The 144179-nt window shown below is 41.7% G+C and overlaps 1 protein-coding gene across 1 annotated transcript; it reads right to left on the minus strand.

Moving 5' to 3' along the window:
- Positions 1-1705: 1705 nt before the first annotated feature.
- On the minus strand, positions 1706-121352 carry DIAPH3 (diaphanous related formin 3). The gene is made up of 29 exons (XM_081948702.1): positions 121161-121352; positions 114506-114538; positions 110607-110783; positions 108738-108842; positions 107291-107421; positions 103528-103602; positions 103368-103437; positions 102583-102719; positions 100862-100967; positions 98061-98171; positions 97680-97798; positions 97168-97284; positions 94697-94815; positions 93265-93329; positions 91939-92043; positions 88153-88449; positions 86968-87082; positions 83876-83968; positions 81910-82004; positions 80716-80817; positions 77240-77479; positions 73268-73397; positions 69792-69917; positions 63569-63732; positions 62665-62800; positions 58467-58562; positions 57744-57803; positions 19110-19161; positions 1706-1948 (listed from the first exon to the last, which is right to left on the minus strand). Exons 1-29 carry the CDS (start codon positions 121266-121268, stop codon positions 1852-1854), a joined length of 3381 nt encoding a protein of 1126 aa, XP_081804828.1. The 5' UTR covers positions 121269-121352; the 3' UTR covers positions 1706-1851.
- Positions 121353-144179: the final 22827 nt, after the last annotated feature.

The raw sequence follows: 144179 nt of genomic DNA on the forward strand, positions 1-144179 counted from the left end.
ATTCAAAGGATTCAAGTTTTCCATGAACTCAAAATGAAATGCCCATTTTAATTAAAGCAAATTAACAGATTTCGTTTAAAATGGTGGCTTATGAAAATGACATGGTTAAACAAATGCTGTGCAATATGCTTATTTTTACCTGAATTGTGGTAAAGAAAAATGAATGCTTCTGGACGTTTCCAGAACATTCATTTTTTTCCTTCTGACCGTGATGATTTAGTAGATTCTTGGGAATTCTGAACAAAATAGGCCAGAAAGGATCGGTTTTACACATATCTAAGCAATGAAGTACGATATTCACAAAGAGGCTTATTCAAAAGTCTCTTGTTTTTAAACAAATAAGAAATATAGTAATGAGTGAGCATGGCAGATAAATACATTTAAATAAAATGGGTTCGGCATTATTTTATTTGTTTAGAAATAAATAGGGCAAAGAAAAAAGCTTAATAGTGCCTCCAGTACAATATTTTGAAGATTACTCTTTCATTCACCAAACAGTAGTGTCACCAAATAACTTACAACACAGTGCACACTTTTACAATATGATTACATGTCTATAGAGTTGAGCAATGAACAAATAAGTTAGAAAGTATAAGCGTTAGCACTTAGACTTATATACCGCTTCACAGTCCTCTCTAAGCAGTTTACTGTCAGCCTATTGCCCCAACAATCTCATTTTACCGATCTTGAAAGGATGAGTCAACCTTGAGCTGGTCAGGATGGGACAGGGTCAGCCTGGAATACCGCATTCTAATCACCACAAATTATTTCAATAATAATTCATAATGCAAATGTTTGTGGATAAATCCAACAAAACTTTTCACAGAGCAAAAAGAATGTGTCTTTTCCTGAATCCAAAAATGGTAAAATTTAAGTTTGGCTACGTGAAAATAACTAATAAAATTGCTTTGGCTTTTAGATTTGTGCTGTGAGCAAGTCCGTTTTACGCTTCGGTTTGAATAGCAGCTATAGGTTGAATATAAATTTCATATTTATTATAGAAATAATACATTTTATATATGCGTATAATCTATAGTCCATGCAGCCACCCACCAAACACTCCAAAACATTTATAATTTTATAATAAGATATATATATATTGTATTGCACATTCCAGAGAGCGAGTAACAAAACTGTAAACATATATAGCTTGATTTGCATTTTTTTTAACATTCCACCAATAGTTTATGTGAAAAGACATGTCAGTTGTTAAAGGTGACCCATAGAAAAAAAAGTCAGTTTTCATTGTTTTAATTGCCTCCCAACCAGTTGCAAAATATTAAGCCCATATATTATAGTAATACAATTTTAATTCGGACCCAAAGTATTTATGAATATGCACTTCAAAATGCAATGACAAATATGCAGCAGCATGCAAAATGTATATATACACAGTATATATATATTTGTGTGCTTTAAAATATGTTAAACATTATTTGTGATAGCAATTAAAAAGATTTTTAAATATATATTTTACCAAGTGGCGTGCCATGTCAGAAAAAGCAGTGGAGATTGGGAGTTTTAAATAAGGACTATTTCTCCCTCAATGTTAGGAATATGCTAATAGCTACTTGCAGGTATTTATGATGTGAAGCATCGTTCTGAGCTGGTGCAATCTTATGAATAATGTAACCACGTATTTTCTTGAATGTCTAAATGAGTCCAGAATTTTATGCAATGGGTTAAAACGGTCACAGGGCTCGTAATCTCGCGAGCAAAGCTTCCACCTCAGGAATCACCTCTTCTTTAGTGCCGCCAAGTTCTACTCCTTCCTTTCTGCTAGATCCTCCACATGGGCCTTTCTTTTTTCCAACTGAGCTTCTCTTTTCTACCGATGAATTAGCTTCGTTTTCACAATGAAAGTCCTTGCTCGTGGGGATCTTTACCGAAGTTTGGTTCATATTGTGGTGGGGATGCAATCTGTCTCCTGTTGGTGCTTTCTGGTTGTCTGTATGAGAAGAAAACAAACCAATATTTTTGCTGTACATTTACAGTGAGTTGCATAATACAGATTGGCCCATTTACAATATTGGTAGAGCTTATCTTTACTCCCAATCCTGCCCCGTCATCAACTCTTTCTGGAGGGGAGAAAGGGACGTCCCACCTTCTGTTAAGCCCCACTGCAACCGCAGAGTTCTCTGCATGATTTTTGAAGTATACTTAATCCTGATATATTATCTTGGCTGCTCCTGTTTAATCAGGGCCTACAATGCTTCAGTTAGTTGCAGGTTTACCTCAGCCATTCATCGGTCACTTTGCAAAGATGGATGACGCCTTCAACGAGCCAATGATTATCAGGCACTCTAAGAGTGTCAATGGCTGATTTTACCAGCAGTGCTAAAATAACATGATGTTTGAGATCTTTGCTTAGCCTAGAGAAGGTCGCTTGTTTACATTCTACAGAAACCCTAGAGAAACCATGGCATTTTGGGGGGCTTCATGTAGTTTTCCTCAGCTCTTTTTTATTTCTTCCTACCATCTTTTTTTTTTTTTGCTTCCTTCCTTCCATTTTTCTTTCTCTTCCTTCTTTCTATTTTCCTTTCTCCTCCTTCCTTCCGTCTTTCTTTCCTTCCCTTCCTTCCTTTCATCTTTCTTTTACTTCCTTCTATTTTTCTTTCTCTTCCTTCCTTCCATCCATCTTTCTTTCCTCTCCTTCCTTCCATCTTTCTCTTCCCTTCTATTTTTCTTTCTCTTTCTTTCCATCTTTCCCTTCCTTCCTTCCTTCCATCTTTCTTTCCCTTCCTTCCATCTTTCTTTCTCTTCCTTCCTTCCATCTTTCTTTCTCCTCCTTCCCTTCCGTCTTTCTTTCCTTTCCTTCCTTCCTTTCATCTTTCTTTCACTTCCTTCCATCTTTCTTTCTCCTCCTTCTATTTTTCTTTCTCTTCCTTTCTTCCATCTTTCTCTTCCTTCTATTTTTCTTTCTCTTTCCTTCCATCTTTCCCTTTCTTCCTTCCTTCCATCTTTCTTTCCCTTCCTTCCATCTTTCTTTCTCTTCCTTCCTTCCATCTTTCTTTCTCCTCCTTCCCTTCCGTCTTTCTTTCCTTTCCTTCCTTCCTTTCATCTTTCTTTCTCCTCCTTCTATTTTTCTTTCTCTTCCTTCCTTCCATCTTTCTCTTCCTTCTATTTTTCTTTCTCTTTCCTTCCATCTTTCCCTTTCTTCCTTCCTTCCATCTTTCTTTCCCTTCCTTCCATCTTTCTTTCACTTCCTTCTATTTTTCTTTCTCTTCCTTCCTTCCCTCCATCTTTCTTTTTCTTCCTTCCTTCCATCTTTCTTTCCCTTCCTTCCATCTTTCTTTCACTTCCTTCTATTTTTCTTTCTCTTCCTTCCTTCCCTCCATCTTCCTTTTTCTTCCTTCCTTCCATCTTTCTTTCTCCTCCTTCCCTTCCGTCTTTCTTTCCTTTCCTTCCTTCCTTTCATCTTTCTTTCACTTCCTTCCATCTTTCTTTCTCCTCCTTCTATTTTTCTTTCTCTTCCTTCCTTCCATCTTTCTCTTCCTTCTATTTTTCTTTCTCTTTCCTTCCATCTTTCCCTTTCTTCCTTCCTTCCATCTTTCTTTCCCTTCCTTCCATCTTTCTTTCCCTTCCTTCCATCTTTCTTTCTCTTCCTTCTATTTTTCTTTCTCTTCCTTCCTTCCCTCCATCTTTCTTTTTCTTCCTTCCTTCCATCTTTCTTTCTCTTTCTTCCTTCCGTCTTTCTTTCATTTCCTTCCTTCCTGTATGTGTGTACAAATTCATAAAAAAGGTTTCACGTATGCTTTCCTGGGGAAGAACAATAGGAGGGCACAGCAATGGGAAAATTGTCTGGTGGGAAAACATGGTAGCTGGCAGCCGGGCAGGAATCATTTGCAAGATGTTACCAACTTGTCTCAGTTCAGACACGTTTTTCCCCCCCTTTTCAAACGATCTTAAAATTAAGCCAGACTGAGCATTGGATAGGACCAGCTTAAAATTTTATTGATTGATTTGCATCCTGACTTTATTATTTTAAACAAATACCTCAAGGCAGCCAACATATTCAACACACCTTCCTCCTCCTATTTTCCTCACAAGAACCACCCTGTGAGGTGAGCCTGAGAGAGAGGGACTGGCCCAAAGTCACCCAGTTGGGCTTTCACGACCAAAACTTAAGGACATGCGTTGAGGTAGAAGAATATAGTTCTGACAGGAATCAAAAGGAAGGATGGATTTCTATATCCCTCGATTCATGAACATGGGTAGGATATATAGATTCTGCTTATGCTGAGGTAAGCATAATTCATTCAAAGAATTTATAATAATTCCTGAGCTATGGCATTGAAGGAGCTTCAACATTTTTCCAGAAGTATTCTAGAGCAGGGGTGTCAATCCTAAGGCCTGTGGGCCAGATCCTGCCGGCGGGCTGCCTAGATCTGGTACGTGGAGCTGCCCTGGAAACAGTGAAGAACCAGTCCGTGGTGCCTCTGTCAAAAACAAACAGAGCTCTTGAGGGCCACGGGCAGCCCTCCCAAGCTTTGCATTGGCAGAGGGTTATAGGAGGCCGTCACAGCTGAAAACGGAGCTCTTGAGAGCCGCGGACAATCCTCCCGAGCTCCATGTTCACTGGCAGAGCGCTCGAGCCACCACAGGCGCCCCTGAAGCAAGTGATGTCAAGCTGGCCACGCCCACACCAGCCACATCCACACACCCCCCAAGGTCAAACACAACCCTGATGCGGCCCCTTAATGAAATCGAGTTTGACCCCCACGTTCTAGGGATACAAACAATTCTTCTCACATTGCTCTCCAATAAAAAACAAACAAACACCCGCTACGTATTTACTATACTAAAAGTACAGCAGCTCATGCTGGATTTGGCTGCAGCAACAGTTCTACGGCAAAGCAGAAGTCCGAACGTACATTTCCGTAACCCAAGCAGCGCATTGTTAAGTTGACCCACGGCACGGTTGTCTTGAGGAAAATTTGGGGGAAATGCATCAAGCTCCGAAAGCAGGATAAATGGAAAATAAGGAGGAGGTGGTCTTCCAGCAGGAGAAATGGAGAAACTTGTAGAAGACTGCTGATCCGGCTGGCATCAACTGCCCTCATAGGACCAACTATTGGGATTTGATGTTTGTTTTATCTGGCATTCTAGAAGACGAGCGAAGCTTATTTTAGCTCTTCGTGTGGAGCCAACAGTCATTTTAATGGATTTGACAAGTGTACAAATCAGGACACTGATTTCACAATTTCCCAGGAACAACAATGGAAAGAGGCCATTTATGTATGCATAAGTTCAATCTAGACTGATGTTTCTCTGTGTCATGTGTGCGCACATAATGGTTATCTTTTTTGAGAGCTGAATGCAATGAAATTTCATTTTAAAGTATGTTGTCACATTTAAAGTGACAATAAAGATTCTGTTCTATCCTATCCTATCTTTCATTCAATATTCCAGTATTCTCTTCTCTTCTCTATTCCGTTATGTTCTATTCTTCATTCCAATACATTCTATTCTATTCTATTCTATTCTTCATTCCAATACTCTCTATCCTATCCTAAAATAAGTTTACAGTCATGACAATGAGTCAATTAACAGGACTTTCCAGTCTATAGACAAAATAAATTGAAAACCCAAATAAAGTTATTTTGCAACTGAAGCTACAACAAATAGGGTATTTTTTTTTTTCTCTTATAAACATCACCATCATTTTAATGACCCCATAACACCTTGTGGGGTGGAATCTGGGCAACTGAATGGAGATGAGTGTTTATTGGCCGGATGCCCTTCCTGTTGCCAATGCGGAGTTTTGTTCAGCAGATAAATTCTCATTGTGCCCACAGAAAAATATCTGCCTCTACCTAGGATCGAACTCACAGCCTCCTGTTTGTGAGGCGAGAGCTCCACCTCTAGGCCACTGCACCACTCATTATTTTTCTTATCAACATGTCTCCATGTCCATAAATAAGTGTGATCATTTCCATAAACAGCAAAAGCCCCTTTTTCATATATAATTCAGTCTCCTGCTAGTGAAAAAAAAAAGGTAATCCTTGACTTACAACAGTTCGTTTAGTGAACGTTTGAAGTCACAACGGCACTGAAAATAAGTGACTCACGACTGTTTTTTCACACTTAACACCGCTGCAGCATCCCCACAGTCATGTGACCCAAATTCGGCCGCTTAGCAACCGCCTCATATTTATGACGGTTGCAGTGTTCTGAAATCATGTCATCCACATGATCATGTGACAAGCAAAGCCAACAAGGAAGCCGGATTCACTTAACAATGTGATGCTACTACTTTAACAACTGCAGTGATTCGCTAAACCACCATGGCGAGAAAGGCCGTAAAAATGCAGCAAAATTCACTGAGCGACTATCTCGTTTAGCAAAAACTCCCAAAAAACTGGGCTCAATTTTGGCCGTAAGTCAAGGATCTATGAGAGAATCTTACCGCTTATGGCAGGGGTGTCAAAACTCAAGGCCCGGGGGCTGGATCTGGCCCACGGTGCCTCTAACAGCGGAAACAGAGCTCCGTTGCAGCTGAAAACGGAGGTTGGGAGCCCGTTTTCGCTGGCAGAATGCTCGGGCCACCACAGGCACCCCCGATACAAGTGACGTCGAGCTGGCCACACCCATCCTCTCCCTGCCCACCACGGTCACCCAGAGGCGGCCCTCAATGAAATCGATGTTGACACCCCCGGCTTATAGGATCCGACTGAAGTTTAGTTCGGCCCTGTGTTCCAAAATTCCTGTGCTTGAGAGTCCTAGAAATGTCATTGCTTAAACCCCTTGTTTGTTCCCAGAACGCGCTCGACGGGGAGTTTAAAAAAATGAATTGCAGATTGTTTTTTTTTAAAAAATGAAAGCGAGAGACCTTAGACAATAACTCCGTCAAACTTCAAATGCACTCCGTTGCGATCTCCCTTTTTAACGAACCCCGAGAGAGATTGCAAACTTTTTTTAATTTTTTGCAGAAAGGAATATTCAATATTCATATAACCTTGAACGAGGATTGAAAATGGCTTCAACAAACTTGACATGACATTTAAAAGGGATTTTTTTCCCCCTTTCTTTTTCTTTTTTTTTTTCTTTTTGGGTTATACGCTGAAAGATGTTCCATCATCCCAATTGTAATGACTTTGGAGCCCAGGCAGTCACTCATGACAGTGTGTTTTATGTGACTGGTGAAAATCCCTACCGAAAACAGCTTGTACATTAAAAGGCTCCTGCGGAAGATATTTACTGCACTGTCAGTCCCTGACCAGGGGCTCACAATGATGGATGAGTTTTTTTACGCCCGTTTCTTGGGCAATCTCGACAAATTCTAGGAAGCATCATCACCTCTCGGCTGTTAGGGAGAAGAAGAAAAAACAGCCTTCTAGAGCTTCCTTTATCCAGGGAGCTGTTGATGCTTAAAAATCTAATAACCCAGGGAGCAATTTTCATTTAGTTGCATTTCCGTTTGATAAAATAGCGTCAACGTGTCGCCAAGGTGAAACCCTCCACCCGCAATGGTTAGATGATGCGGCTTTGGGGGAAGGTCTATAAATAGGTAAATCTGTTTTGCGAGGGAGTGTGCAGCGCGCGGGGGGTTCCCTTTGAGAGAGAAAAGAATAATTAAGTTAGCCTCAAAAAGAAGAATAGGTATATGAGAGGCAAACGGCAATTCAAGATCTTCGTAAAGGCTCTGGATATTTTTTGGAGGGAAGGAAACGATTTTCCTGCCATGCAAGATTTTAACAGGAGACATTTTAAACCTGATACGTACCCGTTTCCCCCAAAATAAGACCTATCCCGAAAATAAGATCTAGCATGTTTGATGTCTGCGCCTAATATAAGCTCTATCCCCAAAATAAGCCCTATTTAAGAGCCTGTGCTCCTGGCCGGCTGCCCATTTTTTCTGGTTGCTCTCGGTGATGCAGCCACGAGGCGAGGCAGAGGGGTGGTGGAGCTGCCCTGCACTGGCTTACCTCAGGGCCCCTGCAACCAGGCCATCCACGCCCCGACACCTGCCTCGCGGTGGCCTCATCAGCAACCATGTGCAGGAGTCCACGTGCCCATTGTCCCACTTCTTCTGCTTGCTTGTGGCCGTACGGAGCAGGATGTCAAGCAGTGTGTTGGTGCCACGCCACAGGGCAGGTGTCAGGGCGTGGAGGGCCTGGCTGTGAGGGCCCTGAGGTAAGCCGGTGTGAGGTGAATTGGGCAGCTCGAATCCCCCTCCCTGCCTCTTGGCGGCAGCACTGGCACTGTGTAGCCTCCTGCCCTGCTGTGAGTAAACCGAAAAAGTAGGCCTTCTGTAAATGGGGAAAAAATATAACACCCCCCAAAAAAATAAGCCCTGGTGCTTATTTGGGGGCCCAAAGGAAAATAAGATCTGGTCTTATTTTGGGGGAACCACAGGTGGAAGGGTAAAAAAAAATATGTAATGTTGTAATTTATGGGATAGGTTACTCTGTGCATTTTTTGTCTGTGTTTATTAAAAGAATATACAAATATGGATTTCTAGGTAGCCCTTGCTTAAAAACCATTGGGACTGCAATCTTGGACATCGACTGAAGTCGTTGTTAAATGAGACATCGCCCGATGGCTTTGCTCAATGACTGCAATCTCAGCACACCCAGTTGCAGTCAATAAACAGTCTCGAGTGGATGAAGGGTGGATGCCTCAGGCGGGTAAACTTGCTAGAAGAAAGGGCTTGTAGAAAGCTTTCTACAAATCTAAAATACATATCCGACATTGTGTATTTGGAAGTTGCAGCATTTGATGCGAGCGTTGAACTTTGCGCTGATAGCAGAGCAAACTCAAATTCTAGCTAGACTAAATTTAATTTCCCTAGAATGCGGTTAAACATAATTGCAGGTTGTGGATGTCTATTATATAGGGTAGCAATTTAGGCATTTGCAGTACTAGTTGTACTCCAAAATGAATTCTTTTGAAAGTTTGCCTCTTTAGAAGCAGATGAATTAAGATCTGCATCATTTTATCAATGCACACATTTCTGATGACCTAGTATCTTTTTAAGATAGAAATAACAAGCACTCTGTTCACTTTCTCTACTGTTCTTAAACTATCAAAGCAGCCTTCAAATTGTACTATAATTGTTGTTTTAAAAATCAGAAGTAATAACATGTCTCTGTATCTATCTATCTATCTATCTATCTATCTATCTATCTACCTACCTACCTATCTATCTTTTATCATCTTTAAACAAACAGTAAACAGTAACAGAGGTGGAAAGGACCTTGGAGGTCATCTAGTCCAACCCCTTGCTCATGCAGAAGACTTGTACTAGGGATTCAAACTGCCGAACTACCGACTTTTCTGATTGACAAGATCAGTGTCTTAGTCACTGAGCCACCTAGCTCTATTGCAATTTATGTATGTATGTATGTATGTATGTATGTATGTACGTACGTACGTACGTGTCTGTCTGTCTATCTATCATCTATCTATCTATCTATCTATCTATCTATCTATCTATCTATCTATCTATCATCTATCTATCTATCTATCTATCTATCTATCTATCTATCTATCTTCCTATACTGAGATGGTGTGTACATTTTCTCCTATAATTCCTAAATATAATACAATAATGGGAGAAAATATTTCTAGTTACTTAGCTTCTCCACATATATCTAGAGGTAAAAATGAAAACTAAATAGCACTGGCTTGAAATGAGAATCCCATTCTCATTTGCAAATGATGAAGTCCGACTTTAAAATTTGACAAACATCGTTGAGAACTTTTAGTTCAGCACTTCTGTACAGATAAAAGTTTTTTATAAAAAAAATAATTTTATTTTTTCTAGCCTTAACCCTGCTGTTTTATTGGTAGAAATAGTGTTTGAAAAGGTTTTCTATACGGCTCAGAATGGATTCACCTTGTTTTTTTTTTCCTGATTTGGATATAATTAATCATGTCAAGAAGAGAGCGTTAAATGTTATGAAGAAGACACTAGACATTTTTCTTGCGGTATATGTACAAGGAAGGAGATAAATGTTATAGTTTCCTATTTCCTTTAGCGAAATAGCTATTTGTCGAGTCATATATTATATTTTGTTTGCTTGCTTGCTTTTTCTGCAACAATATTCACCATTTGGTTAAGAAAAGTGAAGGAGTTTTTCCAAAAGCAGAGATGCCCTTGTCCTTCTCAGAAATGGAAGTATCTGAGGTCCTTCTATAATAGAAAAAGCAACAAATGATCATTCCTAAAAACGATTTTTAAATAATGTCAAATGCATAGCATGCCCATTAGGATCCAAGTTTAAGCCTCTCTATAGAGTCACTTAAATGAAATGTGCGGTGTAGAAACTAAATAAATAAGTATGGTAGAATATAACAATAGCATGTAGATTTATATACCGCTTCACGGTGCTTTGCCGCTCACTCTAAGTGGTTTACAGAGTCTGCACATTGCCCCAACAATCTGGGTCCTCATTTTATCCACCTCGGAAGAATGGAAGGCTCGGTGAACCTTGAGCCGGTCAGGATTGAACTGCTGGCAGTCCGCAGAATTAGCCTCCAATCCTGCATTCTAACCACTGTCGTGACTTTAATGCCAGCCAAGTTCAATTTTAGGAGGCTACTCAACTTTCTTTTTGCTTTTTTACAATGTGTTGTAAAAAGCTGGGTCCGCAGAAACGAGACGGGGATCTCTCCTGCCTTGGTGCTGCTTGCACTGTCTTCCATCAGAGGACAACAGAAGATGCTTCCATCTGGGGGAACAAGGACATTAACACCATCCCAACCTCTGCATAGCAAACTAATCCACAGGGCCAGTGTCCGGGAACAGGGAAACCACTGTTTTTCTATTAAAGTTGCGGCAGTGACTTGATTGTGTCTTGTTGGTGCCAAGTTTAGTGCCTGCTTATTAGGGAGAAGTTGTTGATTAAGGAGAAGAAGCTTGAATGGTTCACCACAAGACCCTTCCTTATAAAACACCCAACTATCTTCAAGCTGTTGAGCACAGAACGGACTGGAAAAATAGCAATAACAGCAGCAGACTTATATGCCTGTTGTGGCCCGCCAGTGGAGCTGGCAGCAGATTCAGACAACGAGGAAGTTGGGGAGGAACATGGACCACTCCTGGAGTCTGGGGAAGGCTCTGATGAGGGCTCTGTGTCGAAGGCCGAGAGGGGGCCAGAGCCATATGCCAGTTATCAACTGCCTTCAGAGTCAGACATCAGTGAGGCAGATTAACAGCTGGAGCCTGTTCCCAGTGTGTGCATGTGCAGAATTGCCAAACGAAGGGAACAGCGAAAGAACAGGGGTCGACTTGGGAGTAAGGCTACGGGTGGATGATGAATGGCTACTCCCAGAGGAAATAAAAGAGGAGCGAAAGGGGAGTGGAGTTTGCAGGAGACAATTAGTTTCCTTAATGGATTCGTGACTCTCGGAGACACATTGCCAGGTTTTGCAGATATCAGCCTGGCAGCTCTCCAAGCCAGATAAGGTCTGTGACTGTAAATCCTCCTTTGAAAGAATGAATGCTGAATGTCATATGAATGAGTAGAACTCACAGCAAATTAATAAAAGGGGTTTTTGTCAGGAGAAGGAGTCTGCTTCATGCTCTCGGGAAGGCTCAGTAAGGAGAATGCCATTCCATAGCACTTTCTTGGTAGTTTACAAGGTCAGCATAATTTGCATATTGCATTGCCCCCAACAATTTGGCTCCACATTTTACTGACCTCGAAAGGAGACCTTGGAACAGGGGTGTCAAACTCAAGGTCCGTGGGCCAAATGCAGCCCGCAATGTGGTTAGATCTGGCATGCGGGGTTGCCCTGGAAACAGTGATGGACCAGCCCCTGGTGGTGCCTCAGCCCACCCCAGGCTAGCCGGGCGCTGATCTACAACTTGGTGGCAGCCATCCGGACTGGAATGCAGTCAGCCTTTAGATCTGGGGGACCGCTTTGGAGCCAGCGTGGATTCACCCCCACCTTGCCCCCCTGGATGTGCACTGGAAACAATGGATCCCCCAGCCCTGCTTGGGCCACCAGAGGTGTCCTCCCCACAATGTGAGCAACATCAAACTGGCCACACGCACCCCAACCACGCACTCCCAGTTGGTTGCGACCACCTGGCCACGCCCCCCCACCGAGGTCAAACACAACCCTGATGCGGCCCTCCATGAAATCGAGTTTGACACCCCTGCCTTGGAAGGATGGAAGGCTGAGTCAACCTTAGTCCTTGTCAGGATCAAACTCCAGGCTGGAGACAGAGCTTGCCTGCAATACTGCATTCTAACCACTGTGCTACCAGGGAATCCGTATGCAATAAAACTATTTTTTTCTATAAATGCTCTAAGCTGGACTCCTTTAATTAGGCAGGTCTGTTTGGGGAGCCAGGATACACTGTTCTTTTAGGAGAAGTAAAACTTTTAAGATGAAGATGTGTTTTCGAAGTGGGCCGATGTCCTCTGAAGACTAGAGAGCCAGGAGTCAATTCTGTTTGAATGGATAATCATACATTCATTGATTGGTCACGTTATTGACTCACCTGTCAGTTCCTCTCCGTATCCCAACCACTTAGTGCTACCATTTGCAGCTATGTTCCAAGTTTCTCAATACATTTTTAATGAGAAACTATACAATCCCAGTTCGCCTATAGTATTGCAGCCCTCCAGTGTTCACAAATACTGGGAAAGAATTCATACGCTTGTCATATCCCAGGAAAAGTCTGTCTGACATTTCCTTCCTCTACTTTCTTCTTTAAGTAGAGAGGAAGAGAAACAAAGACAGTAGAGAAAGGAAGCGTAAGCCAGTCACACTAACAAGATAGGATTTTCAGCAGTCAGTTCTGCATAAGAAAACTACTGTGTTTTTCTGAAAATAAGACACGGTCTTATTATTTTTTGACACCCCCTCCTCGAAATAAGCGCTGGGCCTTATTTTTGGGGAGGTCTTATTATTTTTGAGGTGCAGGAGGTGGCGAGCGTGGTGAACTCATGACTGCTTGCAATATTTTCAGGGAGGGCTTATTTTAGCACATGGGCTCAAAAGCCCGATTGGGGAGGGCTTATTTTAGGGAAAACAGGGTATGTTTACTGAAGTTTCATCTTTTATAGAACTATCATCTGGTCATTCTGGAGAAAAATGTAGGAGCCAGCCAAGTATGTTATAAAAAAACGACCAAACAAACTTTCAATAGCTTTCAGGGCGTATCGGTAAAGATATATGTGGGCTTGAACAGAATGAAGTTTAGTGCAGTTGTAAATAAGATTGTAATGTTAACAGTTGCGTGAAAACTTAATATTGGGGCTGTAAGCCTGATGTCAAGTCAGCGCAAGCAACCTTGAAATGTTAGCACAAACCCTTTCCCCTAACACAACATTCCTTCTACATTGTTCACCCATCACCCTTCACCTAAGCTAAGCAAATATGACAGAGGAGGTCACATTGTCAAAGCATTTCAAGGAAGAAGCTTTGCAAACTGTTGACAGAGAGAAGGCAAGCAAAGTAGTAGGAACAGAGAACACAGAAAGGTGAGATATGATGCCAGTGGAAATCAAGATATAAAATCAGCTTCCGAAATAAGAAACAGACCACAAAACGGAAGGACACCTAGGAGGGGCGCAGCAACAAAAACGAAGATATAAGAGCAAAAGTCGCATTGAATACTGCATCCAGTTTTGATCACACCACTATCAAAAAGATGTTAGATATTGAGACTTTAGAAGGAGTGCAGAGAAGAGCAGCCAATTAGGGAAAGGGGTGGTATTAACTTACTTTCCCTACCGGTTCACAAATGTGAGTGTGCACTCTCTTGCACCCCGTTGGCGCATGCACTCAGGCTTCCGTGAATGCACTTTGGCTTTAAGAAGGGCCTAAATGGGATGTCATAGAGCTGGGGCAAGTGGTCCGAACTGGTAGAAAAACACTACTGATTAGAGAACTGGAGACTAAAACATATGAAGTTTCATCAGGAACTGGGCATGGCTAGTCTACTGAAGAGAAGGACTAGGGATGACATGGTAGCAATCTTCCAATATTTGAGGGTCTGCCACAGAGAGGAGGGGATCAAGCTACTTTCCAAAGCACCTGAAGGCCAGAGAAGGAATAATGGATGGAAACTGATCAAGGAGAGATTCAACCTAGAAATAAGGAGACATTTTCTGACAGTGAGAACAATCAACCAATGGAAGTTGCCTTTGGAAGTTGTGGGAGCTTCATCATTGGAAGCTTTCAAGAAGAGACTGGACTGCAATCTGTCAGAAATGGTGTAGGCTCTCCTGCTCGGATGGGGGGGGGGGGTTGGACTGTATGACCTACAAGGTCCCTTCCAACTTTGTTAATCGGTAAATCTGCTCTTGATAATGTGAAGATACATTTGCTCATAGTCTCTGGTTAATAGAAATGTCAACCCTGGGATTACAGAATGCAAAATGTATTCCGTTTGAACTATTTATTCTGCATTTGCATAACTACGCTAAAAAGTTATTCCTAATATAGACATCATATTGTCCTCCAGATCACAGCTTCTGCTTTCTAATTATTAACATTACTACATTCTGAAAATTCCAAGTCCTGCTGAAAATTAGCCGTGAATCATAGATCCATTCCAACATCGCTCCACCTAATATTCCTGTCAGGCCTGTAGTTATGTTCTTTTTAGGATCTTTGGCCTGCCACACTTTTTAATAATTTCCTATGCTGTTTCATTAGTGTAGTAGTTGGGAGGGGGGAATAGAAAGGAGTAGGATTGTGGAATGTATTGTTGACATTCTTTTATAGAAGCCAAGGTCATCTTTTGTCTCCACACCTCGACACCTGACCGGAAGCAGAGGGGTGTAGATGCCAGCGTGGAAGATGATGATTGGAACATGTGATGGATTTGTGGGTGTGGAGATAGATCATGAACTTTCAACTGGGTGGAATCCCAGGATGTAAATCAGTGTAGGAATTTTCCATAGACGTGCTAACTTGCCTGTAGAATAAATTGGACCTTTAAGGATAACTTTGCCTTGGACAATGATTTAATTCTGCATGGTATTTAGAACGCTAACAATTCCACAGGAATAAATTAGACAACTGTTTGGGATTATTTCATATAAGAATAGAGGTAGTCCTCAAGTTACAACAGTTCATTTAGTGATCATTTGAAGTTACAACAGCACTGAAAGGTTTTTGACAGCTGCAGCATTCTCATCAAAATTCAGACGCTTGGCAGCTGACTCGTGTTTATAACGGTGGCAGTGTCCCAGGGGGTCATATGTTCACCTTTTGAGACCTTCTGACAAGCGAGGGAGGCCAGGTTCCCTTAACAACCATGTTGCTAACTTAACAGTGCAGTGATTTGCTTAAAGTTGGCAAGAAAGTTTGTAGAATATTGGGACAAAACTCATTCAACAAATGCCTCACTTAGCGACACAAATTTGTGATTGTAAGTCAAGTGCACTTATAATACACTCAAACCCACTCTTTAGATTGGACGTTTTAAAATCTGTCACATTCCGTTTTAAAGTTTGATAAGGTAGACCATAACCTACTGCTAGATAAAGTAGAAGAATGTGGGTTAGACAGCATCACCACCAGATGGATTCGTAACTGGCTGACCAACCGCACTCAACGGGTAGTCCTCAATGGAACTGCATCTTCATGGAGGGAAGTATGCAGTGGAGTACCTCAAGGCTCTGTTTTGGGCCCAGTACTCTTCAACATCTTCATCAATGATTTGGATGAGGGAATAAATGGGGAACTCTTCAAATTTGCAGATGACACCAAGCTGGCAGGAATAGCCAACACTCCAGAAGATAGGCTTAAGATACAGAAGAATCTTGACAAACTTGAACATTGGGCACTATCTAATAAAATGAAATTCAATGGTGAAAAGAGTAAGGTTCTATATTTAGGCAACAAAAACGGAATGCACAGGTACAGTATAGGAGGTACCTTGCTCAACAGTAGTAACTGTGAAAGGGATCTTGGAGTCCTAGTGGACAACCATTTAAATATGAGCCAGCAGTGTGCAGCAGCTGCCAAAAAAGCCAACACAGTTCTAGACTGCATAAATAGAGGGATAGAATCAAGATCACGTGAAGGGTTAATACCACTTTTATAAGGCCTTGGTAAGGCCACACTTGGAATACTGCATTAGTTTTGGTCACCACGATGTAGAAAAGATGTGGAGACTCTAGAAAGAGTACAGAGAAGAGCAACAAAGATGATTAGGGGACTGGAGACTAAAACATATGAAGAATGGTTGCAGGAACTGGGTATGTCTAGTTTAATAGAAAGAAGGACTAGGGGAGACATGATAGCAGTGTTCCAATATCTCAAGGGTTGCCACAAAGAAGAGGGAGTCAAACTATTTTCCAAGGCACCTGAGGGTAGAACAAGAAGCAATGGGTGGAAACTAATCAAGGAGAGAAGCAACTTAGAACTGAGGAGAAATTTCCTGACAGTTAGAACAATTAATCAGGGGAACAGCTTGCCTCCAAAAGTTATGAATGCCCCAACACTGGAAGTCTTTAAGAAGATGTTGGATAGCCATTTGTCTGAAACGGTATAGGGTTTCCTGCCTAGGCAGGGGGTTGGACTAGAAGACCTCCAAGGTCCCTTCCAACTCTACTATTGTATTGTATTGTATTGTATTGTATTGTATTGTTTCAAGGAAAGACTGAATTAATAGGGTCGTAATGAACTATTTGTCAGTTATGGCCATTTCTCACCAACTCAAGACTTGGAAAAGACATTTTTAGACCTGTTAGAATTGTTCGCGTCTATATCAGATGGACCTATTGGTTTAGTCTTGCGCCCCAAACTTTATATAGCAGGGGTGTCAAACTCAATTTCATTGAGAGTCACATCAGGGTTGTGTTTGACCTCGAGGGTGGGTGGGTGGCTAGATTGGGCGTGGCCAGCTGGATGTCACTTGTGTTGGGGGCACCTGTGGTGGCCCGGGCAGGGTTAGAGGGATATATTGTCTCCAGCATCCAGTCTTGTCCACCAGAGGAGCCTCACCATCCCTCTCAGACCATGTGGAGACTCCTGGACTCCAAGCACCCAGCGTGGTCCTCCCGAGCTCCATTTTTGCGAGCAGAGGCACCGTGGGCCCATCCTTCGCTCTTTCCTGGGTGACCCTGCAGGCCAGACCTAAGTACCCCATAATAATAATAATAATAATAATAATAATAATAATAATAATAATAATAATAATAATAATAATAATAATAATAACAACAACAACAACAACAACAACAACAACAACAACAACAACAACAACAACTTTTATTTCTAGACCGCACCCTTTCCTAGGCAGGACTCGGGGCGGTGTACAGTCATGTTAAAACCATATACAAATACATAGACATGAACATAGACATAGACATAGACGTGGACGTAGACGGAGGAGGTAAAAAATATACTGTACAATTCTTAGTTAAAATACAAATATTAAAATACCCTTAAAAATTCCCCAATAAAATGTTTGCCAGGAGGTGGAAGATGGAACTGTCAATCAGCTAAGCCAGCTAGTCGGAATAGATGAGTCTTGAGCTTCTGTCGGAAGGAGCGGAGGTCATTGGTAATTCTAATATCGGGAGGGAGGTCATTCCAGAGGGTTGGGCCCATCACAGATCCATGGACCGGATCTGCCTGTGGGCCTTGAGTTTGGCACCCCTGTGTTCTGACCATGGCTTCCCAAGAGCATGAAGCAAACTCCTTGTCACGGCGGAAAAACCTTTTTGTTAATTGACTGTGAATTCTGCTCATTCACATCCAGCAAAGTCTTTCAAGGGAGGATTTATGGTCATAGACCTTCTCTGGCTTGGAGAGCTGACAGGCCGATATCTGCAGAACGTGGCAAGGAATCTCAGAGAGTCACCAACCAATGAGCAAACTAATTGTCTCCTGCAAAGTCCACTCCCCTTTCACTTCCTCTGGGAGGGGCCCTTCATCGTCTGGCCCTACTCCCAAGTAGACTCTTGTTCCATAGCTGTTCCCTTCATCTGGCAACTCTGCACATGTGCACACTGGGAAGAGGCTCCAGCTGTTCTTCTGCCCCACTGATGTCTGACTCTTAAGGCAGCTGATAACTGTCAGACGGCCATGGCCCCCTCGCTGCCTCTGACACAGAGCCTCATCAGAGCCTTCCCCAGACTCCAGGAGTTGCCCATGTTCCTCCCCAACCTCCTCATTCTCCAAATCTGCTGCCAGCTCTGCTAGCCGCTGGTGGGCCACAATACCCTAGTATATAGCTAATGGACTAAAGCTGACCATAATATTTTTTCTGATTAATTCTCAATTCAGATGGTTAATACTGAAATGCAAGTGGGGGGGGTTGCTATAATGAGGAATCTCGAACCGTCGTGCTTGCTTTTTTACTCGTTAGGTGACATTTTAATAAAGTTCAAGGTTGTTCGTCCCTTAAAATTAACAACAAGAATTTGACAACACGGAAGTACCCCTTCTTTGAAAGAAAACTGCTGTTTAAACTTGGGCCAGCAATTAAAAAGACATGCATTAGCACACTTCACTTTCCATTTCTATTTATTTAAAAAAATCATTTCTAAATGTGCAACACTTGGTAACTTGGTAACAAGAGGTAACTTTAAAAACAAAACCATTTAAAAACGAAGCTGTATTTTAAATGACACGCGAGACCTTGAATGTTAAATAAAGGTGATCTTCCATTTGCGATTAAAGCATACTTCTGTTTTTAATTGCCTTTAAGCTAATTGGCTTCTTCCTGTGTAGATTTTTTTAAAAAATGCCCCTTTTTAGCAACTTTAATTGCTTTTAAGGGACCCCCTCAGGAAATAATGTCAGGGAAAAAAATGTACAAAGGCGGGTTTGTTTAGAGAAATATTCACCTTAAAAAAGAGAAGAAGGGGAAGGAATCGCATTTATATTTATATAACCATTTGGCTGATTGCATTCCAAATATAAGATGGCTATTACTTGAATAGTATTAGGGGAGAAAATTGAGCGTAATTTTAAAAGAAGTCAGTCGGCGTTTGCTGTGAAAAGATAAAAGAACGGTGATTCGGGACGACAGTGACATGTTCTGTTCTGTCAGAACTCTGTTGGGTTTTTAGATGAAAACAGACGTACGTGAAAGCTACTATTACGATAGAGAGGGTGACTCTCTGTGGCGTTAACTGGATTTCCCCACGGCACGTTCATTCATATTTATAATATATTTATAATACCTCTGCACAGCTGATGCAATCACTCCAGGCCCCGCCATTATTCCAAACCAATCTATAACAGCAAAAAAGAGCGGAGTTGACAGGAGTTAATGCCGGTTTTATGTCGCTTACAATGGCTTTCTGATCTACTAAACGGCTATGAAAATGGATGCGCGGTTTGAAGTGCTTTTAATACGTTCCCATATAGACCAAAGGCTATAGTGGCGCTCCGCTAATCTCCCTCTACGGTAAATTGAATTTGACCGAGTTCCTTTTGTTTTCTGGGTTTTTAATGTAAACAGCTCGGCTGGCTTGTGTGTATGTTAAAATGAAAGTGCAACGTGCTAATTGGAACGGCGGCTGAGAGACTACTCACAGGAGGTAGGATACTTTAAAACAAAGATAGACCTTTAGATCTGCAACCCCTGCTCAATAGAAAAAGGCAATTACTGGTGCACATCCTGAATCAAAACTTATCATAACAGGGGGGAAAGGGGGGAACCCCTAACTAGAAATGCACCGTGCTACATTGGGAGTCCCAGGGAAAACCATCCCTCGTGTGTTCACTTGGGCAACCTAGAACCGTGATGGTGAACCTGTGGCAGGCGGAGCCATTTCTGAGGGCACACAAGACGTTGCCCTGTCAGCTCCTGCACGCATTGGCCAGCTGATTTTTGGCCTTGATTCCTGGCCGTTTTTCACTGAAGCCTGGGTAGAGTGAAAAACGGCCCAATGGGGCCCACCAGAGGTTTGAGAACGAACTTCTGGGTTGCCCGTTGGGCCCCTTTTCTCCGTCTGGAGGCTTCAGGAGGCAGAGGGCAAAAAACAGCCCAACGTGCCTGCTGAAAGTCCAGAGGCTTCAGTGAGGCCTTCGTACATGTGTGGGGGGCATGCGCACGCATGCGTAGGGGGAGGGCATTTCATTATGGGCGTGGGCACGCACGTGTGTGACCCCCCCATGCCCCCCCCCGCTTTTGGCACACCTCAACAAAAAGGTTAGCTATCACCAACCTAGAACTAAGGAGAAATTTCCTGACAGTGAGAACAATTAATCAGTGGAACGACTTGCCACCAGAAATTGTGAATGCTCCAACACTGGACGTTTTTAAGAAGAGGTTGGATAACCATTGGTCTGAAACGATGTGGGGCTTCCTGCCTGAGCAGGGGGTTGGACTAGAAGACCTCCAAGTTCTCTTCCAACTCTGTTATTCTGTTCTGTTGTATTCTGTTCTATTCTATTCTATTGGATTTAGTGAAGAGTGACTACAATTTACTGAAGAGAATATCACAGAACTTCCTTAACAAGTCCTAGGGAACATTAACTCCATGTCTAAATGATACTTTCCTAAAAAATTACCTTAAAATGGATGTGATTATAAATATCAACATGCTCAAGGAACCTTTATTCTGATCATTTGGTTAACTTCCCATATTTAAATGAAACCGTTTTAGGTACCATTTAATGCTATTCCAAAACTGAGCCTTCAAGACAACAAGTAAGTCCTCGATTTACAATAGGTTAATGGCTGTTTAAACTTACAAGGGCACTGGAAAAGGGGACATATAATATCCCAAAGGTGCTTTTTTCAAAAGGCAACTGGATTTTCTTTGTTTTTCCTTCATCTTCTTGGATGAGAAGACAAATGTCTTCAAGGAAAAAGAAAGAAAAATCCAGTTTCCGTTTGAAAAAGCACATTTGGGACAACCATGAACTGGATGACCGAGAGTCTCCACAGATACATGACTTATTATAGCCTTTTCACACTTACGACCATTTCAGCATCCCTGTGGTCACATGATCAAAATTCAGATGCTTGGCAACTGGTTCATATTTATGACGCTTCTGGGCCACGTGATCAACTTTTGCGACCTTCTGACTAGCGAAATCAGTGGAGAAGCAAGATTCACTCAACAACCGTGTTCCTAACTCAAGAGCTGCAGTGATCCACTTAACAACTGTGGCAAGAAAGGTTGTAAAATGGGACAAAACTCACTTAACAAATGTTTCACTCAGCAACGCAAATTCAGTTTAGCCTTGCCTCCAAGTGAAAGATTTCACCTTTATTGCTGCAATTTTCATCTCTCTTTTTTTTTTTCTTTTAAGTCAGGTCTACCTAAACCCAGTGTTTCAACGTCTTCTGGTTTACACCTGCATCTAACTACACCTCTGAATGGTGCGGGGGAGTTAAACGAAGGCTAGAGGCAATGTGTGTGAGTGGAGGGAGGATATATACTGGTTTTTATCGGAGCATAAGATGCACCAGAGTATAAGACACACTGTGATTTTGGAGAGGTAAAGTTAAAAAAAAGGTTTTGCACTCTGCAGGCCTCCCAAACCCTCTGCACACCTCTTTTTTTTTTTAAACGGGGCATGCAGAGAATTTGAGAGGCCTGCAAAGTGCTCCTGGGGGCTTGGGGGTGGGGGACAAAAACGAGCAAAAAATGGGCCAATTATTGCAAAAACAGGCTAGTTTTTTGCCAAAATTAGGGCATGCATAGCCTTTAGGAAGCTTGTAGAGTGCTTCTGAAGGCTGGGGGGGGGGGGGTGAGCAAAAAACAGCCTGGTGAAGGGGGCGGGGTTTTAGGAGGCCAAAAATGCTGTATTTGCCCAGATTTTCACCCTTTTGGGTGGGGTGGGGAGAAAGGTGTGTCTTATACTCTGAAAAATACGGTAATACCTTCCCCAACTAGATGTCTAGGAGCATGTCAGACTACAATTCCCAGCAGCAGCAGCCGCCAGCACTGGGATGATGAGACTTGTGGAACAATATGCCCGGAGGGTACCAGATTGCAGAAAGCTGATTTAGGAAGCGTAAAAATTAGTCAAGAGATCTCAGTTTGGAGATACTCCAGCTCCCTTTGGGCATTTTCTAGCGGATGTAACTGCAATCATTCTGCTTCTGAGCCAGGAATCCGGTACTTTTGTTTATTTTTATTAAGGCGCTTTGGGGGGGAAGATGACTGCTCTGCCACTCGGTTAGAAGAATCAAGGAAAGGGTAGAGGTGGGAAACTTCTTTAGACTTCGGGCCATCTCAATTTGTTAGAAAAAGAAAGTTGCTCCTGGATGGCACTTATTACATGTGGATGGGTAGAGGACTTCAGATCCTCTTCTCTGTTTGCATGAAGAGTGTAGGAAGTGGCAGAGCTTCTTTTGGAATTAGCTCAAATCTCAGCAGGGATGATCTATTCCGAAAAAAACCCCAGAAAAGTAAAGAAAACATGAAGGGAATCATAGAACTGCAGAAGACAGGAAGGCTTATATGTATTGATCTCATCGACTTCCCTGTTGCTCAACGTCTTCTGTTTATAACATACATCTAACACGACACTGTGAATTTGCTCTTCACAGCTGGATGGATTTTTTTTTTCTTTTCCATTTTGAGGTTTTCCCGGCTGATTTCTATTTATTACTCTTTGTAGGCAGATCTACACCCTGCCAACAAAAGGCTATGCTTTTTCCCAGTTGCAATGGATGACTGTGAAGGTTGGACCATAAGAATGGCTGCGCGCCAAAGAATGGAGGCCTTTGAACTACGGTGCTGGAGAAGACTCCTGCGAGTCCCTTGGACTGCAAGGCGATCCAACTGGTCAGTCCTAGAGGAGATCAACCCTGATTGCTCTTTAGAAGGCCAGATCCTGAAGAGGAAACTCTTTGGCCACCTAGTGAGAAGGAAGGACTCCCTGGAGAAGAGCTTCATGCTGAGAACGATTGAGGGCAAAAGAAGAAGAAAGGGACGGCAGAGAAGGAGGTGGTTGGATGGAGTAACTGAAGCAGTCGGCGTGAGCTTAAATGAACTCCAGGAGGATGTTAGAGGACAGGAAGGCCTGGAGGAACATTGTCCATGAGGCTATGGTGGGTCGGACACGACTTCGCAACTACTTTCTCTCCTGTCAATCCAGAGTCCTCCTTTGATTCTAGAGGTCTCTGACTATTGCAGCAGCAATGAACTTTGCTTGCTGGAATCAAGAGGGAGAAAGGCAACACAAAACGAGGCTCGTCTCCCCTCTTGCGCTTGTATTTTCTATTGTTCTCTAACCAACAACGCTTTAACTACTTTAATTGGTTTTACCATGAGTCAGAAAATTCTGAAGTTGGGCGAAGGCACAGAGCTTTCTTCCTTTTGTGCCTTTCTGAAAATGGGCTGTTTAAAGTTTCCTGACCTTTTGAAGCATTGGAAAGGAAGAGAAAGCATGGTGTAGACATACAACTCCGAGATTGTTCAAAGATGGGGGGTTTTTTTTCCGCCTCCCCTCTCCCCCGCCAATTGAAGATTCATGAGGAAATCAGTCCGGGGTTCCAAAATGTCTCCAAAATGCTTTCTTAGTAAAAGAAGAAGAGTTGAGAACGTGTCCCAAAGACACTTTTTGAGGAGGAAACTGGACTTTCTTGTTGTTGTTTTTCGTGTGAAGACATTTCACTTCTCATCCAAGAAGCTTCTTCAGCTCTGACTGGAAGGTGGGGAATGGAAGGATTTATACTCCTTGCAAACAGCTGGTCATTTGCATCCTTTTTGAGGGTCATTGAAGTACTTGGAGGTTTATCTGTGTCCTCAGGGTCCCCTGAGTGGTACAAATGGTTCCTGTAGTCTACAATTTTTTCCTCTGGAAATCCATTCCTACTACCACACCATTCCAAGGGTCTTCGTCCCAAATTGTACAACTAAACATCTGTAGAGATCCTCAGTCATCCAGGTCATGGTTGTTCCAAAGGTGCTTTTTTCAGGAGGCAACTGGATTTTCTTGTTTTTTTTTTCTTTGAAGACATTTTGCTTCTCATCCAAGAAGCTTTTTCGGCTATGCCAGGATGGCGAGCAATGGAAGGATTTATATTCCTCGCAGACAGATGGTCATTTGCATCCTTTGAGAGGGTCATTGAAGCACTTGAAAGTTTACCTGTGTCCTTAGGGTGACCTGAGCGGTGCTCCTAGTAGGAGTTTTTTTTTTCTTCTTCAAAGAAAAAAAGAAAAAAGTCCAGTAGCCTTTTCAAAAAGCACCTTTGGGACAACCCTGATCTGGACGACTTGAGAATCTCTACAGTCTTTTAACTGAGAATGTGGGTTACATTAAACTTACGGGCCGATCGTCTATGGAGATTCTCAAGTCATCCAGGTCACGGTTGTCCCAAAGGTGCTTTTTGAAAAGGCAACTGCACTTTGAAGATGTTTCGCTGCTCATCCAAGAAGCTTCTTCAGATCTGACTGAACTGTTCAAAGGTGCTCAGACCAAGACAGAAAGGTCAAATCTATCAAAGGGAAGCAGTTTCTTATAGAGTGAAATAGAGAAATGTCAAGATGTACTTAAAGGTTTGTAGCAACAGAAGATAAACTATTTAATAATGTGAGTTGTTCTTTTTTCTAATTCTAACGCAGCGAACTTACAGAGGCAGGGACATTCTCAGGAAGTGCACAAGCTAATTTTAAAGACAATCAAGGGCTTCAAAATGCTACAACAGACCGCCTAACAGCCAAGCTTCCTTTGTTCAAAACTTAAATTTTCAAGGAGTTGCAAGTTCTAGAGCTCCATCTTTCCAGGATCCTAGCCGTTGTTCACTTCCTTCTTCTTTTGACTACCGTGGTTTTCTAAGTCAGAGGTTTTGTAATTTAAAGAGTTTCTTCTGGATAAACTGGTGGAGAGGTGCTGGAGTCTTCTAACAAAATGAAATTCAAGCGGGGTGGGGGAGTAAGGCTCTACATTTAGGCAAGAAAAACCAAATGCACAAGGTACAGTATAGGTGGTACCTTGCTCAATAGTAGTAACTGTGAGAGGGATTTTGGAGTCCTAGTGGACAACCATTTAAATAGGAGCCAGCCAGGTGCAGCAGCTGCTCAAAAAGCCAACACAGTTCTAGGCTACATAAACAGAGGGATAGAATCAAGATCATGTGAAGTGTTAATACCACTTTATAATGCCTTGGTAAGGCCAGACTTGGAATACGTCATCCAGTTTTGGTCGCCACGATGTAGAAAAGATGTGGAGACTCTAGAAAGAGGGCAGAGAAGAGCAACAAAGAGGATTAGGGGACTGGAGGCTAAAACATATGAAGAACGGTTGCAGGAACTAGGTATGTCTACTTTAATGAAAAGAAGGACTAGCGGAGACATGATAGCAGTCTTCCAATATCTCAGGGGCGGCCACAAAGAAGAGGGAGTCAAGCTATTCTCCAAAGCACCTGAAAGCAGGACAAGAAGCAATGGGTGGAAACTAATCAAGGAGAAGCAACTTAGAGAAATTTCCTGACAGAACAATTAATCAGTGGAACAAAAGTTGCCTCCAGAAGTTGTGAATGCTCCTACACTGGAAGTTTTTAAGAAGAAATTGAACAACTATTTGCCTGAAGTGATGTAGGGTTTCCTGTCTAGGCAGGGGGTTGGACTAGAAGACCTCCAAGGTCCCTTCCAACTCTGTTATTCTAGTCTATTCTTTTTTGATTTTGCTCTGCATTTGGCTGATTACTGACCAACATGTGAGACCACCATGGAATAAATCTTGCTACAAAGCTCAAAGTCTACCAAGCAGTAGTGCCAACTACCCTGATGAGCTGCCTCCGCAGAGCTCTGAGGATCCGGTGGCAGGACAAGGGGCCAGACTCAGAGGTCCTCCCCAGAGCAGGCCTGTCATCAGTTCACATCCTGCTGATGAAAGCCCAGACCCGCTCGGCAGGCCATCTTGAAAGGATGCCAGACCACCGCATCCCCCTACAGCTCCTCTATAGTGAGCTGTCTCAAGGAAAGTGATTCACGGGGGACAAAGGAAGTGATACAAAGACACGTTGAAAGCCTCCTTCAAGTCCCTGGATATCGACAGCACTTCCTGGGAAACCCTGGCACGAGATCGATCAACATGGCGATAGCCTCGGACCAAACTTCAAAAGAAAATTAGTCATTTATTAGGAGCATTTATTTTTGGCCAGACCTTTTCGCAGTCAGATCTTAGCCTTATTTGAATTATGGTTGAACTTTACCCCTGTTCCTTCCCTCCCCTCAGTTTGTGTCATAAATCACATTTCCCAATGAGGTGCACCCCTCCCAAGCCTGCTGCAGTAATCTGAGATCCGACTCTAGCTGAAAGTATGTGTGGAATGCGCTCCCCCACCCCGTTCCTCACCGTGCCAACTTTAGGAGTTGACATAAAAGCATTTTGTTTGAAAGCTTGGTGCATTCCCTAAAAATATTAAGGGAATGGGTTACCACCCCCCACATAAATGTTATGGATTATCTTTGCAGTGGTTTTATTTTGCTTAGTTTATTTTTTTAATTAGAGAGATAACATCCTGGTGCATCATTTTGGAAAGACCATTTCCCAGATTTATTAGGATTGTACTTTCTCAGTCTCAAAGTCACCCTTTATTTTGCCGGTTCCCACTTAATTTGTTGTTGTTGTTATTAGTTGCGAAGTCGTGGCCAACCCATCACGATCCCATGGGCAACATTCCTCCAGGCCTTCCTGTCCTCTACCATCCTCTGAAGTCCATTTAAGTTCAAGCTGACTGCTTCAGTGACTCCATCCAGCCACCTCCTTCTCTGTTGTCCCCTTCTTCTTTTGCCCTCAATCTTTCCCAGCATTAGGTTCTTCTCCAGTCAGTTCTTCCTTCTCACTAGGTGGCCAAAGAGTTTCCTCTTCAGGATCTGGCTTTCTAAAGAGCAATCAGGGTTGATCTCCTCTAGGACTGACCGGTTGGATCGCCTTGCAGTCCAAGGGACTCACAGGAGTCTTCTCCAGCACCAGAGTTCAAAGGCCTCAATTCTTTGGCGCTCAGCCTTTCTTATTTTCCACTTCTTTCTTATTTATTTATTTCTTATTCCCCACTTAATAGAAGTAATTTATTCTCTCAATATTCCCACTCCATTGCTGAGATGATATTGTGCAGTAAAGTTTCACTGGCCGAGAACAGACTAAATGCAGAATCTAAAATGCAGCATTCTACGTAAGTGCTGTTAAATTGTACAGAATAAAGGTGATTTTAGAGTTATTTCAAGAAAGACCAAATCACTTGGCTTCACGGAGGGAGCAACTATGAGAGGCCAGGAGCGGCATGAACCATGGTAATGGACTAGATCTATATTTTCTCCTTTCCTCACATAAACAAATATCCTCAAATCCAACATTTGCAAAAACAAACCATAGACAAGTCAATAACACTTCACCCCTCCTCCCCCCCCCCCCAATTTCTCAGTGGAAGAAATAATCTAAATTTCCATGGTCACTTCAATTAATGAACATTCATTGAGTTACTTCAATAAAACATTTGCTTGTTTATGCCTATGAATCTGAGTGTAAGTGAAGAAATTACTTGATTTCCCTGAATGATTCTTTGAATCTACAATTAATCTTGGTAATTTAAAGAAAATGCAAACTGCCCAAGATTCAAATAATTCTGGAGAGATATGTAAATATAAAAGCAAAATACCACTCATGCATCATCACAAATTTTCCAGAACCGTAAAGCCTACAAACTTGAAATTTGGCACGTATGTTCCTCTTGGCTTCTAGGTACCATCAGATCATTAGTATTTCTTATATTATTATTAACACGCTCTGATGCTAATGAATTATATGTTCTACTCCCCCTCCCCAACTGAAAAGAACTCTCTTACAACTGCCACTTGGGCGTGGGTATGGGGCAAGCCTGAGGGAGAGAAGAGGATAGGAGAGGATCAATGGGACCAGCCTGAGGGAGAGAAGGGGGTTAGGAGAGGAGAGGCTTCTGTGGGACCAGTCTGAGGGAGAGAAGGGGATTAGGAGAGGAGAAGCCTCTGTGAAGCAAGCCTGAGGGAGACAAGGGGAGAGGAGAGGATCAATGGGGCCAGCCTGAGGGACAGAAGGGGATAGGAGAGGATCAATGGGACCAGCCTGAGGGAGAGAAGGACGTTAGGAGAGGAGAAGCCTCTGTGAGGCAAGTCTGAGGGAGAGAAGAGGAGAGATTTCTGTGGGGCAAGTCTGAAGAAGAGAAAAGCGGTCGATCATAACTACTCATTAATTTTCAAGCTGTAAGTGTCGATTTATCAAGCCCGAACACATAGTTTCGTAGTGGATCATAGGTATCCAGCTAGTGAATATATATAGCTTTGACATATAGTCAAGACTGTGGTTTTCCCAGTTGCAATGGACGGCTGTGAAAGGCTGAGCACCAAATAATTGATACCTTTGAACTTTGGTGCTGGAGAAGACTCCTGTGAGTCCCTTGGACTGCAAGGCGATCCAACCAATCAGTCCTAGAGCCTCATGCTGGGAAAGATTGAGGGCAAAAGAAGAAAGGGACGACAGAGAATGAGGTGGCTGGATGGAGTCACTGAAGCAGTCGGCGTGAGCTTAAATGGACTCCAGAGGATGGTAGAGGACAGGAAGACCTGGAGGAATATTGTCCATGGGGTCGCGATGGGTTGGACACAACTTTGCAACTAAAAACAACAACGTAAATGAAATAAATAAAACGACACGTTGACTGGTGGCAAGAAGAATTACGGCTGAGAAAAACCCCAGAAGAACCTCTTTCATAAGCAACTTTAAAGTTTGTCTTAGTAATCCGAAGGGGGAAGATTTTTGTTCTCCTCCAGAGTTAAATATACAAACTCTGGAAACTGATTGTCAGGTTGAGTCCAAGTGAGGTGCGTAACATGGAACTCTTCCCCCATGAGATTCCAAGGCGCCTGACCTTTCTCCTTGGTGTCAGTTTAAATAACTCAGGACATCATTCAGACATCCGTGCCAATTCATTCAAATCGCCAGGAACAAGTGGCAATAAACTCTCATTTCCATCTTCCAAATGTGAATTCAAGTTCCCTGACAAAAATGACTTCACGTTCCTATTTTTGAGATGCACCTCATAACGTATTAATAGAGAATGACAAACCCAAAGAGTAGAATTTTTAAATGTATTCATGTTGCAGTTAAATGCACGTTTCCTGTCACTATGCATTTCGTTTGCCGGAGAAGCGTGTGGCAAACTGCAATGGATGGGTTATGCAGCTGTCCGACAAAAAAATATCTAAAATTTAAATTGAATTGAGTCTTAACCTTGAATTAAAATGAATATGTAATGACTTAAAATAAAGATATGAAGACTGACCAAAGTAATATCAGGCTGAGAACATTAAAACCTTTATTATTTGATTTAGGAGGACATTTATTAAAATAAGATCTGGAATTGATGGGTGAAATGTGGTAGATAGGCAGTTTGCATTGAAAGGGCCAGTGCCAACGCCTTCTCCTGTAATTTGTCTTTTTATAATTAGTCACAGACAAACGAACAGATAGGTAAATAGGTAGGGAGGGAGGTACGTAGGTAGGTAGGTAGGTAGGTAGGTAGGTAGGTAGGTAGGTAGGTAGGGAGATAGATAGATAGATAGATAGATAGATAGATAGATAGATAGATAGATAGATAGATAGATAGAGAGAGATTTTCCATATAAGCAATCAAATTCATACCCAAGCTTTCCCTGCTTTAGTTTCTACTACCTAGTTTGAAGATCAGGGTGTTTGAATGAGAAAGCAGACTATTTATTCAAGCAAAATGTAGGGGGAGTGCAGGGGTGGGTTCCAGCAGCCACCAGTGCTGGTTTGCTCATGGGCGCACATGGCGCACTTAATGCAAGCTGTGCCCACATGCACACAGTACAATAAAAATTGTTCTGTGCATGTGCAGAAGCCGCCAGGAGAACCCGTTCGGGGGCGTGGCAGGCCTCGGTCGCTGCCAGTTCCAGCGACCCAGGCTGCCAAACCACTACAGGTTCGGCCGAACCGGCTCAAACCAGTAGGAACCCACCACTGAAAGAATGGCAGAACCTGGAGGCGGAGTTTAAAGAGGGCTCAGCCTAGAATCTCTACGTAGCCACCAATGTACTAAGACCTACGCCTTTTGAATTCTGTTGAAACTTAACTAACTCCAACCAGGTTCTGGCTGTTAATTGAAAATATAACTGTACATAAAAATGAGTACCGTGCTTCCCCGAAAATAAGACAGGGTCTTATTTTCTTTTGACCCCTGAAATAAGTGCTTGGCCTTATTTTCGGGGAGGTCTTATTTTTGAGATGCAGGAGGCAGCAAGCGTGGTCACCTCATGGCTGCTGCTGTGTTGTAATATTTTCGGGGAAGGCTTATTTTAGTGCATGCGCTCAAAAGCCCGATTAGGCTTATTATCCGGGGAGGTCTTATTTTCAGGGAAACAGGGTAACAATAAATCAGTTAAACTGGATCCTAGGCGTGGACCTGGCCTTTTGTATCTGACATCGAGCTCACAGAAATCATTCTAAACAGTGGTCCAAAGGTGCATCATTAAAAAAAAAACAATGCAAAAAGGATGTAATTTGAATACTTTAGTCAAGTTACTAAACATACAATAAAATGCCTGTGGTATAAAGACCACTGCAATTAACAGTTGAATAATACCCAGAAATCAAAGCAAATTATTTATGCTCCAAATACTAAAACTTTAAGCCTCTGTTTCAATATCCTGAATTACCCCCCAAAAGAAGACATTCACAATTAAAGCATGTTTAATCAATGTAATTCAGCAAGCATCTTTAGCTCCTACAGCAAAAGCCAAGAATAGCATACACTCTGTAGATATTTCAGAGAAATTGGCAGGCTCAACTGCGCAGCCAACGTCTTATCGCCACTTCCGCTCTTCATAAAGGGAGTTATTTATCATCGTTTACAACAAACCCAGTCTATATTTTGATGCCGTAACCAAAAAGGATGAACTGGCATACAGTCACTGTTCGTCGGCCACATTTCTCCTAATGAGATGCCCCTATTGCTCTGAATTTCTCTGATTACAGTCAACAGCTTTCATTAGTCATTGCAAATACGGCTTCTGGCTGCCACTGTATTTACACTTCTATTGCAAATGATTAGAATTTCATAGTATAATCAGGGGGAAAAAACTTTTTTTCCCGAATGACAGAGGCAGTAATGCCCATAGCGCTGTATTTTGGCTAGAATTAGAGGCTCTTTGGGTACCGATCAAGGGATCTGCCATCCACAGATATTTGACTTGAGGTCACATATTTTTTTTTAAAAAAAAAATAAGCTGCACTGTATCCTTGTGGAGGCAGACTTCAACTTAGGACCACAACTGAGCCCAAAATTTCTGTTGCTAAATGAGACAGTGAACGCTGCGTCTTTTTAGACCTTTCTGCAGTTATTAAGTTAGATAAGCATGGTAATTATGAGCCGCGCTGGCACAGTGGTTAGAGTGCAGTACTGCAGGCTATTTCTGCTGACTGCCGGATGACTGCAGTTTAGCAGTTCGAATCTCACCAGGCTCAAGGTTGACTCAGCCTTCCATCCTTCCGGGGTGGGTAAAATGAGGACCCAGATTGCTGGAAGCAAGATGCTGATGCTGTAAACCGCTTAGAGGGGGCTGAAAAGCACTGTGAAGCGGTATATAGGTTTAGGTGCTATTGCTATTAAGGGAATCTAGACAGCATAGTAACAAGCAGAGACATCACCTTCCCAACAAAAGTGTGTATAGTCAAGGCTATGGTTTTCCCAGTTGCAATGGATGGCTGTGAAAGTTGGATGATAAGAAAGGCTGAGCGCCAAAGAATTGAGGTTTTTGAACTAGGGTGCTGGAGAAGACTCCTGCGAGTCCCAATCAGTCCTAGAGGAGATTGATCATGACTGCTCTTTAAAAAGGCAGATCCTGAAGATGAAACTCAAAGACTTTGGCCACCTAATGAGAAGGACTCACTGGAGAAGAGCCTGAGGCTGGGAAAGATGGAGGGCAAAAGAAGAAGGGGACGACAGAGAATGAGGTGGCTGGATGGAGTCACTGAAGCAGGACAATGCAACCGTCATAAGTACATGCCAGTTGCCTGGGGTTCGAATGTTGACTGTGTGGCCATGGGGTTACAGTCATAAGAGTGAAAAGCAGTCATAGGTCACTTTTTGAGGCCTTGTTAAATCAAGGACTATTCCATTCACATAAGTCAAGAGAGTCATCCATTTCTTTCCAAGTCCTTTCTCACCAGATCCGACAACTAAGCCATGGTGTGAAAAGCAACTTATTTCCACAATAGGCTTTCTTAGGCCTTTATAAATATGCTTTGGGAATTAACAATGCATATAAACCTCCAGGCAGAATCCGAAGGTAAATTATATGTTGCAAATGTGTGCTTATATAGCATTAAAGAAAATCACAATGGTTTGGATGCTAGCAATAGAATTATTACTCCCTGCTTTGAAAATTAGTAGGACTCGCCCAGAGTGAATTAGAAATCGGTTACTGCTTTTAAGTAAGAAGGTGGATTTTATGAGTCATTCCACCCTTCTCAACTTCAGAATTCTGTCAGTTGAAACAAAAGATTACTTTAGGACTCTGAAAATGGTTCATCCTCGCTGGGATTTTAAATCTCTCTTGGGGACTGGGAAATATTTGGCTGAACATTTCATCTTGAACAATGAATGGTTGAAGAACATCAAATGGTCTAAATTTTGGCATTATCACATTTAGAGATGTATTCTTCTTCCATCAAACATACCCTACATTGTTCTGAGTAATGGAAGCAATAAGCAGATGGGAAGTTATCCGCAATAGCAGGCTAACCATCAATTCATCAGAAGATAACTAGAACCCTACCTTTTCTGCAACTCTGGAACAACATTCAAAGCACAACTAAAACTGAAGATCTTAAAACATCAAGAACATCCTCAATGAAGAAGATAATGCAGAGCTTAAGAGAACATCTTCTGGAATAATTCAATTTTCCATTTTCCATGGGGACAAAGTTAGCCTGATCTCAGTCTGGGAGACGTTCCCAGCATCAGTGCTGTCACAGAAAAGCAGTGACATCTAGCCAAGGTCTCTTCTCCTCTTGGAAGTAGGGGACCAATGAAGATGGTTTCCTTTAGCTGACTTAGTAATCTAGGCACCTTCTACCTAGCATAGAAAGTCTTGCAGGTACCTGGGTGTCAAGCCAAAACATTACTTTTAATTGTACCTGGCCGCCAATAATGGCTGGATTGAAGAAAAATCTAAATAAACATAATAATAAAGTATTTATGGGGCCATATCAGCCGGATCTCCAGCATGGATTTTTGCAGCGTGCTTGCTACCAGCTATCATAGAAATGGGGAGGGGGACATGGGCATTTGGGGATGGGGAAGGGAGCTGGTGTGTAATAGTCCCTTGAGAATTGGAAGGGAGGTTTGCACTCATGAATTATGGCACTGCTGAGTGGAGTTGCTTATACTCCGTCAAGGTCAACAATCCTGAGACTCCAGATGAGAGAAAACCCTGAAAAGGAGCTTTCCCAAATCATCATACTGGACGTTGATTGGAGTCTCAGTGCTGGACCCTGAGGGTAGGGATTTGGGGTGACTTCCAATGTGTAACCTTTGCAAATTTTGAATCATATCTTGCCTTTCTTTCGCTGCTATCACTTCAAACTTAGTAAAAGTACCTCTTCTCTAATTTCTTTCTTGAGTTTTGAACTGAGGCAGACCTGACAGGTCAATTCCAAAGAGATGAGTTTTTGTGGATCAAACCTCATACAGTGGCTTGTTTTGTTCACTCTATCATTTACATACCATTTTCTTTCACGTCTGAAAGTAAGACTTCTAGGAGGATATGGGTGAAATCGTACGACGGCATGACTTTGAATTATTAATCAGGATTTAGTTAAAATTACAGGTATTTTCTGGACCTAGCAGGCATTTTAGAGTTTTGTTATAAATAATGAAACACACTACCGGTTATCGGTATTTTCATCCTCTGTAGGATCCTAAGTGCCGTTATAGCTACTTTTATAATATTGTAGTAAATATTACACTTTACTATTTCCATTTACTGAGCGGCTCAAGGAAGAAGTTGAATTCTCCAAAGCAGCTGAAGGAAAGAAGGAGAAGCAATGGGTGGAAACTAATCAAGGAGAGAAGCAACTTAGAACTGAGGAGAAATTTCCTGACAGTTAGAACAATTAATCAGTGGAACAGAAGTTGCCTCCAGAAGTTGTGAATGCCCCAACACTGGAAGTCTTGAAGATGTTGGATAGCCATCTGTCTGAAATGGTATAGGGTAGTGTTGGTGAAACTTTTCAGCACTGAATGCCAAAACGGGAGTGTGCGTGCATGCAGGAGCATTGGAAAATGGAAGAGCAGCTCCTTGGCACATATGCGCCGGAAACTGGAAGAACGTTCTTCAGTGTGCATGCACGCCAGGGAGCTGCTCTTCCAGATTCTGTTGCTCCCGTGCATGCAAAGACCAGCTGGCCAGTGCGCATGTGCGCGCCGGAACCCAGAAAAGCAACGGGCAACGGCTGGCATGACCAAAGAGATGGCCTGCGTGCCACTTCTGGCACACGTGCCATAGGTTCGCCATCCATCAGGCTTCCTGCCTGAGTAGGGGATTGGACTAGAAGACCTCCAAGGTCCCTTCCAACTCTGCTATTTTGTTCTGGGTTTTTCAAAAACATTCAGATTCCTAAGAGGAAATAAATAGATATTCTTCAGATTTTACAGAGCACAATTATGCACATAAAGGCATTATCGGTGGTGGTTTTAAAGTTTAAAAAGTAAACATTTGTATTTTTGTAAGGATGGCAAATATGATTGGAATAGACTATAAAAAAGGAGTTGGTTATTAAACTTCACTCCGCTATTCCTTTCTATCGTTCTTCCTAAATAGACAATAGCACCTGTGTGTCTCCAGCTGCTCTCTTGGTACACCATGGAACACTTTGTCAGTTTCCTCAAGATCTATAAAGCCTTAACTAAGCCTGGTATAAAATACCTTTACATCAAGTTCACACGGCTGCTTTATTTGGGGGGGGGGGAGGAAAAAGAGACCCCTAATTCTTGCGTTAGCCACCACTGCAGTGTTCAGTCTGCAAATCGCTCGCATCAATTAAAAACGTGTTTTTGCCAAAAAGGTAGGTCTGAAGGTTGCTTATTACAGGTTTCATTGAAATCTCGGAATACAAAGGAGGCCAGGTTACAGAATTCATACCTGGGATGAAAAAGGTCACTTCTGTGCCCTCTGCTGCTCCTTGCCCTTAACTGCACGGCACAGTTGTTTGAAAACTTTGCCAAAGTGTGAATGCATCACTTTTAAAACAAAGGAAACTCTCTTGCCTTTCGAATGCAAGTTAGACAAAATACCATTTCTATTTTTAATTTCGTTATTAAATTTGCAGTATTTTTCGGACTATAAGATGCACCGGTGCATAAGACGCAGCAAGATTTCAAAGAGGTAAGTAAGAAAAAAAAGTTTTTGTCCAACCCGGCCCCCAGGAGCATTCTGCAGGCCTCAGCAGGGCTGGGGGAATATAAAAATGCCTCTGCTTTTGCAAAAAACATGCCCCGTCTCCCCCACCCCCCATTTTTCACAAAAATGGGATGCTGGGGTGGGGTTTTGGGAGACCAAAAATGGCTGTATTCAGTGTATAAGACGCACCAACTTTTCCATGCTCTTTTAGGGGGAGAAAAGGTGCGTCTTATACTCCAAAAAATACAGTACTTGCCACCCATAACATTGCAAGCCAACCCAGAAGTTGTTCTCCTTCCGTGAAGGCGTCACATACTTTAACAACCGGTTCAACCAGAACGCAAAAATGTGAGGACCTATGCCTTCTGCGCATGCAAACACACTGCAATTATATTGAATGGGATAGTGCTGGGGGTGTGTGGGAGCCGCTAGTCAGAACTGAACCGGTTCGCCCAAACCAATCCGAACCAGCAGCAGCCCACCTCTGGGCGTTCCAGAACAAAACACATAAAACAGCAATAAAAATGCAATATTTACAAAATCGATACAGCTGCCGCTGAAGTGGCAAAATTCCTGCCTCTTAGAAACAGTCGCTTCACGATATCTCGGCTGTATAAACTGTTTACTTTTTTTTTATTATCTCCTAATGAAAAGTTTTTAATTTCTCAGTTAAAAGTAATCCATGCAAAACAATAATAATAATAAAAAAGAATACTGAGGAAGTATGCTTGCAATTTAGGGGGGAAATATCGTAGTCCCTTATCCTTTTATTGTTATTTTTTTCTCCTTAAATGATTTCAGATTTGTTTGTTTTTTTAATTGAATTGTACAGCTTAAATGTTATGTTAAAAGTGGGGAAAAAATTCTGAAGTGATTTATCTTGGTCTGACTTTTTATATCTCAAAAACCTGGCATTCTAAAAGGGGGGACATGTAGACTTTTAATATCCACTCAATATGTTTCAAGATACCATATGGTATTTATTTGCAATGAATAACAATTGATGGCTGAAAAATGCTCGGGGGGGGGGGGGGTTATGACACTGCATGCACAAATTGGAACAAATTACGTTGATTGGTCCAACTGCCATCAAGTTGCCATTTCAAAATGCAAAGGTTACCATATACGCATGCAAAGGAGTGTCCATCAATGAAGCCGAATAAATATTTTGCTACAAGTGAATCCACTAGCTAAAACTAGAAGTAATACAGGAAACAAAAGTATATCAAAACTTTTATATCCTATGGGAGGAGCCAATCACCTTCCACCTGTGACTTTACTCCCAAATCTACCCTGAATTTTGAGTTGTTCTTTTCTTCTGGCAGCTCTGCGCATGCGCACACTGGGAACAGGCTCCAGCTGTTCCTCTGCCTCACTGCTGTCTAGCTACATGGGCACCTGATCACTGCCAAACGGCTTCGACCCCATCTCTGCCTCCAATGCAGAGCCCTCGTCCGAGCCTTCCCCAGCCTCCAGGACTGGCCCATGCTCCTCCCCAACCTCCTCACTGTCTGACTCTGCTACCAGCTCTACTGGAGGGCCACAACAAGATTTCCAGGTGTGGTCCCATCCAGGGTACTGCGATCTTGGCACTTACATCTGTACTGATGCAGCCCAAAATTGCACTGGTTCTTTTGGCAGGTTTAGCACTGACTTAATCAGTAGTCCAGAACCACACCCAGATCCTTTTCACAAATGCTATTGCTGAACCAAACACTGGGAATTTTGTAAAATCTGTTCCCCCCCCCCCTCCATGCTAGTGCAGGATCTTGTATTTCTCGCCACTGAATGTTTTACTGGAGAATGATCAATCTCCAAATCTCATACCTTGAACCCGACCTCTGGGATGATAGCAATTTCTCCTCCACACGCAATTTTGTCTGACCCACAAACGTTACAGACATCATTTCTAGTCCCTCATCTAAGTCATTGATGAAGATGTTGAAGAGTGCTAAGCCTGGATCACACCATGAAGTACCCCACTGCACGACTCTTTCCATGTAGACCCAGACCCATTAAGGACCATGAGTTGGCTATGGTTGTTCAATCAACTGTGAAACCATCTGGTGATAGGCGGATAAACTAGAACAATCTCACATGGTTCCAGTTTATCTGTTCTGACCCAGCTCCCCAAACACGACACACCCTCTGAAGTGAACTGAAAGATTCCTTTAATTAGGAGCGCCATTAGTCTCGGCAAAAACGTTTCCCTCTCAATGCAGACTAACTAGTACAGCTGGCCGGGAGATGAGTACTTGTCCGCCACATGTATTCATCCCCGCCCCTTGCCTTTTATCCTCGGAGCTAGCATGGGGCTTCGCTAGCAGTGGTGGTTCTTCCGTCCCATGGACCATCCCACGCATTTCCACTGTTCTCCTCTCCTCTGCCTTCTGCACATCCGTGCGTCAGGCACTGGACCCAGCTGTTCCTTCTCTTCCTCATCAGCCACCTCCAGGGGGCTGTTGACTCTCCATATGAGGGCTGACGGACGGCCCAGGCTCCATCTCTGTCTCTCTGCCAGCTCAATTCCCTCTTCCCGCGTGGCGGTCTCAGGTTGCCTGGATGCTGACCCTGACTCCCACGCCTCCTCCTCCTCTGATTCGGCTGTTGGAGGGGTCTGTCAGGCTGCCTCATTATCAATAAGGAGACTATGGTCTTCCCAAAGGTCCTTTTTGCAAAAGGAAACTGGACTTCCTTTGTGTGTTTTCCTTACAGACCTTTCGCTTCTTATCCAAGAAGCTTCTTCAACTCTGACTGAATGATAGGAAGGAAAGCGAACTGAAGAAGCTTCTTGGATGAGAAGCGAAATGTCTTCAGGGAAAAAAAAAAAGAAAGCCCAGTTGCCTTTTGAAAAAAAAAAAAGCACTTTGGGGACAATCATGATCTGGATGACAGAGAATCTCCACAGATATTGAAGCTATGGTCTATTTTACCAGTCTAAATACATTACATCCACAGCGTTACCTTCATTATCCCAGCCATATTAGAAAAGAAAGCAATACGATCGCTGGGATCAATCTCTTTTCAGCCAGCTTCTAATCGTTTCACAAACTCACCGTTGTGAATTTGTGAATTCATTCATTTGGGTTTCACAAACTTACCCACTTGCAAATTCACCGCTTGGGTTCCCCACCCACCCACCCACCTCCCCAGCATCTCTTCTCATGAAATCACAGAAATGTAGGAACTGTTCCCCCTAAATGAAAATAAAGGAGATATTTCCTTCCTAGTGCTGGTTATGAGGAAACTCTTCTAGTGAGTCAGCATCCTACTTCTGTAAAATGCAGTTAACAAGCTTGGGGGGAAAAATCTACACGACTGATTCCCACTGACAAGATAATTTCCTTTGCACGCTCCCAGAGCAGGGTTGGAAAACGAAAGCTCTGATTTTTTAGCAGAACCATGGAATATCCACCAGCTGTAAACAGATTACCAAAATCGGCGACGACGATTGAAGGGACTTAACTTTCGCAATTTACAGTGTTACAATCTCGACTGGGTGACTTCGGTGCCGTCTCACTCAGAGGCAGCAATTTTTGCTGTGTGATGATGTCATGGTGTCACACAGCTATCTCTCCATTTCTCAGGGTTTTTAAAAACATTTTAATTATCAGTAAGAGGGTTTTAGGTCTGCAAAAAAAGGCACGTTACGAAGCAAGAGTGACATGCCTCTTTCTTCACTTCCCACACGTCAATTTTTTTTTAATTGTAAAAAAGCTGTCGTGTGCACTTTGACGCCTGTTAGGGAAGACAAAGGAGTAAGGTAACACCAATGCAGTAGGCATTGCAGTCATTCCTCTGCTCAGGACAACACGTCCTTAATTTAGCTAGAACTATACGCTGCTGCAAAAACAGGAAGAACTAAAAAGAAAAGAAAAGCCAAGAAAAGTCCAGTTGTCTCCTGAAAAAGCACCTTTTATGACAACCAGGACCTGGATGAGTTGACTGCAAAATAACTTGTGAGTTGGGGATAGGAGAAGGAAACTGCAGTTATGGAGTCTCATTTAGCGTATGTCCACCCTGGAAAAGCATATTTGTCTCTTTGGGTGCTGGAGATAATCCTCTTTTTCCAGACATTTTAATAGTTTTCTAACTGGATTCCTTCCTTCCTTCCTTCCTTCCTTCCTTCCTTCCTTCCTTCCTATCTCTTCCATCTTCCTTCCTGCCTTCCCTGATTTCCTGCCTGACTGCCTCTTTCATCTTCCTTTCTTCCTTCCCTATTTTTTCTTCCCTTCCTTCCTTCTTTCTCTCCCTCCCTGACTTTAATTTATCCTTTGTAATATTTTCCTTCCTTCCTTCCTTCCTTCCTATCTATCTCTTCCATCTTCCTTCCTGCCTGCCTTTCGTCTTCCTTCCTTCCTTCCTTCCCTTCCTCCCTCCCTCCCTGGACTGACTTTAATTTATCCCTTTATAATATTTTCCTTCATTCATTCATTTCCTCTCTAGACTGACTTTAATTTATCCCTTTGTAATATTTTCCTTCCTTCCCTTGTTCCCTCTCTAGACTGACTTTAATTTATCCTTAATATTTTCCTTCCTTCCTATATATCTCCTCCATCTTCCTTCCTGCCTTCCCAATTTTTCCTTCCTTCCTGCCTGCCTGTCTCTTTCATCCTCCTTTCTACCTTCCCTCCCTATTTTTCCTTCCTTCCTTCCTTCCTTCCTTCCTTCCTTCCTTCCTTCCTATCTATCTCCTCTGCCTTCCTTCCCTATTTTTTCCTTCCTTCCTATCTATCTCCTCCGCCTTCCTTCCTGCCTTCCCTATTTTTCCTTCCTTCCTGCCTGCCTGTCTCTTTCATCCTCCTTTCTACCTTCCCTCCCTATTTTTCCTTCCTTCCTTCCTTCCTTCCTTCCTTCCTTCCTATCTATCTCCTCTGCCTTCCGTCCCTATTTTTTCCTTCCTTCCTTCCTATCTATCTCCTCTGCCTTCCTTCCCGCCTTCCCTATTTTTCCTTTACTTTCCTTCCATCCTTCCCTCCCATCCTCCCTCCCTGGACTGACGTTAATTTATCCTTTGTAATATTTCCCTTCCTTCCTTCTCTCTTTAAACATTTTAGTAATACTGTTCTCCACACACAACACCATGCTTGTCTGATGAACTGGAACTATATTAAATAATCATCCTAAAGTTAATTAAAGGTCTCAGCTCAGTTCTGGGGGAGTTCTCGCCCCAAGAGAACCGGTTGTTTGGGCATAGCAATATATCCGTTTAAAGGATCGTCTTGGTGCTCAAAGGTCAGCGCCATCTCTCGACTGTCAAGCTTTCAATCACAGCCTACCTGGCTCTGCTTACCCTCTTTTAGCTCAGCACTGTCTGTGTCACTCTGCTCTTCCTCACAAGAGTTACCAGGCAGGGCTATGAGCAGAAGTGATTAAAGTGTAAAAAGTTAGGTTAGAGAGGGCATGGGGCCCTACTTTGTCAAGGTTTCAGTACACAGAGGAGGCACATACAGTACGGATATCTGATAAATCGGGGGCGATGATGGGGAAGTTCCTAAGAGTTTTTAAAAGGAAAGGCATACGATTGAACAATTATAAACCGAAATAAAACTTCATCTATACATTGGTGGAGTTCACAAATAGCAACAGTATTTAGATTTATATAGCGCTTTTACAGTGCTTTCCAGCCCTCTCTAAGAGGTTTACAGAGTCAGCCTTTTGCCTCCCCCCCCCCCAAACAATCTCGGTCCTCATTTTACCCACCTCGCAAGGATGGAAGGCTGAGTCAACCTGGAGCCTGGTGAGATTTGAACTGCCAAATTTCAGGCGGCCAGCAGGCAGGAGGAGTAGCCTGCAGTACTGCACTCTAACCACTGCGCTACCGCGGCTCATTTGGGATGAGGTTTCCGTTGGAGTGGGGTCCAATCCAGAGAGGCTGAATTTCATTTAAAGTGAGAGGAGCCAAAATAACAGAATTGGAAGAGACCTACCCTGTTGCCCAGAAAATAAGACCTCCCCAGATAATAAGCCCAATCGGGCTTTTGAGCACATGCGCTAAAATAAGCCCTCCCCGAAAATATTGCAACACAGCAGATAACTCTTTTTATTTATTTTTAAACCATTTTATTAGGTTACAGAATAAAATGCAAAATGCAAACGCAGATACCGTTTCCCCCAAAATAAGACCTCACGGATAATAAGCCCTATCGAGCTTTAGAGCGCATGCGCTAAAATAAGCCCTCCCCGAAAATATTGCAACACAGCAGCGACCATGAGGTGACCACGCTCGCCACCTCTTGCACCTCAAAAATAATAAGGCTTCTCCGAAAATAAGGCCAAGCGCTTATTTCGGGGGTCAAAAGAAAATGAGACCCTGTCTTTATTTTCGGGGAAACACAGTGGGATGACTAACTTCTTCCACTCTTTCTTCATAATTCTAGCTTTATAGCCCCTTGGATTAAGTGGGGCCGCTAAATGTACCCATCAGGTTCAATGCATTATCAATTTGTCTGCTAATTATTATTAGAATAACAGAATAACAGAGTTGGAAGGGACCCTGGAGGTCTTCTAGTCCAACCCTCAGCTCAAGCGGGAGATCCTATGCGATGGATCAGACAAATGGCTGTCTCATTTCTTCTTTAAAAACTTCCACTAATGGAGCAACCACAACTTCTGAAGGCAGGCCAATCCACTGATCAGTCGTTCTGAGAGCCAGGACATTCTTCCTTATTTCTAAGTTGGTTCTTTCCCTGATTAGCCTTGGCATTCACAGACAATCGCTTGATAAACAGAACTGAACTGAGGAAGGGAGATGGGCTACGGGCAGGGAAATTTAATTCAAATGACTACTTCAATAGATTATTTATCTAAAAGGTAATGGCATTTCATTCGGAGAGATTGTGCATATAGAAAAGGCGAAAAGGGACAGATAAAAGCTATTTAGCTTTATTTGAATAAAGTTAAAAGGTGCATACAGCACAAGGAACGTGCCCATGTCAGAGAAGATAAACATTTAATAATGTACATTCGAGTTCTTTTAACACCTTTTAACGGTATCTTAAAGCCAAGATATATTATAAATGTAGCCTACGCGTCTTTTCATCAGTTACCTGATAATCAGTGCAATGAGACTGCATTTTAATAAAAGGTATTTCGTTTTAAGCCCACTTGGCATTAATATGCCACACTATCTGGAATCTCTTAAACACCGTTAAAAGAACGGCTAAATCAGACCCATGTTCCCACTGCCAAATCCCTTGTGTTTTGTGAATATAAACACTCTTGCTCTGTTATTGAATGTGGAAGTTGTCCACCCCTTTGAAAGGATTACACTGTGTTTCCAGAATATAAAATGGAGAATTTGTATTTGGATGTTGCAGGCATCTGGTTATTGTAGCCCGCCAGCGGTCAACGGAGCTTTCAGCAAATTCAGACAGTAAGGAGGTTGGGGAGAAAGATGGACCAGTCATGGAGTCTGGGGAAGGCTCTGAGGAGGGCTCTGCGTCGGAGGCAGAGAGGGGGCCAGGGCCGTATGCCAGCTATCAACTGCCTTCAGAGTCAGACATCAGTGAGGCAGATAAACAGCTGGAGCCTGTTCCCAGGGTGCGTGCATGCACAGAGTTGCCAGAGGAAGGGAGCAGCTAAAGAACAGGGGTCGACTTGGGAGTAAAGGCCCAGGCGGATGGCCCCTCCCAAAGGAAATAAAAGAGGAGCGAAAGGGGAGTGGAGTTTGCAGGAGACAATTTGTTCATTTAATTGGTTTGTGACTCTCGGAGACAGGTTTTGCAGATATCGTCCAGGCAGCTGTCCAAGCCAGATGAGGTCTCTAACTGTAAATCCTCCCTTGAAAGACTTTGCTGGATGTGAATGAACAGAATTCATTTCATCTACAGTGAATTGCTAAATTAATAAAAGGTTTTTTTTTTGTTGGGACAAGGAGCTTGCTTCATGCTCTTGGGAAGCCTCGGTCAGAACACCGGTTGAACGAAGCAAAGCATGCAAAAAAGATTCTTATGTCATAGTTAAACTTACTTATTTTTGTGGGCGCATGCAATTTATCCCCTTCCTGCATTGTTGAGGACTACAGATAGACCCCGGCTTCTATTGATTTATTGAATGACTGCTTAAAGTTACAATGCCGTTGAAAAAAATGACATAGCTGTTTTGCGCACTTATGACTATTGCTTCATGCCCGCGGTCATGTGATCAAAATTCAAACTCTTGGCAACTGGCATGTACTCACGACGGTTGCTGTGCCCCCGGGTCATGTGACCATTCTTTTGGGACCTACTGATCAGCAAAGTCAGTGGGAAAGCCACGCTTCCTTAACAATTGTGTTATGCAGTTAATAACCACGCTTAACAACCAAAGCAAGAGAGATCCTACAACGGGGCAAAATTCACTTAACATCTGTCTTGCTTAGCAATAGACGTTTTGGGGCTCAAGGTGGTCGTAAGTAGAAGGCTACCTGCATTGACCAGTAGCATCAGAATGTGGTGTACCCTCATAATTCTAGGTTCTTCTCTCCTTGATGAGTTTCCATTCCTTGCTTTTTGTTCTGCCTTCAGGTGCTTTGGAGAATAGCTTGACTCCCTCTTCTTTGTGGCTCCCCTTTAAATATTGGAACATGCTATCATGTCTCACCTTCTCCTTCTTGTCATTAAACTAGACATACCCGAGAGATCAAAGCAAAGATTTTGGCCGTCTCCAAACCACTTCAGAGGTTTCGTACCCACCCTTATTATTTTTCATTATGAGAATTATCTTTATATGCGGAGATGACTAAACGGACCTTTCTGATCAAAGAAAAGAATATAAGTACTTTTGTTGCTACTCTACATGGACACCACTTCTGGACTGTACTTGAGGTGGAATGAAAAATGAAGCTTTGATGTTGGTTTTTACCGACTAGATTGATTTGTCTTTATAGAAATGGCTAGATTATATTATTATGGAAAAATAAACAATTGAGGTAGAATATTCTATTCTACTGTAAATAGAATATTTTATCCCTTCCTGCCTCACTGTCCTTTCCCCTTCTTCTCCACAGTGTCCTACTATCTGTTTTTGTATTTTTGTATTTTATTCTACAATCTAACAAAATGCATTGCTTTTTTTTGTAAAAAAGAGAATTATCTTTAGCCGCGGTGGCGCAGTGGTTAGAATGCAGTACTGCAGGCTAATTCTGCTGACTGCTGGCTGCCAGCAGTTTGGCAGTTCAATTCTCACCAGCTCAAGGTTGACTCAGCCTTCCATCCTTCTGAGGTGGGTAAAATGAGGACCCAGATTGTTGGGGGTAAATATGCTGACTCTGTAAACCACTTAGAAGGGGCTGTAAAGCACTGAAAAGAGGTATATAAGTGCTATTGCTATTGCTCATATCTTTCTTGTTACCATCCCTCTTCTCTATTTAATGGGGGAGGGTGGGTTGCTTATTAGCACACCTTGTCAACCTCTTGATCACAAAAGGAAAACAGTATGCAAAGACCAGATCTTGAGAACCAAAAGTGCAGAGAGAGCATACTCAGCAAAGAAGGCCACCGTTTCAGAACCTTGGAGAGTTTAGATTATTATGGAAAAGTAAAAAGTTGAGATTCGATGCTAATGCCTCATTCTGCTGCAACAGCGAGTCGGAAGTCAATGCCTTGTTTTCCCCTCTGTCCCCTCCTCGCTTTTCTTTCCCCTTCCCCTCCCCACCGTGTCCTACTATCTGCTTTTACATTTTTGTATTTTATTCCATAACATATTCTTTTGCATTCATTGTTGTATTTTAATTTGTATTATTTTGTATTTTATTCTATAAAAAATTCTTTAATTCTATTCTATATTCTTTAGTCTTCTCATCATTCCTATCCCCCATCTTCTCCCACTTACGACTGCAGGACTGTAACTTTGTTGCTTGTATCCTTACGATTTATATTGACATTGACTGTTTCCTGATTGCTTGTTTGTACCCTATGACTATCATTAAGTGTTGTACCTTAAGATTCTTGACGAATGTATCTTGTCTTTTTATGTACACTGAGAGCATCTGCACCAAAGACAAATTCCTTGTGTGTCCAATCACACTTGGCCAATAAAGAATTCTATTCTATTCTATTCCATTACAAAGAAACAATAAACAAATGCCATTTCTCATTTCCTTCCTGTGATTTTCTATTATCATTATGATTCTCAAATTCCACAGGGCAAACAGATTTCATAGTCTTAAAACCAGTGGTTCTCAACCTTCCCAATGCCGCGACCCTTTAATACAGTTCCTCATGTTGTGGTGGCCCCCAACCATAAAATTGGTGTCTCGGTTCCTAAGACCATCGAAAATATGTGTTTTCCGATGGTCTTAGGCGACCCCTGTGAAAGGACTGTTCGACCCCCAAAGGGATCGCGACCCACAGGTTGAGAACCACTGCTTTAAACCAAATATTTTCCTAAATAGTTCAAAGATTCTTCCTGAGATGGATGGACAGACATGATTTTCTGGCCAATAAATAATTCCATTCCATTCTAGTCTAACCTAATTAAAAAAAAATTTTTTTTAAGAGTTATCTTTATATAAGCAAAACAAACAAGGGCTTTGAAACTACAGGAAGCCAAGAGCGTGCCTGCTGACCTACCCATCCATGCTATCGATGTGAAACAGCTACTTGCTTCCTGCAACACCCAGGATCATCCTAGCGGCTCTGTCGCAGCGCTACACAGAAGGAGAAGAAGACATGGAAGGGAGAACTAAACGGTTGCAATTAACACTCACCCTGCTCCTTCGACTGAGCTCCATTGCTATAGCAACTGGAGTTGCCCAGACGACACAAGGCTCTGGCTTCGGCTTGTGTACGACATAATCACAACCGAACAGAATTGCTCCGGCTCTGGCCCCATGTATTCGCCCCGCTGGCACTTTCAAAACGTTTCACTTTATTATTGTTATCCCCCCCCCCCTTTCTTCTTCTTCGTCTCCTTCCCAGGATTAATTAAGAAATTACCGTAAGTCTTGATTTTTCCAAGCATTCCGGTTACCCCAAAGTGTCATTCGGGAGGAAGGTTTGAAAGAATTCCGCGTCTGGCTTTCCTTTCGGAAAAAACGATTAAAAAAAAATAAAATAAAAATAAAAAGCAGCCAGAAAGCCAACCAGGAGGCCTTTCCAAATATGCAAATTCTCACAGGTGGCTAATATTTCACAGCGGCACATAGAAAAGGGGATGAAATATATTTATTCCCAAGCAATAGAACTGTTCTAAACCTATGGCCCATGAGCTTTTCTATGGGGTGAGCTTGGAAAAACCAAGATAACAGCACCCAACCATTTAAATACCCTGTTTCCTTGAAAATAAGTCCTCCTCGAATAATAAGCCCTATCGAGCTTTTGAGCGCTTGTACTAAAATAAGCCCTCCCTGAAAACATTGCAAAGGAGTGTGAGGTGTCCACGCCCGACATCTCCTGCACCTCAAAAATAATAAGACTTCCCCGAAAATAAGGCCAAGTGCTTATTTCGGGGAATCAAATGAAAATAAGACCCTGTCTTATTTTCGGGGAAACAGAGTTTCTCAAAATAGCTGATTTTTAAATCGGAATGCACTCGTGTTGACTAGAAATATTATATCGGAAATCAATAAGGGATAAAATAGCCTTTTTTAAAAAAAAGAAAAGAAAATTCTACTAAAGAAAGGAAATCTGAAAGATTTCTGCTGCCTTTGGGAAATGGAATTTACACAATTTTCAATAGAAAATGATACCAAATTTCCCAAACATTTCTCACTGCTTTATTTAAGCCAGAAGAATCCCTCACATCATGACATGAAAGAGTTAAAACTATAGACGAGTTCCAAGACCAAAAGAGAAAACTGTCGGCCACACTGGGAGCAAATGGGATAAAAGAGAAGCCCTTCGGATATTAGCTCCTCAAGCGCCGGTTGGGACAAGCTATCCCTGCCTAAAATCCAGTTATTTTATTCAATTGGTGCCAAAGGATCAACACTGCTAAGCAGATCAAGGTGGCAATTTGGTTTACATTATGGAGACCAAAAATGGAACACTGTGGACTTTTTAAAGTCAGGGTTAGTGTTGATATTTGCTGTTTGTTGTTTTATCTTTTATTGGTTGTAAGCCATACACACACAGAGAGAGAGAGAGAGAGAGAGAGAGAGAGAGGGAGGGAGGGAGGGAGGGAGGGAGAGAGAGAGAGAGAGAGAGAGAGAGAGATGATAGATAGATAAGATAGATAGATAGATAGATAGATAGATAGATAGAAGGAAGAGACAGATAGACAGACAATGTAGAAAGGTAGGTAGGTAGACATAGATGTAGTTGGTAAGGCAGGCAGGTAGATAGCGAGATGGGGGAGAAAGAGGGGGAGACAGAGAGAGGGAGGATAGGAGATAGATAGGTAGATACAGACAATGTAGAAAGGTAGGTAAATAGACAGAGACAGATATAGATGTAGGTAGGTAGGCAGGCAGCTAGATAGATAGGGGATAGATATAGATTGATAGACAGATTAGATAGATAGATAGATAGATAGATAGATAGATAGATAGATAGATAGATAGATAGATAGATAGATAGATAGATAGAGGCAGGCAGGCAGGCAGGCAGGCAGGCAGATTAGGTGAGTGGGTAAATGGGTGGATGGACGGATGGATGGTAGGTAGAGACAGATAGACAATGTAGAAAAGGCATAGATGTAGTTGGTAGGTAGGCACATAGATAGATGGATGGATGGATGGATGGATGGATGGATAAAGGCAGAAGAAAGATAGACAGGGAGAGATAAGAGATAAGTAGAAAAATTAGTAGATAGACAGAGAGGTAGGTGGGTAGACAGGCAGACAGACACAGAGCCAAGTCTTGTTAGGAAATGGGCACCTTATTGCCCTACACTTTCTAGCAGACTTAACAAACTTCAGGAGAGACACAAGTGTATTAAATGGTAGAAAGGGTAATTATAAGTACAGGGAGATCTGTCCATTTAGAGATTCAAGGCAGTTAATAACCGTATTACATGAATCATCCATCCCTGCTGCCCAGTCCATTACACGCACCCTTTATAGAAAAGCATCAGCTGGTTTATATATTTTTTCTAAAACAAGGGCTGCTGAAAGGACCATCTGATATATTTCACAAATCTTCCATTCAAATTTATGGCCAATTTACAGTCGAATGCACTTCTTTCATGCATCGGTAACCCTTCGCCGTGCTGTATTTTTGTTTTGTTTTTGTTTTAAAAAGAGCATATTAAAAGGACATTAGTCTAGAGTAAACCACTTTCTGTTTAGACCTGGAGGGAGAGCAGAGAGAAATTTATGGTCTTCCAGCTGTTGAACTACAACTAGCATTTTTTTCCCCACCCCAAGGTAATTCATCTTTAAAATGAAAAGATTGTCTTAGGTGTACTGAGGTTATAGTAATAGAAAAAGTTCCGGGGGTGGGGGTGGGGGAGAGAAGCATTTTTTTTAAAAAAAATTCTCATTTGCACACTTTGCACTTCAAGAATACGTGTGTGTGTGTGTATGTGTGTGTAAGTATGTATATGTATGTATGTATGTATGTATGTATGTATGTATGCATGCATGCATGCATGCTGGTTTTGTTGTATTCGGGTCTTTTCCCGTGTAAGATTGAGATTGTCTTGGCAACGTTTCAGCGAGGTCTCACTCCAGCCTGAAGATGGTGAGTGAGACCTCGCTGAAACGTTGCCAAGACAATCTCAATCTTACACGGGAAAAGACCCGAATACAACAAAACCAGCATACCTACACCCGTGAAAATCTACGAAAACAAATATGTATATGTATATGTATGTATTTGTGTTACAACCCCTGGTATGCCCAAATATGGGAGGGAGCTCACTACTCCCTCTTTCTGTCATTCAGCTCATCACAGAAGACCATCCAGGCAGAAAACCATATTTTTAATGTTGCCTTTTTATATTTGTGTTGTATTTGTGCTGATAAATAAATAAAGGGAGACTAGTATAGATCCATTTCAAGCTATTTAGCTCTCATCAGCTAGCCATACCCTTTGTAACACAAATACATACCTATTTCCCTGGCTCAGCTGATAAGGAGGAGAGCCTGTGGCTTAGTGGCTAATATAACTGCCTAATATGTAATACAGCCCTGGTTCGAATCCCAGTAAGGGTATGGCTAGCTGATGAGAGCTAAATAGCTTGAAATGGATCTATACTAGTCTCCCTTTATTTATCAGCACAAATACAACACACACACACACACACACACACACACACACATACACACACACATATATATACATACATACACATACACATACACACACACATACACACACACATACACACACACACACACACACACACACACACACACACACACACACATATATATATATATATATATATATATATATATATGCATAATACATGAAGAGGCAAAACGGGATTCACTAATAAATGGACTACGCAACCACAAAGCTGTTGCATGAAGTGGTTTTTCAAATTCAGACTCTGCAGATATGAAAGAGAGTGGTTAGTGCTAAAGGAACAGGCCTTTCTGCTTTATTTGACACATGTAAAATAAATGAGTGAATAGTTTAACCATCAGCAAGGCTTCAAAATAAATTCAATTTTTCTTCCTCCTGTTGGCTGAGCTCTTATCAACCTTATTTTATTGGACTTTGTGTGATAACTCTTTTCAGGGCGAAAAGTGAAAGGTATAATTGTTCTTTTCAATAAATAATAAATAAATAAATAAATAAATAAATAAATAAAGCAGGCTTTCATAGCTCAGAAAATTTGGTAAACCAATTATCATCAAGAGTCAGTGGAAAATTATGCACCTTCCTTTCCCACAGAAGTGTGAAAGCACAATTATTAACTTCAAGGCCAGAAATTCACAGAGGAAGAATTTTGTGAATAATTCCAGGTGACGAAAAATATATGGTATATATGCAAGCTATAGATTACATTTCGGAAGGGGGGGGTGTTAATCGAGCAGAATTCTTACGAATCATCTGATTTAACAAGAAGGACTAAATCTGGACTGTGAAACTTCAGGCAACAGCTGGATGGCAGCAAAGAGCTAAAGGTTCATAAACTTCATAAATGCTGCCACCTGGTGATCAGCCGGAGGTTTGCAGCCCAACTCTGATAGTCCTTGTTTTATCTATCTATGAATCATTAAGGTCTTAAAAACCTACATGGCAATAAGCAGTTTTCAATTGTGTGCCTCAATCTGAGGCAATCAGCCTCAGAATAACACCTACCTTGGTACTGAGGCCAACCGTAGTACATATTACCCTGATTGATTGTCTCACAAAAGTATTTAGAAATGTGGATACGTATTTTTATCTGGAGATGTTCAAATCATCCTCGCAGTTGCCCTCCGATTCAGTGAGACGCAGGCTCGCGAGCGCTTTAGTTAAAGAGCGTTTCAAGTCGAGCATAATTTCACAGCGGGGAGGAGCTGTACGTAGGAATAAAAGGGCCATTATGATTGTTCCTTGGATGGCGTGAAACGGGGTTAAGTCAGAGATTCATGGGTGGCGTCCCAATTTCAGCCAGTGCCTAGCAAACAGGGGAACAGTTCAAGCTTTGAAAGCTGGGTGCTAAGCCGGACTGATTAGTTAGGAAGCTATTGCTAAAGGCAGAAGAGACATAATGTGTCCCAGGAGGTTTCCTCACGCAGCCGTTTTTTTCTGCCCCATTGAGACTCAGCTGGAAATCCTTTAATGCACTCTGCCCTTCATTTATTTATTTATTTTATTTTATTTTTTTGGCTACTGGACATTTGAGAGCATTTTAGAATGCTACTTTCCCAACAGCTGCCCGATGATGGATTGGGCTGAATTAAATACGTTTTTATTTCCTCCCCCCCCTCTTCCCCTCCCGCGAGATGAACAGGAAAAGACTACCATCTACAGTGCAACTGAGAAAGTGGAACAATTTGTTGGTAAATCCACAAAATAATAGGGAATATTACAGAATCATTCTTGTAAAATAGAAGAGAATAGTAGAGAATAAAAGAGAATAGAGAACAGAGAAGAGAAGAGGAGGAGAGGATAGAGAATATAGGATAGAATAGAGAATAGAATAGAGAATAGAATTCTTTATTGATTGGCCAAGTGTGATTGGACACACAAGGAATTTGTCTTTGGTGCATATGCTCTCGGTGTACATAAGGAGAATAAAATACATTCATCATAAAAGATACATCTATAAAAAAGAAAGAAAGAATAAAAGATAGCATACAATTCAACGTCTGGATTCCACTTAAGCGAATCTGCAAATAAGGAACTAGCCTATTATTCAGGACCAAGCTGTGTTTAGTTTTTAGCAGTATCAATAATCATTTTAGCGAGTCTCTATCTACTGCAGGATAAAGGCCTCTTCCACAGGTTTCCAACCAATAATTATAATACTGCTAACCGCTTAGCAATATAAAATTAGTTTTGGGGTATCAATAGAGCTGTTATAAATAAGGTAATGTAGAGCAGGGTGAAAAAAAGATAGTAATTTTGCATTGTTTTTTTAAAAAAACTATTTATAAATTACAATGGTTATGTGGTCCCCATTTATCTCATCTTAGATAACAAAATCACATGAGTTGAGCTTAAAAAAATCCTTGTAAAATATACCAATAAAATATAGCAATCTTCACACGAAAAGAAACCAAAATAAAACAAACACGCGCTTTCATTCTGATTTCCGGAGGGGAAGGGGGAAAAAATTGCTGTTATCTGTTTTCCAAATTTTTTAGTAGCTGGCACCCTCTAGTGTCAGAATTAGCAGAACAATGCATGAGGGCGTGGGGGTGTTAAGTGTGAGAAATAAACTAGGAAAAACCAGGGCTTAAATCATGGAAACTTGTAGAACTGATGGAAAGGATAAGCCCTTACTTAGACACACAGCTGTGAGATTAATACTGAATTTATAGCAGGTTTCATGAACAGAGATGCACTGATCTGGAAAACAACCGGCTAGAGAAATCCGAATTAGCCTAAATAATGAGACTTTCAGCCTCCTTTCACTGCTCTTTCAACTCATTACCTTCACGTTAAATGGCAATGTTGCCTAGAATTCGTATTGATCCTAGCCCCTCGTATGTTTATATTTGGTGAGACTTGCAGTCAGTGTAACATACAATTAGTGAAAATAAATGAAACAAGTGCTAAATAATCACCCCAGATTATAGCGGGTAAATTTCTAGTTTGTTAAAACTGCTGTCTATTTGCTAAAATGAATAAGGCTCCAACAGTACTTAAAGACTGAGGTCCAGGCATTTGGTGGGTTTCACATTTTGTTTCCACACATGCGCCCGGCCTCAAAACCTGCCTAAAAAGGATGGCATAAAGCTGGGGGGGGGGGGGGGGGGGGAGAGCCCTCCCATGATTTCTGAACCGGTCTGAACCGGATGAATACCACCTCTGGATCCAGGAACCCACCTCTCCTTCTCTACAACATGAGAAGCCAGATCTATGTTATCTTACCCTAATATTAGCTACCGCATTTTTCAGTGTATAAGAGGCACCTTTTTCCCCCCCAAAAAAGAGGTTGAGAATTTGGGTGCGTATTATACACCGAATGTAGCCCCACCCACCTCCACCAGAGGCCAAAAACTCAAGACATGGAAGCAGCGAGGGTCTGTGGCAATCCCTGCAGCCTGGAACAACAGATTGGGGATATTCCGGCAGTCAGATCCACCTACCAATCAGGCTGCAATAAGCTAAAGCTGACCTGGCTGGTCAGAATTTGCAGCAGCAATCACATTCAGAAAGCACACACAGGTAACTGATTCAGCAGGATTCAAAATAATAATAATAATATACAATACAATACCAAAAGCAGGTTTTCCAAGATAGCAGTAAATACAAGCAAAACACAAGCAGTTTCACTTTCAGTTCTCAGCTAAGCCAAGCTCCTCCCTGTCTCCTTGTTGCTCACACAGCAAATACTGTTCCAGAGTCCAAATAGCCCTCATTGGCTGACTTAGTTGCTATGTCTATTCATTGGCTGACCTTGTTACCATGTGTTCCAAGTCATGAACTCTCACTGAAATCAAATTTGACGCCTCTGAAGAAGCCAATAAACTTTCTCCATGCAAATCACGTATTCTACCCATGTGCTACGGGGCTTCCCCACTGTTAACTAAATTACATTCTACACTCTGAGGATAGGTTGAAAGAAAAACACGGTAAACAATGCACAAGAAACACAAAGACCCCTTTTTATCCCTTGCTTTACTTTCTTCTACATAAAGGCAGATAAGCAGAAAAAGGAAGAAAGCTGCTATTCAGATACATTCACTTAACAGAATTCGTTTTTGTGAGATGTCCTTAAGCTATCAAACATTCATGAGAGCAAATGGAACATCTGTGACCAGAAATAGTATACCTCCGACTACCGCTGGCTATAAACCATTGTTTGCCTTGCTTGTGACTGTCGTTAATATATGAAAGTAGATGATTCTTATTCTGAGCCAGGCGAGGGAATTTGTATCTTCCTTGCAACTACATTTCCAAGATTTTAACCAAAAAAGAATCCCAGGAATGTAGAGTGTCTTATTTAATTCTTAACTTTGATTCTGAACTTCACTTTGATTTCATTCCCAAAAATTGAACTGTACTTTAAAAAGATGAAGCCATTGGAACAGCTTGCATTGAGTGGTGCGGTGGCCTAGAGGGGGAGCTCTCGCCTCACAATCAGGAGGCTGTGAGTTCGATCCTAGGTAGAGGCAGATATTTCTCTCTCTGGGCACAATGAGATTATATTTGCTGAATAAAACTCCGCATTGACAACAGGAAGGGCATCCGGCCAGTAAACACCTGTCTCCATTCAGCTGCCCAGACTCTACCCCGCAAGGGATTACGGGATCATTAAAAGATGATGTTTGGGATCAACTTGTATAATATCATTCAAAATAGTTTAGATATACATTTCCTTAAGTTATAGAATGAATAGTGTATGTATGTCCAAACAATATACATATTTTTCCATGACAGCGTGGTAGGACTTTGAAGAAGTCAACTGTTCAAGCACTGATGGGATCCAGATTTGATTTATCCTCAACAAGGTGATTATGAGATCATGGGATATACTGTGTGTGTGTGTGTGTGTGTGTGTGTGTGTGTGTAAATATTAAGAAACCTTAAAGACAAGATCCAGCTAGAAAACCAAGGAGTCTATGAAATACCATGCAAAATCTGCCCAGCCACATACATTGGAAAAACTAATAGGAGAATAAATGCATGCATCGCAGAACACAAGAACGAAGTAAGAAAAAAAAGAGAAAAATGTCCTCCCTTTTCCAGCACCTTAAAGCTACAGGACATGAAATTAAATTTTGAAGGAACCAAATTAATCTCCAAAACTGAACTCTTCAACAAGAGAATAATTATGGAAGCCATTGAAATAGAGAAACACCTCCATAACATTAATAAATATGACAATACCTCCTGCCTACCAGACATCTGGAAAGTAGCCCTAGTCAACAAACGAATCCCAGCCACAAAAACCGACACCGGACCCAGAACAATATAGGACACCACCACCAATCACCCTCACCAGACTCAAACCGAAACCCATCCCGTAGACAAAATGCAACCACCATCCAGAAGCCAAACCACGGCGGCATCACTAACTGCTGCACCCGCTCCGACCCCCACACAAAGCAAACTGAAACACGCCATGAACACATGGCCAGACCGCAAACCCGGAGCCAAACCAAAGCCCGGGATGTTACATCACAGCCATCTGCTCAGGACATTACATCACAGAACTCAGGAGGTTACAACGCAAAGGCTCAGGATGTTACAACGCAGCCATCCTCCCAGGATGTTGCAGCACAGGATTTAGGATATCACTACAATAGAGCTCAGGATGTCATCAAGCAGCCCAATTCCCAGGTCGTTACAACACAAAAGACTAATGGGCACACAGCTAGTACCTCAGCCACACAGGATGTTACGAAACAGCCAACTAATCTGCATACATCAACTCCATCAACTAATCAAGATGTCACAACATAACCAACCAACCCTCTTACAGCAACAAAGCCAGCATTCCACACACTCCCACCAAGATTTATAGAAAGACGGCAGCTCCGGCCACGCTTTAAGCCGAAAACAACAGCCTGAAGATGGCGAGTGAGACCTTGCCAAAACGTTGCCAAGACAATCTCAATCCTACATGGGAAAAGACCCGAATACAACAAGACCAGCATCCAACACCCACCTATATAATATGTATCGTGTGTGTGTGTGGGAGGGTGGGTGTGTGTGTGTATACTTTCAAAATCTATAATAATGAAATAGCGAAAAACAAAAAGTAGGTACTTTTGTTGCAAGACAATCTGAATGCCTTCCGCTGGTAATCTCAGAGCTGTTTTGTGTTTTGAAGTTTAAAGGCCACAATGTAATAGCTACCTGCACAAAAGACGTGAACTCTGCTGAAATAAACAAGTCTGTTTCCAAAGAAGCCTGATTAGGGTTTTGCTGTTAATTGGCACATTAATTTGCATGCCAGAAAATAGGAAAGAAAGAAAAAAAAGGCCCAGCCCACCTACAAAGCGATGGTTTTGCTTTCCCGCCAATTGCATTGAGCCATTTCTTAAGCACACCTGCCAGGAAGGGGAAGTGAAATGCGTAGGACAACCACCTGTAAAGGTATATACAAATGGAAAGTCCTTCTGAACATATATGTGTGTGTGTGTGTGTGTGTTGTGTTTGTGCTGATAAATAAAGGGATAAATAAATAAATAAATAAATAAATAAATAAATAAATAAATAAATAAACAAACACAAATGTAACAAAGGCAACATTAAAAATATGGTTTTCTGACTGGATGGTCTCCTGGAGTGAGCCGAAGGACAGAAAAGGGAAGCAGACTGTTCCCTCCCATATTTGGGCATACCAGGGGTTGTGACACAATACATACACTGTGTGTATTTGTGTATGTATATGTGTGTGTGTGTGTATATATATATGTGTGTGTGTGTGTGTGTGTGTGTGTGTGTGTAACAACCCCTGATATGCCCAAATATGGGATGGAGCTCACTACTCCCCCTTTCTGTCATAGATGTATGTATGTATGTATGTATGTATGTATGTATGTATGTATGTGTGTGTGTGTGTATATATATATATATATATATATATGTATGTATGTATGTATGTATGTATGTATGTATGTGTGTGTGTGTGTGTGTGTAACAACCCCTGATATGCGTGTGTGTGTCAGGCATACCAGGGGTTGTAACACAAATATATACTTATTTCCCTGGCTCAACTGATAAGGAGGCGATCCTGTGGCTTAGTGGCTAAGACTCCTGCCTGAGATATATAACAGCACAGGTTCAAATCCCAGTAAGGGTATGGCTAGCTGATGAGAGCTAATTAGCTCGAAATAGATCTATACTAGTCTCCCTTTATTTATTTATCAGTACAAATACAACACAAATATAAAAGGCAACATTAAAAATAAAAATATGGTTTTCTGCCTGCATGGTCTTCTGTGATGAAGCCGAAGGACAGAAAGAGGGAGTGTGACCTTCCTCCCATATTCAGGCATACCAGGGGTTGTAACACAAATATATACTTATTTCCCTGGCTCAACTGATAAGGAGGCGATCCTGTGGCTTAGTGGCTAAGACTCCTGCCTGAGATATATAACAGCACAGGTTCAAATCCCAGTAAGGGTATGGCTAGCTGATGAGAGCTAATTAGCTCGAAATAGATCTATACTAGTCTCCCTTTATTTATTTATCAGTACAAATACAACACAAATATAAAAAGGCAACATTAAAAATAAAAATATGGTTTTCTGCCTGCATAGTCTTCTGTGATAAGCCGAAGAACAGAAAGAGGGAGTAGTGACCTTCTTCCCATATTTAGTCATACCAGGGGTTGTAACACAAATACATACTTACTTACATACATACATACATACATACATACATACATACATACATACATACATATCCTGGTCTTGTTGTATTCGGGTCTTTTCTCATGTAAGATTGAGATTGTCTTGGTAATGTTTCAGCGAGGTCTCACTTGCCATCTTCAGGCTGGGTTTTGGTGTGTGTGTGTGTGTGTGTGTATTGTGTTCCAAATTCAACAGCTAGCTGCATTTATAATTTATGTCCATGTATATTATTATAAGTTTAAACTTTTGAGATTGATAACTGAAGAATGGAACAAAACAATAGTTTAAAGTAACACATCGCATTGCCTCATCTAACACGTTAAGAAAGTCCGTTGATCAATTGTATCCATTTTCTTGTTCTCGTGTCAACGCTCCACATCAATGTATCTATTTTCATAAAATCACAATCTTGTTTCAGAAATGAAATTCCTGAATTAAGAGTGTTCCTATGCAAATCAACGTGAGTTTTAGAAAAAGAGAATGGAAGTGGGACAACTAATTCTCATGCTTTATTATACCAATCTAGACAGAGGCAAACCAAGCAAGATCATTGTTGCTGACGGAGGTACAAAGCAATAGATACACAGGATAAGAAAATGTGATTTATGAATTACCGTGGTTACAAGGTTTCAAAACAGGTGCTGTAGAAGTAGAGTTGAAATTCTGGGGTTCATCTGCAAATTAAAAAAAAAAAGATAAACTATAGATTTCGAAAGGTTTTCTTTAATGTAACTTTATACGCAAACCTATTTCTTTGTTAATCTTGTTATACATTAAATCACTGTCAGGAAATTTCTCCTCAGTTCTAGGTTGCTTCTCTCCTTGATTAGTTTCCACCCATTGCTTCTTCCTTGGAGATATGGGAGGGAGGGAGAAAGAAAGAGAAAGAGAGGAGAGGGGGGAGGGAGAGGGAGATAAGGGTGGAGAAAGAGAGAGATGAGAGGGAGAGAGATGGGTAGAGAGAGAAGAGAAGGAGGGAGAGAGGGAGAAAGAGAGGTGAGAGAGAGATGAGAGGGAGAGAGAGGGAGATGAAGAGAGATAGATAAGAAGAGAAGGAGGGAGGGAGAAAGAGAGGGGAGAGAGATGGGAGAGGAAGGGAGAGAAAGAAAGAGATGAGAAGGAGGGAGGGGCAAAAGAGAGAGATGGGAGAGGGAAAGAAAGAGAGACATACCGTTTCCCATAGAGAAGAAAACATGAAAACTACAAAACCTAGGTAGGCATGGCTGGGGGGGTTCATGTGACTCGGTGGGAGTGAGTGACATCAAGTTGGCCACGCCCACCCGGGTTTTGTGCCTCCCGGTATTTTGCTTTCTGAAAAGAGAGATAAAATTATTTACTTTTAAACCTTGGTGCTCGCTTCCTTCGATCGCGGAAAGCTGCCCCGGACTGAAGCGCCTCCAGCAGACTATCCATAACTCCGGTCTCGTCTTTCTCTGTGAAAAGAAATGGAGGGAATTCCTTGTTTTCTGGGTTACCACAGTAATGTCAAAGGATTTTAGAGGAATATAGGAAACGCTCCGTCAGTGAAAGCCCAACCGATCCAAATTCAGAGAAAACCGTTAATTTACTCATCCATCAAATTTTTCAAGGAATGAGATCGTGTTTGCCTGCAGCAGATTTAACTTAGTTTGATTTAAGTGCACAAACAACGCATCCTAAAAGAAGAGGCAACAAGAATTTTTAAGTGTCATGCGCCTTCGTCCTTGCGCTGCTGCTTTCTTCTTAAAGCTTTGGATGAAAACCGGATACTGTCCTCACATAGACATTCTCTTGAAGGAAATGTATCTGTGAGGCTACAATCTGAAGTGCTGACACTCATCCTTTGCAAAAGCTACATTAAGCTCCTCTCCTTCTGCCTTTCTTTAATAGATAAAAAGAGTGGATAGATCTCTAGTGCTTCCACTCTAGACCTGTAAATTATTACGCTGAACTTTTATATTCTTTTTTTCCCCTAAAGTAACGTTGCAATGAAAAGGAATTTTTTCCCCAAGACTGCTAGACACCAAGCAATCATTTCTCATATACTGTAATTCTAAAGGACCTTATAAAGCCACTTACAGCCTCAAAAGCAGCTGAAAAACTGCGTGCCTATAATATCCCCTTGGCAATAATTTCCATCTGTAACCAGAGTAATTTAAAAAAAAATCTGCATGTATACACTGCTTGTTAAATAGTTGATAAATTATGTCTTTGGTTTCTTAAACACAATGCTAATACTTCTGGGTCAGAAGCACTGAAGTGTTTCCGAGGGGAAAGGATTTGTCGGTAACATCACCAATGGCCGGGGGATAGGGCGTATCTGTGGAATGTGAGTACCTGTTTTTGAATCACTGGGTTGGTGGGAGCTGGAGCTTGTGATGGGAACTCAACCTGCCCCGCGACAGCAACAGATTTCGAACACAAGGCTGCCAATTGTCAGCCCAGCGTTCTAACCTCTTAAACACAGTGTGTTCATTATATTTTTTTAAAATGATTAGGTAAAGGTAAAAGTCTCCCTCGTACATAAATGCTAATCGTTCCCGACTCTAGGGGGTGGTGCTCATCTCCGTTTCAAAGCCGAAGAGCCAGAGCTGTCCGAAGACGTCTCCGTGGTCATGTGGCCGGCATGACTCAACATCAAAGGTGCACGGAATGCTGTTAGCTTCCCACTAAAGGTGGTTCTTATTTTTCTACTTGCATTTTTTACCTGCTTTCAAACTGCTAGGTTGGCAGAAGCTGGGATAAGGAACGGAAGCTCACTCCATTATGCAGCACTAAGGATTCGAACCTAAGGATTCGAACTGCCAACCTTTCTGATCAACAAGCTCAGCGTCTTAGCCACTGAGCTAAAGCTACCTTAGTTTTAACCAAAAGGGAGTTGAAAAGAGAATAGGATTAATATCACAAGGTTAAATGTTTCGGCCATTTATGTATTAGAATATAAAAGTTATAACTACAGCTCTGTGGCTTAACTATTCCTGTGACTTACACAGAGAAAGAGATCTGAAAAAATCTGGGAGTTTATTTGCTTATTATTAAATGTATTGGACGTCTTCTTACCTCAAGATAATTCTGTGATATGGTAAGAGTTACAGTATATGATATTTGCTTTTCTTAAGCCAGGGTTGGGTAGAAGTCAACAAGTTAAGTTTGCAATCTGGATCAGCGGAAAGGTGTCAGAAAATACAAGTAGGCGTAGTTAATCTAAAAACTGTACAACTGAGCAGAAGTCCGCCAACTGTCAAAAGACCTTCGGGTGGCCGATTTGCAACACTGAGACTCCGTAAAAGAATTTCGAACTTTTAAAACTCCTGACTTTAAAAAATAATTACTGAGGTTTCTAATTGCTATCTGAGCCTAATTCAAGGTTCTTCTTGGGGTGAAGAAAGCAAGACTCGTTTGAGGCTCAAATTGTCTGCAGGATTGTCTACTCCGTTGCGTAACCTTAAATTCTCCAGCTTTCGTTTGTAGATGCCAACCCTTAGGCTGACGACCAAGGGCAAATTTCCGCTTTTTCCACCGATCAATTCCACTTCACTGTGGAATTGATTGCCCAGGGGCACTTCAGGTGGGGTCCTAAACCTACTTCGTTGCCTCGGGCCATCAGATGCAATGGTTTTGTTTCTATTTGTTATTCTTTTCCTTGTCGTGGCATACAAGTTTTATTGTAAACACCAATGGAAGAGTGGGTTGAAGAACATATAAATTCTGGATATGATAAATAAACTACAGGCAGGACACTTGTATCGATTTAAATAATTAGCAGGCATCGTAACGAATAGGGTTGACTCTCATGCCAAGCCAGATCTAAATTGGGCAGCTTTGTCATTCATCACCAGTACTCTGTATCTCATCTGGCCACAACCTGGCAGCTGGCATTTCCTTGCCAATTACCCACATACCCACTTGAAGTTCCTAATTGCTTTACTCCAAATCAGGAACCCATCCTGTCGACAACCCTCAGGCTGCATTAAAAATTGAGCGCTATTGATATGGGAAATTATTTCTGAAGTCAAAAAGAAAAGAAAAAAAAAGCTTTTTACAGTGATGCATAATCACCGGGAAACTCTCTCTGGGCAGCTGAACATTTTGTAGGCACATCAAGCACTACAGAAGCTGGATAATCGAGCCCTAGGATACAATTTCTCCAGGCAATACAGCTGCTTTATATCGCCAAATAAAATAAATAAATAAATAAAAGCAGAAATACGCGCGACTCTCCATTCACAGATAGGAGAATAAGAAATAACGTTCGGAATGTTAACTGCAATGGTGGACTTCAAAAACACACATGCTGAAAAATGAAAATAAAAGAATGTGCACTTCTTGGCACCCTAACATTGTTGTAGAAGCCAAGAGGCACTCGTAACATTAACACAATCGCAGTGGGCTTACTGTTGTGCAACCTATTATTTTTTCTCCCTAACAGTGCATTTTTAACAGATCTTGTCATGAGAGCCATCAAGCAGCCTACACTGGCAATCAGCACAGAAAGCTCAGGCTATCAATCTTATTAGACTTGTAGGATTCCAACCTGCCTCCTGGAGAAACCTTAAACCAGAGCTCCTATTGAGTTGAGATTTGAGTTGAGATTCCGCTAGATAGCTAGATGTCGCGTCCCATCTTTTTTGACAGGTGTTTTTCTCCCGTTTTCAATTCTGGTGTTAGGTGGATCAAAGCAACTGTTTTACAGAGTTGTCGGGTTTTTAAGTTACCCATACCCTGGCAGCCCATCTGCTCCTCATTGTTAGCGCATTTTTCGCAGTAAAAGACGCACCTTTTTCCTCCCCAAAAAGAGGGTGAAAATCTGGTTGTGTCTTATACAGTGAATGCAGCATTATTGGCCTCCCAAAATCCTGCCCCCTTTGCAAGAATGGGACGTGCAAAGGATTTGGGAAGCCTGCAAAGTGCTCCTGGGGGTTGTGGAGGACAAAAAAGAGGGAAAAACAGGTCGCTTTTTGCTCATTTTTACCCCTCCCCCCAGTCCCCAGGAGCACTCTATAAGCCTCCCAAACCTCTACATGCCTTTTTTTTATACAAAAACGAGACCTGCAGAGGGTTTGGGAGGCCTGCAGAGTGCAAAAATGTTTTTTTTTTAATTTACCTCTTCAAAATCATGATACGTCTTATACTCCAATGAGTCTTATAGTCTGAAAAATACGATAGTTTTTTGCCACTTCACTTTCTCCTTGAGAGAGCGAGAGCAAGCCAGCACAAAGGAAGACATTAATCAGGAGGAAACAGGAATCAGCGCCTTCAAAAGAAACCAATTTTTGCAATCCCGTTTCCAGTTACGAGTAGGATGACATGCGACGGGTTGTTTCTTGCCCAGAAGCGAGAAAGAGTTAACTGCGGATACACGTCCTCACTCATTAAATCGACGTTTGTCTAAAAATGGTTACAATTTGAGGACGAGAAAAATAGGAAAAGAATATAGAGGGGATCAATCAGACCTAAACGCAGCAGGGAATTTTAAGTAAATCGCTTTTCTGCCTTAGCAACCCAAAAGGTGCTCTCAGTGCCATCTGGAAGTAATCAGGTTGCTGACCACGTTACCTGTTTTAATGTCAAGCAGGTGCTTTTTCTTCTGTTGTTTTTCTAATTTTTCCTTTTCTGCTTTCTCTTGAGCTATTCTAGCACGCCTCTGTTTTTCTTCCATTTCTTTCCTTCTCATATTATCCTTTGCTGCTTCCTAGAGAAAAAAAAAATACATTATCGAATATTAAGACGAAACCCAGAGAAAAGGACAAAAAGAGATGAAAATAAAGCATAATTAAATATATCAGTTTAACAGGATTACTTGCTAAGTACCCAAATGATTAGAACTAAATACTATTCAGGGGCAAAAATCAGGGGTGCGATTCAAAAAGCTTTAGCCACCAGTTCTCTCCCTGGTTACTGGGTGGGCGTGGTCATGGTGGGCGTGCCTACTCAGCCTTCTGCACAACAGCAAGGGAGGGGGGAGTTTTCGCCCTCCCCAGGCTCCGGGGGCTTTCCTCAAGTCCCTGGGAGGGTGAAAACAACCTCCCGCAGCCGGAAACGGGCACATTTCCGGACTTACTGGAGGCCCAGTTTTCACCATCCACAGGCTCCAGAGACTTTCCTCGAGCCTCCAGGAGGGCAAAAAATGGCCTCCTCAGGGCTCCAGAGGCCGGAAATGGACCCATTTCCAGACTTCTGGGAGGCTCGTTTTTCGTCCTCCCAGAGCCTCCAAGTGAGCCCTGCTCTTACCTGGCCTCCAAAAAGGGTCGCGTGGAGACTCCTGGGAGAGGCGGGGCCAGCCAGTACTTGCAACTACCGTTTCGACAAATCAGATGTAAAATTAGAATCCAGTTCGCCTGAGCTGACTGAATCCCCTCCCTGGCAAAGATGGGAAATAAAGCCAACCAGGGATAATAACAGAAGGACTTTGGCCCTTGCTATTCCTGCGCAGTGTATCGTTTTGTTATGCACGCCTTACCGCGAACATCGTTTTGAAGTTGCTCAAGTCAGTGAGGAATTCTTCTACCGAGATTTTCTTTAAATCGATGGCATAATATTCCATGACATCCCGGTACAGATTTTCCATGCTTTTGTGTATGGTAGAAAGTTGCTTGAACTGTTCTTTCGCTTGGACGAGAAAGCTGTGCTCGGCTTGTTAAAGTTATATTCAGAGTAGAGCGGTATTAATATAAACCAAGACGGTGGATTTTTCAAAAGCCTAGCTAAGACTATTCACAAAGTACTAAGAGGGGCAGCGTGGAGAAACAGAGTATAACATATAACCTAATTTTTTTTCCCCTTCTTGCAACAATAGCATTCCTCTCGCGATAGACTGGCGTTTTATATCTTTTTAGAAAAGATTTCTCATAGGAAACCAATGCAATCAGCAATTAGGCATTCTGGCAACTTTTTAAGGGCTTTATAAAATTATGGGGAAAAATGGTTTGATACTAAACTTATCCAAATATGATTCTTTATTATAATGCTTGTGGTTTAGATTAGGGGTTACCAACCATTCGGACCTCAAGGACCACTAAATTCATAATTTTAAATTCCACAGACCACTAATATGATCTGCCTAATGACCAGCTGGGTGGGCATGGCTAGTTAGTCATGTGACTGGGTGGGCGTGGCCAACTCAATGTCACTCACGTCAAGGGGCGCCTCGCCAGCCTCTACTTACCCCTCCCTTCCCAACCACTCCTCGCCTGGCCGCCCAGAGTCCTTAAGGCCCCAACAGGGAGCAGTTGTCGGAGCTAAGCAGCCACCATGACAAAGAGTTGGCAAAATAGATGGCTCAGTTCAAATTGGATCTGACCGAGAAGGAGGCTCAGTAGAAGCACCTCACTGAGGACTACGAGCATAGACTTTCCAAGCAATGGGAAGACCTGCAGGAGTGCAAGGCCAGGTACTGGCACCTGGAGGCTCAGCAGGCTGAGATGGTCAGCCAGTTCCAGGCCATGATGCAGTCCCACTGGAACAAGCCACATACATTGGCTCTTTGCCACTAACGGCACTTCCCTCCAGCCTTCACTCAAAGCCCCACACCAGGAGACCGAAGCAGATCTCAAGTCAGAATTTCTTTCCCTCTCCAACCCATACAAAAAGACCCCGAAGGGGAAGACTCTTTGCAACAACACAAATGTTCACTGAATGTATCCGTCTCAGGGGCCGTAGTTTGAGGACCCCTGATTTAGGGCAATATAAAAAATGCAAATAATTTTTCTGCAGACCACCAAAATTTTCTCATGGACCCCCAGTGGGTGACTGCTGGTTTAGATTTCTACTAAATATTATAATCCATACGAACCTATTACCTAGTGCAGCAGGGAGATTTTGTTGTAGGTAAGTCTTTTTTTTTTTTAAAAAAAAGCAAGCTTTAACCAGTAAAGTCTTTTTTAAAAAAAGGAGCATCAAAATAATCGCAAATAAATATCGACTGTGCAACAATCCATCAGGCATCTTAAATCTTACTAGAGGTCTCCCTGCCTTGGTGTTAGATTTCAAAATGTTGCAACATTGCTGGTCAGATAAAAAGCCTTATCGGAAAGTAGGAAATCTTCTTAGAATGGTTGATTGTCTAGGGAATGCTGATAGAAGGGACACCGTAAGATTTTGATGAAGTGTTGTGTGAATCATTTGTCCCAGATAAACTAGCCCAGATGCACGGGTGAAGAATATGCATTTTCACACCAACTGCTGTCAGTAGTTTGTCAAAGCCAGCCGAGGTTTCATCAAGGCTTAAAATTCTGGGAATGGTTTTTATATACAATTAGGGGGGAATCTAAGTATGCAAATCATTTATCTGCTTGTTAGTTGCAAGTGCTTAATACTTTTTTTCTTACGCGAGTATACGGTGCCAAATCATTGCACAGAATTTACCAAGTTTATGATTGCATAAAACACTTCTATTTTATGTTCCATGGCAGCATTGTAGGCTTCTTGTCTCTACAAAAGGGCATTAAAAAATAAAATTGATAAAAATAAAATAAAAATGGTTTAAGACTGTTTGGCTTTATTTTTATATTTCAGTTCCCGGCATCCAATGTTTTACAAATTCTAGATTAAATATCAAGCTAAGAAATCAAGGAAAGGTCTAGCTGTTAATGATGCAATGTTTCTAAACTTTTGCTAAATATAAATCTTCATTTTGAGACCATTTATTGCAACCTTGCTGGCAATTGGATGCACTGTATTACAGAAATCTCTCCCCTTACATACACTCACACACACACACAAACATCATTGCCTTCAAATAGGGAAAGTGGAGATAGGCCTGAAGATGAATCATTGCTAGTAATTAATTAGGATTTAGTTAGTTCACGATAGCTCTCCTCTATCCTCTTCTCATTTTTCTTCCATCCTTTTTTCCCCTTTCCTCCATTATTAGGTAGAAGGGAGGAATTCACGTGAATAAAAGTATGAGACTGGTTTGTGTCTAAGAAAGAGAGGTTGAGAATAAATCCTAAGAAGGAGGAAGCGAAATATAACACACAATGTACCATTCTGGTCATAAAATCAATATTCAATTCAAAATGGATTTGCTATATTTAAAAAGGCCCTTCAAAATATGAAACAAGACATGCAGGCCAAAGAAAAGATAATGAGGGGACATCAAAGTATTTTTCTCTCTCTCTTTCTGTTTCTTTTTATTTAAAATACTTTGTAAATCATATTTAAGGGTAACTTCATAAAATGTTTCTCAAATACTTCATCTTTTGTTTTACTTACCATTTAAATCCAGCATGAGTTAGCAAAAGAGGTAAAGTTTGAGAGCCCTGGAGAGAATGGAATTGCTATATACGTATCCATTTAAAAGGAGGTTGTAAGTAAAATTATTAATAAGAAAGATGATTATTGGGAGGGGAAAGTATAAAATTAAATAATTTAGGAAGGCAAATGTGGTAACAGGAGATATATTACATTGTAATGTTAAAATAAGAATAAATGTATATAGAGAGTTTGGTGATAAGCTATAACTATTATGATACTAAAAAAATTGTGCTCAGACGACACATTAATGAATGAATGATGAAATGTTTGTTTTAAAAGGAAACTTTAAAAAAAAAAATTACCAAAAAAAAAAATTGAGAGCCCTTTTGATGGCTCTGACTCTTGCCATCCAAATATGACAAGACTTTTTATCAGCCAAATTTGATGAGGCAACATTTGTGGGGCTGCCATAGAGGAGAGGGGTGGGATCGATCTATTCTCCAAAACACCAGAGGGCAGGGTTAGACACTTGTTCAAGAGAGATCCAACCACAATTGCTGTCAGTGAGTAAAATTAACCAGTGGAACAGAAGTTGCCTCCAGAAGTTGTGGGTGCTCCATAACTGGAGATTTTTAAGATATTGGACAGCACAGCCATTTGTCGGGAATCGTACGGGGTCTCCTGCTTGAGCAGGGAGTTGGACTAGAAGACCTCCAAGGTCCCTTCCAACTCTGCTATTCTGTTATACTCTGATGTCACTCAGATTTCCTTTCCCATGATGCTTGCATGGAACTAAGGGTTGATTTCTCCAACATGTCCATCTAGAGCAGAGGTGTCAAACTCAAGGCCCACGGGCCAGACGCGGCCCATAGGGTGTTTAGATCTGGCACTAAGGGCCACCCTGGAAAAAGCAAAGAACCGGGGCCACAGTGTCTCGGCCAGCAAAAACGGCACTTGGGCGGGCATCGTACAACCACCCACCCACCCCGGTCTGTTTTTGCTGGTAGAGGGTTGCAGGAAGGAAGGAAGGAAGGAAGCAGAAGGATGGGAGGGAGGGAAGGAAGGATTATGAAAGTGAGGGAGTGTCTGAGTGAAGTCCTGCCTTAGCTCTTGGCCACCACAGGGGCCTCCAACACGACTGATGTCGAGCTGGCCACGCCCACCCTGGCCACAGCCCCCAAGGTCAAACACTACCCTCAATGAAATCAGGTTTGACACCTCTGATCTAGAGCAAACCAAATGCCACCAAAAAAAAAAAGCAGAGCTGTAAAATAAACAGGCCTGCAAAAACCTAAAACACCGTTAGATGGCAGCAGAGAGAACTCGGAACCTCTTTGATGCCATCCACTGGGCTTGCAAACCTACAACAGATGTAAGATAAACACAAGAGTGTGGGGCGTTAAGATCTTAACTGAGTTGCCTATAGAATAAAAGCTTAGGCTGTATGAAAAGCCTTCACAACATTTTAAGAACCATTAGCCTGCCTTTTTAATATTTCTGAGGGTGGCTATTTTCAACTGAGCGGTTCAAAAAAATTATGTTTTCCAACCATAACAAGAACAGTCGCTAGGCAGCTTCTTCAAGCTATGCGGTCTTGGAAGAAATGTTCATCTGGGTTCAGTTCCACATGGGGAAAAGAACACTGGAAACATGGAGGCTACTTGGAAAGATGGTTTAATGGTGGGTGAGATCACATGCCTTGGAGCTCCTGGGTGAAAAGGGAAGAGATGCTGAGAGTCCCTGGATTTTATATACCCTCTCTGGGTTTTGAACTTTCAGGGACACAGGAAGAATATCCTAATATCCTAATATTCTCCTCGACTAATAAGTTCAAGTAATAAATAATAATAAATAATAAATAATATCCTGATTGGTTGTTGTCAGAGGTCAGCTAGCTTTGTAGGTTGTCTGTGTGCTAGGTTTGGTTGAAACCTGGTGGCTGGTGCAACTTGGTGCAATGAAGAGCAATGAAATGGGTCTGTCTGAAGGGGGTAGATCTTTGTTATGAAGAATAGACTGGCTCAGGCCTTAATGGCTCATTGACAAAGGCTATTAAGAGTGAGACTATTTCCTGTCTAAAAACACGTTTCTCCATTTCTCATCCAGGGAAATGTAATATTCTGCCTTTTTAATATTTCCTAGGATATTTTCATTTTTCTAGTAGAGGGGTGGGTGCTAACTTCCTTCAGCGGGATCATCCAACATTTGCATCAAATACACCGTTTTTCCTGTACACATTTTTTTTTTAATTAGCAAGCACACAGACATTACCAGCAACAAATGTAATTCCACTGTTCCCCAATTATTCTCTGTCTACAGGGAATGTTAACAGGAGGAGCTATTACATTTTAACAGTGTTTAAAGATCAAACCATCTGTTTAAGTGTCGCTTGTGGGATTTAGCTTAGAGTGCTTATGCATTTTTTGTGAAAATTTCCAGTAACATTTTGTTTTATAAGCTTACAACGTATGCATGGCTCTCTTACACAAACATGCCACATTCGGAAATATGTCCTAATGCTTCATCTAGTAACAAAGAGCTATCAACAGCTTGCAATACTATCAGTTTTGCAAGGTGGGGAATTGCCCATCATATACAACTGTCTCTTTAAAAGGAAACCAAAAGAATATTTCTCATTCTGTTCCATGGATGTGGTGCTATTCTACATAACAACGATCTATCTCCTTCAGGCAGAACTATAGTAGGAATTGCCCAAAGCCCTTTCATAACATCATCACCCAGTAAAGCTCAACCAAGCTTGGGACTCAAAACACAACCTAAGAAGTTACCCCTGCATGGCCCCATGGGAGTCTGACAACCAATCAGAACACAAGCTCGAATTCAAAAGCCCAGAGAGGGCATAAAACCCAAGACATCCTCAGCATCTCTTCCCTTTTTGCCCAGGACCTCAAACCTATGTGGTCCTGTCCACCATTAAACCATCTTTCCAAACAGTTTCCATGTTTCCAGTGTCTTTTTCCCCACTTGGAACTGAACCCAGATGGGCATTTCTTCCAACAGGTGGATCAACCAAAACATGACACTTTATCTGCTTTATCTGTGTCGTTACAGGTTGTTCCCTCCACACAGTGGGGACACAGGACTTCCTTTCTAGGTAAGAAGCAAAACCAAAACAGGACATATTAAAGGAACCTAGCAGAAGAACGATTATAGTAGAGTAGTGTATATATCAAGCAATACATTATTTTAAATACTCTTCAAATAATTTGGGAAATTAATCAAGTGTTATTTGTATAAAACACTAACCAGGCATAGCTTAGAGAGAATTCAGAATGGGTTAACTGAACACGTATGTCTCAATGGACAGTTCTCCTTCAATTCTAAAAATGTGGTAGGGTTTAGATTATCTGTAACTTAAAACAGTCAAAGCTAGTGTCATCAAAACTGAGGATGTGGAATACACAGTAAACTTAAAATATATTCTGAAAACAAAAGTACATCAGTTATTTGACAACAACAAAAGGATATGGACATTTTCGTCACAAATTTGTCATGAGGGTCTTCGGGCTGAGGAAAGGTCTCCAAATCCTTCCCAAGTTGTTTGACCTGCCCTTCCATCTGCTTTAGGCTCTTTTCCAAGCTCTCCGCTGAAACTAAACACACGAGACCCACAAAGGGGCATCTTTAATTATTAATAATTTTTTAATGGACGGGATACCCAGAAACTACTCCAGTTTCACAGCATAAACAGGTTACTTTAGACAAAATAAGATAACGCAGGCATTTGCTGTTTCAAGAAATGAAAACTTTTTTTTGTGGCCAATGTAGGATGAAAAGCATTCCTCGTGGAAATTAAAGATTGAAAGACAGTAAGAATCCTATCCATGGAATTCATTCTAAAAAGAAAAAAAAATTCTAAAGAGATCCTATGTCTAAAAAATTCTTTATAACCTGAAAATGTATTATTATTTCCAGTACGTTTAATATAACCAATAACATACATTTGGCTAGAGGTCCTGACTTCATGTACCCCAATAATCTGATCTTCAATCACTGAACTTTTTCAAATCTCACAGTTGCCCTTTTAGTTCCAGTAAGTTTTCTCCTACATTGTTACAGATTTTCTCCCACATTGTGTCTGAACAATGTTCCCAAACATCTAATTCTTTTGAGCATCAACAAATCACAACGTCACTTTTCCTTCTCAGAATATCGATGATATCCTGAGCTGTCCTGTAGCAATACTTTCTCTTTCAAGGGGATCAACGCGTGAGACCAAGTGACCATGTCCACGAGATGCTTGCAATCATAGTGTAGGAATGATCCATTAAAGCAGGGGTGTCCAAACTTGGGAACTTTAAGACTTGTGGACTTCAACTCTCAGAATTCCCCAGCCAGCCATGCTGGCTGGGGAATTCTGGGAGTTGAAGTCCACAAGTCTTAAAGTTCCCAAGTTTGGACACCCCTGCATTAAAGAAACCCATCAGAACGAATATGGAAAGCTTCTAACATAGCTATTGTCCTCCAACGCTAACATACTATTAGACACTTACCATCTCAATCTTTTAGAGGAATCTAATCTCTAATTTTATTCACACCAGGATATGTACAAATGGCAAGGAGGCCCCCAAAGTGTCTCAGACCTGTGGCACTAAAAACCATGGGACATCTAGGCTTCTTTGACTGCTTTGATTGTCCCACATTATTCCTTCTAAAGGTGCTTTTTCAGGAGGCAACTGGACTTTCTGGTTTTCCTTTGAAGACGTCTCCCTTCTCATCCAAGAAGCTTCTTCAGCTCCGACTGGATGGTGGGGAATGGAAGGATTTAGACTCCTTGCAGACAGCTGGTCATTTGCATCCTTTCAGACGGTCCTTGAGGCCACCTGGAGGTTTACCTGTGTCGTCAGAGTCACCCAAGTAGTGCACTCAACAATGAACTAAAGGGCCACCATCAGTGAGCTGTTGGACAGCATTACTTGGTCTGTTGTGTGGATGCTTGGGTGGTTTAGGGTCGGGGAATTTTTTGGTGGGCGGGGAGGTGGTATTTGGGGATTGTCATGCGTGTTGGGCCTGGTCTCTGGGTGTTATGTGAATTTTGTTGTATGTGCATACTGTGTATATACGTACAATGACAATAAAGTGATTTCTAAATTCAAATGGGTGTGGAGCCTTCTTGGAACTGTTGAAAGGGCTGTGTTGTAGACTGGAGAGAGATGATGTCGTATCCCTTCCCCTCTGTTGAGAGTGGGCTGCTCAGTTTTGACCTAGATGGCCTCTTTGACCCTTCTTTCAAACCAGCGAAACTCTCTGTCCAAAATGTGGACTTTGCTGTCTTCGAACGAGTGTCTTTTGTCTTTTAAATGCAGCTGAGCTGCTGAATCCTGATTCGGGTTTGTTCTCCTATAGCCATGATGGTGAACCTATGGCACCTGTGACAGAGGTGGCACTAAGAGCCCTCTCTGTGGGCATGCGTGCCGTTGCCACCTGCTCTTATGGTTTCTGGCACGCACATGCACACTGGCCACTTGGTCTTCAGGTTTCCGGCACACCAGCTGATCTTCGTGCACACCGGAGTGCCAGAAACTTGAAGACCAGCTGGCTGGTGTTCATGTGCATACCTGTGTTCGGGTTTCTGGCACTCCGGTGCATGCGAAGACCAGTTGGCTGGTGCACGTGCATTACGGTTTGGGCACTCAGTGCTGGAAAGGTTCACCATCACTGCCCTATAGCGTGCCCTGCGCTTATGAAAGTCCAGTTGCCTCTTGAAAAAGCACCTTTGGGCCAACCATGACCTGGATGACTGAGAATCTCCATAGACATTATTCCTGTCAGGCCTGCAGCCATCTTTTCTTTTGGATCTTTGGCCTGCCACACTTTCTATTATTCTGCTATGCATTTTCTATGGTGGGAAAATGGGAGAGAGGATTGTAAGGAGTTAGATGCTATGCAGCCATAACAAAATTCTTTCTAGAAAGCCAAGGTCATCCTGTGTCTTTGCACCTCTGAACCTGACCGGAACTGGATGGGTAAAACTGCCAGTGTGGCAGTGGAAGATTGGACCATGTGATGGACTTGTGGGCAAGATCTCGAACTTTCAACTGGGTGGGAAAACTGGGAAACTTTCAGATTCGGGTTTTCCCAGATGTGCCAACATGGCTCTCTTAATAAATTGGAACTTTGAGCAATACTTTGCCTTGGACTCTTGATTTACTTTTGGATGCTATTTGGAACCCTGACAATTCCTTCTACTTACAGGCATTTTCACTCACCTGCTTTCTTTCTTTTTTTTAAATAAAAAGTTTTTTTATATTTTTTTTCTCTATATATACATCCACATAATTATTCTTTTTTTCTTTTTTACATTCATAATTCTAGTACATTTATCATTCCATTTATAGCATTGTAATATTCCATTCGGGTTGTTTTGTTTACCATCTCTCGCCTATTTTGACACCACATTCTGATTTCTTTCTGAATGAAAAGCTAAGACAGAAAAACTTCAAGATTAGACAACAAGCGTAAAAATAAGGTGTCTGCAAAGACTTTCTTGGATACGACACAGGAAGAGGAGTAGAACAAATGTAAGATTTTTATTAAAGACGTGAAGATAGGTGAAATCAGATTTAATTTCCTAAAACTTTTTTCTTTTTTTTCCCCTCCGGTCTTGTTAATGATTAGCCTTTTATTTCAAAGGCATGCATGGAAGCCATGGAAAATATTTTAATTCCCCAGTTTGCTGCTTTTTTTTTTTTTTGTATGGTAACACCCTTGTACTCTGGATAGTGTGATCTGAAACATAATCACTTTTCCCCTTCCCCGTTCCCTGCTAATTTAAGATAAGGGAAAGTCATCTTGAAAGAAATAGAAATAGCTGTGAATGGAAATTCATGACTGCAGGCGGAGGTCAATGCATGCTGCAAAGTTAAAATTCTCCATTCGGAAATCATTCATTGTGGTCAGAGTTGAACGAAACAAAAACACAAGTATCAGTTTTAATACAGACCTCTGCTTGCTTTGTCTAAGTGCTGCAAGTCTTCAAGGAAGCTCAAAACATTTGGATATTTTTCTTCACAGACCTCAGCCAGGAAGTGAAGCAGCGTTGTCGTCTGATCAGCTGATTTGGTATCCTTTAACTAGGCAACGATAAATGCATCGTTAAAAGAATTAATGTATTTCCATTTCATCTTATTATACGTTCACTTTTTACTCTCTAACTTGGCATTAGATTTCAGACTGAATTTAGACCGACGAGTTAAACATGACTTGAGATGTAGGAGGGTCTTAGAATGGAGATGGTCTGATAACCTATAAGTGCCTTTGAGTTCATTCTGTCAGGAAAAAGAGAGTTCATTGAGAGATACCGTATTTTTTGGAGTATAAGACGCAACTCCCCCCCCCCCCAAGAGCGTGGAAATGTTGGTGCATCGTATATACCGAATACAGCCATTTTTGGCCTACTGAAGCCCTGCCCCCGCATCCCATTTTGGTGAAAAATGGGCAAAAAACGGGCCATTTTTTGCAACAAACAAGAGGGTGTTTTTGCCTTTCCCCACCCCCCAGCACTCTGCAAGCTTCAGCAGGGCTGGGGGAAGGGGAAAATGTCCCCGTTTTTGTGAAAAACAGGCCATTTTCCAGCAAAATCAGGGTGTTTTTGCCTTCCCCCAGCCCTGTTGAAGCCTACAGAGTGCTTCTGGAGGGTGGGGGAAGGAAAAACCTTTTTTTCTTACTTACCTCTTCGAAAACTTGGTGCATCTTATACACTGGTGCGTCTTGTAGTCCGAAAAATACGGTAAATTATAGCAATAGCTACAATTTAGAAGCATTTCACAGTGCTTCTACAGCCCTCTCTAAGTGGTTTAGAGAGTCAGCATCTTTCCCCCAACAATCTGAGTCCTCATTTTACCAACCTCGGAAGGATGGAAGGCTGAGTCAACCTTGAGCCGGTTGAGGATCAAACTTCTGGCAGTTGGCAGAATTAGCCTGCAATACAGCATTCTAACCACTGCGCCAAAACGGCTCTTCATGATACTATGATATCTAACTTTAACATTCAACTGTGAGGGTGATATTAAGATATCCATCATAACTTGACCCACATCCAGCTAGTGGCATCCCACTGAGGGAGTTAAAGTAGACAACATGGCATATGCTATCTTAAATACAACTCACACACACATATACACCTTGTGCATGCAGTTTGAATACCAATCCATGAAGGTGGGTGTATTTCAGATTTCCGTCAAAATACTTGGAACTTTAGAAATCTTAAGCCTTCAGATAGTGATCATTTGCTCAATTGTAACCTTAATAATGATTTGGGTTCTGAGGTTTGTTGCTGACCTCCAGCTGATAACATTTGTGCATAAACAGGCCCGTTCTGCTACTGTTATTTCCAGCACATAATGTTATGCAAGCACAGAAAGAGTACACCAGGTAAATTAAATGTTTGAAGACAGAAAGTGAAACCTATTTAAATCTAGGCATCAGCTCAGTGCAGTTGCTAGAATTGGGTATGTCGAGATTAATGAAAAGAAGGACCAGGGGAGACATGATAGCAGTGTTCCAATATCTCAGGGGCTTCCACAAAGAAGAGGGAGTCAAGCTATTCTCCACAGGACCTGAAGACAGGACAAAAAACAATGGATGGAAACTAATCAAGGAGAGAAGCAACCTAGAACTGAGGAGAAATGTCCTGACAGTGAGAACAATTAATCAGTGGAACAACTTGCCTCCAGAAGTTGTGAATTCTCCAACACTGAAAGTCTTTAAGAAGAGATTGGATAGCCATTTGTCTGAAGTGGTGTAGGGTTTCCTGCCTAAGCAGGGGGTTGTATTAGAAGACCTCCAAGGTGCCTTCAAACTCTATTCTATTCTATTCCTAATTCTATTTTATTCCTATTCTATTCTAATTCTATTCTATTCTATTCCTAATTCTATTCTATTCCCATCCTGTCCTATTCCTTACACCAATCCATCATTTTCTATCTTCTGAAGCCATTCCTGGTTTCAGTACACCAATACCCATTATCTTTTCTTCTTTTAGCATCTCACTTCTATCCTTTTGAGGATCTTACCAACTCCCAATCTATAGGTTACCTGTTGTGGCCCAGCAGTGGCCGGCTGAGCTGTTGGTGGACTCTGACAGCTCAGACCATTGTTGGACAGCTCTGGAGGATGAGGAAGACTCTGGAGGGTGTTTGGAGTCAGAGCAAGGATTAGAGAGGCCTGTTGGCCACCAGGTGGCATCTGAGTCAGGGAGCAGTGAGGAGGAACAGAGGGAGGTTGTCCCTGATGTGCGTGTGCGTAGAGCTGAGAGGAGAAGGGAGCAGCTGTGGAGAAGATGTCATAGAAGGAAATAGGGACAGCTGGCTACGGTTGTGGCCCCTCCCAAAGAGTTTATAGGTGGAGCGACAGGAGGGGAATCTTTGCAGGAAACAACAGTCCATTTCACTAGCCATTGAGAAAGCATTCTGTAAGTCTAATCTTGGTTTCTTGAAGATAGCGTTCTAGGCTCCTAGCCAAGGGGTGGTTTTATCTCTGTAATTAGTCGTGGCAGACAGCCAAGCCTGTATCTGCATATTCATTAGAATCACGGGACAGAAGAGTTACCTATTGCTTTCTCTTCCTTCCTCTTTTACCATTTGGCCTTCCTTCATAAATTGTCGTGATTTCATCCTCATTCAATCTCCTTACCTAATCAAAGCCACCTCAACACGCTTCTTTTCTACTGGCCATTCACACCTGCATTCAATCCACATTTACTTAACTGCTATTCATTCTTGATGCTACCTCTTCTTATTTAACATACACACTTGTGCAGTAGTCCATCTACTCTGCATTCAACTAACGTTGGTTTCTTCTGACATACCAAAATTCTGCAAAGTAGGCGGAAGGGCATTTTTAATATACAGTTGTTTTTAGTTTTTGTGAGTCATTCCTCACAAATAAACTTATGGACCAGCATTTTCGGCTATTTAAAAGTTCTCCATTTCCCCAACCTTAGTAAGTGCTGTGAAGTTTCCCTTCACTCCGTGTATTTGCTCTAGATTGGAACAGCATTTTTTTTTAATCAAGAAAAATGAGCATTTTCTAAAACCGCATTCATTCTCTCTGCTTCACTGGATGAGAAACACAAAAATTAATTGATTTCATGTTCAAGCTATGTTGCGGTGGGTAGACAGAACAGATATTTACAACTATTTTATTGGGGGGGGGAGAATTTTGGCAAATTTACATACTTATAATTATTCTACTGGCAAGGGTGGAAAAGATAAATAGCATCACTGACACGTCAAGGATTAGAATAGAATAACAAAGTTGGAAGGGACCTTGGAGGTCTTCTAGTCCAACCCCGTGCTTAGGCAGGAAACCCTATATCACATCAGACAAATGGTTGTTCAATACCTTCTTAAAAACTTCCATTGTTGGAGCATTCACAATTTCTGGTGGCAAGTTGTTCGACTGGCTAATTGTTCTAACTGTCAGGAAATTTCTCCTCAGTTCTAGGTTGCTTCTCTCCTTGATTAGTTTCCACCCATTGCTTCTTGTTCTACCCTCAGGTGCAGAATAGCTTGACTCCCTCTTCTTTGTGGCAACCCCTGAGATATTGGAAGACTGCTATCATGTCTCCCCTAGTCCTTCTTTCTCTTAAGCTAGACATACCTAGTTCCTGCAACTGTTCTTCATATGTTTTAGTCTCCAGTCCCCTAATCCTCTTTGCTGCTCTTCTCTGCACTCTTTCTAGAGTCTCCACATCTTTTTTTTTACATCATGGCGACCAAACCTGGATGCAGTATTCCAAGTGTGGCCTTACCAAGGCTTTATAAAGTGGTATTAACACACTTTACATGATCTTGATTTCATCCCTTTGCTTATGCAGCCTAGAACTGTGTTGGCTTTTGGGGCAGCTGCAGCTTTGGCTGCAGGTTTGACTGAAGCACCAGATTCTACCCACATTGGCTGCTGAAATACTCACTTTACATAAGGAGCAGAGGTTGTATCCAAACGTCTGCGCATTTCGCGATCCAGCGTTCATGTAGTTTCCCATTAACAGGACAAGTTCCAGAAGCTGACTGAAGCTTCGGCTCTTCTTGATCTCTTCACAGGCGGTGCTGACCGCCATGATTTCGGGCTTGAGGTTATTCACTTGCTCCTCAAACTGAAGCTTAAAAAGAATGTCAGCCAACCGGGGTCTCAGTCTGGTTACGCTGCTCATCTGGGTTGAAAAGAGAAGGAGAAGACCTGCCTTACGTGTCATAATTTTGTACCGTCTCGAGATACACACCATCGTTCTACATATTCCCGGAGACCGAATCAATCAACAACGGTGTGTGAATGTTGTGTGAAGGACTCTCTTCCCCTTCCAGGTAACTCGTGAAACGTTGCATTTGATGGAGCTGTTGTCGTACTGTGTATAAACCCCGCAGAAGGAACACGGAAATACTAATGGGAAGTAGCTCGTTTCAATGCCTTAACCAGAGACGTGGGTTCAACATGGAAATACTCTTAAGCGTTGAAACCAGGCAGCAGACTGGCCCAAGGAGAAATAGCTTGCAGGCTTTTCTATGGATGAGTACACCTGTTTCAACTTCTAACCTCAAGATGACACAGTGGAGCATTACACACCAGAATTGGACACAAGGACACTTTTCCCCCCATACCATCACTCTGCTAAACAACCAATTCCCACAACACTGTCAAATTACCTAGTAGGACTGCATTACTATTCTTCTTCTCATCTTTCCTATTAACTATCTCCTTATCCTATGACTTTAACTTTGTTGCCTGTATCTTATGATTTATATTGTTTTATTTAGTATCCTAGTATACTTTATGTTGATCACTTATTTAATATCCAATGATTATTACTAAATGTTGTATCTTATGATTTATGTAGTTTTATGATGAATTGAGGCCTTTGAACGATGGTGCTGGAGAAGACTCCTGCAAGTCCCTTGGACTGCAAGGCGATCCAACTGGTCAATCCTAGAGGAGATCCACCCTGGCTGCTCTTTAGAAGGCCAGATCCTGAAGAGGAAACTCAAGTACTTTGGCCACCTAAGGAGAAGGAAGAAGGACTCCCTGGAGAAGAGCCTCATGCTGGGAACGATGGAGGGCAGAAGAAGAAGGGGACGACAGAGAATGAGTGGCTGGATGGAATCACTGAAGAAGTCGGTGTGAGCTTAAATGGACTCCGGAGGATAGTAGAGGACATGAATGTTGTCCATGGGGTCGCGATGGGTCGGACACAACTTTACAACTGACAACATCATGATGGTTATGATCATGATTTATCATTTGTTGCTTGCATGTATTCTGAGAGCTTTTGTACCAGAAACAAATTCCTTGTGTGTCCAATCATACTTAGCCATTCAAGAATTCTGTTCTGTGTTTTGTAAGTGGCTCCATAAGGAAGATGTTTTTTTTTAAAAAAAGGGTTTTTTTTCCATTTATAATTAGCTTCTCCATGATCTACAACCCATGTCAAAAAGCCTATTAGCCATTATTTCAATCTTATTAGTTTTACAGGCTTGCTTTTATAGATTATAGATTTTACTCTCATGGGAATTTTATAGTAAATACATTTTATGTGTACACATACATTAATCAGGTATTAAACCTCTCCTAGATACCTTATAGTAAGTTAATTTTATGTTACAATCATCTAACATGGCTGTTGTAGGTTTTTCCCATGTTACAGAAAAGTTTAATACTCTTGAGATTAACTTTTATTGGACAATATTTTATGTTGGACAAAATAAAATGAAATGATTAATATATCAACTTAACAGATGCTTGTTTACCAAATGTTTATCAGAGTTGTTGCTCTCTATCCCCAACTAGTGGCCAGAGGGATAAATATGCCCCAACATACTATCTTTATCTACTTTTGTTGCTCTCTATCTCCATCTAGTGGCCAGAGGGATAAATATGCCCCAACATACTATCTTTATCTACTTTTGTTGCTCTCTAACCCCATCTAGTGGCCAGAAGGATAAATATGCCCCAGCATACTATCTTTACCTACTGTTGTTGCTCTCTAAACCCATCTAGTGGCCAGAGGGCTAAATATGCCCCAACATACTATCTTTATCTACTGTTGTTGCTCTCTAACCCCATCTAGTGGCCAGAGGGATAAATATGCCCCAACATACTATCTTTGTCTACTGTTGTTGCTCTCTATCCCCATCTAGTGGCCAGAGGGATAAATATGCCCCAACATACTATCTTTGTCTACTGTTGTTGCTCTCTATCCCCACCTAGTGGCCAGAGGGATAAATATGCCCCAACATACTATCTTTATCTACTGTTGTTGCTCTCTAACCCCATCTAGTGGCCGGAGGAACAAATATATGGTTTGAAGTATATTGTTTGAAGCAGACCCCACCCATGTACCCATCAACCCGCACTCTCAAAACAAGTGCACATTGGGAAGCCAGACTCCATTTTAGAGAAGGCAGAAGCACAAAGAATCCATCTTCATCTGTGGCACGTGGTCATCCAAACAAACCCACATCCCCCACACAGAGCATCACTGGGGAGATTTAGATTGCTTGTGTTTATTAATTGTTGTGTTCAGCAAGAACTCAATACTGTCTATCTTGTATTTGGTTCCCATTGCATGTACCCCTATTTTCCCCAGTTTCCCCCTATCCTGTTCTTTCAATAAAGCATTCAGATTTACGTACACAGTCTGTTTTATTGGAGGACAGGTGGGTTTGGCTACATGTCGAGCTGCACCCAGACTAACATGCAGCAAGGACAGAGTTCTTAGATGTCACAAAGCCTCTTAGGAGCATGGTGGCTCAAGTGGTTGGAACATTGGCCAGGAGATTAGCAAGCCTGCATTCGAGACCCAAGAGGGTTTGATCACCCGTCCTTCACTCCAGCTCCTGCCAGGGACATGGAAAGAGTCCCCAACAGGGCTTCTGACACGAATGCAATGAAACCTCTTTCCCCCTCAAGTGCTTTGGACAGCACAAAGGTTTGATATATATAATTATTAGGCATTTACTGCCACGCAAGTCTCAATATGCTATAGAAGACTTATCCGCGTGTAAATTATTTTAAAAACATGGCGAGGTAGCCTCATACTCTTTGCCTCACACTTATAATTAGAAATTGAAAGGCAAGCAGAGCTCGTTAGCATAGCCGTAGAAAGAACAGAGGCAGAAATTCAAAAAATGTCAGAACAGCCTCACTCATTGTCTTGGTGACAAGAGCAAAATCTTAAAGATTCCTCCTGTCAGGAAATTACTTTAAGAAGTTGGTTAAAAGTCAAATCAGAAACTTAGTGCAACAGAAGATTAACTCATTCCTGGCTACCAGCTACCCAAAAGAAGCAAAAAAAGAATACCATTGCAAAACTCACACGAAAAGACTATATATATAAAAAAAAAACAGAATAGAGAATCTTAAAAACCACATTTTGAAATGAATCCATCTATTTACCACAATCGCAAACTGCTCCGGTTCAGACAAATCCTTATATTCATTCTTCAACTTGGATAATCCGTTGAGTTGTTTTTGGTCAGGAAGGTGCTTGATTAAATTCTACGTTTTACGAAAAGATACAAAATTAAAACCCCTCGTTCCCCTCCCCCTCCCCTCCTTCCTGACAACTGGTTTGCAAGGCTTTATATTGCATAATTATTTGTACAAAAAACAAGGGAGATAAACTTCTCTTCAATCTAATTAAGGGCAGAGGTGTCAAACTCGATTCCATTGAGGGCCGCATCAGGGTTGTGTTTGATCTCGGGATAGGGGGTGGGGGACATAGCCAGTTCGATGTCACTCATGTCGGGGGCACCTGTGGTGGCCTGAGCGCTCTGCCAGTGAACACGGGCTCCCGAGCTCCGTTTTTGGCTGCGATAGCATCCCGCAACCCTCTGCCAGTGAAAACAGAGCTCCGGACGGCCGAGGTCTGTTTCCCACTGCGATGGCCTCCTGCAACCTTCTGCCAGCGAAAACGGAGCCTTACGTTTTCACTGGCAGAGACACCGTGGGCCGGTCCTTCACTGTTTCTAGGGTGGCCACGCAGGCCAGATCTAAGCACCCCGCGGGTCGAATCCAGCCCCTGGGCCTTGAGTTTGACACCCCTGTCATAAGGCAACAAAGCCAAAAATAGACAGTAAAGAAAAAGTATTTATTATTAAAAAAAAACAAGGACCTCTTAAAAATCCAAAAAAAATAAAAGTCAAACTCAGTAGGCTATTACATTTTTAAACTGTCCAACTGCCCTATCTTAGAGAAATTTGCTGATACACATAGTCTAAAGCAGGGGTGTCCAAACTTGGGAACTTTAAAACTTGTGGACTTCAACTCCCAGAATTCCCCAGCCAGCTGGCTGGGGAATTCTGGGAGTTGAAGTCCACAAGTCTTAAAGTTCCCAAGTTTGGACACCCCTGGTCTAAAGGAAACAGTTATCTTAATAAAAACGACAAGTATCACAAATACAGAATATATAACCTGCCATCTTTGGTGTTAATACCAAATTGCATTGATGTATAAACACAAAATTACGTCTGGCTGTGCATGTAACTTTGTTTGTGACTTTCATATATTTTACTAGAATTGTGGTAGATTTTATGAAGATCTAATTATTAGGAATACTTGTTTATAAAACCGTTAATCAAATTACCGCACCTGGATCATGGATTCTGACAGCTGGGCTTCATCTATTTCCAGAATCATTATTTTTATTTCTTCATAAGGTACTCGAAAAGACCCTAAGAAAATAGCTAAGAACACACATAAAGGCATTTCAGCATGTTTTTATCCGAGAAAGGCAAATTAGGCACTTTAAAATACTTCAAGCATTAAAGTGTTTTCAGAGAGAAGGTTTCTGTGGGTGGGGGAGGCCGGCCTGATTGCAGAGGTTAAAAATATCACATCTGCTTTGGGAGACAAGAAAGGTCTGAAAAACAGGATAGATGGATGAATATGCAGGTGAGGAAGGGAGGGAGGGGGGAAGAGATGATAAAAGGGAGGGAGATGATAAAATGGAGGGAAGGAGGGAAGAAGAAAGGAAGGAGATAAAAGGGAGGTAGGGAGGTGAGACAATGGATGGATGGATGGATGGAAGAAAGGAGATGGGAGGGAGGAAGGAAGGAAGGAAGGGAGAGGGAGGGAGGAAAGGGGGAGGAAGGGAGGCGAATGAATAGAAAGAAGGAAGGAAAAAGAGGAGGCAAGGAGGTGAGACAATGGATGGATTGAAGGAGAAGGAAGGGAGGAGAGATAATAAAAGGAAGGGAGGAGAGATGATAAAACGGAGGGAAGGAGGGAGGAAGAAAGGAAGAAAGGAGATAAAAGGGAGGGAGCGAGGTGATATAATGGATGGATGGAAGAAAGGAGATAGAAGAAAGGGAGGGAGGAAGGAAGGAAAATGGGAAGGAAGGAAAAAGGGGAGGCAGGGAGGCAAGATAATGGATGGATGGAAGGAGAAGGGAGGGAAGGAGGAAATAGGGCATCAACAGTAATAGTAGGAGTGACAGAATACTGATAGCAACTAAGCTACAGTGTACCAATGGAGGAGAAGTCGGACTGATGACAGCAGGAGTTTTGACTTCTTCCAGCGCTATCAGAATGAACCTCATTAAGTTAATTGGGGAAGGAAACCAAAAGCTGTGGTGTAATAAACCCCGCCCTGAGGAGGCTGGGGCATGAACCTTGTTTGGGATGGGGTGGGAGGGGGCGCCTGGTCATTTTTAGCGGCTTTACAATCATCACTACCAATCTCTTTTACTATGGATTTATTCCGCACCCACCTTCAGAGAGTCTTTGATCGCAAACAAATGAAATTATGTAAAGACTCCACACAGGAGTAATAAATTATCATCTGACATCGCATCAGAACCAAACTGAAATATAAGGAGGAGAGGGGGGGAGGGGAGGAGGGGAGAAAAAGAATGAAAGGACACAAGATGAAAACAGATGTGATGAAGAGGAGGAAAAACAAAGACTATGCAACTGAATAATGCCAAAAGATACAGACTGAAAGAAAACTCCAATTTTAACAGAAAAAAAGGAGTTGGAAGGGTCCTTGGAGGTCTCAATCAGGAGACCCTACTCCATTCCAGATAAGTGGCTGTCCAGTCTCTTCTTGAAAACCTCCTGTGATGCAGCACCCACAACTTTAAAACCAAAAACTAAATCAGCTTTATTTAAAAAGGAATGCTAAATATATGCGCCATGGTGGAACAGTGGTTAGAAATGCAGTACTGCAGGCTACTTCTGCTGACTGCCGGCTGCCTGCAATTTGGCAATTCAAATCTCACCAGGCTGAACGTTGACTCAGCCTTCCATCCTTCCAAAGTGGGTAAAATGAGGACCCAGATTGTTGGGGGAAAGCGGCTGACTCCACTTAGAAAGGGCTGTAAAGCACTATAAAGCGGTATATAAGTCTAAGTGCCATTGCTACACGGGAGATATTTTCCAACTTCTGTGCCTCCGTTTTCAATGCTCACAGTGATACATTCCTTCCCCTTTCACCCATGGCTTGGAGTTGTTTCTGTCAAAACCATATTACAAAGTAGAGTTGGATGTAATTGCAAAAGAGGTATTAACGCTCAATTATTTTTGTCTTTCCAAACAATGACAGCTATTGACTTACAAAGGTTTTGTGCGATCTTTGGATCCAGGATTTTCAGTTCTTTGATTCGTTTTTTAACGGGTTTCCTCTCTTCAAAGCCTTCGTCTCTTCTCACTGTCAAGACAAGCGGTTGTACGCGTATGTCAACATACAGAAATGTTTATGTTACGGCAGTTGTGGAGAATTTGAGCTTCAATGTAGTTTCAACATGAGTACTGTTCAGTAAGGTACAATTCATTGTATTCAGGTTTTACCAATTGCCGATGAGGCACATAGAGCAAAGGTCCCCAATCTTTGTGGCCCAGCTTGGGAGAGGTGGGGGGACAGGGAAACGGGGCTGTGCGAGCAATGGTCTGGCGCACATGTGCATGAATGCACAGTTTTCAAGCAAGGGGGAAGCTCCTTCAGGCTTCTCCACGCCAAAGAGAAAGAAGCCCTTTCATCCCATTTGCAAAAGCTTTTGGCCTTGAAAAAGACAAGTCTTTGCGGGCGCGATCTCGTGCTCCTTCAGACACACTGAGGCTGCCCGCTACGCCAAAAGCGGAGCAGGCGTCCTGCACGGGCAGGCTTGGTGAGTCAGCCAAGCTGAGCGGGGCGCACCTGTCCCACTCAGCCTCTGCTCTCACTGCTCTATTTTTGGAGCATCAGGAGCAGGCAGCTTGGCGTATCAGCTTGGGGAGGACCGGAGGGGGGGGACACGGGGACACAGAAACTGAGACACATGACCAGTGCGCACAGGTGCAGCTCCACTCACACAAGAGAGAAGAGAAGCTTTTGGGTGCCTCTGCTCTGCACCCGCCACCTCTCGCACGGCCCAGTTCTGAATAGGCCACAGCCTGATAGTGGGCCGTGGGCCAGGAGTTGGGGACCCCGATCTACAAGAGTTATAAGTTCTCCTGAATCAACTCAGGATAATGGTGAGGTTTCTTAGGGAACATTAGGCTCACTAATCACAAATGAAAAATTCCACACAACCTACGTCTTAACTCTCACCCTTGGGCCAAGAAAAGTTTTTATGTCTGCTTACTAGTGTGTGCATTATGTATAACCCTATTCATCTTTTCTATGAAGTTTAATACTATTTAATGACTGTGTTAATAAAAAATGTAGGGCAAAAGGAAAACAAAATAAAAATGACCTTTACACCAAACTAAGTCAGGCATAGCAAAACAATTTGTCCCTGCATTTATATATGGCTTATATATGCATTTATATATGGTTCAGCCGCCATATATAATAGTTAGTAGAAAATATAGAGCTGTTATGTCTACGACGTACATATACCATGTTTTCCTGAAAATAAGACAGGGTCTTATTTTCTTTTGACCCCCGAAATAAGTGCTTTGCCTTATTTTTGGGGAGGTCTTGTTGTTTTTGAGGCATAGGAGGCAGCAAGCATGGTCACCTCATGGCTGCTGCTGTGTATTTTCAGGGAGGGCTTATTTTAGCGCATGAGCTCAAAAGCCTGATTGGGCTTATTATCTGGGGAAGTCTTATTTTCAGGAAAACAGGGAAGGATTTGAACTCAACTCTTGCTTCTTAGTAAGTTTATAGGGAAAAGACAGTGAACTTAGGCTGTGTTGTTTGATGCCAGAGGAATGACAAGCATAGAGAAGAAGCACATGGCCACTAAATGAATTTTTGAACCTAGCCGCTACTCCAGTTTTATAACCATCTGTTCATATCTGGGATTCCTACACAGAAACATAATTTCAGTATAGGTAATCCTCAAATAGTTGCTGAGTGACCATTCAATTTTCTGATGGGCCCCACAAAAGCTAAATTCAAATCCAGATCCAAAGTTATAATGTCCACCCCCAAGGGTAGGTGGACATCATGTATAGCCACGCAATGCGCCGTGGTTAAGTGGCCACAATTTACATTATTTCTAATTCTTTCTGATTTCTGGCAAAAGCTACACCTTGGTGACAATGGGGTTTGCTTAACCACTGCAGTGCTTACTCAACAGCTGCTGCGCTTGTTTAACAACCGCCGCAAAAAGAGGACATCAAATCAGGTCTGCTGGGGGCGTGGCGGCCTACTTTACAATCATATGAACCTATGGTCGTAATTGTGGGCTCGGGCTCAGTCGTAACTTGAGGCTTACTTGTATTTAGTAGGCACTTTCTGCTTTCACAGGAAATAAACCCATCGAAAAGTCACGACCACTGAACTTCATTTTCGAGAACAAAAGTAGGGACAGAATTCACTTTTTTTGCATTTTCTGCTCTGCTAATTCTTCGTAGAATATTTTCAGTTTGAGTGTAATTTAAAATAACTTCCTTTGATCATTGCTCCTCCCTCTGGCTATATTACATGGTGAGAATTAAGGGCTTAAAGGTAAAGGTTCCCCTCGCACATATGTGCTAGTCGTTCCCGACTCTAGGGGGCGGTGTTCATCTCCTTTTCAAAGCCGAAGAGCCAGCACTGTCCGAAGACGTCTCCGTGGTCATGTGGCCAGCATGACTAAACGCCGAAGGTGCACGGAACGCTGTTACCTTCCCACCAAAGGTGGTTCCTATTTTTCTACTTGCATTTTTACGTGGTTTCGAACTGCTAGGTTGGCAGAAGCTGGGACAAGTAACGGGAGCTCACTCTGTTACGCGGCACTAAGGATTCGAATCACTGAACTGCCGATTTTTCTGATTGACAAGCTCAGCGTCTTAGCCACTGAGCCACCGCGTCCCTTTTTTATTTAAAGGCTTAGCATACCTTAATAAAACTAGCCCAAAACAATCAGGCTCCCGCCAAATTATTGCTCATAACTAAAATACATGTTATATTTTCCCAGCTTTTAGTCACACTGTCCATAGTCTAATAATAAACAGTCATTTTAACAGCTCGGCAGAAATAGTAAATGCATGCTTTTCTTAATTGCATTATACGAGGAGAGCTTAAATGGAAAAGTGAAAATAATACTGTCGGCAAAGTTCTATTCCGTATGTGCCGCAGTTATAAATGATGGCAACCTCAGTTATTAATGCAACAATTATCACGTGACATAAGCATAAGTATTCATCAGCTGTAGTGACAAGCACGGCAGGTGTTTATTGAAAATAAAATAGGCTGGTTTTCCAAAAGAAGGCTTTAAATCAGAAAAATAATTAACTTACCATTTTTCTGACAACAAAAGGTAAGTTCCAGCTTGCACAGCAAATCGGTACTTTCATATTTCCCATCGTTGGCCATTACCCAGAAACAGTTTTCAGTCATTTCCTGGGGTCGAATCTGCAGAGGGAATATATGCATCTTACTTTCCTGTTATCGTTCAAGCCACGCTTTTGTTAAGGGGTTGCAAAACGTGTACCTTAGAGCAGGGGTGTCCAAACTTGGGAACTTTAAGACTTGTGGACTTCAACTCCCAGAATTCCCCAGCCAGCATGGCTGGCTGGGGAATTCTGAGAATTGAAGTCCACAAGTCTTAAAGTTCCCAAGTTTGGACACCCCTGCCTTAGGGCAATCTGACCCCTGCCTACCATCTACAGTCTGCAGATTCCCGAGCGGAAAAAAAAACCTGGTCTCTTTTGTGAGTAGATTTAATGGAATAAAAATCTGTTTTTCATTCGCTTTAATGTAGCAGAGTCCGCATTAAAAAAAAAACACCAAAATCAGATTTACTTTTGGTGCTAACTCCGCTGCCTTTTGAAGTGAGGCTTTCAGCTGACTGTGTTTCAGAAGAAATCACAAGTATGCCTGTTTCTATACTTGCAGCCCGATTCTAAAAATCTCTGGGGGGTTTACAAATTGTTTTGAAAAAGCATTAAAGCAAGTTCTGAACTTCTGAAATAGTTCCAAATGATCAGCTATAGAAGTAGGATATTCCTCAATTGATGAACGTTATTAGAATAGAATAACAAGAGTTGGAAGGGACCTTGGAGGTCTTCTAGTCCAACCCCCTGCCTAGACAGGAAACCCTGTACCATTTCAGACAAATGGTTATCCAACATCTTCTTAAAGACTTCCAGTGTTGGGGCATTCACAACTTCTGGAGGCAAGCTGTTCCACTGATTGATTGTTCTAACTGTCAGGAAGTTTCTCCTCAGTTCTAAGTTGCTTCTCTCCTTGATTAGTTTCCACCCATTGCTTCTTGTTCTACCCCCAGGTGCCTTGGAGAATAGTTTGACTCCCTCTTCTTTGGGGCAACCCCTGAGATATTGGAAGACTGCTATCATATCTCCCCTAGTCCTTCTTTCTCTTAAGCTAGACATACCCAGTTCCTGCAACCGTTTTAGCCCCTAGCCCCCTAATCATCTTTGTTGCTCCTCTCTGCACTCTTTCTGGAGTCTTCCTTGTCTTACCTTGGACCAGTTGACTCTCTTCATGGTCACCTCAGGCTTAAATTCTTTTTTTGGTTTCAATCCGAAAGGCAGCAATTGAGGGGCAGGGGAGCGTTGGCCCCCAGGCAATCCATGTAGCGGAGGTGGGGGTGGCGGAATACCCACAGGCAGGTTGGTTTTTGATCCACTAGCAAAGGCAGGTGGGAGAGGGGGCGGAGGAGGTGGAGGTGGAATCGTTCCAGTGGGAGCTCCTGGGGATGGGACCCCACCTGTGGGGCCTTCAAGAGATGTCATGGGAGAAGCATCGGTTGAGCCATCCTGAAAAGAAGAAAAGGTTGGTATTTGGGACTTAAAACACTTTATGCAGTGATTTTTGGAATATAAATATTTTTTTCTTTCAAAGAAAACAGAGCAGAAGTTAGTAAATTCCACCACCAGTAGAACCCACACGATTCACTATTAAATGAGAAAAGAGGGGAAGAGGGGGGGAAAACAGAAAATAAAGTATTAAATATACAAGTACCGTATTTTTCGGAGTATAAGACGGACCTTTTTCTCTTAAAAAAGAGGCTGAAAATATGGGTGCGTCTTATACACTGAATACAGCATTTTTGGTCTCCTGAAATCCCGCCCCCTTAAACAAAATGGCTGTGCATAGCTTGTAGGAGGCTTTCAGAGAGCTCCTGGGGGGGCAGGGAAGGGCAGAAATGAGCGAAAAGAGCAATGTTTTGGGGTGGTCTGCAGAGTGCAAAAACTTTTTTTTTTAATTTGCCCCTTCAAAATCTTGGTGCGTCTTATACTCCGAAAAATACAGTATATATTCAAGAGCGAGATATAAAGAGGGAGGGAGGCATGGTAAGGATAGATTAGCGAGGGTAAGGGAATTAGAAATGATACTAAATTATATTTAGGTTTGCAGAAATACCATCCCAAGAAAACATAAACTGAGATATGAGACACCTATAACAACAGAAAATGAAAGGGAGAAAGGAGGAGAGAACACGAGGAAGAGGAGGGAAGGAAAAAAGAGGGAAGGAGAGGCGGGTGGAAGGGGGAGAAAGAAGGAGAAAGGGTAGGAAGGGGAAGGGGAAGAGTAGGAGTAGGGGAGAGGGAAGGGAAGAAGGAAGGGGAAGGAGAGGATGAGGGAAGAAAGTTGAGAAGGAGGGAGGGAGAAAAGGGAAAATAAGGTGCTGTTACAACAGGCGGAAGGGATGGTAAATAAAGCAACCCGAATCGCATATTATTACCTATTAAATGGAATAACAAATGTATAAGAATAGCAAATATAAAGAATAACAATTATGTGAATGTATACTTACAATGGTATGTAAGAGAATAAAAAACAAAAAACAGTAAATTCAAGTAGGAATGATTCCCTTATAGAAAATAAATTACCCAACAAGGCAAACTTAGATCTTTAGAACACAATTTCTGAGGGCAAAGAGAAATTAAAGTAGGTGAAAGGAGTCAAACAGAAATCAAAAACCTTTCCCAAAATATTGGTTTCAATCAACTGCCAAGGTATATAATGGGATGGAAGGACAGGAATTGTAAGTGAGTAGTATTTTAATACTATATTGTAATGATTCTTCCTCTTTTACATTTTAATACTTTTGGATATTATACATAACTTTTGTCTTAAAAATAATTCATCACCATTTAAAATGTCAGGATTTTATTCTGTGATCTCTATACTGTATTATTTGCTACCCTGACATTTGCATTGTCCCTAAAATTTAATAGTGAGTTTTGCAATCAAAACATATTCCGGTATCTTTAATCGCTTATGAATATGATAAAACCGTGAACTTCAGCAGATCATTTGTACATTCCTTCTTATTTACTTTATTCTATTGCTATGTTTTTTTTTTCGTTTTTTTCTTTCCTGTAAGTGTGTGAGTGTTTGTGTGTGTATGTGTGTATCTTAAACAGATTGTATCACAGGAATAGTAAAGAACTATTTTGCCCCCCAGGTGAGAAGGTATGTCTATTTCATCTTTTTTTCCTTCGCTTGTGTTGCTTTTTTAAAAGAAACTCACAATTATTTTAAGTGTTATGGCTAATCCTTTTAGTCTGGTTCATTGAAAAGCAACAGATAAGCATATTTATTTCTAACTTTTCATATATATAAACTAAGTTTAAGTTATATTAGTTTGAAGAAAGAACTGAACCAAAAATAAAGCCTAGTAATCACAACAGCCACTTCTGTCTGACCTAATCTGATGTGCAACTTGACTTATTTTTTTAAAAAATGTTGTATTTAACTGCAGGGCCTGTAGCATTCACATTTCCCCAGCAGACAACTTCGCAAGGAAGTGAGCCAAACGTATTGTCTAAACATCCAACAACTAACAAGCAACACCCAGCACAAGTGTAAAGGTAGGCCTTGACAAACAATAATTCACTTAGTGACCGTTCAAAGCTACAGCTGAACTGAAAAAGGGGACTTATGACCATTTTTCACAGTTACAACTGTTGCAACATCCCGACAGTCACAAAGAGAGCCAAACTCAGATGCTTGGCAACTGACTCGTACCTATGATGCTTGCAGTGTCCCAGGGTCATGTGACAAGTGGGGGAACCAGACAACGGGGAAACTAGATTCCCTGAACAACTGTGCATAAACACGGTTGTGGAATTTAATAGCTGCATAACAACTGAAGCTATTCAATTGCCAGCTATGGCAAGAAAGGTGGTTAAACAGGGCAAAATTCACTTAACAGCTTTCTCACTTAGCAACAGATATCTGTGGAGTCAACTGTGGTCATAAGTCGAGGACTGCCTGTGGTTAATTTGAACTAGTTAATTGAACTAATTAGCCAATGAGATGGGATTTTTAGCGGAGGGAGGGAGGAGATGGATGGAAGGAAAGAAGGAAGGAGATGGATGGAAGGAAGGAAAGAAGGGAGGAGATGGATGGAGATGGATGGATGGATGGATGGATGGATGGAAGGAAGGAAGGAAGAAGGAAGGAAGGAGATGGATGTAAGGAAGGGAAGAAGGGAGGAGATGGATGGAGATGGATGAAAGGAAAGAAGGAAGGAAGGGAGGGAAGAGGGAGGATATGGATGGAAGGAAAGAAAGAAGGAAAGAAGGAAGGAAAGAAATGGATGTAAGGAAGGGAAGAGGGAGGAGATGGATGGAGATGGATGGATGGAGGGAGGGAGGGAAGGAAGGAAGGAAGGAAGGAAGGAAGAAAGGAAGGAAGGAGATGGATGTAAGGAAGGGAAGAAGGGAGGAGATGGATGGAGATGGATGGAAGCAAAGAAGGAAGGAGATGGATTTAAGGAAGAGAAGAAGGGAGGAGATGGATGGATGGATATGGATGGAAGGAAGGAAGGAAGGAAGGAAGGAAGGAAGGAAGGAAGGAAGAATAGAGGGTAATAACACCCATTACTGATAATTACTAGCTGGTATTGAAAATGTGCCACTAAGTTTGTATAGACCCCTTTAAAGATTAAATTTGTAGACATTGCTATACCTGAAATGTGCTGTTTTCTACCTACCTATGAAAATGTGTTCACCAAACAGTGCTTGTCCCTTCCTTCCCATTTCTACTATTCTACAATGTCTCCAGCATTATTGCCCTCACCACATCATCCTCTAAAGAATCACCAGTTCCAACCCAAGCTTTTCCCACCGAGGAAGAGGCCAAAAGAACGGAAAAATGGCACCATGTATTCTTCATCCAGAAATGAAAAAAACCATGGAGTCTTTTGTTGGTTTTTATATTAATGTGCCAGCATACAATTGTTGCTAATCATTTTAACTGCAGTCTCTTGTAAATACAGATTGTTTTTTTTTTACCTCATTTTTACAAGGTTTTCTGGTGCCTTCAAGGAGACTGATATTTTCTTCCGCCTTCTGAAGCTGTGCCTTTGTCTCTTGGTGCGCCACAAACTCTTTTTCAAACTGCAACAGAAGGGAGAAGGCACTGTGCATCATTAAGTGTAGAGGTGTAATTGTTCGTTGGGGGGAACGCGGTGGCTCAGTGGCTAAGACGCTGAGCTTGTCAATCAGAAAGGTTGGCAGTTTGGCGGTTCGAATCCCTAGCACCGCGTAACCGAGTGAGCTCCCGTTACCTGTCCCAGCTTCTGCCAACCTAGCAGTTCGAAAGCATGTAAACAATGCAAATAGAAAAATAGGGACCACCTTTGTTGGGAAGGGAACAGCATTCTGTGCGCCTTTGACGTTGAGTCATGCTGGCCACATGACCACGGAGACGTCTTCGGACAGTGCTGGCTCTTTGGCTTTGAAACAGAGATGAGCACCGCCCCCTAGAGTGACTAGCAGATATGTGCGAGGGGAACCTTTACCTTAATTGTTCGTTGCCCTGAGTATTTTCATGCTATGTACCCAGATTTGCTTATCAATGCAATCTATAAGTGGCTCTGGGGAGGTATGAAATATCAAACTGGCTTTTACTTCAAAACCAGGGAGTGAGATGGATTAGGCTCTGCCTTGCTCTTGACAAGTACATTGATTTTCATATCTTTTTCTTAAAACTCCATTACTGGTGTCTGCGCAGGATAAACTGCTCCATCAGTTTCCAGGCTCCTGTAAGGATAGCCGCTTGATCCCGGGATATTTTTCAACAAATCAATCCACTGGATTCAAGACTACCTTCATCCTCTTATCCTTAAGTTATTATTTTAAATGCTGTCCACCACTTGTTTAAACGACACCAGTTTATTAGATGAGAAACTGGTGTCTAGTCTTAGTATGAACAGAATGGAATGGAATAGAAAGGAATAGGATAGGATAGGATAGGATAGGATAGGATAGGATAGGATATGAATTAGAGTAAAGTAGCATAGAGTAAAAATGAATTAGAGTAGAATAGAGTAGAATAAAATATGAACAGAGTAGAATAAAATATGAATAGAGTAGAGTAGAGTAGAGTAGAGTAGAGTAGAGTAGAGTAGCGTAGAGTAGGACTAGACTAGACTAAAAAACAGAAGCGAATATGAATTAGGTCAACATTTTGTATCATAAAGCTAGGATTTAAATTAAAGCTAAAATCCCAGTCTGTATCTTGCTTTCTTCTCTCTTATAAAAATGATTTTATTTTAAGGCTCAGAGATTTGGCCATTAACCTCCTGAGGTTTGTGAATAAAACTTCTCCCAAGTTACCTTTTTCAAGTATTCTGAAGCTTTTCCTTCAAGTTCTTCCACTTTCTTCTCTTCAATACAGATATCTAGCAGAAAACAGTCTATATAAATCTTCTGGATGGCTTTTACTGACCGGCCAGTCTCAGAGAGAACAATAGCAAGAGTAGAATTTATGTCAGTTTGTACCCAACCCCTAAGATCAAGCAAAACCGTAAAATACATAGGTGGTATTCAGGGATTTCTGACGGCTTCTGGAGAACCAGTAGCAGAAATTTTAAGTAGTTCAGAGAACCGGCAAATAGGCTGCCCACGCCCACGCTGCCTCCCAGCTGATCTTTTTTTGTTGCCCCGCACATGAGAACAGAGCTGGAAAGCAGGTTAGTGGGGTGGGGAGGGAATGGGATGGGGATTTTGCAGTATCCTTCCCCTGGAGTGGGGAGGAAATGGAGATTTTACAGTATCCTCCCCTGCCACGCCCACCAAGCCACACCCACAAAATCAGTAGTAAAGAATGTTGAATTCCACCACTGATAAAGTATTGTGTCAAGAAAAATGCATATTTATTTCCTTATTATTTAAGTAGAAACAAAAAAAATACTTCCATTAATGATTGACAAATATGCTGCTAGCTTCAAACAGCAATGACTGAAGTTTTCATAAAACAGCTTTAAGAGAAACTTTGGGATTACTTTAATTGACTATAAGCCTGTAGAGATTCTCAGTCATCCCGGTCATGGTTGTCCCAAAGGTGGTGCTTTTTTCCCATTTGAAGACGTTTCACTTCTCATCCAAGAAGCTTCTTCAACTCTGACAGGATCCTTCCTTTCCCCCACTCACCTGTCAGAGCTGAAGATGCTTCTTGGATGAGAAGCGAAACGCCTTCAAAAGGGGAAAAAACAAGGAAGTCCAGTTGCCTTCTGAAAAAAAAGCACCTTTTGGGATTAACTGACTATAAGCATATAAGCAAACTATCATCTGCAAGAATATTTTGGAGGATAAGAGTTCAGGAAAAGAGGCAAGCCAGAAATAATAGTTTGGAAGGATTTCCTCCATGGGTATCAGAGATGCTTATATTATTGCATTATTGATGCAATTACACTATTGATTTTGATAGATACTCAAGGAAATGATATTTGTGTGTCAGGATCATGAAAATATATATATAGCAAGTATGCAGCTAAACCAGCCAGACAAAAAAAAATTATTGTGGTTTATTACCAAGTAGATATACACACATACAGATACAACTGGCAGAAACAAATGTACATCATTACAGAACACTTCCTGAATTTAATTTCTGGAACTATTCATTCATACATCACATTTATATAGCTTCCCATCTCATGTGGGGCACTGACAATAATGGTCCCTATGAAAACTGGGCAGCAACTCCTTTTTTAAAAAAAAATGTGATCTTTCATACGAGTATAAATAGGGAATATGATATACCTACCCAGTATGTGACTGAAATTTATATCCAGCCTTTTTCGATAACTAAAATCTGGGTCCAGACCACTTCGATGTAAGACGACCTGTGAAACGCACTCTTCGATTAACTTGAAATACAAAGGTCTAAAGAAACGACAAGAAAAGTTTTTAATTTTACGCTTCTGAGTTGATATTGCTTTTAATGTGGCATGACATATTCATGGTCCAAGTTTGATCCAAGCTAGGATTTAAGACTTCTGTATTTTTATATGCAGAGAGTCTCGCCCTTCAGGGTCCTTTTGTGTGGGTCGGAGGGGGGCAGAAATTCTGACTTGGGGTCTGCTTCAGCCTCCTGGTGTGGGGCTTTGGGCGAAGGCTGGAGGGAAGTGACACTTGTGGCAAAGAGCCGGAGGGCCTCGTTCCAGTGGGATTGCATCACGGCCTGGAACTGGCTGACCATCTCAGCCCGCTGAGCCTCCAGGCGCCAGCACCTGGCCTTGCACTCCCACAGGTCTTCCCTCTGCTTGGAAAGCCTATGCTCGTAGTCCTCAGTGAGGCGCTTCTGCTGAGCCTCTTTCTCAGTCAGATCCAATTTGAACTGAGCTGTTTTGCCAACTCTTTCTCCTGGTGGCTGCTTAGCTCCAACAACTGCTTCCTGTTGGGGCTCTAAGGATCCCGGGCAGCCAGGGGGAGCAGTGCCTAGGACGGGACGGATGAGTATACGCTGGCGAGGCAACCCTCGACGTGAGTGACATCAATTTGGCCACGCCCACCCAGTCACATGACCACCTAGCCACACCCACCTAGCCAGTCATTAGGCAGATCATATTAGTGGTCCGCCGGATTTAAAATTATGAATTTAGTGGTGCCTGAGATCCAAAAGGTTGAGGACCTCTGCCTTAGATGATCCTATAGCAGGGGTGTCCAAACTTGGCAACTTTAAGACTTGTGGACTTCAACTCCCAGAATTCCCCAGCCAGCTCTGCTGGCTGGGGAATTCTGGGATTTGAAGTCCACAAGTCTTAAAGTTGCCAAGTTTGGACACCCCTGTCCTATAGGAATCTGGCCACAGCCATTAAAATATTAGCCATATTTTTACCCAGGCATCTCAATCACAAAGCCCCAAAGTATGTATAAAACCCACCTACTCTCAACCCCCCTTTTGTCAGCCACCCCAGAAACATGCTGCTGTCTCTAATTTCTGGCTACCAAATAAAACAGAGACTTCCTTTCCTGCGGCCTCCCTCCGTTTTATTTCTGGCATCTTTTCCCAGCTGGGTACTGGACTTGATTTTATTTCCAATACCTGCCTTTTTTTCCTCTGTGAACGAAAAGTGGCCTAGGCAGGATTCTCTTACAATGTTATTCCATAATAATGAACTTGCAGGGTAAATTGAGAGAATAACTGGCCCAAAGACAACCCTCCCCCTCAGTAATATTTTTATCTTACTCCACAAGAAGGGGGAGAAAAGTTAGATGTCTCTAATCAAACTGCAGCACTTGCCTATTATAACACCTACTCACAAAAAGCTCACTTTTTTATTCAAAGTACCCACCCGTGTGTTTGCATAACGACAGAAGAAGCTATTTCCAGAAAAGCAGTTTGATTCCACCACAAAAATCTTTCTCAAAACCATAGCTAAGATTGCATTTGCACATTAAGCGAATTAGGTAAAGGTTAAGGTTCCCCTCGCACATATGTGCTAGTCGTTCCCGACTCGAAGGGGTGGTGCTCAGCTCCGTTTCAAAGCCAAAGAGCCAGCGCTGTCTGAAGACGTCTCCGTGGTCATGTGGCCGGAATGACTAAATGCCAACGGCGCCTGGAACGCTGTTACCTTCCCACCAACTATTTTTCTACTTGCATTTTTACATGCTTTCGAACTGCTAGGTTGGCAGAAGCTGAGACAAGTAGCGGGAGCTCACTCCGTTAGGCGGCGCTAGGGATTCGAACCCCTAAACTGACAACCTTTCTGATCAACAATCTCAGCATCTTAAGCTACTGAGCCACCGCCTCCCTTATTATTTATCTATACCAAACCCAAATTATGAAAACTCTGCTCATTATCATGCATAGCAAGGCAGACTTTATCTGGTAAGTTTTTCCACTATCGTGATTTCATTTTGAGGCCACAAAGACCCAACTTAAATCTAGAGGTCACTAACACAGGCCGCCCACATCTTTCTTGTAACTCCACTGAACAAAGGTAACAACTGAAGAACTATTTCTACATTTTGAGGAGCTGCAAGGTTGTTTAGAAACATGTCAACTCTTTTAAAGAATCAGAATTTTTCTCTCAAATTAAGCCAGCCTTAGTAGCCTGCTACATCTGACTTGACAGATGTTACACACTTCTAAGTTCAGATTTATTTGAAGGTCTTCTATGAAACTAAGACACTGTAATAATGTGTGCCACAGGTTGCATAACGTTTGATATTTCATAAATATCCAGGTAGGAGCTTCAGCAAATTTTTTGTACCGTATGATTGTTTTCTTACCGTATAAAATTATCGTTTCGTATCAGCAAGAGGTGTTGCAGTATAGAAAGAAAGTAGCTTTCTGCGCTTGTACCCTTAACGGTATTCCACACTAAATTAAAAACATCATTTGCATCAGTGATCAAATTAAGGATAAAAATATTGCAAACGGTTTGTAAAGGGTAGGTTTGTTCTTCTTTTTCAAGACCTGTTTAGATTTTTCCTGCAATTATGTAAAAAGTTTTTAAAATTCAATTGGGTGAGGAAAAACTGATTTATGTTTTTGGCCACAAAATGAGCTATCTGTCACTAACCGATTTTATTCCAGAGCTTCTTGGAACAACAGAACAATTCTTATATTTTATCCACGATTCCAACCTTTAACTATCACCAGATGAGAATTGCCAATGTTTTGTTTGACCATATAAATTAAAGAATTAAAAAAAACAGCATCAACCTTTGGATGCTGGCTACAAAGCCTTATTTAATTGATTGCAAATTTCCATTTATTTATGTTTTTCGTGAAAGGATATTCGAATTCTGATCTGATGTCATCTAAGCGGTGATAAAATTCAATCATATCTTCTTCTTTATGTTCACTGAATACTTTCAGCTGGATATCCAACGCTTCATTCCTTATGCATCTCAGCAGCTGCAGTAGGGAAAGCATCAACGATTGCATTGTAATTAATAACTGCGTCTTAAAATGAGTTATTTCAAACAAAACGCATCTATCCAAAGCTAATAATTTGGGGGATTTATGCTATTCAAATATGTACTTTGCGAAACAATTTCTACAGGAGGCCGTTTGCTCTGTCTTAATAATAATAATAATAAGTCTACAAGGCATTTCACACTTCTTCTCATTGCAATCTTTTTAATTTAAATATTAATTCAGGCGTACGCATACTTACCGGCAGTCGGTCTTTTAATCCACAACGCATAAATTCATTCCGAAGGTGGAGTCGGAAGTCCAGATCGTCAGGCGTTGTAACCAGAGCATTGATGAACTGCATACAAGCTATCTACAAAATGCAAAAACTTTTAATCTGCAGTACTTAGCTGGCCTTCATTGACTTGTAGCACTAGCACTGAGACCAGGAGTGGGCGACCTCAAACACTCAAAGAGTCACAAAGGTCCTAAATATAAGCCCCCACACCCCCTTCAATTCTGGAGCCGACCGGAAGTCTGGTTCCCCCACCATAGGGTCTCCTCCTAGTATGGCGTCCTTTTTCCTCTGCTGACCGGAAATCCAGTTCCCCCACCATAGAGTCTCCTCCTATTATGGCGTCCTTTTTCCTCTACCTGTCCGAACGGAAAGCTCTATCAATTGTGGAGCCGACTGGCGACAGGGAGCCGCAGAGGAATGGAAGAGCCACATGTGGCTCCAGAGCTGCGGGTTGCTGATCCCTGTCTTAGACTTATATACGGCTTCACAGTGCTTTTAACAGCCCTCTCTAAGCGGTTTACAGAGTCAGCCTCTTGCCCCCAACAATCAGGGTCCTCCTTTTACCCACCTCGGAAGGATGGAAGGCAGCGTCAACCTTCAGCCAGTCAGGATTGAACTGCTGGCAGTCGGCAGAATTAGCCTGAAATGTTGCATTCTAACCAATGTACTTTTACAGTTTTGTCTTCATAATATGTCCTCAGCATGAAACATTCAGAGGAAACAGATACACTATATTGCCAAAAGCATTCGCTCACAACTGAGTCTGATTATGTGGATGGGTGAATGAATACTTTTGGCAATATAGTGTACCTCAATCATAGCTAACAGTAACATTATTTTAGTACTATGAACATTATGAAATTGTTATGTCATGAACAGAAGTCTACGTGTAGTTGAGGACGTGTTACATATAAAATAATACTATTCAAAAGAGAATAGCTATATCATTTCAGGGGATTATTAAATGTTTCCATTTTTTTTCTGCCAAAAAATCTCCAATCAACACATCTAGAAGTGGACAAACTTTAGAAGTAATAACGAACATATCCAAATTTTTATCTTGTGGATTTAAGGGAGGTTAGGTTTTAGAAATACTGGATAAACACAATTTCTAGTCCATTCTTCTTTATTTGAAACCAAATGTGACATTCAAAACAACAGAAGATGCCTCTGGCATGACAATTTAAAGAACTTAATGGGTTAATACCAAAACGTGGGGCTATTATATTTGCTTTAGGTTAATCAGGAGGAATTAAGTCTTTCAAGGTCGGTGGTCCCCCAACTTTTTGGGCAACAGGGATTGGTTCTGTGGGAAATATTTTTCCAGGATGGTGTGTGGGCGTGCTTGTGAACAGTGGTTTTGTGCACTACCTAGATCAGTGATGGCTAACCTTTTCCTTCTAGCGTGCCGAAATGGCACGCATGCACACGACAGCGCTCGCGTGCCCACACCCATAATGCAGTGTGCCCCGCCCCCTGCGCATGCGCACACAATCCCGCCGCCCTGCACCTACTTTGGGCCAAGCAGGCCTCCCTGAAGCTGCCTAGGACCAAAATCAGGACACGGGGGGCGGGGCGGAGGGCGCGTCACACACCCCTGCGCCTCGTTTTGGGCCTAGCAGGCCTCCCCGAAGCCTCCTGAAACAAGAAACAGGCCGCAGGGTGGGTGTGCGCCACCCACCCCCATGCTCCCTCCCACCCCCCGTGCATGTGCACACGATGCCCCCATCTCTCCCGCATGCACAGCAGAGACCTGGAAATCAGTTGGCCGCCGGGAGACGCACACACAAGCAGTGGAGCTGAGCAGGGTGACGGCTCACGTGCCGCAGAGGGCTCCATGTGGCACAGGTTCACCCTCAAGGACCTAGATCCTGCGCATGCACAAATGAAATTTTGCTCGCTTGTGCAGACTGGTTCCTAACAGGTCATGGCCCGGTACCGTTTTCTAAAAAGCGATTTTATATATATATAAAATCGCTATATATGTATTTGTGTTACAACCCCTGGTATGCCCAAATATGGGAGGGAGCTCACTACTCCGTCTTTCTGTCCTTCGGCTCATTACAGAAGACCATCCAGGCAGAAAACCATATTTTTATTTTTAATGTTGCCTTTTTATATTTGTGTTGTATTTGTGCTGATAAATAAATAAATTACATTGGCCTAATATGCAATACAGCCCTGGTTCGATTCCCAGTAAGGGTATGGCTAGCTGATGAGAGCTAAATAGCTTGAAATAGATCTATACTAGTCTCCCTTTATTTATTTATCAGCACAAATACAAAACAATATAGATAGATGATAGATGATAGATGGATAGATAGATAGATAGATAGATAGATAGATAGATAGATAGATAGATAGATAGATAGATATATCCTCTGCTGAAAATGGAAAAGCAATTAACAGCACATTTCATTAAAAAAAAATTGAACGGATATTCCCAAATGATGATAGCGTAATGGCTTAAATCTCAGTTTGTTGGTTGGTCAAGTTGTTACTTCATGTTGGGCATTGATAATATGCAGTCATTGATTATCTATGCAGTTGGGTTTTTTTCCTAACCTGGCAAATATTTAACTCTAAAGGTGGCATAGGAGAAACCATTCCCAAATTCTAAATGTAATAGTCAGATTAATGAATGAGCATATCGAGCTGCATCTAAGGTTGAATAATTGTCCCGGAATTTTCTTTTTCTTCACGTACGCTTACTGCCTTAGTTACGTGTATTAGTTTTAAAACACCACCAGAAAAGCATTACTTACTTGCAGGTGGACTGAATTCTCCTTGAGACCCTGCAGAATGGGGCCAAATCGGTCAATGCCTCTCGCTTCTGCTTCTGTAGTCAAGGCTTTCAAGATTTTTTCCAGGCTATGGAAGGAAGGGAGGGAGAGAGGAAGGAGATAGAAGGAGGAAAGGAGGGAGGAAAGAAGGGAGGTGAGATAATGGAAGGATGGAAGGGAGGAAAGGAGGTGAGATGATGGAAGGAAAGAAAGAAGGGAGGGAGGAAGGAAATGGAAGGAGGAAGGGAGGGAGGGAGGAAAGAAGGGAGGTGAGATGATGGAAGGATGGAAGGAAGGAAAGAAGGAAGGGAGGGAGGAGATGGAAGGGAGGGAGGAAGATGGACGGAAGGGAGGGAGTAAAGAAGGGAGGGAGGGAGGTGAGATGATAGATGATGGATGGATGGATGGAAGGGGGGGAGTGAAGGAGGTGAGATGATGGATGGATGGATGGATGGAAGGAAGGAAGGAAGGAAGGAAGGGAGATTAGAGGGAGGGAGGGAGGGAGGGAGGGAGGGAGAGAGAGGAAGGGCCTATTATTAAACTAAACAGAAATGCATACTTCATTCTCATGTCTTAAATACATCTATTTCAAGGCGCTTGCAACAAATCACCAAGCAATATTTCCCAGAAACCTCCAATCACCAACCATTCCCAATGGAGTTCAGATTCAGGGCAATTCCCACCTGATTATTATCTGGGGAGGTCTTGTTTTCAGGGGAAGAGGGTACTTTCAATAAATGGCAGGCTCTTCTGTTTAACATACCGTATATACTTGAGTATAAGCCGAATTTTTCAGCCCACTTTTTGGGCTGAAAAATCCACTTCGGCTTATACTCCAGTGAACCAAAAAAAAATGTGGCTCTTTAAACATTTTAATGCGGCTCTTCTGTGTGCCGGGCGCCCGCTTCCCTCCCTCCTCTCGGGCTTCGGAGGGAAGCTTCTGCATAACCCCGGCGAGTGACAAGTCTCCCAGGCTGTAATTTGCCGAGCTGTACGCGCGCGCCTGTTTTCCACGGCGTGGAGCAGCGGCGAGATTCTGGGCGGCGAGCGATGATTCCGGGGGCCATCAGTGGGGGGGGCAGGGTCCCCCCTCGCGTTCCTCATCTTCCCGGATGGCCCCTGGAATCATCGCTCGCCGCCCAGAATCTCGCCGCTGCTCCACGCCGTGGAAAACAGGCGCGCGCGTACAGCTCGGCAAATTACAGCCTGGGAGACTTGTTGTCACTCGCCTTTGCAGAAGCTTCCCTCCAAAGCGTTCCGAGGGAGGGCTGTAAACTTCCCTCCGAAGTCTTGGGATGTTCTGAGAAGCCCCCCAAGGCAAAACGCCGCTGCCAGGTAGTTAAAAGTACGTCTCTGATTCATCTCTGTCAGTCTCTCTCTGATTCCCTCTCTCTCCCTCTCTCTGTTCCTCTGTCTGTCTGTCTGTCTCACTCACACACACACACACTTTTAGCAATTTTATTGTTATCTACCTGTATTTTTATTTTTGAAATTTACCGTGAGCTGCTGCATTTCCCAGCCTCGGCTTATACTCGAGTCAATAACTTTTTCCAGTTTTTGGGGTAAAATTAGGGGTCTCGGCTTATACTCGAGTCGGCTTATACTCAAGTATATACGGTAATTTGTTTCCAATTAAAAGCATAATTCAATTCCTTTAAAAAAGAGTGTTCCTACATTCATTGGCAACACAACGTTACACTTACATGTTTTCCTCCCCAATAATGCATATCGCAGAGAGAAGTTTCACTGCATCAGTCATCATGTTGATGTGTTTGGGATCAATTGTTTTGGCCAGTAACAAAAAACTTCTCTCTTCGCTCATTATTCTCTCCAAACCATACTAAAAGGGTCAAGAAATAAAAATTAGCAGGAGGGAGAAGGTGACGGTTAAAGAAGATGCATATATGTAGACGGTTTGTTGCCGTGTTCCCAACACATATCAAGAAAATATATGAAATCCTACCAAATTGTGAAGAGTTGCAAAGAGCGCTTCTGCAAGAAGATCAAATTGAGGTTCACTGAAATGTTGTTTCTTTTTATTTAATACTAGCGGATAACCCGGCGTTGCCCGGGTATTTATAGCGGGAAAACGTCCAGACAAAATATAATTTCTAATGTTGGATTTTCCTCCTTACCAGGAGTCCCCTTGTGGAGGACTGTGAAGCTGTTACCATGTCAACCACACTGCTCTGTATAGAAGCCATATTACAGCAGTACAGTAGAAGCCATTTTAAAGATGGCTGCAGGCCTGACAAAAGGAGAGGCGCATGTCGCTTTGGCTTGGTCTACCCAGTGCGAAGAGGAAACATCGGGCCAGTAGTTTGAGGAGTGGTGTCACACCCACCCAATTGGCCACGCCCAGTGAGTGGTGTCAAGATGGCCACGCCCAGCCAGTCAGCTACAGCCATCTGGCCCTCAATGAAATTGAGTTTGACACCCCTGGTGTAAGCTTTCAGCTTCAAACAATTAAGCAAATGAGCGTACTCACCTTGTTATTCATAAAAGCTTTTAAGCACTGAATTATCTTATGCTGTAGCTTCTTTAGGAACTTGTCCTGTCTGAATGCAAGAAGATAAAGACACCGCAATTATATCATGCTGGTTACTGTCCATTCTTTCTCAGAATCACAGCCTTGTTAGAAGACTTACTGTTTGCTTCCAACCAGTCTTTCCAAGAGGTCCAATAATAATCCGAGTCCTTCGCGTCCAAAGTTCTCAACCCAACTGTAAAAATAAATATATATATATATATATTAAACTTTGGCATTAATAAATGGATCTAAGCCAATAACCATATAGATGCAATATGATAATCAGTGTCTAAATTTTTCAGTTCCTTGCTGTGCCGTTTAGTTTCTGTGAACTATAGAAAGAGAAAATCAGTGTAGCATTGGGGATTCTGGAGATGGATATGATATCGGTGATAATATATTAAAAGGTAAAGGTTCCCCTCCAACTCTGTTACTCTGTTCTGTTCTGTTCTGTTCTGTTCGATTCGATTCTAACCTATGGAAAGCTGGGTGAGCCAAGTGGAATCTATACGGTTAGTACTTGACGGACATTATTATTTTTTAATTATTTCTCCTCAAGTACATTGGTGACATCTGTTGCAACTCTGGGATTGAGGGTGATTTCTTGATTTTATTGCTTTTATAAACGATAAACTAAGAACAGCATTACAAGTAATCCTCAATTTAGGACAACTGAGCCCAAAACATTTGTGGCTAAATATGTTAAGCTAGTTTTCCCCATTTTCTCACCACGTATGTTAAGTGAAGCGCTGCAGCTTTTAAATTAGTAGCTCGGATGTTAAGTGAATCTGGTTTCCTCCTTGGCTTTGCTTGTCAGAAAGTAGCAAAACATGACCCTGCGACGGTCATAAATGAATGCAAACCGTGTGAGCGTGGGGATGCAGTCATAAGTGTGAAAAATGGTCATAAGTCACTTTTTTCAGTGCTGCTGTGGCTTCAAACGGTCCCTCAATGAACGGTTGTAAATCCAGGACTGCCTGTACTTTGTATACTTTGGTTAAGATGCTTTAGAATATTTTAAATTAACTAAAAAAATCACATGACTTTACAGCAGGTATTGAGATAGAAAATGCTATATTTGCTCTAACTTTTGTACCAGGTGGGCACGCTACTTCTCAGGTCATTGGAAAGAGTACCCTTTGTCTGAAACTACCTGGGTTAAGAGTTGGGATGTGAAAACAGACAGGTTGGTTAAGCAATTCCATGACAAATATCCTGACAAGCCAAAGGGTTGAGAGGTGGTTAGGCATATGATTAACACCCTGTTGAAGGGGGGCAGCCTGTCAGGCCTTCTTTACACAATCTCTACATTGGCCTTTCAGACCTGCCACATTTAATGCTGTGGGAAACTGGGAGGGAGGATCATATGGAGAACGGGAGATATATAGTCAGAATAACATTCCTTTGTCGGAGAGTCAAGGACACCTTGCCCTTCAGCTGCGATGAGGTGACTGGGAGGCATCTCCAGTTGGGACAGTGCCTGATTGGGCCATGTGATGGACATGTAGGTGCTGGGCAGGGACTTGAACTTTCTTTGGGTGAGGAAAACCTGGAAGCTTTCAGATTCGGGTTTTCCCAGATGTGCCAATATGACATCTCTAACAACATGGAACTTTGAGGAACTTCAAGCCACTGAGTCTTCTTTCGTTGGGGGTGTTATTTGGAACCCTGACAATAGCTATGCCAAAAGCCTGGACCTCTTATTATTGTTATTAAGAACCTATTTTTAGTCTTCCCACTAAAAGGTTTTTCATTTAAACGATAATAATCTGTAGGCTATGTGTAAATCAGCCATACTCGTGTTCATAGAGCCCTGCAAGCAAATTATCCAGATATCGCCATTAAAAAAAAAATCCTATATCCACTGACTTAATCAAGTTCTAATTTTAGTGCCGAGACCCCTGACAAGATCATAATGATATGGAGATTGATTCAAGAAGAAATGAATGTGCAACCAGATGAAGCACATCAATAGCACCGTAAAAAAGAACTCCTGATGAGACCTTTCCTGGCTTGTTACAAAAAAAAAGAAAAAGAAATCTACGGTAGTTTCCAGAGTGCAGGGAAATATATTAAGCTACCAAGCCCATATTTCTTTATGTGGCTTGGCCAATGACTATGTCTTTTTAATAAAATTAAATTCTATAAAGGTAGTCGCTGGCTTACAACAGTTCGTTTTGAGACTGTTCAGAAGTTACAACGGCACTGAAAAAGAGACGTACGACCATTTTTCACACTTAAGAGTGTGGCGGCCATCCCCGTAGTCACGGGATCAAACTTCAGACGTTTGTCAGCTAACTCACACTTATGACGGCCGCAGTGTCCATCACGGGATCTCCCTCTGCGACCTTCTGACAAGTCAACAGGGAAACCAAATTCACTTAACAACCGTGTTCTTGTACCCTACGACTATCATTAAGTGTTGTACCTTATGATTCTTGACGAATGCATCTTGCCTTTTTATGTACACTGAGAGCCTATGCACCAAAGACAAATTCCTTCTGTGGCCTATCAATCTTGACCAATAAAGAATTATATTCTATTCTATTCCATTCTGTATTTCTATTCTATTCTGTATTTCTATTCTATTCAATTCTTTATTTCTATTCTATTCTATTCCATTCCATTCTGTATTTCTATTCTGTTCTATTCAGTTCTTTATTTCTATTCTATTCAATTCTTTATTTCTATTCTATTCTATTCTATTCCATTTCGTATTTCTATTCTGTTCTGTATTTCTATTCTGTTCTGTATTTCTATTCTGTTCTGTATTTCTATTCTATTCAATTCTTTATTTCTATTCCATTCCATTCCATTCCGTATTTCTATTCTATTCTGTATTTCTATTCTGTTCTGTATTTCTATTCTATTCTATTCTGTATTTCTATTCTATTCTATTCTTTATTTCTATTCTATTCTATTCCATTCCATTCTGTATTTCTATTCTGTTCTGTATTTCTATTCTATTCAATTCTTTATTTCTATTCTATTCCATTCCATTCCGTATTTCTATTCTGTTCTGTATTTCTATTCTGTTCTGTATTTCTATTCTATTCTATTCTGTATTTCTATTCTATTCTATTCTTTATTTCTATTCTATTCTATTCCATTCCATTCTGTATTTCTATTCTGTTCTGTATTTCTATTCTATTCAATTCTTTATTTCTATTCTATTCTATTCCATTCCATTCCGTATTTCTATTCTGTTCTGTATTTCTATTCTATTCAATTCTGTATTTCTATTCTATTCAATTCTTTATTTCTATTCTATTCCATTCCATTCCGTATTTCTATTCTGTTCTGTATTTCTATTCTGTTCTGTATTTCTATTCTATTCTATTCTGTATTTCTATTCTATTCAATTCTTTATTTCTATTCTATTCCATTCCATTCCATTCCGTATTTCTATTCTGTTCTGTATTTCTATTCTGTTCTGTATTTCTATTCTATTCTATTCTGTATTTCTATTCTATTCAATTCTTTATTTCTATTCTATTCTATTCCATTCCATTCTGTATTTCTATTCTGTTCTGTATTTCTATTCTATTCAATTCTTTATTTCTATTCTATTCTATTCCATTCCATTCCATATTTCTATTCTGTTCTGTATTTCTATTCTATTCTGTATTTCTATTCTATTCAATTCTGTATTTCTATTCTATTCAATTCTTTATTTCTATTCTATTCTATTCTATTCCATTCCATTCTGTATTTCCATTCTGTTCTATTCTATTCTGTTCTATTCTGTATTTTTATTCTATTCTATTCTACCTTAACTTACATAAAACACTGAATGGAAAACAGCTGCAATGTAGAAACACAACCTTTCCTGAAACCAGCTTTTATTTTTATTAGAAACTTCTGCCGAAGTGTTGCTTTACCTGACAGGGTTACTAGTTAACGACACACGAAGAGATTCTAGGCAGCTGACAAGTTTTTCATCCACGGTTCCAGATTTTAATTCGTATATGAATTCCTGAGGCAAGATCTGTTTTCTATTCTTGAGGCTTCCCTGAAAGGAGATAATCGTGAAACAAATAAATGTTACCTCTACTCCATTCCATTCCTCATCCCAATACATTCTATTCTATTCTATTCTATTTATTCTATTCCATTCCATTCCATTCCTCATCCCAATACATTCTATTCTATTTATTCTATTCTATTCCATTCCATATCCCAATACATTCCATTCCATTCCACATTCCAATTTACTCTATTCCATTCCATTCTATATCCCAATACATTCTATTCTATTCTATTCTATTTATTCCATTCCATTCCTCATCCCGATACATTATCTTCTCTTCTATTGTTTCCCTTCTCTTCTAATTCCATCCCATTCAATCCTCTATACAATCTTGAAAGCACGCTCAAAGAGGTACGCATGTTCCAAAATAGTACCATTGGGGGATGAAAACCATGAGTACTGAATGCTTTAAGACAGGGGTGTCCAAACTTGGGAACTTTAAGACTTGTGGACTTCAACTCCCAGAATTCCCCAGCCAGAATTCTGGAAGTTGAAGTCCACAAGTCTTAAAGTTCTCAAGTTTGGACACCCCTGCTTTAAGAGGATTACATATACCATGTCAGAACTTACCCTAACTTATTTGCAGAAATGGAACTCCTAATTAAACTCAGAAAATGTTGTTGTTCTCATCATTCAGCCGCTAAGTTACATCTGACTCTTCGCGACCCCATGGACCATAGCATGTCACATGCCAGGCTCCCCTATCCTCCACTGTCTCCTGGACTTTGCCCAAATCCTTGTTCACTGTGTCAAAGACACTATCTAACCATCTCATGCTCTGCTGTCCCCTTCTTCTTTTGAATTCCCTCTTTCCCAACATCAGGGTCTTTAGCAAAAAAAGCCTATCAGCCAATTAAATCTTGTTTCTATTTTTTCTTCTTCTAACTTTTATCAGTCTCTTTCCCTAGTGTAAGCTGTGGTATGGGGGACGCAGTGGCTCAGTGGCTAAGATGCTGAACTTGTCGATCAGAAAGGTTGGCAGTTCGAATCCCTAGCACCGCATAATGGAGTGAGCTCCCGTGACTTGTCCCAGCTTTTGCCAACCTAGCAGTTCGAAAGCACATAAAAATGCAAGAAGAAAAATAGGAACCACCTTTGGTGGGAAGGTAACAGTGTTCTGTGTGCCTTCGGCATTTACTCATGCCCACCATATGACCACAGAGATGTCTTCGGACAGCGCTGGCTCTTCAGCTTTGAAACAGAGATGAGCACTACCCCCTAGAGTCAGGAACGACTAGCACATATGTGCGAGGGGAACCTTTACCTTATGCTGTGATCTCCCTGTTGCGTATGCTTACCTGCCTCGAAGCAGCGCTAGTATACTGTAACACCATTTCTTTTTTGATACTGAAGTCTTTTTCTCTTAGCGGAGCTTTTCGATCCTCGTTTAAATTCATATCTTCCTAAAAAATATTAAAAAGGTAAACACAAGTATAAGAGATTGCAAATTGATCCCAAAATGTTTCGGAGTGGGGAGAAATGGGATGAGGTCTTTAAAAGTCAAGAGGCCTTAAAAAAATTGTCGGGGTGTGTATGTGTGTTTGTGTTTTAATTCTCTGTTTGTGTGTGTGTGTGTGTGTGTGTGTGTGTGTAACTCTGGAACACCTCAAGCAATTTCAACCAAACTTGGTACACAGATGAGTTACTCTCTGGAGAAAAGTCCTGTGGGGTTAAGACATCCCTAACACCACTCGGAGTCTGTGTTCTGTTAAGATACAGCCTGTTGTGCCTTAAAATGGCTTCTACTGTACTGTCGTAAAATTGCTTCTACCATACAGTGCAGTGGAGTTGCCATGGTAACGGCTTCACAGTACTCCACAAGGGGGCATCCTCTTGTAAGGGGGAAAATCCAACATTACATTTGGTTTGGACATTTTCCCCCTATAAATAAGTACTGGGCAACAATGGGTTACCGGCTAGTTGAAATAAAAAACCACCACCCTTCCATTTTCTTCTCATTTTCTCAATCCATAGGATGGAATACAACTTTCTAAGTAGTCTGCTTAGGAGGTAACATCTTGCCTTTCCATTCTCACAGTAGGACAAGCTCTCGTGGGTTTTTTTCCAAGTCAGCAAATAATGCCAGAATACCAATACTTCAACAAATATCTTGATATTTCCCATCTTCAAAATAATAATAATAATAATAATAATAATAATAATAATAATAATAATAATAATAATAATAATAATAATAGCAGCAGCATTACATGGTCAATTTCTGGAAAAAATAAAAGATAAAGTGAAAAAACTTGGTTATGGTTAACAACAGGTACATTAAAGAAAGAAACAGAGTCACTAATCCTGGCTGCGCAAGAACAAGCTATCCGAACAAATGCCATTAAGGCCAAAATCGAAAAATCCTCTGATGATGCCAAATGCAGACTCTGCAAAGAAGTTGATGAAACTGTTGACCACATACTCAGCTGCTGTAAAAAAAATCAAGCAGACTGATTTTAAATTGCAGCACAATTCAGTAGCACAAATGATCCACTGGAATTTGTGCAAAAATTATAATATTAAAACAACAACAAACTGGTGGGAACATAAGCCTGAAAAAGTCACCGAAAATCAGATGGTCAAGATCCTGTGGGATTTTCGTATACAAACAGACAAAATACTAGCATAACACACCAGACATCACCCTGGTTGAGCAAAAGAAGGTTACAATCATAGACATCGCAATACCAGGTTATAGCAGAGTTGAGGAGAAGGAACATGAAAAAGTCGCGAAATACCAGGACTTAAAAATTGAAATCCAACGATTATGGCACAAACCAGCAGTGGTAATTCCAGTGGTAATCGGCACACTGGGTGCTATTCGAAAAGCACTGGAATTACATTTAAAACAGTTAAAACAGTTAAAACTTGACAAAATCACCATCAGTCAAATGCAAAAAGCTGCACTGCTTGGATCTGCACGTATATTACGAAAATATGTTACGACGTCCTAGGCCCCTGGGTGGGGCCCGACTAGTAATCAATGCTAAATCCGGCGAAACAACTGGCCGCTGTGATATAATCGTATAATAATAATAATAATAATAATATCTTCATCACGTGAAGTATTAGTACTGCTTTATCAAGCCTTAGTAAGGCCACACCTGGAATACTGCATCCAGTTAGGAATTACCCATCTAGTCCAGAAGCAGGCCTGCGATGCTTACCATCATTTTTTCAAACAGTGCAAGGATCTCTCCATCTGACAAATGTGTAGGCTTGAAGTCATCCATCTCTGCAGGGGTGGTACATTCACTAGATGAGCAATGTGATTGCTTCAGATGTGGGAGAGGCGGCCTGTCCTTTTTGCTGCCCGGGATCCGTATGCTAGAAAATTTATCAAACTGAACAAAAAAAAGAAGAAGCACATCTCAGCAGGTACACAGTTAGACAAAAAAAACCAGCCTCATTTCTCCTAAAAAAGATTTGGTGTAAACAAACACAATTGATTACCCAGTAGTTTTAAAAGCAAGCCCAAAAGTTTGATTATACAGTAAGCCAGACATCATTTACCGTATTTTTCCGACTACAAGACACACCGGTGTATATGACGCACCAAGATTCCGAAGAGGTAAGTAAGAAAAAAAAGTTTTTATCCTCCCAGAGGAACACTCTGAAGGCTTTAGCAGGGCTGGAGGAAGGCAAAAACACCATTTTTGCAGAAAACGGGCCATCTTTTGCAAAAACTGAGACATTTTTGTCTTCCCTCCAGTCCTGCTGAAGCATGCAGAGTGCTTCTGGGGGCTTGGGGAAGGCAAAAATGCCAACGTTTTTACAAAAAACAGCCTGCTTTTCGCAAAAATGGGACGCTGGGGTGGGGCTTCGGGAGGCCAAAAATGGCTGTATTCGGTGTATAAGGCGCACCAACATTTCCACGCTCTTTTAGGAAGGGAAAGGGTGCGTCTTATACTCCAAAAATATGGTATTCTCACCCACCTCTCCAGACTAGAAACCAATCATTTACAAATTAGAGTTATTGAAAGTGTACAAATGAGAATTGGAAAGATAGTAATACAAAGGGAGAAAATGAAACCTTTACGAAGAAGAATTGGGTCAGCTGCAGGACACTTACGATTCCTACAAAGACTTGAAGAAACTTTCCACATTGGGAACCACATGCATTGGGGAGCTATGCCCAACAAAACAAAACAAAACCCCTCCATCATATTTTATGCCTCTTCCATAATGTTGTATCAACTGGGATTTTGCCAACATACAGTTCTTACACAAAGCACTCCTCGCCACGCTTCTCGTTTATTTCAGACTCCCTTATATTTTGTATCTAATGTTGCCAATTAAAGCATCATTAGATACATATGGTACATGATTGATAGATGAGAGGGGGGGTGGCGGTATGGTATGGATCTAAGATACCAATTCTAACTAAAGAAAATCTGGATATAACATTGCTTGCCATGTTTCTCATTTCTTTCAGACTCCCTTATATTTTCTAATGTCGACAATTTAAGCATAGGTAGGTAGGCAGGCAGGCAGGCACACACACACACACACAGAGACACGGCTAGGGATTTTTTGCCTTTCACTGTGAGTTCAAGGTTTGAATTGGATAGATAGATAGATAGATAGATAGATAGATAGATAGATAGATAGATAGATAGATAGATAGATGATAGATAGATAGATATGGACGGACGTAGAGATACATATAGAGATACATAAGTACATATACAGTAAAGTCTTGAGTCTTTAAAAGAATGGGGAAAATATTGTAAAACATTCGGCATAAACTTCATCCAGTTAGGTGGTACGAATCTAAGTCTAAGATATCAATTGTAATTAAAGAAAAACCTGGATTAAATTGCTATTTCTGCAAATTAGTTCTTAATAAAGACAGTTTCAAGAAAACTGTTTCCTACATCCTAAGAAAAAAACGCTCCTAGATTTTTTTTTCTCCCCTTCCTAAAATTATAATAGTTTTGCAATCTTATATTAAAGCATAACTCTTGAAGCATCAAACATTTCATTCCCTTGCTCGTTAGGTAAAGACTGTTTTGCAAGCTGCATTTCCTCTGGACTCAAGAAGAGGCTATTTAGGGCACACCGAGTCCAACTCCCGTCTCAGGGCACGAATCCAATTTAATACAGTCCTTGCAAAGAGAATGAAAGCATTGCCGGTCTCAACACATCCTGCAAAAAAGGAGCTCATCTTTTTGTAATCATAGTCTACTACCAAACACGTAAACTGCAAATTCCATTCTGCTTTCCGGATCTGCTTTGCTAGAACTTGACGTAATTACATTTTGTTCGGCTTCCTAAGATGGTGGGGAGTCTCTTTCCGTAGGGCAACTTTTCAGGGACTTGAAAAATGTCAGCGGGCCCAGTTTCAGCCGCCTTTTGTCAAAATTAAACTGTTTTCTCTCTCCTTCCTTCTGAATAGTTCCGTGATCGTCTTCCTTATCTTTATCTGAAAAGCAGACATACTGCAGTGTCGAGTTCCAGTGCCAACTGAAGTGGCACTTGACAAATTTTCCGAGTTTTTGAACTCATGCTTCTTTGGATGCAGCCTAGAGTTGCTTTTGCTTTCTGGGCAATAAAGTCTCACACTGCTGACCTTTGTAGAATCTGTGATTAATTACAGATCCAGAAGTCTCTTCATGTGTCACTGTCATCAAGCCAGGGAAACTCCTTCCTGGACCTACCCTTTTGATTACTTTCAACCAACACTTTTAATCTAGCAAGGAGACATTTTGTCAGCCACCTGCAAATTTACTAGGAGTCGGCACAGGAATTAGGATGCAGTATACGGGTCAGCAACCCACGGCTCTGGAACCGCATGTGGCTCTTTCATCCCTCTACTGCAGCTCCCTGTCGCCGCTCGGTTCCACAATTTTGAAAGGAGCTTCCGATTGGGAGGGGGAAAGCAGAGGAGACTCTATGGCAAGGGGAAGATTTTCTGGTCAGCTCCACTACTGGTAGGGCGTTCAGTTAGGTCAGGTAGCGGGGAAAGGATGCCACGCTAGGAAAAGACTCTATGGTGGGACACCCAGCCTTCTGGTTGGCTCCAAAATTGAACAGGGGGCTTCCAGTTAGGACCTTTGTGGCTCTTTGAGTGTTTAGGGTTGCTGACCCCTGCCTTAGTTCAAGAAATCAGGTATTGTCCCTTCTGAGATGTTTGAGACACCCTCTATTGCTTTTCTGGACTTTGCTACTGTCTGACCACTGCCTAGTCTGTAGCTCTTCCTCCTGTCCATTTCCACATACTGGACTACCACAATATCGTCAACCAAGTCATAAAAACATTGAAGAATATCTATGTGGCATCCTAGTTGATAACTCTGTTGTTGGCATTAGAAATCAGCTGTTGAGCAACAAGACACTTAGAAAAGTTGCTGTTGACTCATACATTTCTACCTTCTAATTAGATATGGTATTTTTCAATGCTATTAGGTCTACACCATTCCCAAATACTAATATTGATAGATGTCCAATTAAAAAATGAATAACTTTAATCAGTGGAACAACTTGCCTCCAGAAATAGAGAATGCTCCAACACTGGAAGTTTTAAGAAGAGGGTGGATAAGCATTTGTCTGAAGCGATGTAGGGTTTCCTGCCTAAGCAGGGGGTTGGGCTAGAAGACCTCCAAAGTCCCGTCCAACTCTGCTATTCTATTCTATTCTAACTCTAACAAAACACATCCTTTGCACACTGCAAAAGGACTACTCAGAGATTTTAAAACAACCTTTTAGTGGGAAGGAAATGGATCTGCACTGGGATGGGATGAGAAAATTAGTTAGGATGCATTAGGACATAAGGAAGTAGATGCTAAAGATCATAATTCCCTTTCTAGGCCTAAGAAATTTTGCATGAGTAGGACGTAAAATCAAGCCATCATTTATTGCTTCCACAACACACAAAATCAGGACCATCACACAACATCTTAATATGTGGGATGAACACAGTTGGAATTGCCAGAAGGAGCTATAGAGTTTGGCTTTATATCTCAACAGACAGCTCTATCCACAGAAGCAAAACACATAACAGATTATTTTCCCAAACAAATTCTCCTGAAATTTATGATATAACAAGGAAAACAAAATAGCTTACCACATCATCTGTCAAAATCTTGAGGTGCAAGGGCTGTAAATGAAACAAACCATCTGTTAGGGTGATTAAAAGTATAAACTAAAAGGAAGAAATGTTTTCACACAGATTTAGGTGGAAAGTAAATATATACAACTATATCTATGCGACCCCAATACTTGTATAATCCTCCCCCCAAAATTCAAAAAGTCGGTAGTCGGTTCATACTCAATTAAACTGCAATGTGTTTTGATTTAAAGGATGATTTAGCACCATATGCTAAGTAAGCTACTGGGATGCTTCAAGCCATAACAGTAGAGTCATGTAAAGGTAAAGGTTCCCCCCGCACATATGTGCTAGTCATTGCCGACTCTAGGGGGCGGTGCTCATCTCTGTTTCAAAGCCGAAGAGCCAGCGCTGTCCGAAGACATCTCCGTAGTGATGTGGCCAGCACGACTCAATGCCGAAGGCGCATGGAACGCTGTTACCTTCCCACAAAAGGTGGTTCCTATTTTTCTACTTGCATTTTTTTACATGCTTTCGAACTGCTAGGTTGGCAGAAGCTGGGACAAGGAATGGGAGCTCACTCCATAACATGGTGCTAGGGATTCGAACTGTCGAACTGCCAACTTTCCTGATCGACAAGTTCAGAGTCTTAGACACTGAGCCACTACGTCCCTCAATTCTTGTATAATCCCCCCCCAAAAAAAATTCAAAAGTCAGTAGTCAGTTCATACTCAATTAAACTGGAATGTGCTTTTATTTAAAGGATGGTTTAGCACCATATGCTAAGTTAGCTGCTGGGATGCTTCAAGCCATAACAGTAGAGTTACTTACATTGCATGAATCAAACATCTTGTTTCCTGGCTGGCAATATGAGACAAATGAAAATGTACAATTTCCAACTGACCTTCTCTTTTCATAGAACTTTTGGGGCTTTCTAGAATGGTCCCCATGAGCAGAGATACGCTAAATACAAGTGCCCAAATCCTTATTGCAGGAAATATCCGTCTGGTTCAGTTCCAAGCCAGGGAAAGACACTGAAAACATGGTGGCTGATTGGAAAGATGGTTTAATGATGAAGCAGAGCCATATGGAGTTGAGAGTGGGGGGAGGATGTTTATACCTTCTCTTGGGGCTTTGAATTTGAGCTTCCTATTCCTGTGCAAGAACATATATTCTATTGGCTGTTGTCAGGCTCTCGTGGTGCCATGTAGGGGTTATGTAGGCGTCATAGCTGGCTCTATAGGCAAAGTACAAATCCTAGGTGTTTGTCTGAGCTAAGTTTGATTGACGTTCGGAGGGTGATGCAATAATTCCTATTATGGCTTAATGGCTTTGCCCTGTGTTGGCTCTTGGGTGAGAGCTATTCTACCTTTGTTCAGACTTTGCTGCAGGGAATAATGGATTACCAAATCCATTACTTGGGGCCAGGGGCTCTGAGTCTCCGTGTCCCTTAAGATTTTTTATTTCTCTTTTAGGAGAAATATTTCAACCTGCTTCCCACACCCTCTTCTACTTCTTTCAGATTTTTCGAATACACGTTATCTAGCAGAGATTATGAAAACCATAAATACTACTTTGCCACATTAAACCTGTCTGTTGCAAGGCAGTAAGCCTCTACCGATTGTATTAAAAATAAATATAAAATACAGCCTTTTACATTGTTTTTTTTCACGTTTCTACTTGATAGGGCTGCTTTTCTGTGAAAGCTCAGATGAGCTGACAATTAGGAAAAAAACTCAAAACAACAAAAATATATGTAACGAAGTAATAAACATCGGAAGAAATAAAAAAAACTGCAGCACGTAGAAATACGGCTTGTGATCTGAAGCAAGTAAAGGCAAAGCTTTCACCTGGAACCAAAAAAAGTAACAAAAACAGCAACTTATAGAACTCCTTGGGGAGATAAATGCCCATCTGCCTCAAGGCAGAATTCAAAATGTAGCACTCCTTGTACCTAGGAAAGTCTTTTAACTGCCTTGGATAAAAATTGTAACGAAGAAGCTAAGCCATGGTGGCTTTTGCACAAATCCTTTTTTAATACCGCAATAGCAAGTAGACTTGTATGCCGCTTCTCAGTGCTTTTACAGCCCTCTCTAAGCGGTTTAGAGAGTCAGCGTATTTGACCCCAACAACCTGGGTCCTCATTTTACCCACCTCGGAAGGATGGAAGGTTGAGCCAACCTTGAGCCTGATGAGAATAAAGAAGTTGCCTTTTAAAATTGGTAATAGAAAAGGATTGTGAACTTCAAAAACATCTTAGGCAAAGAGAAAACAAATTTTTAAAAAACTGCAGACTACAGGACCAAGAACGCTACTCAGAGCACACAGATAATGACCAGCTATTCCCCACTATCCTGTCAGAGCTGAAGAAGCTTCTTGGATGACAAGGGAAACATCTTCAAAGGAAAAAACAAGAAAGTCCTATTTTCCTCCTGAAAAAAAAGCACCTTTGGGACAATCATGACCTGGATGACTGAGAATCTCTACCAACTTTTAACTATACCATTTGGGATGAACCCCTTTCAAATGGTGGGAATAGGAATGGATTTCCAGAGGGGAAAAATTGCAGACTACAGGAATCATTTGCACTACTCAGGTGACCCTGAGGACACAGATAAACCTCCCAAGTGCTTCAATGACCCTCTAAAAGGATGCAAATGACCAGCTATCTGCAAGGAACACAAATCCTTCCATTACCACTGTCCTGTCAGAGCTGAAGAAGCTTCTTGGATGAGAAGTGAAACATCTTCAAAAGAAAAAAAAAACAAGAAAGTCCAGTTGCCTTTTGGGGAAAAAGCACCTTTGGGACAACCTGGATGACTGAGAATCTCTACAGATCTCTTGAGACAAGCAATCTGTACAGCAACTAACTAATGAAACTATATTCAGAGGGTGAAATGCTGTTCTATCCTGAAAACTTGTTAACTCCAAGCGAGACCGGCAGGTAAAAGTGTTAGCAGCCATTTATTGGTTCTTTCGTTTTTGAGAAAGACTTTTTAATCCCTTAAGAAGCGTAGCTTTTATGATGTTTCAGCACTCAATTGAAATTCAATCCTGAAAGCAAAAGCACAGCCCTTAGTAAAGCCATTTCTAAAATTCCCACGTGTCTTAGTAGGAAAGAAAAATCCATGTTCTCAAGAAACCAAGATGATTTTGAGGTCTGCTTAGAATTACCATCAAAAAATAAAGGAGGGGATGCTTACTGTAATTTAATCAAACCTTTTAAACAAGATAGAAGAATTTAGTAAACATGATATCCACGATTGGATAAAAAGGATGTTTTCCACTGGATGAAGTATAAATAATTTTTCACTTCATACAATAGCTATTACCATCTGAGAAATAAACTCGATGCCAAAATCGTATGTATATTATTCAGAAAAATCAAATGTACTAGGATTTATTTTCAGATAAGCATGTCCAGACTTCGATAAAGATGTCATTGTCAAATGTTATGCAGGTGCCATATGGCTTAGTGTATGCAAGAATTGTTGTGCTCCGCCAGTGGAGCTGGTTCAAGATTCGGACAGTGAGGAGGTTGGGGAGGAACCTGGGCCAGTCCTGGAGTCTGGGGAAGGCTCTGATGAGGGCTCTGTGTCGGAGGCAGAGAGGGGGCCAGGGCCGTCTGACAGTTATCAGCTGCCTTCAGAGTCAGACATCAGTGAGGCAGCCGAACAGCTGGAGTCTGTTCCCAGTGTGCGCATGTACAGAGTTGCCAGACGAAAGGAACAGCTAAAGAACAGGAGTCGATTTGGGAGTAAGGCCACAGGTGGATGTTGAATGGCCCCTCCCAGAGGAAATAAAAGAGGAGCGAAAGGGGAGTGGAGTTTGCAGGAGATCATTAGTTCGCTTCATTGGTTCGTGAATCTACGACGCTCCTTGCCAAGTTTTGCAGATATGGGCCTGGCAGCTCTCCAAACCAGATAAGGCCTGTGACTGTAAATCCTCCCTTGAAAGACTTTGCTGGATTTGAATGAGCAAAGTACCTCAAAGAAAATAGAAAAGCAAAGTACAGTGGTACCTGGGTAGTCAAACTGCTTTGAAACTCATCAAATTTGGTACTCAATGCATTTAGAGGCAAAAAATTTGTCCCGGTATTCATCATTTGTTTGGTATTCAAAACACCAGTTAGAACTTGTGTTGGCTGCCTTCTGCCTCACTACGTTATTTGTGGAAAAAATTGCTTGTTACTCATTGTTTTTTTTGTACTCATCACACCTCCTGGAACCAATGAGTAGCAAAGTACCACTGAATATGCAAATCTCCTGAAATTTCAATTTCCCTATCACAACCAGTCAGGTCTTTCCCAAGAGGTCAAAGATTCCCTTCTCAAACCCTACTATGGCCCCAAATGGTTTATCATGCCTGCCCAAGCATTAGCTAACTCCCTTTCCAATAAAAGATAATTGTGTAACGTGTCACCATCACCACGGGCAACCCCTTTGTAATGTCTGAGCAGTTATCCCAAGGTCTCACCAAGGAAGTCACTCATTCCTTTATTAACCCAATACAACATTTGTAAGTCCAAATGTTTGGTTAATTCTGCTCAGAAGCAGGTCCATGTCTTCCCCCTTAAAAGACCATTTTGCAAACACTACTATAGAAACCCTATTCAGTGTGGAAGTGACCCAGCCCTAATACAATGCAATGCCCTAATGCAACCCCATTTTCTCATACCTTCCCAGTACAGGTCAATTCCCTTCCCACTGGAAAGGTGTTTTAAATCACTAGGAGCTTCTCTTTTGCAGTGTCCAAGGGACCCTCCCAAGCTCCCTTCCTTATTCCCTAATGCAGGGGTCTCTAAACTTGGCAATTCTGGGAGCTGAAGTCCACAAGTCTTAAAGTTGCCTAGTTTGGAGACCCCTGCCCTAATGCAACCCCAATCACTCCTAAGGCCCCTTTCTTATACACACACCCTTTGTCATCCCTTCCCAGCGCAGGTTCAATTCCCTTTCCCTTAAAGGGCCATTTCAACTCCCAGAATTGCCAGGTTTAGAGACCCCCGCATTAAGGTATAAGGAAGGGGGCTCGGGAGGGTGCCTTGGACACTGCAAAAGGGCTGCCCCTAGTACTCCGAAAAGCACTCGTTGAGTGGGAAGGGAATTGACTCATTTAGACTTAGAATAACTTTATTGTCACTTTGAATGTACCCCAATCGGCATACATTAAACATTTGGTTGCATATAGCTCCCAAAAGCTCTCCACCTCTAATATGCACTGCATAAACATGACAAAAAGGAATACAAAATTATGCATATACTCACACGTATTATATGATACAGAGAAACAACAATTCCCTTCCTACTTAAAAGCATGTTTTAAAATCACTAGAAATAGTGCTTTTGCAATGTGCAAGGGACCCTCCATTGCCCCCTTTCCTTATGCCCCAGTGCAACCCCAGACATTTCCTCATCCTTTCCCAGCGCAGGTCAATTAGAGTTAGACTAACTTTATTGTCACTTTTTGAATGTACAATTGGGATATATTAAAAATGAAAATTGATTGCATGCAGCTCCCAAACAGTCTCCACTTCTAATATACACTGGGTAAACATACATAAATGCAAATTTTATCCTTCCTCATCCTTCCGATTTATCCTCACTCATCTTTCCTATTACCTATCTCCTCCAACTTATGACTACAACCTTGTTGCTTGTATCTCTACGATTTATATTGCTTTATTTAGCTTCCTAGTATGATTAATATTGCTTATTTAGTAACCTATGACTATCACTAAGTGTTGCATCCTATGATTCTTCATGAATGTATTTTTTTCCTTTTTTATGTAAATTGAGAGGTTATGCGCCATAGACAAATTCCTTGTGTGTCCAATCACACCTGGCCAATAAAGAATTCAACTCAATTCTATTCCTAATTCTAATTCTCTTCTATTCTACATTCTATTCCTAATTCTAATTCTATTCCTAATTCTAATTCTATTCCTAATTCTAATTCTATTTTACATTCTATTCTATGTTCTTTTCCTAATTCTAATTCTACTCCTAATGCTAATTCTATTCCTAATTTTAATTCTATTCCTAATGCTAATTCTATTCCTAATTCTAATTCTATTCTATTCCTAATTCTATACCTAATTCTATTCTATATTCTATTCTATTCTATGTTCTATTCCTAATTCTAATTCTATTCCTAATTCTAATTCTATTCCTAATTCTATACCTAATTCTAATTCTATTCTACATTCTATTCTATGTTCTATTCCTAATTCTAATTTATTCTACATTCTATTCTATTTTCTATTCCAAATTCTAATTCTATTCCTAATTCTAATTTATTCCATTTACTCTATTTTATATTCCATTCTATTCTCCATTCCATTATCCTATCCTATATTTTATTCCTAATTCTAATTCTATTCCCTATTCTATTCTACTCTAAAATTTTGCACACAGCCACATATTTGACATGACACAGAGAAACCACAATTCCCCTTCCCTCTGAAAGGCTGCTTTGCGAGCATTACCAGCAAGAAGCCCCTTTACACTAGGACCCCTCCCCACCCCCCACCCCTTTCTTTATAAGCTCCAATGCGACCCTTCCTCTCTCTCCTCCCCCCGCCCAGGAGCCAATCAATTTCCTTCTGCAACACCACCACCCCCCTCAAAAAGGCTGCCCGGGGCCCCTGCCTGGCGACCCCCCACCCAATACTTACGAACTTGGCTTTCTTGCTGCTGCCGCCACCGCTGCTTCCCTCCGAGCCCAGCGCCTCCGTGGCCTGCCTGCGGGGCGGCTGGGTCTTCCCGCGGGGACCCCTCTCCATGGCGGCGGCGGCGGCGGTGGAGACCCTCCCCGGCAGAGCTCTCCCGGCTCGAATTCTCCCGCCGCCCTAGCCACGCCCCCTCCTGGCGCGAAGTTGGCCAATCGCGGGCTCCGCGCGCCCGAAGGCGGCCTCCGGATTGGGCCAGGTGGATGACCAATCGCCGCTCGCCTTAACCGTCGTTTTGGAAGGGTGTACGGGGGAGGGAAGGGGCGGAGGAGCCGCTGCTGACGTCACTCGGCCGGCCGAGTAGCCTACGCCTCCTAGGAGTGAGGCGGGGCAAGTCCTTTGGGAGGGGGGGCAAACGGGGGGGGCATCCCAAAGGTGGGGGGGATAAGGAGGAGGGAAAGGGAGGCAGGTTGCGAAATGCACAAACAGATGCAAACTGTCATAGGTCTATGTGTATGTATGAATATACCTATATGTGCGTGTGTGAGTGTCTGTATATAGATATATAAATATGTAGCTATATCTATGAGTGTTTCTGTGTGTACATATGTGCGTGTGTATAGATATGTATTGTGTCACAACCCCTGGTATGCCCAAATATGGGAGGGAGCATACTGCTTCCCTTTTCTGTCTATCGGCTCACCCTAGGAGCCATCCAGGCAGAAAGCCATTTTTTTATGTTGCCTTGTTACATTTGTGTTACATATATATGTGTTCCAATGCAACACACATGTATGTATGTATGTATGTATGTATTTATTTATTTGTGTTACAACCCCTGGTATGCCCAAATATGGGAGGGAGCTCACTACTCCCCCTTTCTGTCCTTCGGCTCATCACAGATACACACACACACACACACACACACACACACACACATCCATAAATATCTGTGTGTGTGTATGTGTGTATATATGTATCTGTGTGTCTGCATATAGATATAGATATATATGTGTATATAGATATATATGTATATGTGTGTTTAGATACGCATGTGTGTGTATGTATGTATATGTGTGTGTATAGACATGTGGGTATGTATATGTGTGTCTATAGATACATATGTATATGTGTTTGTATCAGTAATGGTTTCTCGGAACTGGGAGCCTGTGCACTCGCTTCACTCATGCGTCACACTTCTGCGCATGCACAGTGACAAGGCAACACAACCAGAACAAATACATCAATAGGACAACCAAATATAAATATAGAATGTATACCTGATAAACATGGTAAGCCATATGTACATTTTTATTAAGAGTATCATAATACAAAATACCAATAAAGATAATGATAGGGAAAAGGGGGAGGGAGGAAAATGTGGGATAAAGGGGAAGAAAGAGTTTTTTAAAAGCATTGACTTTCAACTTTTTTTCAGCACAGTGAACCGCTAACTAAATGCACAGCCTCAAATTTTTACTTTTACATTCTTAGTAAGTACTAACCACTTCCTTAACTAATTAATCAGAAAATTCCAAAGTCAAAATTTCATTCCTGTATGAAGCTCAAAATTTAGAAATGGCTTCCAGGTCGAAACAAAACTAGATGTATTCTTTTATTTGATTAAAACAGTTAATTTTGTCATCTCTCTCAACTCTTACCATTTTTTCCATTCATTCTTTCATGGTGGAGATTGATCTCTTCTTTCCTTTTTTGTGTATGTAGGATTTTCGCCACTGTCAACATATATATAATAACAAAGTTCCAAATTTTCTTTAAAGCTTCTTATCCAATAATCCTTAAAGAAAAGCTTCCCGTTTCAGTTTTATCTTAAGGATCTTCTGCATTGAATCATGAATCTGGCTCCAATATTTCTTTGTGTTATTACAACTCCAACCCAGATGATTAAAAAGTTCTTTCTTTACATTTCCAACACACATTTGAAACAGCTGTATACATCTTTTGACAATTTGTCGGAATTGGGTACCAACGATACATCATTTTATAAAAGGTCATAGCTCAGTGTAAATTTCAAACCATTAATCGACATGTTTTTTTATTACACTCAAAATTCTTTGGCCATTGAATCATACAATGTTTCACATATTCTTTTCCCAGATTCAAGGCATCCTTTTTCAATTGTCACAGAGCAATTGACATCAGCAATATTGTATTTTCTTTCATTTCTGTCTTGGCTATTAATCTTCCACAAACAGGTCTTTTTACCTTACCTTCCTCTCAAATTGTGGCAGTAAATTACATACCTGAAAAAAGGTACAGTTATGTCATATCAATTGAGCTCAAGCACTGCAGCTTTTCCCCCACAGAGAAATATAGATACTTATGCAATCATAGAAAAGTAGCATGCTCGCCTAGAGGTGACACTCATTCTCACTCGAAAGGTTTAAAGTTCCATACTAGGCAGCAACAGATGTTTCTCTATCAGGGCGCAAAAAGAAAATATCTGCTGTGAACTCTGCGTAGGCGTCAGGAAGGGCATCCAGCCAGTAAACTCTCAACTCCATTCAGTCGCCCAGACACCATCTTGAAGCAAAGGATTATATGTTCATAAAAAGAAGAAAAGGGTAATCATCGGAAATTTGGATATGCAAAATGTTATAAGGTACTGTATATGCAAAAGGGCAAGTGATAGAATTAACTGGTTTAAGGAAAACTTACCAGTTGTTTATGATCCAAGAAAAGAATAGTGTGCATGTGAAGTTATTTGTATAAAAATAGACTTCAAAAGAATATCTGTTTTTATAATGCCACATTCTGATATAGGTTGGTTGTCCAACATCTTAAAAACTTCCAATGTTGCAGCATTCACAACTTCTGGAGGCAAGTTGTTCCCCTGATTAATTGTTCTAACTGTCAGGAAATTTCTGGACTTCTATCAAATGTTATCACTACTGTCATTTGGAGGAGCAGAACAAGTTAAACAATCCTAGTCATGCTGGGAGAGGGGGAAAGGAACATCTGCTACCCCTGATCCATTACTTAACTACTCAGGCTGATACAATAATTGTTTTGTTCCACTAACGTTACAAACCTGTCACCTACCAAATATCAGCTTCGTGGGGAAATCCCCCCTTGCCTATTTCTTTATCGAGATACCCCTTATCCTACTGAATTGTGTAATTGAAACATCTGATCACGTTTTGGGGAGAACACGTATCTCAATTTTTACACTCTTATGTCGATTTCACAGCAGGTGTCTCAGACATACAAAGCAGATGGCCTTCAAAACGCATAGTTTTAATCTATTGCTGGGAGAATAAGGATAGCATGCTGTAATCATTCATATGTGCCCTGTTTTTACAACACAAATCCACATGGCCCCGTGTTTTTAATTATTTGTGATGAGATACATAGCACTAACAGGATGATTATAAAGATTTGCATACTTATGTTTCAGAATCCCATTACCTGCATGGCTGGGTTTACCCATCTGTTTATAAGCCAGTGAATCTCAACAAATAGAGTAAACGACACCTTTATTTATTCCTTTTAGATCATATGTTCTCCATTACAACAGAAATCTGTTTGTTTGTTTTTTGTTTGTAAATCAGAAATCTGCAAATGTTTTGAAGACTGGGCCAATATATTGTTGACAGCTTGGTCTCAAAAGGATATATGTTTTCAAGCGTTGGGAATATATTAGCTGACAAGCTAAGCCTCCACTAAAAAATGTTAGACTTGAAAATCGCCATTAACCTGTTGGCAACAAATGAAAATATATCATTTGGCCGGTCGATGAAGAATAGTAACAGCGGCTTTTATTGGACACCAAAGAAACCATGCAGAAGCACATACCATGATTTGCCCCCAAAACCTCAACAGAAATAGGTTTCTCAGAAAGAACAGAAAATATGGAGAGAGAAAAAACCATGGTAGTAATGCAGAAGTGGGATTCATCAGATTCTGACCAGTTCTGGAAAACGGGTAGCGGAAATTTTGAGTAGTGCGGAGAACCGGTAAATACAGTAGTGGGTTACGACCAATACGCCCTGGTACGGGCATACCGGTGCCTGCCGAGAGCACCGGTATCGTTCCGGTACAGTGCTCCAGAGGGCCTGCCCGCCCGCCCGAGCTCTTTACTGGTATTTGAGCTCATTGGCGCTTCCGCGCACGTGCATGGAGTGTAAGGCGCCTGCGCAACGCTCCACCGAGCAACTGGAGTGTCACGGATGCGTCGCGGAGCATCACAGGAGGTAAGGACGCCTGTGGACGCCGGGTCCCGTTGCACCATACCGGTTGCAATGGGATCTGGAACCCACCACTGGGTAAATACCACCTCTGACTGGCCCCGTCCCCATCTATTATCTGCCTTCCAAGTCCCATCTGATCAGAAGGAAATGAGGATTTTGCAGTATCCTTTCCCTGCCACACCCACCAAGGAATGCAGATCTAGAAGCAGAAAGTTGTTTTCAACAGAAAAGGAGGTGAAGACTTATCTAACTCCAGATGCCGGTGTGGTTTGATTAGACAATTGCTTTCCTCTCGTGGAGATGTCCTGATTGATTCTGTTAGGTGTGCCTTGATTGCCACTTTGTCCTTACACTAGGGGTCCTGCTGAAATCTGTCCCCTTATTATCTAAATCACGCCTCCACACTTGCTCTCAGGTTCATTATCTCTTGAAGATGTCATAGGTGCCTAATTACCTGCTGTGTCTTCAAAGCTCTTGTTGCCAATGCCAGGTAGCCTGCAATTTCATCAGACTGAAAGTCTGTTTGATTTCCTGGCAGGAATAGCCAACATCCCTGAAGAAAAGCTCAGGATCCAAAAAGATCTTGACAAATCTGAACAATGGGCCCTATCCAACAAAATGAATTTTTAATGTGGAGAAAAGCAAAGTTTTACATTTAGGTAGGCAGGAAAAAAATCAAAGGCATGAGTACAGATTAGGCGAGACCTGGCTCAAAAACAGTCACTGTGAGAGGGACCCTGGAGTCTTAGTAGATGAGCCCTTGAATATGAGCCAGCAGTGTGCAGCAGCAGCCAAAAAAGTGAATACAGTCCTGGTTTGTATAATCAGAAGCATAGAATCAAGATCACGTGAAGTATTAGTACCGCTATATAAAACTCTAGTAAGACCACACCTGGAATACTACGTCCAGTTTCGGTCACCAGACTACAAATAGGATGTTGAGACTTTGGAAAAAGTTCAGAGAAGAGCAACTAAGATGATCAAAGGCCTAGAGACTAAAACCTATGAAGAATGGCTGCAGGATTTGGGTTTGGCTAGTCTAAAGAAAAGAAGAATTAGGATCGAAATGATAGCAGGACTCCAGCATTTCAGAGGCTGCCACAAAGAGGAAGGGTTCAACTTATTTTCTAAAGCACCAGAAGACAAGAAACCATGGATGGAAACTAATCAAGAAGAGAAGCAACCTGGAATTAAGGAGAAACTTCCTAACAGTGAGGACAATTATTAACCAGTGGAACAGAAGTTGCCTTCAGAAGTTGTTGGTACTTCATCACTGGAGGTTTTTAAGAAGAGTCACTTGTCTGAAATGGTATAGGTTCTCCTGCTTGAGCAGGGGGTTGGACTAGAAGACCTCCAAGGTCCCTTCCAACTCTATTCTATTCTAATTTTAACTTCTTCAGCCTGCGACTCAGAGAATTCAGAAAGTTCATCAGACAGCGCAAGAACAAATACGACATTTGTAAGTTAAATGAATTAGTAGATACTGAAGGCAAAACTCAACTCTCACATTCATTCACCGCCTTCATGGCTGCAAAATAGGAGAACAGATTTGATGTTGTGAAGAACTTGAGGGAACAACAACAGGTCAAGGCAGTTACCCTATTTTAACTGTGTGGAATCTGTTATCTCTAGTGGTTGGGTTAATAAAATTGTATCGTTAAAAAATAAACAATAATAAGCATTATTTTCTACACAGCGAAGCTCTGGTTGCAAATACAATCCGTTTTGTGGTAAGTGCTATACAGAATCATGAAAGTAGTGTCCTGCTTAACAGCATAGTACTTAAATCCCACTTGAAAAAAATTGGTAGCACTTGTGCATCTCCTCTACACAAGGGTCAGGCGGTGATTGAGGAGAAAAGTATCCGCAGGAATGTATGAACCAAAGAATAATAAGCTTACTTTTTTTTTTACCTCAGAAAAAGAATGTTGTGAATTATTGCAATAATTGACATTTGGCCCGTGACATTGCTTGATTTAGTGAATATCATGAAACAAGAGGGGGATGTGAGGGAAAGCTAAAAAGTTTCAGCTTTTTTTCCCCCCCAGGCAAAATTAATATCCAGAAAGCAGAATATGGGCTGTGAAAATAAGGACAAACAGGTAGTCCTCAAATGTATGGCCACAATTGAACCCAAAATTTATATTGCTAAGCGAAACATTTGTTCAGTGACTTTGCCCTGTTTTAAGACTTCCCTTGCCACCGTTGTTAAGGGGATCACTTAAGTGAATCACACGGTTGCTAAATGAATCTGCTTGCCAGAAGATCGCCAAAGGGGGATCACGTAACTCCAGGATTCTGCGACCATCATAAATGCAAATTATCCAAATTCCAAGCACGTGGCCACGGGGATGCTACAGTAGTTGGAAGTATGAAAAATAGTCATAAGTTAATTTTTGCACTGCAATTTCAACTTTAAACAGTCACTAAACGAACTGTTGTATTTCGAGGACTACTTATATTCCAGAAATGCTGCTGCAGTAAACAAAGAGATACCACCAGGTGTCAACTCATAAAGTTGCCATGGTGAGGAAAGGAGGGGGAGTGCATTCCATGCATACCTTTGGCTAGAGTCCAATCTCAGATTACTACAGCAGGCTTGTGAGGAATGCACCTCGTTGGAGAATGTGATTTATGACACAGACTGAGGGGAGGGGAGGAACGGGGGTAAAGTTCAACCATAATTCAAATGAGGTTTAGATCTGACTGCAATAGGGTGTTGCCGACATGGTGCTCCTAATAAATGACTGGTTTTCTTTTGAAACTTAGCTTGAGGCTCGTGAATCAATTAGGGCATCGTTCGGAAACCTGACACCCGGACTGGTTCTAAATATTTTGGCCCCCTAGGCCGAGTGCCCAAAGTACATACGCGTGCCCAAACTACAAGGCATGTGCGCATGGGCGTGTCCCACCCATGTGTGTGCACCCCACGCATGCACCGTGGCAGAGGCCTGAAGATTGGCTGGCAGGAGGCATGTGTACATGCGTGGCAGAGACCCAAAACAGTGGGGTGGCGGCACGTCTGCCCACAATCAGGGCTCTGTATGCCACCTCTGGCACGCATGCCATAGGCTTGCCACCACTGCCCTAGGGAAAGTCATATTCTGGTTTATATCAAAGCTGATGTCCAAACTATAGTATTGAGATATAAATTTCAAAATCCCTGATAAGTTGAAAAGAAGCATAGGGCCAGAACACAAAGGACATATGCATTAAGTCTTTAAGAAGATGTTGGATAGCCATCTGTCTGAAATGGTATAGGGTTTCCTGCCTAGGCAGGGGGTTGGACTAGAAGACCTCTAAGGTCCCTTCCAACTCTACTATTGTATTGTATTAGTCCGTCAAGATTTTTGTCAGGGTTCCAAATAATAGATCCATCACAAGTAAAACTCTGTTGGCAATCTGTGAAGCAGTAAAAGTGAATACAGCAGCCTGATGTCCCTTCCTCCATCTTCCCTGACTCTTCACACCACCCAGTATCGGGTCGGCGTTCAGGGTTCAGCACCCCAGACAGCACCCCGAGGTTCAGGGAGATGGTTAGAGCTTTTAAAGGAGTTTCGGGTTAATGTCAGGGTTCCAAGTAACACCCCCAACGAAAGAAGACTCTAAGGCTTGAAGTTCCTCCAAGTTCCATGTTGTTAGAGATGTCATATTGGCACATCTGGGAAAACCCGAATCTGAACGCTTCCAGGTTTTCCCCACCCAAACGAAAGTTCAAGTCCCTGCCCAGCACCCACATGTCCATCACAGGGCCCAATCAAACACCGTCCCAAATGGAGATGCCTCCCAGTCACGCCATTACAGGCGCAGGGCAAGATGTCCTTGACTCTCTGAGAAAAGAATGTTATTTTGACTATATAACTCCCATACTCCATATAATCTTCCCACCATATTAAATGTGGCAGGCCAGAAGGCACAGTGCAAAAGAGGGCTCCCAGGCCTGACACCTGAACACGCTTCGAAAGTTGATGATAGGGTGGCAAGGAAATTCTGTAATCTAGAAGAGGGGTCCCCAGGCCCTGGTTCATGGACCAGCACTGGTCCGGGGCATGCCACAAACAGGTCCATTCAAGCATGCAAACCCCATCTGTGGGATGCAAGCAGCATGTGAAATTGCAATCCGTGAAAAAACCTCACTCCACAGAATCGGTCCGTGGTGTCCTAAAGGTTGAAGGCCGCTGATCTAGAAAATGGTAAGGTAAATCAACTCAAAATCCCTCCCCAAATCCCTAATGCAGGGGTGTCAAACTCAATTTCATTGGGGGCCGAACCAGGGTTGTGTTTGACCTTGAAGGGCCGGGGTGGGCATGGCCAGCTCGATGTCACTCGTGTCACGGGCGCCTGGGGTAGCTTGAGTGCTCTGCCACCGAAAATGGGCTTTCGAGCTCTGTTTTCAGCTGCAACGGCCTCCTGCAACACTCTGCCAGTGAAAATGGAGCTTGGGAGAGCCGCACGCAGCCCTCCCGAGCTCCGTTTTCACTGGCAAAAACACTGCAGGCTGGTCCTTCACTGTTTCCATGGCGGCCCTATGGGCCAAATCTAAGCACTTCTGCCCTAGAGGATCAGGAATGGAGTCTGACGTGTAAAATTCAAAGTTTTTTTGTATTGACTGGTTTTGTAGTATGTCCATGTCCTTAACTAATTCATATGTATTTATAGGCTTCTGCCGCCTATGAATGCTTGTTTGAAGATAATGTGCAGTTTTACGGTGTCAAACTGACAACGAAGTCTCCTTTTGCCGGTGAACAAAGGTTTCATTGTTCTGACAGTTCTGAAGTAAATGATAAAAAATTATAAACTAATTTGCATCGCAGGAGATTAGAAAATTATCCCTTTATCCTTATTAATATATTTGCCCTTCCTAATTATAAAGATTCAAATCTTTCCTGAGGAACTTCATACAGAAATACTCCTCGGTATAAACTACGCATTAAGCTCACTTTTGAAAAGACATTTGCATAACGGAACAAAAAAAAAAGATAAATTGCTTCTATTTAATAATAGCTAGTTTTAGAAGCATATCTTTACTAAAACCGAAGTCACCGGGATGAAACATTCTCCCTGAACTTGATGAAGAAACTTCCATTAGTTGTTATTTAAAAGGTACTAGTCCACATGAAGAAACAACAATGCTTTCCAGGGTCCAGTCAGCACCCATTTGGAAAAGGGATTTGAGTAGGGATTGAGTTTAGAGCAGAGGTGGTATTAAGCAGGTTCTGACCAGTTCTGGAGAACCGGTAGCGGAAATTTTGAGTAGTTCAGAGAACAGGTAAATACCACTTCTGGCTGGCCCCGCCCCATCTATTCTCTGCCTCGGGAGTCCCAGCTGATCTGGAGGAAAAGGGGATTTTGCAGTAACCGTCCCCTGGAGTGGGGAGGGAATGGAGATTTTACAGTATTTTACAGTAAGTTTGAATCCCACCACTGGTCTAGAAGTGGTATTTTGATTCCTGGTTAAGTGGGTTCCCAAGTTGCAATAAAAAATATAAATCCATTACTTGAGAGCACACCTAGGTCAATGTTGTTTTTTGCATGCCGAACCGGTTGTAATGTCGGCAGGAACCCACCCTTGCTACACAACCTCCAATGGATGTGTGTTTGTTAGTTGGATTTATCTCCTGCCTTTCCATCAAGAGCTCAAGGCATGCATGCTCACCATAGATACACACACACACACACACAAATAATGGGAGGAAATTGATCAAGGAGAGATTCAATCTAGAAATAAAGAGACATTTTCTGACAGTGAGAACAATTTAGACAACTTAGAACTACGCTGCTTTCGGTCTGACCTAAGCTTAGTACATATAATTATCTGCTACAATGTCCTACCTGTCAATGACTACTTCAGCTTCAACCACAACAATACATGAGCACACAATAATTACAAGCTTAAGATAAACCACTCCAAACTTGACTGCAGAAAATATGACTTCAGCAACAGAGTGGTCAACACCTGGAATGCTCTACCTGACTCTGTGGTTTCTTCCCCAAACTGCCCAAACTTTAACCTTAGACTGTATACTGTTGACAGTATAGGAGGTCCATTCCTAAGAGGTCTGTAAGGGGGCATGCATAAGCACACCAATGTGCCTAACGTCCCTGGGCTAATGTTTCTTTTTATTCATATCCATTTCATGTATACAAAATCATATATATGTTGTCTAATGCATGCTTGATGAAATAGATAGATAGATAGATAGATAGATAGATAGATAGATAGATAGATAGATGATAGATAGATAGATAGATAGATAGATAGATAGATAGATAGATAGATAGATAGATAGATAGATATAAACAATCAACCACTGGAACCAGAGTTACCTTCAGAAGTTGTGGGAGCTTCATCACTGGAGGCTTTCAAGAAGAGACTGCCATCTGTCAGAAATGGTGTAGAGTCTCCTGCTTGGGCAAGGGGTTGGACTAGATGACCTACAAGGTCCCTTCCAACTCTGTTAATCTAATCTAATCTGAAAAGACACAAACATGTATAGAGAAGATAGTAACCTTCTCTCCAGATTAAAGAATTCCAACAAAGTTGATCAAATCCAAGTTAGGCTTTGGTTGCGACAAAGCAAACCCAGTTATAACTCCAAGTGGCATCGATATTGAAATGAATTCAGGTGCCCCTGACCTTCCAAGAATGATTAGGCTGGACTCAGAGACAGCTGGGGGGGGGGGGCGCGAATTGAACCTTTGGAAATGTTGGTCAAGAGGGACTATAAATTTAAGAATTAAATAATGTCCACTGAATGAACAGCTTCTCTTTGTGTTCATTGGCATTTCTGGCCAGTCATTGTAATGGCTGAGATATGAGTTGTGCTTACAATTACCTTAATATGTAGAATATGCACAGTGGATACACATCTCAGCATCTACGGCACACAACTCATGTAAGGGCATAGTTTATGACAGATGGATATTGCCATTCTGCCAAGAAAATGGCTGCATAAACATAAAGAGAAAGCTGAGCGTTTCGATATAAATCCTCTTCATATTTGGAATTCAAGATGCTGCTTTTAAATGACCAATGCATGAATAATTCCTTGCACTTGAGTATCAACTCAGGTACAACTTTGAATTTGACAAATGGGCTAAGCTTTTCCCTCGCCCGCTTCCCACTAAAGTACAAAACAAGATGGAAGGAAAATTGATTTGATGCGTCTTTGAGTAAAGATGGCGTGTATGGAAATAGCAATGCATTACGGCATGGATTTTATGCAATACAGTTTGCATCTTGTAATCAGATGGCATCATTAGTTACTTACACCAGAGGCAATGACTGGCCCATAATCACATTTAATAACAAAGGGTAATGCATCAAGAGTGGACAGATTTTATTTTTGCAGGATCTACTTTATATCGTAACGCCACCCTATATCCATCAGATAGAGGTGGAGACAACTGTTTTAAAAATTAAACGTTTTTAAGCTACATTACTTAGAGTAGAGGTGGTAAGAATTTATTTTAGTTCTAGGGGGAACAATTGAGAATTAGAAATACCTGCATCTATGGGTGAAAGGCTATCGATTCAGGCCAGTTTTCCCCGAACTGGTAGTAAAATGTTACCAGTTCACCTGAAGTAAAAAAATACTAAAAACAGGTTCCAGCTATCAGCTTTGCCGCGAGATCGTCAGAACTCCCGAGCTCCATTTTCACTGGCAGAATCAACATGGGCCAATCCTTCATTGTTTCCAGGTGGGCCCCATGGGTCAGATCTAAGCACCCAGGGGGCCAGATTCACACCCCTGGTTTAGGGTTTCCTGCCTAAGCGGGGGGGGGGGTGGGGGGTGGACTTGAAGACCTCCAAGATACCTTCCAACCCTTGATATTTTATCTGTCTGTTGCCATCTTCTAAATTCTGGCTTTGTATGTGTTTGCTCTTAAGGCTTGGTCTTGGGCAGGAAAAATTTGGCCTTCTCTCGTTTTCTTCAACTTTACTGCTCTTGGCAAGTCTTGTTATACTCCTTGTTTGTTTGTTTGTTTTTTTAAATCTCCTGGCCAGGTAATTCTTTGCCTTGTAATGTCTCATTTCCATTCTTTATTTGGTCCATCTTGCAGTCAATTTTGATCTCTCCGGCACTCAGTAAGCTTTCAAGGTAAAGTAGAATAAAATATGGATTAAAATATAAGAATGAAGACATGGCATAAAAGGGACAGTTAGAAGCTTGCTTAAAGGGACAGGGAAATGTCATCAGCCTTCAACCACAACATGTTCCAGCAAATGTCCCTATGTCAAAAGTCCAAAACCACAAAGTTCATTTAAAGTTCGTTAATGGCACGTAGTCCATACCTGTAACAAAAGGAGAAGTAAGACCCCCCATCTCCTTATAAGGCTTTTTCCTCAAGGTAACCAATAAGAAATGAGTAAAGTGTTTCCGTGTTACACTGTCTTTGAGAATGTATAAGAGTGCATGCATCAATAATAAAGATTGTTCAGAATTTCCAATGCTAGCTATGTGCTTGCTTTCTGAACCTGGCTGCCAAATAAACTTTTCCTGTATCCTGAGAAGTCTAAGCCTGTCATTTTCTGCAACAAAGGTATATGTTGTGGCCCACCGGTGGCCTGAGGAGCTGGCAGCAGAGTCGGACAGTGAGGAGGTTGGGGAGGAACATGGGCCAGTCCTGGGGGCTGAGGAAAGCTCAGACGAGGGCTCTGCGTCAAAGGCAGAGAGGGAGCTAGACAGTAGCGAGGCAGAGGAACAGCTGGAGCCTGTTCCCAGTGTGCACATGCGCAGAGCTGCCAGAAGACAAGAACAATTAAGAAAGCAGGGTCAACTTAAGAGTAAAGCTACATCTTGGAGGAGATTGACCCCTCCCATAGGAAACAAAAGAGGAGCGAACGAGGAGTGGGCTTTTGCAGGAGACAATTTGTTCATTCGGTCGTGTCAAGAGAGAAAAGTTCTGTTTATAACTATAAGAGACTCTGTGCCAGGTTTTGTCTTGCCCTGCGTTTGGAAACTAGTTATTTGGCAGCTCTCCAAGTGAGATAAGGTTCGTGTTGATAAATATTCCTCCGAAAGACTGTTTGCCGAGCCTTGGGAACTGTGAATGAAAGGAATTCACAGTCGTGTAAATAAAAGGGGTTTTGCCGGGACCAAGAGTCTGCTTCTTTCTTTTTAAGGAAACCTGGGTCAGAACACAATGAGAACAAATCTGCTGAACAAAACTCTGCATTGGCAACAGGAAGGGCATCCGGCCAGTAAACACTCAGCTCCATTCAGTTGCACAAACTCTATCCCACAAGGGTTAGGGTTAGGGTCACCATCCTTCAGATATTCTTCCAATGCCCTTTTGTCTTCTTCAACTATCGGTGTAATTGCACCATTCCCCACCTACCTGTTTCCCTTAGCATTAGTTAACATTATTACTACAGGTGAGCATCCTTCAAGCAGGATTAAAGGGAATATTTGGAACAACGAATTTAGGTATTAAAAACATCCATAAGTCCTTAAATCGGTATCTAGAAATGCAATTTCAGTTGTTGTTGTTGGTGGTATCAGAATAAGACGGCTTTAAATGTGCAAACTAGCTGCCAGATTGCACAAATGTTAATAACTTCCTGCAATATTGTGTTTATATTACGATACCTCTTGCTGTTTAGTGGAAACATCGAAAACGCTTGCGTACCATCTGTTAGCAAATGCAAAGAACACTTTATAAACATGGGGTGTAACTTTCTGGAAAATTAAATTTCATACAACTCTAAGATAAAAGCACGATTTACAACTTTTCCTGATTATTTTTTTTTTTAATTTTATTTGTAGCGCACTTTTGAATAGATACATAAATAAAATATTTTTTTTTCATTCAAATTACTGCCTTATAATAGTGAAATATATACACGCACACCCAAAGAATGCAAGCAATAAAACAGGACGTAAAACTTTGCTGTGAATCAATACAATCCTTGGTTGCATAAAGAGAGGAATAGAATCAAAATCACATGAAGTATTAGTACCGCTTTATAAATCTTTAGTAAGACCACACCTGGAATACTGCATCCGGTTTCGGTCACCACATTACAAAAAAAGATATTGAGACTTTGGAAAAAGTGCAAAGAAGAGCAACTAAGATGATTAAGAGCCCGGAGACAAAAACCTTTGAAGAATGGTTGCAGGAATTGAGTAGGACAAATCTAGAGAAAAGAAGGACTAGGGGTGACATGATAGCAGTCTTCCAGTATTTGAGGGGCTGCCACAAAGAAGAGGGGATCAACTTATTTTCCAAAGCACCAGAAGGCAAGACAAGAAACAATGGATGGAAACTAATCAAGAATAGAAGCAACCTGGAATTAAGGAGAAACTCTATAATAGTGAGGACAATTGACCAGTGGAAAGCTTACCTTCAGAGGTTGTAGGTGCTTCATCACTGGAGGTTTTTAAGAAGAGATTGGACAGCCAGCTATGTAAAATGGTATAGGGTCTCCGGTCTATAGAGATTCTCAGTCATCCAGGTCATGGTGGTCCCAAAGGTGCTTTTTCAAGAGGCAACTGGACTGTCTGGTTTTCCTTTGAAGATGTTTCACTTCTCAAACAAGAAGCTTCCTCAGTATGGAGCTGTGGAGCTGAAGAAGCTTCTTGGATGAGAAGCGAAACGTCTTCAAAGAAAGTCCAATTTCCTCTTGAAAAAAGCACCTGGGGGGGGTGGGCTTTTTTACCTATTGTGGGAGAGCTTCTTCATCTCTGACTGGATGATGGGGAGTGGAAGGATTTGTAGGGTCTCGTGCTTGAGCAGGGGGTTGGAGTAGAAGACCTCTAAGGTCCCTTCCACTCTATTCTGATCGTTTGATCGAAAGAGTTATTGCATGCTTGGCATTGGACGCAAATATGAAAAGTACACACTAAGTGCGTAAGAAACCTAGGCCACCGTAGGGTGCAGCCCTTCACTGCACCCTCTTCTTTTTGCCTTCGTTTTAACTGCCATCCCGCAAATGAGTCAACCTTATGTCCTCCTTAGGCGTATCAGTATTAAAAGCATCTCCAGCAAGTTAAACTCTATTGGCTTGTTACCCTTTGCTTGGGAAGGACTTCAGATAAACAATGATTTGAAAGAGGTGGAACAGGGATTGTCAGTGGGGACCAGTGGTGCGTTCCTACTGGTTCAGCCCGGTTCGGCCGAACATTCTCCAGCTCCTGCACCACGGCCTCTGCATCCTCCTCCATGGTGGTGTAGACGTGAAGACGGGTTGCAGCCGCTGCCTCCAAAGAGGCCATCATGACAGACAGGATGTCGGCATCTGGACTGGATGGCTGCTCCTGCTCGAAGGAGCGCAGAGAGAGCTCAGTGGCACACGCCAGCTCCTCCGCTTCCTGCCGAGCACTGTCCATGGACTGCTGGATGGCCAGGAGCAGCTGTGCCTCCTCCTCTTCTTCCTCCAATGCCAGGCTTGGGATGGGGCCTGGGATGGGCAAAGACCCTTCTTCTATTGTGTCGAAGTCAGCTAAGCTGGTCTGCTGCTCCACGGCAGGGGGGGGGGCTCTGCCAATGGCTCCGTGGCTGTGCCTGCCTCCTCCTCCTCTTCCTCTGCTGCAGGAAAGGCCACTGCAGGAGGCTGGAGAGCAGCCAGCAGGCCCTTGATCTCTTCCAGGTCCCATCCCAAGCCTGGCATTGGAGGAAGAAGAGGAGGGCGCACAGCTGCTCCTGGCCATCCAGCAGTCCATGGACAGTTCTCGGCAGGAAGTGGAGGAGCTGGCGCGTGCCACTGAGCGCTCTCTGCGCTCCTTCGAGCAGGAGCAGCCATCCAGTCCAGATGCCGACATCCTGTCTGTCATGAGGGCCTCTCTGGAGGTAGCGGCTCCAGCCTGCCATGCCCCTGAACCGGTTCTCCTGGCAGCGCCATAAGTGCCGCCATCTTGTTTTTTTGCTTCTGCACATGCACGGAGCTATTTTTATTCTTCTGCGCATCCATGAGTGAAGTGATAATAGTGACTGCCGGAACCCACCGCTGGTGGGGACCGTGGCTTTCATACAAATATAATTTTCTACAAATTCCAAGAAAGTTGGAAACCACTTGAAATCAACATGTAGGGAATGGCTATGAAAGGAGGAGCTTATCTGGGGGTTTCCTATCAGGTGGTGGGCCAAGCTGGGCCTTCTAATTCCAAGTCATATGCAAGGCTGGAAGAAATAAGACCTGTGATGTCTCTGTGTCTTAGCGCTCCCTTTTCTGTCTTCCTCAGTTCCTGGTGGAAGGAGCAGATTGGCTTACTAATTGAGACACCCAACACTTCAGGTATAGAACTCGGAATTAGCTCTTCGGAATTCATTTTCAGTGTTTGTCAAGGACCTCATCCATCCCTCTGCTAATCAAGTTTGTGAAATAAACATTTCATGGCTGCACCTCTTTCTCGTCCCACAAGTAGCTTGGTTTGCTCCAGCCTAGCAAAAACAGATAATGAAACTGTCAGTGTGAGAGAGAATTCATGAACTGGAATAGGGCTTAGTAACAAGGTCAGCCAATGGGACCTGAAACAGTTTGGAGCCTGGGCGTGGCTTAGCGCTGTAGTTCTGAGTCTGTGGGGAGCTCTTAACTAGTTTGCTGCTCTAAATTGAAACTGAAACTCCTCTCTTCTGCTTGTGTTTACTACCACATTGAAAAACCTGCTTTTGGTATTGTATATTTACTTTACGTGTTATAGGTATATAAAGAAGTTTTGAATCCTGCTGGATTGTCTGATTGTGTGTGCTGCAACAAACTCTGACAGAAACCTCATGTAGTAACCTTGGAAAAAAGTATTTGATACGCACACAAAAGCCTGTCAGCCATTTGGCACATGAGTAAAATGCCAAAAGAAAAGCAAGCCACAAACTAGAGAAAGGTAAAAAATATTTCCCTAGATAACTACGTCTGAGCTCTTTTTTTAAACACCAGCAACCATAGGACCAAGGTCAACAAGGAGCACTTATAACACCTAAGATGCTCTGTTTTTTGAAAGTCAAGTGTTTTGCTTTTAGCTCAACACACACACACACACACACACGCACACGGCCATTTTGAAATGCTTCTCATACCTGTTGCTAAGAAACTGGAATGAAAGACTGTGATTGATTTTATGGAAAACAAGACGAAGTGCTGGATGCTTCTTTTCATCTCATGAAAGGGCTATATTTATATCTTTAACGATTTCTGATTTGGAGAGCAATCGTTATAGTGTATTCTACCCTACTCTCCCATTTCCTTCCTTGCCCCTGGTCAATAATTTCTGCCTATTTCTTTTCTTCCTTCACCTTGATTTCCATCTTTAATATAGCCTCGTCCTCATTCAACCAAGATGTTGGTTTGATGGTGATTGGACACCTGCCATCAAGATATCTCAGTACTGATAGATACTGTAGGAGGAGACCTGTGATAAGTCTGTCGGAAGCAACCATCGGAAAGGTCTGAGTGACATGAGCTTTACTCCTTTGAATAAAACGTGTTAATCTGAAAAGGTGCTAACACATTCCTTCTCATTTATATACTGACAGGTGCCAAAAATATACCTACTCAGTTGACTACTTCTACAAATATTGGCACAGGTTGCTGTTTTTCTTTGGAAATCTTTCATACAGTGTATTAGTGCGCCGTGCCATTGAGTAACCCAAAAGGAAGTGCTAGCAATTTGTTTTGATAGCTCTAAAGCAGGGGTTGGAAATGTGTTGGAAGAAATGTCCTTCTGGGTTCAGTTCCAAGTGGGGGGAAAGAACCCGGAAACATGGAGGCTGCTTGGAAAGATGGTTTAATGGTGGACAGGACCACATGGCTTGAGCTCCTGAAAAGAAAAGGGGGATCACATATGCTTCCAGATGTTGGGTGAAGAAGAAAAGAGAGACCAAGATTCTGAAAGTTCCTGGCTTTATGTCCTCTCCGGCCTTTGATCTTGATCTTGTATTCTGATTGGTTGTCAGACTCCCATGGACCCATGCAGGTCCATGTTTGAGTCCATGTTTGGTTGAGCCTTGCTTCTTCCCAGGTTCCTTGTGAGATGGCTAAAGGGCTAATACTATCATGCCTTAATCCCATCACCCTGGAGCTGAAGGGGGAATCTTTGTTATGTAGAATAGACTGGCCCATGCTTTTTTAATAGTTCATTGACAAAGGTGGGGGCTATTAAGAGTGAGTCTGTTTCCTGCCTAAAAACATTTTTCTCCATTTTTGATCCAGGGAAATATAATATTCTGCCTTTTCAATATTTCCCAGGATATTTCATTTTTCTAGAAGAGGGGTGAGTTGTAACTTCCTATAGGTAGTTATTATTATTAATGTCACTCAGGGCAAGGTATCTTGGTATCTTACATCTGATCTCCAAGCATACAAGAGCAATTAGCACCTTATTTCACTGCTGTAGGGGGATTCTGTTGTTAGCAGTAGTGAGAGTGATAGAAATAATAATTTTTTAAAATAACAATCACACAATACATCTCTATATTCACACTCAGGATAAAATTTCCCTTTGAGAATGTGGATTTCAGCTTTCGTATCCTCTTAAACTAGGTATTTCCGAAGGATTCAAAAAAGGAAAAATCCTGAATGGGTAGTAATCTAGTTGGAAGATTAGACAAAGGGCCCATGGCTACTGGCCAACATACTATTGCAGTACTTGGAGACTATCTTAAGGGTCCTTGTCATATTTTCTACTTTCCCAGGACTTGAAAAATCTTGAAAGTCTGTGTAAGTTTCTCTGTACCTCCTTTTCTTCTAAACAAAATCAAGGCAGGGTCAGTTTTGAGATTCTTTTGCCCGCTTCTTTCAATCTCAGGTCTGAGTAATAGTTTCTCCAAATGGACACCTAACATCAAAAACGTCATCAAAAAAACACAACAAAGAATGTTCTTTCTGTGCCAACTCAGAAAGCTCAAACTGCCCAAGGAGCTGCTGATTCTGTTCTACAGAAGAATCATTGAGTTTGTCATCTGCACCTCCATAACTGTCTGGTTTGGCTCTGCAACCCAACAAGACAGACACAGACTTCAGAGGATAATCAGAACTGCAGAAAAAACAATGGCTACCAATCTGCCTTCCGTTGAGGACCTGTACACTGCATGAGTCAAAAAGAGGGCTGGGAAAATATTTACAGACCCCTTGCATCCTGGACATAATTGTTTCAACTTCTAGCCTCAAAACGACGCTATAGGGCACTGCACACCAGAACAACAAGACACCAAGACAGTTTTTCCCCTGAATGCCATCACTCTGCTAAACAAATAATTCCCTCAGCACTGTCAAATAATTTATTAAGACCGTATGACTATTATTCTTCTCTTCCTTCCTAGTATCTATCTCTCCCCATTTATGACTATAACATGTTGCTTGTTTCTTTCAATTTATATTGTTTTTGTTTCCTAATACGATTTGATACTAATAGCTTATTATAGTAATCTTGACTATCATTAAGTGTTGTACCTTTTTATTCTTGATGAATGTTTTTTATTCTCCTTATGTACACTGAGAGCATATACACCAAAGACAAATCCCTTGTGTATCCAAATCACACTTGGCCAATAAATAATTCTATTCTAATGGTTCCTTCCTCCTTTTGCACCTTTAAAACTCTTCCATACCTTCCCTAAGGTTGGGCCCTAAATTCCTTTATACTTGTTGAATTTGGATAGTCCAACCTGGTCAGTTCTTGAAAGGAAAAGTTGAGATCCCAGGGCTGCAAGTCAGACTGGGAAGTTTAAAAATCATCCAGAAGATAATGGAAAGCTGCTTGCATGAAAACAGTGTAAATGTGTCTATAAGGACACCAGGGACTGAGTTCAGGTCCTTATAGCACTTTAAAAAACTCATTGTTTCCCATAGCTCACTATGTTTTTCTTTCTCTCATCTATAGAGTAGAATAGGGATAGGAATAGGAATAGACTAGAACAGAACAGAATAGAATATAAAAATAGGAATAGGAATAGAATAGAATAGAATATGGAATGGAATATAAAAAGCATAGAATAGAATAGAATAGAATAGAATAGAGGAATAGGAATAGAATATGGAATGGAATGGAATATAAAAAAGAATAGAATAGAATAAAATATGGAGTGGAATGGAATGAAATGGAATAGAATAGAATAGAATATAGAAATAGGAATAGGAATAGAATATGGAATGGAATGGAATATAAAAAAGAATAGAATAGAATATGGAGTGGAATAGAATGGAATGGAATAGAATAGAATAGAATAGAATAGAATAGAATATAGAAATAGGAATAGGAATAGGAATAGAATATGGAGTGGAATGGAATGGAATAGAATAGAACAGAACAGAATAATAACTTTAGTATCACTTTGAATGTACACTGATCAGCATACATTAAAATGAAATTTCATCACATACAGCTCTCAAAGGGTCACCACCTCCAATGTACACTACATAACCATGACTAAATAAATAAATACAAAATGATGCATATATCCACATATGTAATATGTTATATATATACATGCCAGATCAGTGTTATAGTTCTCCACAGGCCGACCGGGGGGTATGGGATGGATGCCTCCTGCAGCACATTGCTGGCCAAAACGGGGCACAGGGGAGCTGCACACGTCCCCCCTATGTCCCATTTTGGCCAGGAGAGTGTTGCAAGAGGCTTCCCAGGCCGAAAACGGGGCATAGGTGGACCACATGTGAGGCCCCCACATGTGCCCTATTTTGGCTGCCAGAGGCACTGAAGGCCGGTCATTTGCTATTTCCAGGCCAGCCCCATGGGCCAGATTTAAGCACCTTTGGGCCGGATGTAGCCCACGGGCCTTGAGTTCGACATCCCTGCTCTACATAGTTTCCCCATCTCTGTCATACTCTAATCTCTCACTCTCTAATCTCTCCATCTAATCTAGTTTTTAATCTAAGAAATTTTTTTATGAATGTGAAGACTGACTGAGCAAAGTATTTGATTAAACCGGGAGCCTTTCTTGGCTGGCTTCCTATGTGGTGTGTCTCCTTGCCCTCTCTTCCTTTCCTGGTTTTTTTTTTTTTTTTTTTTGAAGCAGCATAATTTAAAAGTAATTTGGCCACTTCTCTGCAATTCCTTCAGAAGAAAGCAGGAGAGCTTTAAAGGCGGGGGAGGGGGGGAAATGACTTTCATTCTCTCACCAGTGTTCTTTCATTCCTTATGATCTTCCTCTCCGCAGATGAAAAAAAGGTGCCTAATCAGGAATGTGAACTAACTTCTACCAATTAATCCAAGCCATGCAGGCATAACTCTTTGCTTGGCAAATATATCCATGGCCGTGCATGCAGAGTTGAAGGATGCTCTTTTGACTGGTAGTTAAAAGAATCTTTCACTTTTTTTTCCCCTAAAGCAACAAGTTTATTTTAATAATAAATAATAAATCATTCCAGGTCATGGTTGTCCCAAAGGTGCTTTTTCAGGAGGCAAAAAAAGTACCCTTGGGACAACGATCACCTGGATGGCTGAGAATGTCTACAGACTTTTAGCTATGCAATTTGGGATGATCACTCTTCGAATGGGTGTGGGAGGAGGAATCGATTTCCAGAGAAAAAAATTGCAGACTACAGGAATAAATAACATCACTCAGGTGACCTTAAGGATGCAGATAAACCTCCAAGTGCTTCAAAGACCCTCCAAAAGGATGCAAATGACCAGCTGTCTGCAAGGAATATAAACCCTTTCATTCCCCACTATCCAGTCAGAGCTGAAGAAGCTTCTTGGATGAGAAGCGAAATGTCTTCAAAGAAAAAATCAGAAAGTCCAGTTGCCTCCTCCTGAAAAAAGCACCTTTGGGTCCCCCAAATGTTAGATGAACCCAATCATTAATTGAATGGAAACATTCATATCTGATATGAAAAGGAAGAGCCAGGATTTCATTTGTTCTTCACTTTATTTACAACCAAGTCTTAGGCACTGGTATCTTAGCATTAAGTTCTCCTATTTATTTATTTATTTATTTATTTATTTATTTATTTATTTATTTATTTATTATTAGCGTTTATATACCGCCCCCTCTCCCGAAAGGGACTCGAAAGGGATGAGAAGGGGACCCGAAAGGGACTCTTGGATGAGAAGCGAAATGTCTTCAAAGAAAATGTCTTCAAAGAAAAAATCAGAAAGTCCAGTTGCCTCCTCCTGAAAAAAGCACCTTTGGGTCCCCCAAATGTTAGATGAACCCAATCATTACTTGAATGGAAATGTTCATATCTGATATGAAAAGGAAGAGCCAGGATTTCATTTGTTCTTCACTTTATTTACAACCAAGTCTTAGGCACCGGTATCTTAGCATTAAGTTCTCTTATTTATTTATTTATTTATTTATTTATTTATTTATTTATTTATTTATTTATTTATTTATTTATTTATTTATTTATTTATTTATTTATTTATTATTTATTTATTTATTTATTTATTTATTTATTTATTTATTATTAGTGTTTATATACCGCCCCCTCTCCCGAAAGGGACTCCTAGCCTAGCAGCTTGTCTGAACTGTGCTTTCAAAACCTTAGTGCATTTGCCTAACTCACAGCAGCAAATATGTCTGACCACCTGCATCTCTAACGTGACCACACTTGACAAAAGCTGCAATGCCTAGAGCAGCAAATAAAATCAGGGGCAAATCTTATTTTCACTTCCTAAATTAATGTTATTGCTTTCCTCGGCTTAACCTGTCAAAACCTGTCTTAGCGCGTTGACAAATATTCAGCAATTACACTTAAAAACCGCATGTGGTAAGTAACTGTAGAAGAGATCTAAAATATTTCCGTGACACGCAGACACTGCCAAGCAAGTAGATTATAAATATTGTTCTCTTTCATGCAATGTATATAATTCAACCAGGACTTTTATTTCCTACGTTTGCCGTGTTGCTCTTC

Source organism: Natrix helvetica (genome assembly GCF_964273705.1).
Source record: "Natrix helvetica genome assembly, chromosome: 3".
Taxonomy (NCBI): Eukaryota; Metazoa; Chordata; class Lepidosauria; order Squamata; family Natricidae; genus Natrix; species Natrix helvetica.

What these genes read in the sequence shown, in the direction of transcription:
- DIAPH3 (XM_081948702.1), bottom strand. Translation starts at nt 121,268, where the DNA reads ATGGAGAGGGGTCCCCGCGGGAAGACCCAGCCGCCCCGCAGGCAGGCC. An exon ending in GCAGCAAGAAAGCCAAGTTC is followed by an intron (nt 114,539 to 121,160) that starts GTAAGTATTGGG and finishes TTTCATTTACAG; the next exon opens with CCCTTGCACCTCAAGATTTT. An exon ending in AGAATTCAGTCCACCTGCAA is followed by an intron (nt 98,172 to 100,861) that starts GTAAGTAATGCT and finishes TGCATTTTGTAG; the next exon opens with ATAGCTTGTATGCAGTTCAT.